Source organism: Marmota flaviventris, chromosome 17, assembly GCF_047511675.1.
Source record: "Marmota flaviventris isolate mMarFla1 chromosome 17, mMarFla1.hap1, whole genome shotgun sequence".
Taxonomy (NCBI): domain Eukaryota; kingdom Metazoa; phylum Chordata; class Mammalia; order Rodentia; family Sciuridae; genus Marmota; species Marmota flaviventris.
Window position 1 is genome coordinate 64,045,419 of NC_092514.1, and position 103,580 is coordinate 64,148,998.

At 51.6% G+C, this 103,580-nt stretch overlaps 5 protein-coding genes and 1 long non-coding RNA gene across 15 annotated transcripts; 2 read left to right on the top strand and 4 right to left on the bottom strand.

Annotated features, from left to right (window-relative positions):
• Positions 1-8,871: 8,871 nt before the first annotated feature.
• Positions 8,872-10,147, bottom strand: Gh1 (growth hormone 1). Its single transcript, XM_027946244.2, has 4 exons — positions 9,991-10,147; positions 9,675-9,791; positions 9,374-9,535; positions 8,872-9,092 (listed from the first exon to the last, which is right to left on the bottom strand). Exons 1-4 carry the CDS (start codon positions 10,120-10,122, stop codon positions 8,892-8,894), a joined length of 612 nt encoding a protein of 203 aa, XP_027802045.2. The 5' UTR covers positions 10,123-10,147; the 3' UTR covers positions 8,872-8,891.
• Positions 10,148-18,908: 8,761 nt separating this feature from the next.
• Cd79b (CD79b molecule) lies at positions 18,909-22,107 on the bottom strand. Of its 2 annotated transcripts, XM_027946267.2 has the most exons (6): positions 21,967-22,106; positions 21,461-21,502; positions 20,269-20,583; positions 19,912-20,030; positions 19,571-19,612; positions 18,909-19,465 (listed from the first exon to the last, which is right to left on the bottom strand). In XM_027946267.2, exons 1-6 carry the CDS (start codon positions 22,031-22,033, stop codon positions 19,367-19,369), a joined length of 684 nt encoding a protein of 227 aa, XP_027802068.1. In that variant the 5' UTR covers positions 22,034-22,106; the 3' UTR covers positions 18,909-19,366. The 2 variants fall into 2 exon arrangements, with proteins under 2 accessions (XP_027802068.1, XP_027802069.1); XM_027946268.2 differs by lacking the exon at positions 21,461-21,502 and having other exon boundaries at positions 21,967-22,107.
• Positions 22,108-25,724: 3,617 nt separating this feature from the next.
• Scn4a (sodium voltage-gated channel alpha subunit 4) lies at positions 25,725-58,291 on the bottom strand. Its single transcript, XM_027946301.2, has 25 exons — positions 58,184-58,291; positions 54,092-54,745; positions 53,886-54,004; positions 53,671-53,760; positions 53,249-53,377; positions 52,739-52,830; positions 50,921-51,253; positions 49,926-49,989; positions 49,564-49,705; positions 48,269-48,478; positions 47,545-47,698; positions 45,472-45,710; positions 43,623-43,796; positions 42,500-42,856; positions 37,456-37,944; positions 35,448-35,583; positions 34,801-34,955; positions 34,111-34,284; positions 33,506-33,628; positions 32,010-32,288; positions 31,693-31,746; positions 31,350-31,487; positions 30,807-30,911; positions 29,949-30,219; positions 25,725-29,072 (listed from the first exon to the last, which is right to left on the bottom strand). The coding sequence occupies exons 2-25, from the start codon at positions 54,362-54,364 to the stop codon at positions 27,811-27,813; spliced, it is 5,562 nt and encodes a 1,853-aa protein (XP_027802102.2). The 5' UTR covers positions 54,365-54,745; positions 58,184-58,291; the 3' UTR covers positions 25,725-27,810.
• LOC114101330 (uncharacterized) lies at positions 31,360-37,728 on the top strand. 2 transcript variants are annotated; one of them, XR_003584275.1, is made up of 3 exons: positions 31,360-31,445; positions 37,381-37,512; positions 37,651-37,728. It is a non-coding gene; the product is annotated as an uncharacterized lncRNA (long non-coding RNA). The 2 variants fall into 2 exon arrangements; XR_003584274.1 differs by lacking the exon at positions 31,360-31,445 and adding an exon at positions 36,553-36,576.
• Positions 58,292-70,862: 12,571 nt separating the features above from the next.
• On the bottom strand, positions 70,863-97,815 carry Icam2 (intercellular adhesion molecule 2). Of its 6 annotated transcripts, none has more exons than XM_027946216.2 (5): positions 97,732-97,815; positions 84,787-84,891; positions 83,246-83,512; positions 81,839-82,159; positions 80,066-81,172 (listed from the first exon to the last, which is right to left on the bottom strand). In XM_027946216.2, exons 2-5 carry the CDS (start codon positions 84,845-84,847, stop codon positions 80,985-80,987), a joined length of 837 nt encoding a protein of 278 aa, XP_027802017.2. In that variant the 5' UTR covers positions 84,848-84,891; positions 97,732-97,815; the 3' UTR covers positions 80,066-80,984. The 6 variants fall into 6 exon arrangements, with proteins under 6 accessions (XP_027802019.2, XP_027802017.2, XP_027802015.2 ...); XM_027946214.2 differs by having other exon boundaries at positions 84,787-85,113; positions 97,732-97,750; XM_027946218.3 differs by lacking the exons at positions 80,066-81,172; positions 97,732-97,815 and adding an exon at positions 70,863-71,619 and having other exon boundaries at positions 84,787-85,982.
• Prr29 (proline rich 29) lies at positions 77,380-79,853 on the top strand. Of its 3 annotated transcripts, none has more exons than XM_027946220.2 (6): positions 77,380-77,678; positions 77,923-77,998; positions 78,202-78,317; positions 79,205-79,425; positions 79,566-79,636; positions 79,825-79,853. In XM_027946220.2, the coding sequence occupies exons 1-6, from the start codon at positions 77,619-77,621 to the stop codon at positions 79,851-79,853; spliced, it is 573 nt and encodes a 190-aa protein (XP_027802021.1). In that variant the 5' UTR covers positions 77,380-77,618. The 3 variants fall into 3 exon arrangements, with proteins under 3 accessions (XP_027802021.1, XP_027802022.1, XP_027802023.1); XM_027946221.2 differs by having other exon boundaries at positions 77,944-77,998; XM_027946222.2 differs by lacking the exons at positions 79,205-79,425; positions 79,825-79,853 and having other exon boundaries at positions 79,566-79,705.
• Positions 97,816-103,580: the final 5,765 nt, after the last annotated feature.

Consider the following 103,580-nt stretch of genomic DNA (forward strand, 5'->3'; position numbering starts at 1 on the left):
GAGGAATTTTTATTTATGTTGGAAAAAGAAGAAATTAGAATTAGAAAACTGGACTCTGTTTAAATTATCCCAGCAACATCCAAAGTACAATCAGGAGCCAGTTGAATGCATGCCTTCTTCTCTCCCTCAGGCCTGACCAGGGTGTTAACCTTGACCACAAACAATGTCATAGAGCTTCTTTACAGCTTGTTTGATCTGGTGTTTTTGGTCTTGACATCCACAGTGAACACAAGTGTTTTGTCTTCAATTTTCTTCATGGCTGACTCAGTGATCAGGGGGAACTTGAGGTGGTCTAGTGGTCAAGCTTGTTTCTCCTGGGGGTGCTCTTACAAGGAACTTTGGGTTGCCTCTGGAACTGCAATCTCTCGGGCCACCTGAAGGTTGGTGATGTGCGGGTCTTCTTTTTATGGCTGTGGACACCCTTCAACACTGCCTTCTTGGCCTTCAAACTTTAGCTTTGGCTTCAGCCTTAGCTTTCGGTGCATCTTGGTGAAAAGAAGGAATTTTTTTTTTTTTGGTTTTGTTTTAATTTATTCTGATTAGGTATATATGACAGCAGAATGCATTTTGATTCATTGTACACAATTGCAGCACAACTTTTCATTTCTCTAATTGTACACAATGTACTGTTGCACCTCATGTGCAGTCCCATATATGTACCTAGGGTAATGATGTTCATACATTCCACCATCTTTCCTGCCCCCATACCTCCTCCCCTCTTCTCCTTCCCCTTTGCCCAATCACAGTTGAAGAAATGGTTTTGAGCTCAGAAATGGAGCTCCACTTTCCAACCAACCCTTTATTTTATTAAATGTAAAATCTACAAAATGCACAGGTGGACACTATTTTAAAGAAGATTCATTATAACACATAAAAATCTGAACTTCTCAAGAAGATTAATTAAGGTTGATTATTTGCATTAAAAAAGAGTTAATGACCTCACAAACCGTTTATGGATGATAGAGTTACTTGGACCATCTACGTATTGATTTACAGATCACTGGTCACTTAGCTAAGCTGCTTAGAGCCTGAAAATTTAACTGTCCTTTTGAGCTTATTTGGAAATAAGGAACACCTGAGATGCCATCAGGAAAACAGAATATGATTTTTTAAAAATATCTATTTCTTTTAGTTGTACACAGTACCTTTTTTAAAAACTTATTTATTTTTATGTGGTGCAGAGGATCGAACCCAGGGTCTCTCACGTGCTAGGCGAGTGCTCTACCGCTGAGCCACAACTCCAGTCCCAGAATATGATTTAATAACAAGTCTTTAGACGCTCTATTAAAAACATGCAGCACCTCAATATTCAATGCAAAAATAACCAGGATTTCTTGAGTGCTGTAATATGTCAATCACTTCAGAAACATCATTTCATTTAATCCTTGCATAAGCCTTGTAAAGCAGTATTTATTATCTCATTCCTGTCAAGTAATTTGTTCAAGAGCACAACTTCCATAGAGTCCAAATCACTCTTTTTCTTTGCCTCATACCAAGTTATTCTAATCCACTGATCTGTGGACAAAACTGCTGACAACTTGAAGATCAAATGAGTTTGGGTTAATCTCTGCCCTTAAAATATTTTCAATATGTGCTTGTTGCCAATGTTTAAAAATTAGATTTTGTGTAAAAGTCTGGATGTCCCCGCTGTCTTAAGGAATCAGAAGGGCTGGCAGCCCTATTCCTGCATCCCTCACAGGAATGCTGGGTGTCAGTTGCAATTTGCCCCTTCCCACCCAGCCCTCCTCATCCCTTCTGTCAGTGTCCACATGGCACCTGTTGGCATGGTATTGGCAACCTCCGATTTAGAATCTCTTCCACTACCCTTGCCCCATTTCAGAATCCAAACACACTGGTTTTGTTTATCCCAGACTCGTTTTTGTGCTTTTTTTTTTTTTTTTCACTTCCCAAGGATAGTTTGACTTAGTGAATATTCACCTTACATTTTTTTGTACAAAGGTAACTATTGACGTCAGGAGGAAGAGATAAGGCTGGGAGGATACAGAGATGGGCTGCTGGATGAATTCCTGGCAGCAGAGCACAAACAAATATTTACTAAGAAACTTTCAAAAAGGCTATTTTTAAATCAGGATCTACGTGACTGGAGTCTATATCTCTCCAAAGAAGGGAACATGAATGATTGATATTTTGAATGGACTAAAGCCTGCATGAATAACTCGTGGATACTGAATGCCTTACCCAGGGTTGGGCAGAGGGCCACCTTCCTTAACCTACAGACCTACATAAATCCCTAGACAATAGCCACTCTAGGGTATCCCTCTCTTGGGACCCCTCCCTCCTTGGGAGCTCTGCTTTCTTTCTATTACTCTAATAAATCCTGCTACTTTGCTCTCACCCTTGTATTTTTCATGGATTTTATTTTTCAAATTCATGAGACAAAGGAACCAACCCCACATTCCATGCTACATATTTGGGGCTTTCCCTGTATCTATGGAAGAGTGAATAAAATGGACCAATGGCTTTTCTGGGAGCCCCAAGTTCCATTCAAATGTTTAGTCCTCTCTCTGGAACAAAAAACTGGGCATCTGTCAGACACTTACTCAGGAGCTCACTAAGTCCAGTCTTCTCTCAGTCTCTGGCATGTTGGAAACAGAGACTTATCATAGATCATGACCACACTGGGAAGGCAGCAGTTAAATCCAGTAGGTCACATGGGAAGAGGGGTGGGAACTACTGACCCCTAGATTCTCCAAAATCAGGGAGGCGTCACTAGCCAAAGAGACAGTTTTCTTGGTGCAGAGATTCATGATCTGTTCTCTTTTGTTTGTCTTTCATTTAGGTGGGAGCCTGGGCCTCAAAAATAAAATATGCCGCGCATTTAAAAAATTGGGATAGGCCAGGTGAAGTGGTGCATGCCTGTAATCCCAGTGGCTGAGAAGTCTGAGGCAGGAGAATCATAAGTTCAAAGCCAGCCTCAGCAACAGCAAGACGCTAAGCAACTCAATGAGACTCTGTCTCTAAATAAAATACAAAATAGGGTTGGGGATGTGGCTCAGTGGTTGAGTGCCCCTGAGTTCAATCCCTGGTACCTGCTCCCCCAAATTGGGATAGATTTAATCCTCAAACACTAAAAAGAAAAAGCCTGATAATTTTCTGTACCCAAGCCTGGCCTGATTACCAGATGGAGGATAAAAAAAAAAAATGGCCTTTGAAGGAAAATAAACTTTAACACCATCTTATAGCTAGACAGGTTTTACAAAAGGAGTAAACAGCCAAAAGTGCCCCATGTAGAAGATTTTTGCTTTTCATGCTCAAAATGGCAGCTTTCCTTGCTCCTTAGCTGCCTGTCTGATGCCCATCTGAAATGTAAGCAACATGAACAAGTGCCCAAATCAGCTTAAGACCAGAGAAGGAAAAGTGTCACTTTTAAATCCAAGCTGCTGTGAGACATAAAAGACTGTTCTCTCTCCTTGCACTCTGGGATTCTGCTCTTTTAATAAGTTTTTCCCTAAATTGTTTTCTTTTCTTCCAGATAGGCATGTGGTGTGTGTGCGAGTGCGCGTGCGCGCACACACACACACACACACACACACACAATCCCATAGGTACAGTTTTTCTTTTTCTTAAAATCATTTTTCTGAGGACTTCATGGTCTTCTAAATTCTTTAAATATTCGTACTGACTCTAATCTGATCCAAAAGTGACCCCTGGTCTGATAAACAGGTTCCATGTCCTCCTTTAATAATTGTGGCGTGTCATCTTTTTTCAGTTCTTTGTCTTTCTAAACTCAAGTTTTTCTGATAAATTCATCTTTGTCCTGCACCAATTAGTCTGGTTTTGTCTAACTGGAGTTTCTAGCTCTCTGTTTTTCTTTCTGTTGTTTTTATTCAGAGGTCATTTTTTCGAGGATTAACTCAAATACAGTGGAAAAGGAAAGAGATCTTCTCCTTTGAAGAGTACTAAGCAGGAAAAATAAACAGTGGTACTGGTGGGGTGGATCTGCCCCCATGGAGGACAAGTGTCCACTGAACCTTTAATTTCAGTGTCCACCATAGATAACAGACTATACTTTTTTTTTTTCAGTTGTTGATAGACCTTTATTTATTTATCCATAGTGCTGAGAATTGAACCCAGTGCCTCACACATGCCAGGCAAGTGCACTACCACTGAGCCACAGCTCCACCCCCCAGACTCTCCTTCTAATGTCCCCAATTGTACTGGCCTACCCTCTAGCTGAGTCATACTGCAAGAATATGTGACAGATTCTGTTTTAATTTCTAAAGGATTAAACCTGACAGCGTGTATAATTAAACATCTGTAACTCTTTTGCTTCCTGACTGTGGGAATCTAATACTTGAAAAGAGCTATAATATCTTTGTTTCCTATAAATTTTTATGAATATGTATGCACACATGTATTGTAGGTTTTGTACTTGTATTTATAAATTGTGTGCATGATATCAATAATGGCACATAGATAAATGAGTGCTCATAAGTTTAAAAAAATAGACCCAAATGCCTTTCGGGTCTTGTGACTTAAATTGGTTAAAAAAAATGAGTAAAGATATCTTTAAAAATTACTAACCTACATGTTTTTTTTTAAGTGGACAGCCAACCAAGAAAACAGTAGTATCTATAAAATGTTCAAAAGTACAACATCCATTGCTTTTTTTTTTAACATTTTTTTTTAGTTTTCGGTGGACACAACATCTTTGTCTGTATGTGGTGCTGAGGATCGAACCCGGGCCTCACGCATGCCAGGCAAGCGCGCTACCGTTTAAGCCACATCCCCAGCCCATCCATTGCTTTTAAGGATTTTCCTTTGCAGGAATAATTGACTTAAAGGGTTAGCTAGATTTGTCTGATATCTTGGTTTTCTTGGGTAACGTAATGTTAACTAGAATGAATAAATTAGATTTACATAAATGGGATTAATCTTCATAAACTCGTTTGTTAAAAGAGATACCTGATTAATTTACAAAGTTAAAATACTCAAACATCAACTGCTAAATACTAACCTAAGTACTTTTGGCTTTTTAAGTTCCATAAGACAAAATATTTGGGGGTTTATTAAATGTATTTTTATAAATTGTTGGTAAATGAAAAGTCAGTTTTATATGGCTTTGTTTCCGAGCCTTTACTAAAAAAACAAGATGATTAAGTGTTAAAATTCTATTTATATGTGTTGTTCTAATGCAAGGAATAACAACAACAAAAAAGAAAGAAAGAAAGACAGAAAAAAAAAAAAAACCCAAGCTAGTTTTGATGAAGAAAAAGAACTACAAGAAAAGCATAAAATATTTTATTTTTATTGAGAAAAAGAGTAATTTTGTATGTTTTCACAAAATATTAAGTACTGTTTCAAATTATGAACTTAAAAGATCAATAACTAAGGGCTGGGGATAAAGCTCAGTTGGTAGAGTACTTGCCTCAAATGCCCAAGGCCCTGGGTTCAATCCCCAACACCCCCCCCCAAAAAAGCTAATAACTAGGAAAAAATATAAGAAAGTTTTAGATATGAAAATATGTTTTCTTAATATGGAAAAAATGTTTCTGAAAGAGAAACTATCTGGCATGGTAAAGAAATATTTTTATCCTAAAGTTCAAAATAAAAAGTGAGACAGGACAAAGCTAGGGATGTAAACAAGCTAGAGTATCTAAGTAAGTTACAGAAGATTTGTAAAAGGCAAATCTCAAAAAGTTGGGGTGTTATTAAATGGCATATCCTCAGTGCAGTCAGTTAAGGTTTTTTAAAGGAGTTTTCTAAGGTCAACTTTTCACATACCAATATAAAACAAAGTCTATTTCTTTATTCTTAAAAATGACAAGATTTTTGGGCTGGGGTCGGGGCTCAGTGGTAGAACAATTGCCTAGCATGTGTGAGGCACTGGATTTTATTCACAGCACCACATATAAATAAATAAAGATCTATCAATAACTAATAAAATATTTTTTAAAAAATGACAAGATTTTCTTTTCTTTTTTTCAGTTGTTGATGGACCTTTATTTTACTTATTTATATGTGGTGCTGAGTCTTGAGCCAGTACCTCATACGTGCGAGGCAAGCGCTCTACCACTGAGCTACAACTCCAGCCCCAAGATTTTCTTAAAACTTAGTCCTGATCTTATTTATCAAGATAATTTCTTGTGTCTATTAGGTTTTGTTAACTAGGGTTCATACCTATTTTAAAGTTTTTTTTTATGGCTCTGGTTAAATAAACAACTGTTATTTTAGGATATTACAATAGAGTTGACACCTTAAATTTATGTGACCAGAGAATGTATACAAATGAAAACTAAACGTTTGTCCAAGCTTTGTCTAAGTGTTATGTAAAATCTTGTAAAATGAAAACTATATAGATTTAATACAAGTATGATAACTGATGAAGGCTCTCTTTTGTACATTGTACCTGCCATAAAAGAGCCACACTGCCATTTAAAAACCTGGTTTACATTTGTTTCCTTTATTTACTTGATGTTTCATTGTTTTATAAATGAGATGCTTTAATACATCAGAAAATAAGTCTATTTCTGATACCTCACCCGAGTTAAGGCTCTACCTCTCACCTTACTCCATGTTAGGATAGCTCCAAAGTAGGCCAGGATTAAGCTCATTTAAAGTTATGTTCAAAAGGGAGATTTTTGTTATAAAGATTACTGTGATTTCAAAATAAACAAGGGATATAATGCAAAACTAAGGAAAGATTTGGGGGAATTATAAAAGGTATATAAAGTTGTAAAAGTTGCAAAAGAAAACAAAATTTTAAAGAATTTCATATGTGATGAGTTAATAAATTAATGGGTCTTTGTATATTCTAAATAGATATTAAATATACCTTAGTGTTATTATAGACACTATGTTTCTTGGTTTGAAGCTATTATACAAACTAAATCATCATACAACTTTATAACTGCTGTTAGTATTTTACAAAATTACTACTTCTAACAAAACAATATGAGCTAATTTAAGACAATAAACCATCAACTACAGGACAGATAGGATATAATGCTGACTTTCAATACTACTACTGACTCCAGTTAAATAAAAAGGTAACAATAAAATTATAGGCATTAAAGTTAAAACCTAGTGCTCCTATTTTAAGAATGGCGAAACTGGCCTACTGGTGTTTAAAACCAAAACTTGGAGACTAAAGTCAAGGAAGTAAAAGTTGGGGGTGGGAGAGCAACCCAAACACAACAACAACAACAACAAACCAGCCAATATTTTGGTCCTTGCCCTCTAAGGTCAGCCTGAAGTCATGGAACAACCGAACTTCTTTAAGGGCTCTGCAACTCTGGTAAGTCACCAGACCTCTTGATCAAAGGGATCTACAGGTTCCTAGAGAACAGGAAGCCAACCAGTGCATATTCTGCAATGAGGAGGATCTGTAGAAAGGGAAAAGTCCCTGATGCTTCTGAGAAAGCTAGTTTACAAAAATCAAAGGGCATTTCACAGCTCAAGGGGAAACCTGTGCTGTTATAAAAATTTAAAGTTGTGTATATGTTTTTAGCAACTCTGTTGATGTTTCTAAAGCCTTAAATGACGTCCACTCACAAATGAATGACATGTCAAACCACACCTTAAAACTCTAACAAAGTTGCTATCTTTGTGGTCTTCAGAGGCTACCTGATAACACTGATTGTTTTTGTTCTAATTGTTTGCAAAAAACCAATACTTTGCTGTCTTGTTTATTGCTGTACTGGCATGATCCTTACCCTCTGTACACCTTGTCTAGTCACCTGCCAACTGCTACCATGGACCTCTGTACTGCAGGCAGCTGCAGAGTCTATTAAGCTCCAGATGGTCATGAAGATGCTACCTACCATGGAAGTACCATCTGACTTTTATAGGGGTCCATTAGATAGGTCTCTTTGGGAGGACCCTGACTGCTGTTCTTCTCTCAACACCCCTTTTCAGCCTGAAGCAGCTAGAGTGGTCATTGCCCAAATTCCCTAACAGTGGTTAAAGTTACCTCTCCAGAGTGGGGAAAAACCTCAGGAGGAAGAGATAAGGCTGAGAGGGTAGGGAGATGGGCCCCTGGGTACATTCCTGGGTGAAAGAGCACAAACAGCACCTACAGATATTTTCTAAGAAACTTACAAAAAGGCTATTCTTAAATCAGGACCTACGTGACTGGGTCCATATCTCTCCAAAGAAGGGAACATGCATGATTGATATTTTTGAGTGGACTAAAGGTGCACAAATACCTCATGGATACCAAGTACCTTACCCAGGGTTGGGCAGCGGGCCCACTTCCTTAACCTATAGATCTCTGTAAACCCTGAGACAATAGCTTTCTTAGGTATCCCTTATCCCTTTCTTGGGACCCCTCCCTCCTTGGGAGCTCTGCTTTCTTTTTATTAATCTAATAAATTCTGTTACTTTGCTCTCACCCTTGTGTCTGTGGACTTTATTCTTCAAATCTGTGAGACAAAGAACTCAACTCCCTGCTCCATGCTCTACTGACTTGACATATTTTTCTCCCATGGAGACATTTTATTCCTATACTTAATAATCTGTCTTGTTTTCATTTCTTCTGGCTCTTGGGGGCCTAAGTTTGGCATTGCCAGTTTTGCTGGGTAGAATGCCTCCAAGTACCTATGACCTTTCTGAGCTATGACTACCCAGAAAGCTGGGACACCTACTGGAGGGTATGGATGTAGTGTGTGAAGCGAGTGGAGTAATGTGTCAGCTTTATTCTGGCCCAAGAAAAGCCAGGTCTGGGTCCTATTAGAGCCCACACATCCCCACGGTTGTCTTCCGGGCCTGCCTCTCACCCCACACTGCCCGCCTTCTGCCCACGGTATGACAACACCTAGCGAGACAAAATGATGCAACTTGACTTTATTAGGACAGGATGGTGGGCACTGGAGTGGCACTGCCCAGGGCAAGGGGAGGTGCTGGGGCAGTGTGACAGAGGTGCCATGTCACTAGAAGGCACAGCTGCTTTCCACAAAACGGCGACATTTCATGACCCGCAGGTAGGTCTCGGCCTTGTGCAGGTCTTTCTTAAAGCAGGAGAGCAGCCCATAGTTCTTGAGCAGCGCGTCATCACTGCGCAAGTTGATGTCAAACTTGTCATAGGTTTGCTTGAGGATCTGCCCAGCCCGGGGGCTGCCATCTTCCAGTTCCTACAAGAGGAAGAAAGGGCAGGAGAGGCCGAGTCCCCAGGGAGCTCTGCCCTCCCTCTCCCAGCCATTTTCTTCCCTCCTCCCCTTGGAAGCCAGAGAAAAGCCAGAAGGATTTAAAAAGAGAATTGAGGAATGAGATGCATCCTCCTGCCTCAAGCCCTGACTGGTAAAAAGAGAGCAGCAGCGTATCTGTCCCCAGCCCCATGGAGCTCCAGCCCTCAGTCCAGCTAGCAGGGCTTCCAGGCCCAGGCAGAGGTTGGGGATCCCGGTGTCCTCCTCACCCGCATCAGAGCCTGGATGCCCTCCTCCAGGTCCTTCAGTTTCTCATAGACGCGGTCCGAGGTGCCAAACACCAGGCTGTTGGTGAAGACCCTGCTGAGGAACTGCACGGGCCCCAGCCACGACTGGATGAGTAGCAGTGAGAAGCGCAGCAATTCCATGTCCTGCAGGGGAAGGGCTGGGGTGTGGGGCTGTGGCCAGGGTGGCCTCTGCCTGGGCCTCCAGCACCACCCAGCTTGGGGGAGAAGGCTGCCGGGCAGGAAGAGAGAACTGAGTCTAAGGAGAGCCCAGATGGCCACTTACGGATCTCTGCTGAGCCTCGTCCTTGCCCGTGGGGGCAGGGATGGTCTCTGAGAAGCAGAAGGCAGCCTGGGCGTTCTGGATGGAATACCGCTGTCCCTCGGGGATATAGGCACGCTCCTGGAGAAAGCACGTTTCTGAGGTTGGAGTTGGTGACCAGCTCTCATGGCTATTTTTCGGGAACCCCTTCCATTTCTGCTCATTTGATAGCACTTCAGCCCTGAGCCCCTCTGTTTTCTCCCATTGTTTCCCGGGGGGGCGGGGGGGGGACTTGCCTCCTCCTGCCACCCTGCCCAGTGCTCATCCTTGAGGAGCTTACAAACTCTTTGTAGGTGTCTGCAGCCAGCTGGTGCAGGTGTTGGGCTCGAAGTACAGCATTGGTGAACAGGCTGGACAAAGGCATGGCTGGGAAGGTGCTGGCCTTCTGAGGCCAGGACAGGCAGAGCAGCATGAAGGCCAGGAGCCAGGCAGTCCGACAACCTAGAGAAATGCCGGAGGGCCAGGAGGCCCTAAGCAGGGGGCCACTCTGTCCAAGCCCCTAGAGCATTTCCTTCTCTTCCCACTCTCCCCGGGGACTGAGACCATTCTCAACATGGCCAAATGTTAGGCTTAGATGGCTATACTCATATTAAGAAGCCCTAAATACCAAGGTTAGTGTCCCTATTGCACCTGCAGGGCCCCTTCCTCTCCTCTCGGTCTACCCCAGGCCAAAGGGGGATTGCGGTGCTTACCTGCAGCCATTGCACCTGGGTGAGCTATCCACAGAACCCTGAGCAGTTTGAGGAGCTCGGCCCTAGGATCCTGGAGTTGGTCCCTTGCAGGCCCTTTTTATACCTGGCCCCTTCCCCCCACTCCAAGGCCCCCACCTATTTTCTCTATACATTTATGCATGGGGGCACTGATGGCTGTGTTGATGGATAATTTAGAAGCTTCTTCCACTCATCCTGTTCCCGCTCCTCGCTGGGGTCATGTCCCCCATCCTATCACCATTCCCTCACCACTCTGACCAGGCTTGTGAGGCCGGGCAGGGTCTCAGTGAGGGACCACCTCATCCTTCCTCTTTGTAAGTGGAAGGTCGTAGAGGAGAGAAGCCTGAGTCCAGGGGTGCTGTGCCAGGATGTCATTGTGGGATTGTCTGTCACATTGAGGATGGCCCAACAGGGACCCTCCAAAAGGAAGCAATGTCAGCATGGCTTTTTTTTTTTTTTTTTTTTTTCTGTACTGAATGTGTGAAGCCAGGGCCTTGCACATGCTAGACAAGCTCTCCTCCACTGAGCTACATCCCCATCCCTTTTTATTTTTTATTTTGACACAGAGTCTTGCTAAATTGCCGAGGCTGGCCTTAAATTTCTTTTTTTTTTTTAATATTTATTTTTTAGTTCTCGGCGGACACAACATCTTTGTTTGTATGTGGTGCTGAGGATCGAACCTGGGCCGCACGCATGCCAGGCGAGCGCGCTACGGCTTGAGCCACATCCCCAGCCCCTGGCCTTAAATTTCTAATCCTTTTGCTTTGGCCTGACTCTCTGGGATTACAGGTGTGCACCCCACAATGCTGGGCTAGGACGATTTTCTTGAGAGCAATACTGACCTCTTCCCACTCTCTGCATGGTTCCCCTCCACTTACCAGAGAAATCGTATGTGCTGGGGAAGGGGGCCAGGGACAGCTTATAGATCTTGGGGTCTCTGGGCTCAGTTCAGCCCCAAATTCCATTTTTGCTTCCTTCATCCTATCACCTTGGCCAGCTGCGGGGTGCTGGATGCAGTGCTAATTCTGACCACTAGGGGGCACAAACCCTACATATTGCTCTCCCCTTCCCCAAGTTTCTGGGTCTCCCTCAGGTCCAGGTCTGTGGGGCAAAGAACCCAAACTTCGGGCATTGCCTCTACTCCTTGGACTGCCACAGAAATGCAAACTAAGAAGCAGAAATTCCGAGGACAGACCACAAGTGCTTCCTTCCACAGCCCCGAAACCTCAATATCAAAGTTGAAGTCTCCTCCCTGTGTTAGAACTCAAGAGTACAACAGCCTGAAAGATGCCCTCCACTGAGCTACATCCCCATCCCTTTTTATTTTTTATAAAAAGAAGGAGTCATTGTAGTCTCCTTCTCTTCCTTCTCCAACTCCTTTCAGTCTCTTTGCAGAGCTCATCAGGTGACGAGAGCCTGCCTCACATTCAACCCCTGCAAGCACCTTATGAATGAGAAGTTACCATCACACCCATTTTCAAGAGGAAGAGACCGAGGCTTCAAGAGACCGACTTGCACAAACCAACTCAGCAGAGGAGGCAGCTCTGCACAGACTTGCTTTCCTGTATTTCATTGTACCTATCCCCCTCGCAGTCTCTGCAGTGCTTCTCTGTTATTTAATTAATTTATTTATTTTAAATATTTATTTTTTTAGTTGTACACAATACCTTTATTTTGTTTATTTATTTCTATGTGGTGCTGAGGATCAAACCCAGGGCCTCGCATGTGCTAGGTGAGTGCTCTACTGCTGAGCCACAACCCCAGCCCAGTTATTTTAGCTTCTAAGGATGCTGGCATCCTCTCCCAAATTACAAGAATGTCTTTACATCATTTGTCCTCCCTTAATGAGCAGATTCCCCTGCCTCAGTTTTCAGGAGAGAAAGTCCCGGGGCACAGATTCATGTGGGAACCTTAGAGGAGGGCAAGGTGAGGACGGAGAAAGCAGGACTGGGCCTTTTGGCCTCCTGGTGCCCAGGTTGGTGCTGTTTCAGCATCTGAAGCAAACCAGCCTCCAATGCCCCCAAATAAAACACTGCCCTGCTGTGCAAACCTCCCACTCCTGAGTCTCAGAGCATTCAGCATTCGACTATGCAGAATAAACAAGTCAACCTTCCCAGAAATGATTGGTTCTATGGTTGGGTATAATGTTGGCACCAACATTGAAAAATCACACCTCTGTGGTCCAGAGTGTCAGAGCTCAGGCTGCTCCACCTCCCTGATTTTAGGACCAGAAGGCAGAGCATCTTTCCTTCCCAGCATTACCTAAGCATTGCCCAAGCAGTGTCCCCGACTCATTATCTGCTGAGAAGCCACCAGGATGCTAGGGGTTGTTCTCCTGGTCAGTCTGGAAAGACCTGGGCAAGGTGCTGGTTCTAGGAACAGGGGCCACAGGGAACGAGGGGATACCCTTTCTTCTCCTCCGTCCAGCTCCACTGAAGAGGAGGAGCCAGGTGGGAATTGGAGGGTCTCTGAGCCCACATAGCCTTCTGTCATGTTCCTCCTACATTCCCAGGAGAGGGGACAGTATACATGGAACTCCCATAACAGAGACCTCTAGCTAAGACTGGGGAATTATATATGGACTTTGGATAAGAGGGAAAAATCTCTGGCCTCCTCTGGGAGTGAGGACAACAGGAGCCGGAGTTGACTTTGATGGTCACATAGGAGGACATAATTGAGGTGTGGCTGAGGCACCAGAGAGGTTACTGCCAAGGACAGGGTGGGACCAGCCAAGGAAGAGGAGCCTCTCCTCTCACCATCTCATAACTGAAGTAATCCCAGAACCGTGGTGGCCAGGGACATGGAGCTCTCTGGGGACACACTTTTCAACTACTGGATCCAGAAGGAAGACCAGAAGGCAGCAGAAGTTGGTGATCTCTAATCCAGACCTTTTCAGGGCCTCTGGTGACAGAGACTACATCTGTCATTCATTATGTATAAAAACAAAGCTTTGAATTGGACTTGAGATTTTCCCTTCCAGTCTTGGGAAGTCACCCAGTCTTGGAGTACCTCTGAGACCCCTGACTCCTCCAGGTTCAGACTGCCCAATAATGATGTCTATCACTAAGGAGAGGCTATGATGAGCATCTCTCATGTCAGCCTCCAAAGACTCAAGTTGGACCCCCAGGCATCTCCAAAGATCACCCCATTTATAACTTGGAATCCATTAACTTTTCAGTGTATTTGGAAACTCTGTGCCTGTCCAGAATTGACCATCTCTGGGGTTCTCTGTACCTACTGAGAAGGTCACAGATCTGCTCTTGATCCTAATGTGGCCTTTCAGGCTTCAAGAGCCCCCTCTTAGGTTCAAGTGTGTGCACTGAGGGTGATTTCATTTGCTCACTCTGGTCATAGGGAGGATGGTGGTAGAGAGATGGGTGGCCCATCTTTCCACTCCTCATTGGTGATGTGAGACCCACACTTCCCACCTCTAGCTCTGTCCTCTCCCTGAGGTCAGAGGCTGGTAATCACACTTGGGACATACTCTACCTCCTCTTAGCTTCCAGTGCCCTATGCATGAGTTTCAGCACCATTGATCCCCCAGCCCCTTAGGTCAAGGTCTTTAGAGAGGATTATGTGGGGATTCCCAAGGTCTTTTCCAAGGAGGTGTGTTTCTGAAGGCCTGTACGTGCCTGTACTATTCTCAACAATAAGATGTTTAAGTCTCATTTCATAATTGAGGATGCAGAGGCTCCCAGATGAAGCAGACTGCCCAGGCTCTCCCAGTTCCTAAGGGATGGCTCCTCGAGGCCCCCAGTCTCCCCATGCCAAGTGCTTCAGAAGCCCCATCTAGTAAAGAGGGTGGTGTCCTTTGATGTGGGCAGGACTCTCCTGGGCCAACCAGGATCGAGTCCCCGCATGGAAGGTGTTGAGTAAAGGTGGTGGAATTGAAGGCAAGGGACCTCAGCCCCAGGATGTGCTGTCTGCCTGCATTCAGGACAACAGAAAAAAACAGCCCACCATAGCCAGATTCAGTGAACCAAATCACGCCGCCCTTCACATTTGTATTGCACGTTTCATTGTTCATCTGTGTTTTCACTTCCTGTATCTCAATGGACCCTTGAGTTTGCCCCACGATGCAATCAGAGCATGGAGGAAGCTCCATGGGGAGGTGCTGGGGGAGGATGGGGCAGACCCTGTGTGTCGATGGGGTGTTGTTTACACTGGCTGACAATCCCGGAACAATCTAGAGCAACAGGACCGTCTAGGTAATTCCCTCTGCTTTGGGAATTATTCTCCAGGGATAGTGCGCCATTGAGAAAGAAGCACCACGCTCTGAGGGGTGTTCCAACAGCTGTAGGAAGCCCGGGGTGCTTTTCCTGATGTGTGCCCTTGCTGGAAATAACCACGCCCACCTTGTGCTGCGGTTAGATGTGGACGTCTTATCCCCTTTACTCCTGCTCGGTAGGCTCTTAAAAGTGAGGCTGGGTTTCTGCCATTCATTCATTCACTCACCCTCTCTCGCATTCTCTATTCAGGCATTAACTGATTCAATAAGGAGTTGTGCCAGGCAGACGGGCACACCTAGGTGAACAGAGACACCACACTCTCTTTTCTGGAGCTTACAATCCACTGGGGAGAGAGACAATAGCCAACAAATATAAAATTTCAAATTGAGGGAAACTACCATGAAGGAAATGGCAGAGAGACTGAAGGGGAAAGAACAAACCAGGGAGTGGAGAGAGTGGGCAAACTGGTGCAGGCGGGGACCCCAGGATTAAAAGCATCTGCTGAGTGGAACAAATGAATGGAGGACAGAACTGAGAGAGGAACTCAGGGCTCTAACCAGCCAGGGACAATGAGGTTGATATGTCCTACCTAGATGTCCTCCTGCAAGTAATTATTTTGAAATAACAAAGACAGGCACTTGAATGTACGGCAACATATACATGGAAAAAAAAAAGAAAGAAAAGAAAAGAAAGTGAACAAGGCTGTATGCTTGAGGTGACTCCAAGTGCACACCAATTTTCTACTAGACTCGGGACTTGCAGAACCTGGACTGAGAAGAGGTGTCTTGCCTTCCCTTCCTGCCCCACGGAGAAAATGGGTTAGGTCCAAGGGGAAAATGTCTCTTTCTTTCTCTTGAATATTGGGATCAGTCAAAACATGTTTCAACAAACTACACTCGGGTTGAATTCAGATTTAATGCCTGTTAATTTTTGTCCTTTGCAGTCATCTAAGAGAAGGCTTTTGGGCAGGGTAGGGCAGTGGGGTGTTTCAAGTGAAAGGCTGCTGTTTCCATGACAACACAGGACCCAAGGATGTCATACCAGGGGCAGCTTGGAGACCTGGACACACCCAGAATTCCCCAGATTGGGTTCTGACTCCAGCTCTGAAGTGGACTAACGGGAACAGACAGAGGTCAGGAATCCCAAATTCCATGTTCCTAGATGGCCTTTGGGGCCCTGTGTAGGATAAGGATGAATGCTACCCCCCACTGTCACCCAAGCAGTGGCAGATTTTCACATTTTGTTTTTCTCTCACCTCTGGTTCTGCTGGAAAAACACTCAAAGCCTCAGGTCAGATGGCCCCAGCCCTAGCAGCACCTGCAGCAGGAGGGCCGGAAGTCAAGCTAGGTCAGAGGAGGAACCAGCCTGTATTTAAACCAAGGTCCCAAGGGACCCAGCTGGATTTCCCCCAGTGGGCAGCGGGGCATGAGCCCACCAAGGGTCTCAGAGCTGTTCTGGGGAGGGGGAGGCTGGCAGGAGCTGGGATCCTGCAATGGTGCCCAGGGACAGACTCTCGAGCATGTTGGGAGGACTGTCCAGGTCTTGTTAACAAGGGGTGGGTCCTGTAGGGCTTCAGACTTTCTGAACAACAGGAAGAGTGAACCTCTTCAAAGCACAGAGCTTTGAAGAAGTCAAAGTTGTCCCGGGATCTCCTCTCCCTTTTCTTTCCCTTCTCCTTTGATTTAAAGTCTTACTGCTGGGCTGGGGATGTGGCTCAAGCGGTAGCCCGCTCGCCTGGCATGCGTGCGGCCCGGGTTCGATCCTCAGCACCACATACAAACAAAGATGTTGTGTCCGCCAAAAACTAAAAAATAGATATTAAAATTCTCTCTCTCTCTGTTTAAAAAAGGAAAAAAAAAAAAATAAAGTCTTACTGCTGCAAAATCCTGCAAGGGAGAAGATGTGCTGGGGGGCAAGAATATTGCATCTGGAGTCAGGAGATTTGTGCCTGACCTTTGGCCAATTCAGGCGATTCCTTGTTTGTAAGATGGGGATGAGGGGTAAGCTGGGTCTTAACCCAGATAATGTAAATGAGTATGGGGTGCTCAATAAAATTTTATTGATTATTAAGAAGTGTGTTCATGGGCTGCGGTTATGGCTCAGTGGTAGAATGATTGCCTAGCACACTTGAGGCACTGGGTTCAATCCTGAAATAAAGATATTGTGTCCACCTACAACTAAAAACTAAATATTTAAAAAAGAAAAAAGATGTGTGTTCAATAAGAATTTGCACCCGCAGCTCAGGAGGCTGAGGCAGGAGGATCTCAGGTTCAAAACCAACTTCAGCAACTCAGTGAGACCCTGTCTCAAAAAAATAAATGTTGGGCCCAATAAAAGTTTTTGTCTACATTCTGTCTCCTGATTGCGGAGGTAATTATACAAACCTATAGATATCTATACATGTTCTAGAATTCGTAGAACTATATACCAAAAGAAAATCAACTCAATTTTACTATATGATTTTAAAAAAAATCAGCATCTGGTTCAACTTCTGTCCTTCAGATAGTTGTTTTTTTTTTGAGATAGGGTCTCACTATGTTGCCCAGGCTGGTCTTGAACTCCAAGGCTCCAGCGATCATCCTGCCTTGGCCTCCATGTAGCTGGGATTATCAGTGTGCACCACCCCCCCCCCCAGCTTCAATAGGTTTTATGATTCCCAGTTTACAGATAAGACAACTGAGGCTTGGGACACTCCTTATCCCCTCCACCAGCACCCTGCTAGGTTTCCGCGCCAGAGTCAGTTCTGGGGCCAGGAGCCCATGAGACAAACGAAAACACCCACATAAAGCCCCTAAAACAGAAAAACAGCCGGGGAGGGCTTCTCCTTCATAACCCATGAAGACCAGCACCCCTGCAGGGTGTCTGGTGGAGGGGACAGTCCCCTGCCCAGATGATCTTCTGTCAACAGGCCCTTCAAGGCCATAGGGAAGCCCAGGGTTTCAAGGGTGTTAAATTGTCTTCCTGTTCAGCCAAGGCCTTCCCCGACCCAGGGCAGCCCCAAGCAGGGGGAGACCCTGATTGGGGGAAAAGTGAAGACTCTACAACCTCTGCCGGCTACCCAGGTCTCTGGTGGAGGCAGGTGGACAAAATTAGTGCCGCTATGCAAAGCGACAGGAAAGCACAGGATCCAGCTCAGTGGAGGCAGATGCCAAAACAAGCCAGTTCCCTGTGGCGCCTGGGTCAGGAAGGGAACTGCCCAGCCCAGTTCGCCCAGTCCGGCCCCCAGTGTGTCCTGCCTGGTGACACAGACCGGCCAGAGACTCCAGGTGTGCCTGCCTTACCCCACCCCCTCCTGGCCCCCAGGCTCTAGGGGGATCTGCTAAAAATTGGTGCTTCTCTCTGGCCTTGGTTCTCCGGGTAAACTGGAAGCTCCCTCAGGGTAGGGATTGGCTGCCTGAATCAGAGAGTGGACCACAGAGAGGTGCTTTGGATCCCCGCCAGGTCAACAGGAAGTGGCACCCAGCCTGGCTTTGGTGGGGGTTCTGGGCACAGGTTAATGGCACTTGACCTCCCGGCTGTGAGGCACTCCCAGTCAGTCTCACACTGATAGATTTGGCCCTAATCTGTAGGGCCCTAGGGCCATTGTGGGGATAACCAGGGCCCTCAGATATGATGCTGGGGAAGTCTGAGGGGTCACCTGACTAAGGACCCCAAACTTCACCACACTATAGACTCCCTCTTTATGAATCTCTTGATGGCTTTGGGTCAAGTTTAAAAGAAAATGTCCCTGGCTTGCTGGGAGATGGGTAAGGAATGTTGTAGAGGCAGAAAACTCCCAACCCTCAGGAAGCTTCCAGTCTAACTGGAGAACCAAGAGTGCGTGAGCAGCCTGGGCAGCAGCCGAGGCTCTGAACAGGGCTTGGCACTGCCTGGGGTGCTGTGGGAGGACTTCCTATAAGGAGGCCTTGATGGACAGGATTGGGATGGGGTAGATAGGGGAGGACAAGATCTTCCAGGGTTGAGATTCTGGCCCTAAAGGCATCAAGGTCAGAGGAGGGCAGGGTGACAGCAGCCTTGGCTGGATCTGCCTTCTGTGGTGGCTGTAGGCCCAGCCAGGGCCAGAGGTAATGGGCAAAGACAGGGGGATGTGACCACAGGCCCCAACTGGGCCTTCGGAGACAAGGGGAGGTGATCATGGTGAGGGTGGTCCTCCCCGCCCCACAGCCTCACAGGCCCACAGGTGCCACCTTTGGATGCCACACCTGACCACAGGGCCACACTCATCCAGTCCACCCCACGAGATGCCGCAGGCCTCTGGGTGGGTTGTCAGATATTGTTTATTCCGTGGGAGAATGGGCTCCAGGCTCGACGCCCCCGGGAGGGAGAGGATGGGGGAGGGGAACAAAGTTCTCACCACCCCTTTGGGGGCCATGGCTCTTCCCAGGTTCTGCAGGAAGTGGGTCTGTTCTGAGTCCATTTGCTGGTTCCAAGTCTCCGCTTTCCAGTCCCAAACCTGGGGATGACCGTGCGTAGCCTCCCCAGAAGGCTGGGTCCACTCTGTCCCCTGAGGACTCCCACTCCCAGTCACTGCCCTCTTGTCCTACTCCAGGTCCTCTGGCAGGAGCTGGGGACCTGGGGCTGGAGGGGGAGGTGGCTCTGGCAGGCCAGCTTTGGAAGCCAGCTGAGGATCCAGGAAGGAGGGGTGGGTGGCGATCCAGGCGGCTCTGAAGCAGTCAGTGAGGCTCGGGAACTGTGCTGGAGCGTGGGGGGCGGCTCCTCACTCCTGGCCTGGGTGCTCCCCAACAGACCACTTTACCTCCCCTGTCCGCAGAGTCACTATGTCCTCGTAGGTGGCTGTTTGGTCAATGTCCAGGCCCTGGAGACATAAAATGGAGCTCAGGCCCAGGCACACCCTCACCGAGCCAACAGACGGCGGCCACTGGCCTCTCGGCTCAGAGCCTCGGGGGCCTGGACTCCTTACCTCATAGGTGTGGTCCTCCTCCATCCCTGCCTTGCTGTCATCCTGAGGAGGGTGGAGGGAGGGGTCGGAGTTAGTGTGCCCTAGCCCCTACCCCTTGCTGGGCCAGGCTGGAGAGGGCTGGGGACATGGGCTTGGTGGGGAGGGCTGGGGAGGGGGTGGGGAGCAAGGTGTACCCCCCAAGAACAACTGAAAGGGCGAGTGAACAGGTGAGCCAAAGGGTGGGCCCTGGGGCTGAGCTGGGCCCAAAGGGCAGCCCCGGGTGCTGGCGAGATGGAGACCCTGCCCGTGTCTGGCTTGCCCTGTGGCTGCCTTCCTGGCCGTCTCCCCACCCCTGTGGTCACCTTGTCCAGCAACAGGAAGATGGGCACGATGATGAAGAGTATGATGAGGAGGGTCTGGATCATGATGATGCCATCCTTCAGTGTGTTCCGCCTTTTCAACTGTGCCAAGGTGCTGAACCCTGGGGGGAGGCGGAGTTGAGGCCGTGAGGCTGGGGCCGAACATTCTTGCAGGAGCCCATCCTAAGAGCTTGCAGTGGTGGCTTCTGTGCACCCCTAAGGACCCGCTTCCCAGCATCTGTCCTGGGTGTTCTAGGGCCATGCCACCTCCACAGGTGGCTGCTCCTCCCCGGTGGCGGGCTGGGCTGAGGTGGGTATGGCTGGCTGGCTAAGTGAACACCCCGTCTACCCAGCACACACCCATGACTCGCAGCTCCGTGCCACAGCTACAAAACACAGGCTTGGTGGTGCCATTCTGCTGGCAGAAGTAGATGCCGTTGTCCTCGAACTGGGCGCCTTGGATGGTGAGGGTGTGGACAGAGCCATTCCGGAACTGCAGAATGTGGCCCGGTTCTGGGGGCAGCTCCTGAGGGTCCTGGTCCTTAATCTGCTTCCGGAACCAGGTCACACTGCTGGGGACGCTGGTGGTGTGTATGTAGCAATGCATCCTCACCACAGAGCCCCGTTTCTTGGCCATGAAGCGTGGATGATGCCATATCTGGGCACAAGAACTTCCTGTGGGTACCAAGGCCAGGCTCAAAATCCTCCTGGGCATTTTCCTGACTGCCAGCCTGTCCTGTAGGTCCCCATCCTGGAGGGCACCTCCCCTGGATCTGCCTATCTTTGCTTCTCAGGGTGTGGGGAGGTCAGGAGGCAGGTGTTGGGGAGCCAGGCCATGTGAGAGGCCACACGCCAAACCACTGGACCCCACCTCTTCCTGACCCATTTGAGTTTTCTTCAGAAGGGCTCTGACCCATTTCTTTTCATGCTCATTACAACAGCCAGGACCAGGCCTCACCCCAAAGCCTGGAGGGCCACAGCTAACTGGCCCTGTCCTTCCAGCTCTCCTTCCCCTGGGCTGTCCTGCACCTGCCTGAAATCCTCAAGGGCTCCCTACTTCCCCCAGAGGATAAAGGCCAAATCCTCAGCCTACCAACTGAGACCCTCCTCCAGCACCGTGGTGAGCCTCCCCTGTGTGAATCTGTTCTACTGTCTTCCTGAACCCTCGGCTTGGGATGGTCTCCCACCTGCTCTAAGGACCTCCTTGGTCCCAGTAAGCAGCCCCTAGGAATCTGTGAGCCCCTCACAGATTGCAGGAGCCCATCCTAATTATCCTCATTATGAGGCTGAGCCCAATGCCCCAGCTAGATGGGCCTCGGTAGAATCCTCTCTGACTCCCCTGATCTGAACTCGGCACCCCCAGGGGCCAGGGCTGGAGCAGCTGGTCTGAAGAGAAGACAGCTGGCTGGGGGTGGGGGCTCAGAGGGAGACCCTAAGGAGGCCTGGGGATTGAAGTCCAGGCAAGGATGGAACACAAGGTCAGCCCCGGAACAGTGACCAGACTTGAACACAGACACAGTTGCCCACAGAAGGAGTGGGCAAGGTGACTGACCTTGGTGACTGTCCTCTGCTTTCACTGCTGGCATGGGCTCACCTGCAGGGGGGGAAGTGGGCAGGCCCAGGTCAGGCCTCTGCACCCTCAACTGGCTGCCCCACCCCTGCGCCCTCTGCGTGCCAAGGTCCACTGCCCCCTTTCGCGCCTGCTGCTTCAAGACCCCTCGGCTCTCCCTGCCCCTGTGCTGGGAGACACAAGTGGAGAAGAGATACCAGAAGTGGGGAGCCTTGTCCCCAGCTCCCCTCCTCCTCCCAGGCCCAGCTCGTCCACAGCCATAGCTGCCAGCCAGGTCTGTGCCTTGTGCCTCACCCTCCAGGCAAGTCAGGGGCTGGGGCTGCAGACCCCAAGCTGGTCACCATTGCTGGGACCCACAGACCCGGGCCCCAGGGCAGCCAGAGGGGGACAGGGAGGCCGAGAGCGTGAGACATAGGAGGAGGCCGAGAGCAGAAGACTCAGTCAGCGACACAGAGCAAACCCAGGAGGCCTCGCCACGGCCGCCATACCTGAGAGAAGCAGCAGCAGCACCACCAGCCAGTTGCCAGGCACCGGAGACAGCACCAGCCCGGCCATGGTCACAGCTCTGTCCCAGAGCCTGAGCCCGTGACCGTCCGAGGCTCTTGGGGGAAAACGTGTAACTGCCTGGCTGTAGCCCATCACCACCCCGCCTCTTCCCCTCCAGGCCCCTTCCTGCCATGCAAATTGTGACCCAGGGGAGGCCTGGGCTCTCCTGGGACACTGGGGGAGGGTGGGCTTTCATCAGCTGGGCCACTAAGGCTTGAAGGTCGCCTGGGTTGGGCAGCACAGCTGGGAGCCTCGGAGGAAGTCCTGGAAGGGGGGCTTCTGAGTCTTGTGGGGACAGCCTGTGCTTCCCTTCCTTGGTCCCCACCCCGTTATTGGTCATCCCTAGGTCTGCCAGCCTCCCGTCTGCAGGCCGCCAGTCCCTGGGAGGGCAAAGCCCTGGGAGTCTTCATGCTAGGCACTTAGCTGACACCCAGGAGTGAATCTAACCCGCGCTCCCTCTGCTCTGGACCACTTCACCCTGTGAGAAGAGGAGAACTGAGGAAGGGCAGTGCAGGAGCCAGGCACCTGGCAGGAACCCGAGCAGAACCCCTTGTAGGACATGCAGGTGATTATGTTGGAAGTTGGCCTGTGGAAGAAGGGAGCCACAGAGGTTCTTGAGCAAGAGCACGGCAAATGAGGCAGCCACTCGGGAGAAGATGCATATTTGCTGCCAAAGTGAGTGAACTAGGTAGAGATGCTTAGAGGAAACCCACCACTTAACAACCCGGGGGGCTTTGCCAGGAGCAGTGGCACATAATTCCAGAGACTTGGGAGGACGAGGCAGGAGGATCGCAAATGAGAGGCCGGGCTCCGAAACTCAGAGAGGCCCTAAGCAACACAAAAACAAAATCCCCCAAAACTGAAAAAAAAACTATCAGGGAGCTTCTTCAGGGAGTTGTGTGAACCGGGAGGGCACCGAGGTGTTGTCTGCAGCTCCAGGGGGTCTTGGGCAAGGGACAAGGCTAAGGACACCCTCTCAGGTTCTGGAGCTAAAAGGCCCTCTGGCTCTATCCTGCTGTCAGCAGGGCAGGGGACGGACATGCAGCTTTCATGAGTTCATGTAAACCCAGCTTCATGCCCCTGATCCGATCCAGGGTCCCCTGTAACCCTTGCCCCATGATGTGCAACCCGCACAACCGTGTAGACTTGCGAACCTCAGCCCCACCGCCGGGTCCTCTCTGAGTTTTGTGTCTCCTGGTGGCTTCGTTCTCTTTCTCATCCCTTTACTCTTTCTCATACAGTGACCCCCAGGAGAGGAAGACAGATGCTAAGTCCTCTGTCCACATCTCACTGTCCCCATGACCCTCCATTTCTCAAACAGCCTGTGTGGGTGGCAGACCTGCCTGTGTTTGGGGAGCTGCGACCCCTCATCCCACAGCAGGGTTGGCACACAGAGGGTCTAGGCGCTCCACCTCTGTCCTGAACATATGTGTCATCTGACAGGTAGGGCCTGTGCCCGAGGGGAGCAGGCCAGGAAACCGGGGATCCACGGGTTAAGTTTGCATCTGAGGAACAGCTTGTTCCGGGCAGCCTCAGCTGTTCTTGCTCATTTCCAGATGTTCCAAATGGAAAAACATTTCTCTGAAAAGGTGTCAGATGTTCAGCTCACAGAACAAACAGCCCAGGAATAAGAACATCACCTGAGGTCAGCCATGGGGACCACGGGCCTCTGTGCGACTGGGGGGAGGCTGGAGAGGACGAAATCCAGGGGTCTCTCTCCAGCAAATTCTACCCCTCCCGAGCCACTGGTGAGGGAGGCCTTGGTTAGCCTTGGTACTAGTGTCTCCCAAATTTGGGAGGCTGTTGGGGAAGGAGTGGGGCCGTCCTGTGTGTTGGGGGGTGATCTCACACCTGTGTGCTCCCTGGGCTGTGTGGTGTGGGGCCTGCTCAGGAGCTGGTCCTGGGGCCCAGGTGACTACAGGAGGTTGGCAGAGGGCAGCTAGAAGCCTGCAAACTCACAAACAGCAACATCCCCCGCGGCGGGAATGCAGATGTGTCCTTTGGGCTTCATCCCCATTCATGCCAGGCAGGGATTCACTTTCAGGAGGGCTGGAGGCAGTGGGGCCCCCACTGCCTGCAGGGTTATTTGTCACAGTTGGGGGCCGTGTTGTTCCCTGGCTGGTGACAACAGCACCGAGCCCTGTCCTGGGCCCAGGATGATGCGCTTTCCTTCCCAGAACAGGAGGCTTCGTAAGCCCACCCCCGCCTCTGCCCCCGCCTGTCCCTGCCTGCCCACTCTGACATCTGGTAGCCCCCTGCCTTCCAGGAAAACAGCGTCAAAACAAGAGAAGGAGGTGGTGGGGTGGGGTGGGGTTTGGAATGGGACCAGGGGTTCAGATGCGGGGGAAACAAGAGGACAGGGACCCCAGTCACCCTGGGAAGGATAGGAGGGGGAAGAGCCTCGGGGAAGGAGGAGCCCTGATCTCTCCGGGCTGCCCGCTCAGGCGCCCTGGGCCCTGGGTGCTTGTTACTGCTGGCTGGGAAGGACTCGGGTTCAAATCCTACCCCCGTATTAACCAGCCCAAGCTGCCCCAGGTCGTCGGTGGTTCTCCATGGAGGCCTCACCTGGAGGCATTAGAAAATGTGCCAGGGCAACTGAGATGGTCACAGTGGGCACCCCTGGCCTTCATGGGCCAAGGGCACTGAAAGCCCCAGATGGGTGGACAGTGGCCCACAAAGCAGAGTTCCCCCGCCCCCAGGCAGGCAGCACCCATTCTTAACCTCTCCGGAGACCAAGTGTCCTCCTCTGTGTAGAACAGATAATCCCAATGGAGTGTTCTTCACAGGGCCTTGCGCGGGGAAGGCCGTTGTGTTTCTGGAGCACTTGGGGACGTGGGAGCGCAGCACCTGCAGGAGGGGTGCAGCCCCGATGGGGTGGGAATAGCTGAGACCAGAGCCTGCGTTTTCTGTTCCCTGCTCAGAATTTTGCCTTTTTTCTTCCACTGGTCAAGGCTCAGGAAGAGTAGCCAGACCCCTGCGAGCTTCCTGTCCTCTGGGCCAGGAAGAAGCCCCATCCCCAGGGAGGGAGGTCAGCGGCCTGTGGGGCCAGAGAACCCTGTGGGGTACTCGCTCCACCACCCCAAAAGCCAGAGAGAACTGAGAGGTGGGAAGGGGCACAGGAGCAGTTGCGGGACATCGGTGGGGGGGGCAGCCTGGGAGACAAGGCTTGTGAGTGTCCCTCATCCCTCAAGCTGTGTAACCTCAGGGTCTAGGAAAAGGGGGCATAGAAACCCTTAAAAGGTGCAAGTATTTACTTGGAGTAACTTGGTCCTGGGATCCAGAAGTCATTAGCGATAATAAAATCACATATCAAGCGCTTGTCACCCACTGGGTCTATGGGCTGAGTTTGTTTTGTCAAATTGCTCTCTGTTGCAGAGAGGCCCATGTGACACTGAGCTCTGTGGGGCGGGGGTCAGTAGTCCTGGAGGGACAGCATCTCTGAGGAGAGGGAAGGGCTGCCCGTGAGCCCCACAGGCCTTGAGGTCTCTCAGGGGTGGAGAGGTGAAGGGGGCTCCCGGAGGGTGTGGGGACACAGGGGCTGCGTGTTGGAGGAGGGACTGGACTCTGCTCACCCTGCTCGGTCCCCAGAGCTCCCTGCACTGACCCCACTTGGCACCAGTACCCGCGGGCCTGCCTTCCCTCTTGCTGCCCTCGGCCCTCGCCCACATCCACGCACGCACAAGGGAGAAACCACACCAGAGGCCGGGGAAGGGTTTATTGTAGGAACTGTACAAAGAAGCTCATTTGCTGGGCTGGCTTGGGGCCAGTTCCCACCTGGACCAGGTGGGAAGGGGCGCCAGTCTGCAGGGGAGGGGCCACGAGCAGGGAGAGGCCAGACCCCACCCATCTCCTCTCCCCCTGCAGTGGGTGCAGAGTCTGCGGGGAACATCCAATCGGACAGTCCTGAGGCTTGGGGCCCACGAGGGGAAGACAGAGGGGCAGGTGCTGGGCAGGGGGAGCTGACCCCCTCCTGGAAGAACCTTCTGAAAGAAGAGGCAGAGTCACTACAGAAAGAGATGGAAGGAATTGAGTCCTTGCACAGAGGAGACACAGGCCGAGGCCCTGGGTGTGACGATGAGAGGCCCGGGAAGAGGGGAGCTGAGGGAGGGCGGCAGGCTGGGGCGGGCAGGGCAGACAACAGAGAAGACTGGCCCGTGGACACGCACGCATGTGAGTACACGCATGCACACACATAGACACGTGCATACACACAACTCGTTTTGGAGGTTTGGCGGCTTCCTGAGTTTTAATCAAATGGCGTATGAGAAACAAGAAGGAAAAGAAGATGAACTTAGGCCAGTGTGCAAGTGTTACCACACGTGTTCACACCCTTGTGGCACAGGTTCACTCTCCCACGTCCAGGCACTCACATGAACAGGCCGGAAGACACACACATGCACGCACACCAGCTATACTCACACCCGGTCTGACACTCCAGGGCACACTGACACACACACACACAAAGATACCCAGACACACATGAATCTGCTGGCAGGCCCCGCAGTGGTGCGCACACACACACACACACACACACACACAGAGTCACACACACATAGTCACACACACACAGTCACCCACAGAACCCACATACAACTACCCACTCGGGCAGACACAGCCACAGAGGCCCACATACGAGTGACTGAATCCCGACAGCCCTGAGCAGGACTCTCACACCCTCCTCCAGGTCCAGCCTCTGTTCTCCGGAAGACAGCAGAGCCCAGCGCAGCCATGTCCAGTCTTTGGTGCCAGCTGAAATGGCTTTCCAGGCAGCAGGAGGTCAGAAGGTTGAGCCCCAGCTGGGTTAGCCTTCCCTGCTGCAGGCCCCAGGATTGACATCTCTTAGGGTCACTTTAAGGAGGTGGGGAAGGGGGAGGAGGGCATAAGAGATGGGCAGGGGGAAGATGAGAAGGAGAGATCTCCGAGACTTGATGGGGCACAAGGCACCCTGGTGGCCTAATGAAGGTGTCAGGAGGGGAGAGAGGGAAGGAACAGAGTCTTCGTACTGAGCATCAGGGTCCCCGGCCCACCCAGGCCTGGACACTCAGGCCGAGTGCGGTGACTTGGCTGGCAGGACCCAGCCTGTTCTACCCATTCATTCTTCTGAGAAAAGGGCAATTCCTAAGTGGAATCCTTCTTTCTGCTCTTCCCCTGGGGGCCAGCCAGGGAAGCTGTCCACGGGAAGGATTTCAGGAGTCACAATCCCAGCCTGATGCAGCAGGATCCAGTGGCCAACTGGGCTTGTGGAGCAATTTCTGGACCAGTAACATTTCCCTCTTCCAATGGAATTCCTGAGCTGGCAGAGGAAACTGCATCCCAGAGTCAGCGGGGCAGACGTCCACACTCACTGAGGTTAAGGCATCTTTGCCCAGGCTGGAACTGGGGGGCCTGGGCCACTTCATGGGGAGAGGCCAGTAGCCCTTAAGACTCTGGTGACAAGAGGGCAGCCAAGCCCTCCATTGTAGGCTGGGTCCTCCCCAAGTGAGGGACAGAGATTCTGAGATTTGATCTCCCCCTGACTAAGAGGAGGGGTGGCGGGGCCCGTGGGGAGGTAAGAGCAACTTGAAGATGAACTCACCAAGGTAGGGGCTTCCACCCATCCTGGGCCCCGAATGCACTCCCACTTGCTCTGGCCTAAGTGTCAACCCCAGCATGGCCAAATCCTATCCTCCCAAAGGGAGCCAGACGCAGTCCTGGATGCAAAGCCCAGCTCCGTCACTCGGCCCGCAGGCACCTTGGGGGAGCTCTGGGCCTATGCCAACACTCGCTGGCCACCTCCACACCGCCTGCTAGACGAGAGACTCTTTGACCCCTGGCCTCACCGTCTGCCCTGGTGGCGGGGAGGAAGGCAGGGCGGCCTCTGAGGGGCTCACAGGAGTAGGCGGGGTGGTGTCTGAGGGGCTGACAGGCGTGAGCCCCGTGGTGGTGGGCCCCGTCTCCCCTGAGGGGCTCTTCTCCTCCCCCTGGCTCTGCGCAGCGCTGTTCCCGTTCTCGGGGCCGTACATCTTGCTCATGGTGCTGGCGATGAGCCCCTCCTTCTCAGGGGCCCCGTCCCCGCTGCCGTCCTGGCTGTGGCGGTACATGTAGGAGGCCTGCTTCACAGAGCGCTGCAGCAGGTGCCGGCGGTAGGCCCTCTGGATCTTGATGGCGCACACCTCCTCGTGCTTTCTCTTGAGGGTGGTGGTGATGGGCTCGTAGGAGACCTTGGAGGGGTTGGCCGCCATGAACTTCTCCTCCATGGTCTGCTTGAGAGCGTCCATTTCCCCAGAGTCGCCCAGCACCTCTTTGGTCAGGGCAAAGAGGATGTCCAGGCAGTGGATCTTGTCCCCCGGTACCATAGGCAGGTCCAGTGTGATGAGCTTGATCTTGTTGGGCTTGGCGATCCTCAGCGGCTCCTGCAAAGTGTCCACGAAGTCCGAGAGGCGGCTGTAGTCGATGAACTGCGTGGCATCGGGGTCAAACTTCTCCCAGGTCTCATAGAACATCTCAAAGTCATCCTCGCCGAGGGGCTCGCTGCTCTCCTCGGTGGCCACGTTGAAATTCTCCAGGATGATGGCGATGTACATGTTGACCACGATGAGGAAGGAGATGATGATGTAGCTGCAGAAGAAGCAGATGCCGATGGACGGGTTGCCACAGTCGCCCCTGACACTGGTGCCTGGGTTCTCAAGCGTGGGGTCGCAGTCCGGGGGTCCACTGTTGAGGATGGGGTTCAGAAGCCCGTCCCAGCCAGCCGATGTGGTGATCTCAAAGAGGCAGATGATGCTGTTGCCGAAGGTCTCGAAGTTGAACATGTCGTCAATGCCCGATTCCTTCTTGACGTAGGCAAAGTTGGACATGCCGAAGATGGAGTAGATGAACATGACCAGGAAGAGGAGGAGGCCGATGTTGAAGAGGGCAGGCAGCGACATCATGAGGGCGAAGAGCAGCGTCCGGATGCCCTTGGCTCCGCGGATCAGCCGCAGGACACGCCCGATCCGAGCCAGACGGATCACACGGAACAGCGTGGGTGACACGAAGTATTTCTGGATCAGGTCCGACAGTGCGAGGCCTGCAGGGAGGAGTGGAGGTGGGTCAGAGAGTGCGGGGCGTGTGGGGCTCAGGGGCCTGGCCTGGTGCACCCTGCCCCAGAGAGGGGCAGGTGGAGCCAACCCTCCCAGCACAGGCAGGACAACCTGAGCGGGCCAGGACAGCTGGAGGTAAGATGTGTTAAGGGTGACGGGCGAGGGTAAGGCCCATCTTAAGGCTGTTTGCAGATGCCACGGGTGGCAGTGGGGTGGGGAGGACAGCTCTGCGATCTGGGCATGCCACTTAACTTGCTGTGACTCAGCTGCCTCCTCTGTAAACCGGGGGTAATAGCCCGACCACCTGTGGCATTGCTGTGAATGATTGAGACGCGGCCTGTAAAGCGCATGGCAGAGCCAGGCTTGCAGGAAGCGCTAAGCGGTGGCTTGTACTGTCACGGTTAGGCACATTCCGTGCTCTTCTCCGTGTGAGCAGGTCCTGGAATCACCTTACGTTTTCCACCCCGTATGTGGACAGCTGAGCACAGGTACGTCAGGTCAACGTGTTTCTTGAGTTGTATTCATGTGTGCACAGGTGACAGGCTGCCTATGAGCGTGAGCGTTGAGAATGAATGGCAGGTGCACGCACGTGTGTGTGTGTGTGTGTGTGTGTGTGGTGCTGGGGACTGAACCCAGGGTACCACACCACCGAGCTTCATCCCCAGCCCTTGTTGTTTTTTGAGACAAGTCTTGCAAAGTTGCCCAGGCTGCCTTCAAACTTGGAATCCTCCTGCCTCAGGCTCCCAGTGCTGGGATTACAGGCATGTGCCCCTGCACCGGCCACATGTGTGCTTGCGTGGGTTTGTGTGAGTGTGCCAGGTGCACGAGGAAGGCTTTCATCTCAGTGCTGTGCCCCAGCTCACCCACAATGGACAGGATGACCACCACGAAGTCGAAGATGTTCCAGCCGACGGTGAAGTAGTACTGGCGCAGGGCGAACATCTTGAGCACGCACTCCCCCGTGAAGATGATGATGAAGACCATGTTGATGTTGTACAGGATGTCCACCTTGAGCTGGCTCTGGTCGTCCGTCTCCACCATCATGGTGACCATGTTGAGGCAGATGAGGATCATGATGGTGATGTCGAACACCTGCTTCGTCACGAAGTCATACACCATGCCCTGGATCTTGTTCTGCAGCACAAAGGGGTGTGTCGGCATGCATGTGTGTGGGCGTGGGGTGGCAGGGCACAGGCAGGGTCAGGACAGGATGGGGACATTCAGGAGACACAGGATGGTACGATGGCACCACACAGAGGACACACAGAAAGGAGGGGTCAGGGCCGATGGTGGAGTCTGCCACAGGAGGGAAAGGCCGTGACCACGCCATCCTGGAGCATCACTCTGGGATCCTTCCTCCTTTCAAAGTCCCCCTCATTCTTCTCCCAAAGCCATTGCTCACTGGGGCGGGTGTCTGGACATCCTCTTTCTCTCCCTTGTCAGGGTCTCTGCACAGGGGCTACTGAGGGTCCCAGGTGAGGAGGTGGATGGCTGGGGTCCCGTGCAGGACCGGATAAGGGGTAAACTGGTAACTGGAGTCTAGTGGCAACTGCTGTGTGTGCATACGGTGTCTCTGTGCACTATGACTCCCAGCAGGTGGGCTCACTTCACCCAGGGACATAGCCCGACAGGCAGAGAGCAGGCTGCATTTGGCCCCCAGAGACCCCCTGGGGCAGGAGCCTGGTACAAGCCACAGGAGGAGGGGTCCAGAGGGTTGGTACCTGGGGCCGGGGAATTGGCTTCTGGGGCTTCTTGGAGCCAAGCTTTTTCATGGCGTTATAGTACTTCTTCTGTTCCTCTGTCATGAAGATGTCTTTCCCTCCAAAGTATAGTGGAATAGGGCACATAAGGTTGGGCTGGAGCCCCCTCCCTGCCTTCAGGACTCCCCCCACCTGCATCAGGCACCACCATTAAGGCAGACCCTGTTCCTGCAGAGGCCTCTGTGGGGAGGGGGAGGGGTTTGGGAAGGGCCAGAGATGGAGGGATGGGGCGGAGGGAAGAGGACCCAAGTTGCCTTGAAGCCTAGGTTGGGTCAATTTCCCGGTTGTATCCACCTCATTTTATAGACCAGGGAATCAAGGTTGAAGGGGCCGCGTCACTGTTCAGGGCCCCTGGAGGGATTTGGAATCAGGCTTACTGCCCCAATGCAGCACAGGGCCTGCTCAGGCAGCGCTGGTGACCACAGGAAGGGATGAGTGGACACGGAGGGGAGGTGGGAGCCCGGGAGTCTGGGGCGGGCCAGGGGAGGTGGGCAAGATACTCATCTTCTTTTTCTGCTGGTTGAAGTTGTCGATGATGACGCCGATGAAGAGGTTAAGCGTGAAGAAGGACCCGAAGATGATGAAGATGACGAAGTAGAGGTACATGTAGAGGTTCACCTCGTACTGAGGCTGCTCCTCCTTCTGCAGGGGCCACGGGACAGGACAGAGTGGAGTGCATGCCTGGGGTTCTCCCCGCTCCCTAAAGCACTATGAGCAGGGGTCACCCAACCCCAGGCGGCAGGGGCTCCCGAGGAGATAGAATGGAAGGGAGGGATGGCAGAACATGTCCCTGGGCCATCGTCTGCCCTGGCTTGCTCACCAGTCACATCTCCGAGAGCTGACTCACCTCCCGGGAGTCCACAGCTGCATACATGATGTCCATCCAACCCTTGAAGGTGGCCTGGGGAGGTGGGGTGCTGTGTGAGGGGTGGGGGCTTCACCCAAGGGTTTCCCTCCCCTTCCAGCCTGGCTCTGGAGGCCACCTGCCACAGCCCCATGGGGCAGGCATCAGAGATCAGAGAGATCTGGACACTACTTTGTGGTCCCACAGCATTGGAAACAAGGTGGGAAGTTCCCTTACAAGGGGTGACAGCAGATTTAGGTGCAGAGACTTGTGGGCACTTCTGTGCCAGTTCAGGTCCAGTGGCAGTAAGTGACACTCACCACCTGCAGGAGGGAGAGGTAGCCCAGACCCACGTTGTCGTAGTTGACCTTGACATTGAGCCAGCGAACCTGGCCCGTGTGCATGAGGCTTTCGCATTCAGACTTGTTGTTGACCTCGGAGATGTCGAACCTCTCTGAGGTGGTGGTGTTGATGCAGTAGTAGAACTTTCCAGCAAACAAGTTGACACCCATGATGCTAAAGATGAGCCAGAAGATGAGGCAGACAAGCAGCACGTTCATGATGGAGGGGATGGCGCCCAGGAGGGCGTTCACCACCACCTGGGGGCAGAGTCGGGGGTCACTGCCAGAGCCTCTCCCAGGCCTCCGAGAGAAGGCCCCCCCACTGCACCCCAACAGAGGACCAGGCTGAGCTGGGCCTTGTCATTTAGGGAGGGCTGATTTGAGCCAGGCCTGGGGGGAAGCTGTCTGATGGGTGTCTGTGGGGGTGGAGTGAGGGTAGTAGGCTTGGGGAGCCGCCAGATGGGGGGTTGGGGAGGCCACTCTGCTTGGCTGCAGCTGCCAAGAAACCACTGGGCTTCTCTGGAAGCAGTCTTGTCACGGGTCACCAGGCAGGAGACAAACACTTTCCTCGGCCCCCATAGGAAACTCAGCCACGTGACCTGGCCCTGCTCGCAGCTCAGTTAGTGATACTACACAGAAAGGCCCAGAAGAGAGAAGGCCCGGGGCTTTGAAGCAGCAGGACCCCAGGGCTGGACCTCCGTTCCTTATATCCCTGGTCACACAGGTCCACCAAACTGTTTGGTGGTCTGACCTGAGAACCGTCCCTTTCAAGAAGGAGCCATTTCATGTCCTCCAGACAGAGGGGATGGCAGAAGCCTGGTGTGCTGCCCGGGAGAGCTCTGCTCTTGGTTGAAGCACCACCCAGCTGTGTGGCCATCGAGAAGTGATATCCCTCAGTGGGGAAGAGTCCTTGGTCTTGGGGTGGGAGGGCCTGGCATCGGGCTGGCCTCTTGAATGAGCCCGGAACCCACCAATTCCGAGGGGTCCTTGTGGAGCAGGTCTTTCTGGTGGCAGTCCTTCTTGGCGGGGAAGTCCCATTTGCCTTGCCTAGACCCTGTGTTTACCTGCCACTTCCGGCTGTCAAGGGCCTGAGGGGATCTTCTCTAAAATGACCCTAAACTAGAGCTCAAGGGCAGGTAGCTCAGGGCCAGGGAGCCAACACCTTCACACTTGCTTATGTTTCATGGCCCTTGGGGGCCCAGGCTGAGGTCAGGGAAGGACACCCAGAAACCCACAGGCCTTCCTTCCTCTTCTCCCTGCTCAGCCTTCCTGGGTGCTGCCCCCTAGTGGTGGTGCACACCAGCTGAGGGGGCTGAGAGTGGGGACCAGGCAGGCACAGGTGTCTCAGGGCCCCACTCCCAGTCGTCAGCACTTTGAGCCCTCTGCCTGCTCCTGGTGGTGGCTGGGGTACAGACACACGCCCTCCACCCTTCCCGCAGGTGGCTGCTCCCCCATCCTGAGCCCTTTGTACCCACCCTCATGCCCTCGAATCGGGACAGTGCCCTCAGGGGACGCAGGGCCCGCAGCGTGCGCAGGGATTTGATGGGACCCAGCTCTGAGTAGCCCAGCCAGTTGGCCACCAGACTGATGATGGAGACCTGCAAAGGAAGAATGGGTGGTCAGTGAGTGCAGGTCGCCCTAAGCCCAGGGACACAGCCCCTGGGTACAAGCCCTTCAGGGTGGGAGGGTCTTCCTGAGCTCACTGTTCCTGGTTGTCTCCCTCTAGTCCCTTCCCTAGTGGGAGCAGCAGTCCAGGGACCTGTCCCAGCATCCCTAGAGCCTGGGCTCCAGCCCAATGATGCCACCAATTAACTGGGGATGACAGTAAACAGGAAGGACGGTACCTGCCTCCTTCACGGACCTGTGTGCCCATTAAAGAGGATATGGAAATCCTCCACACATATTGGCAGACCCCCAGCCTGAGGACAGAGATGGCCTTTTGTTCCCCAGCCTGGTCAGCTGTGTCTTTGTGAGGAGCAGGGCTGACTGGAGCTTGGACTTCCCATGCAAGGGCCCCCTAAAGTCCTCGGCCAGGACAGCCTCCAGAGCTGGCTGTGGGTCCAAGGCAGGGCAGACTCACATCCACGATGAGGAAGTCGAGCCAGCACCAGGCGTTGGTGAAGTACACCTTGAAGCCGTAGGCCACCCACTTGAGCAGCATCTCCAGGATGAAGATGTAGGTGAAGACCTTGTCAGCATATTCCAGGATGGTGCGGATGACCCGCCGCTGCTCGATGTAGATGTCCTCGAAGGCCTGAGGGGCACCAGCATGACCTGTGGGTGGCCAGGGGCCCAGAGGCTGGGGCAGCAGCCACATCCCCTACCCTGCCTGAAGCCGCTGGTTCCCAGGGGTCTGCCATGGGAGCCAGATGGGCAGCTGTGGACATCTCCCAGCCCTGTCTCCATCATGGGGAGGGGTAGGCTTCCCGGCGGGGAGGAGTCTCTTGGTTGTCAATCATCTGCCAGAGGGTTTCACAGTGACATAGGTTCAGTTTTGCCCCCATGTTCCCGGGGCCCACCTGCCTCCTCTTTGGCCGGGAGAGCATACAAGTCAGAACCCACAGAACAAGGGGGCCTGTCTGTCACTTTAAGAAGCTGACCCATTCTAGAACCTATTCTGGAGGTCGAGGTGAGGCGCTTTAGGATTCTTTGGATTCAGGACTGTCTAGGCCCCATCCATTCCTGGAATGGAGTGAGAGCGCCCTAGGGGGACCTGCTTGGGACTTGGCACCTGCCTCTGCCTGTGCCCCATCCCCTGGGGGGTGCTTACCAGGGCCCCACTGCTGAGCAGGATCATGAAGACAATGAAGGTCTCGAACCAGTTGTGCTCAACAATCTTGAAGCAAGCCCTGCGGAGGGTCCACCACATCTTCCCGCGGCCCTGGGAGATGTCCACATAGAGGCAGGGGCAGCGCTGCACACAGGCTGGGGGACAGGGACAGGGCACCGCGTCATAAGCCTAGGGCCGCCTCAGGGTGCCTCTCCCCCGCCTCCACCTCACTGTCCCCAGACCCAGGGTTCCATCTGGCTCATGTGGGGGGCTTAGGTCTTCCCTTCACAACCCGTTCCACCATGTATCAACTGCCGCCAGGGATGCACACGCAGAGGGAGGATGCTCTGCAAACAGGGCTCAGGCCACCTACTGTCCCCGTCCTCCCCCAACCTTGCCCAAGCAGGCTTCAGACCATCCAGCCCAGGACCTTTGAACAAAAATGTTTCTCCAGGGCTGTCTCCTGAGGCCCGTGGCTCCAGGGTCAGCTCCCCAGAGTGAGGCAGGGGAGGGCAGCACTGGCGAAGAGGGCCGCTTGCTTTCCTACGGCCTCCTCTGGCTCTGGTGTGGCCTGCCCCTTACAGGGACGCTGGGCTGGGGGAGGCGCCCAGGCCAGGTGAGGGTGCTGGCTGTGGGTGTATCCTCACCCTCCGTGAAGCACTCCTCAGGCTGCTCCCCCTCGGGGTCCTCCTCAGCCTGCTCCTCGGGGTCCTCTTCGGGGGGCTTGTAGTCAGCCGTGCTGCAGACGGAGGAGTTCCCATCGTAGAGGGGCTGCGGCGGCTTCTGCAGGGGCCACAGGGGCTCATGACCCCTGGGTCCTGAGAGACCCCCTCATCCTCCCACCAGGCGGGGCAGGCCAGACCTGTCCACCCCCATCTGTCCACTCAGCCCTGGTTACTGAACAGACAGTGCGGAGGTGGCCTTGGTCCTGCCTGTGTGCCACATGAGGGCTGGGAGGGGGAAGGGGGGCATGAAGAGACAGGTAAGGGTCTCGGGTAAGGGAAGAACCTGGGACAGAGCTGGGGAGGAGGGTGGCTGCGTGGGGCTCAGGCTGCTGGGTGATCTGGGAGGTGTTGGGGGCACGAGGGGCCTGGAAGAGGAGAAAAGGCCTGTAGGTCCTTTTGCGAGGGCAGGAGTAAGAAAAGCGGTCAGGATGGAGCTGGACCTTCACAGGCCGCAGAGAACAGGCATGTGGTGCCCCCAGTGTCCGAGACCTCCCACCCCCAGGGTCTGTTTGGCTGAGGGATCCAGGAAGGATGGAAAACTTTCCCCAGCCAAGGCCCCAGTCTGGGGCCAAGGGAACCTGATCGGAGTGGGGGTGGGGCGGGGGCTGGTGCTCCGGCCTGGCCAGGCCTCCTCCCACCTCCTCCTGGTGCTGTCCCAGGCCCGCTTCCCAGTCCTGCCCTGACTCTGCAAGGAGACCCTTCATGGCTGGGCGTGAGGCCCCTGAGGAGGAAGACCAATTGGGCAGCTTGGTGGAGGACAGTGACCAGAAAACCCCAGATGGTGGTTCTTGTTCCCAGCCGGCAGAAAAGGAAACTGAGGCACAGAGGACTAGGCCTGTGCACCCACAGAGCTGCCGGCCCTGCCCAGCTTCCACAATCCCCCTGGGAACCATGTCTGTCCCCCTTTAAAGAGTCCTCAGGCCCCCTCCCCTCCCAGAGCCTTGGACCCAGCCCTCTCCAGCCCCTCCCCCACCTAGTTCCTCCTACCGAGGTTGAGGTCGGTGCCACATTTCCCAGGGTATTTATAGCTCGGCAGGCACTCGGCCCCCTGGTAAGTCAGCGTGCCACATATTTGGGGTGAATAAGGAGTCAAGAGCTTTCAGGGCAAAGTTCGCTAGGCTCCCGTCTCCAGCCAGCCAGGGCTGGTGGTGTGGGGTGGGGTGGGCAGGGCCTGGCCTCACTCCTGGGTCAGTCTTTTCCCTGCCATGGCTGGAGAACAGGTGAGGGTGGCTCAGAGTCACCTCCCCTGGAAGGTCCAAGGCAGGGTCCCAGCCTCCACGGCAGCCTCTGGGAGACCACCACCTCGCTCTGGTCCCTTCCCACCCTCACCAGAGAGAGACAGGACTAGGGGGCAACTTGGCCCAGCAGCAAGGGCCCTGCCTGGACCGGCGGGTGGAGTGTCAGGGCTCCTGCCCTGAGGCTGTGTGATAGCTCTCTGCTGTCCTCGTCCCCAACTCCCCTTGACCCTCTGGCTCCTCTGCTCAGAGACCTTGACCTGGATCTGGCACCTTGGCCAGATGGAAGGTTGGATCCAACCTTAGGTAGGGTCTAAGAAGAAATAGATGATTGTATCAAGCACTTGGCAGGGGCTTTAAGCCCATGGGGGTATTTAGGAGAGGCTTTTTTGGCCCCAGTCTTGGAACTAAGGTGCCAAAGGTAAGAGCATCCTGTCCAGGAGCGCCACCTGCTGGTGCGAGGGCCCAGGTAGCGTTTTGCCTGGCCTATCATCATAGTCACATCAATGAGGATAAAACAGTCACCATTTACACAGCGCTTTCTAAGTGCTCTGAGCATAGCATGTCATGGGATGCTTACAACCAGCCATGGTCTGGGAACCATCACCCCCATTTTACAGATGGAGCAACTGAGGACTGAAGAGGACTTGTGATTTGGTCCACGACCCCGCCAGCAGGGCCCTGGATGGGCTCACCTTGACATCCTCAGGCTCTGAGAAGGTGTCGGTCTCCTCCTCGGTGGGCATCTCCAGGTCAGACTCCTCGGAGGCGATGGGCACCTGGATGGTCAAGTAGGGGTTGTTGATGAAGTTGAGGTGGTCCAGCTCGATGCTGGAGGGAGGGCCGTCCACCAGGCCCATGTGGTTCAGGATGTGATTGTCCTTCTTCAGGTCCTTGTCCCCCTCCTCGGGTGGTGGCTCCTTCTTCTCATCCTTGGGGGCACCTTCCCCGGCCTCGCCAGCCTCCTCAGCGCCTCCAAGCTCCCCGATGCTGAGAATGATCTCCTTGGGGCTCAGGATCTTGCCGTGCAGCAGCCCCAGGAGGAAGGTCTTGGCGAAGCTGATGCCCCACTTGATCCGCGCGATGGCGATCTGCAGGTTGTTCATCTCGCCGTCTTCGTCTGAGGCCGCCAGGCTGTCGGCACTGAAGGAGCTCAGCAGGAGGGCCAGGAACAGGTTCAGAACCTGGGAGACAGGCGTTGGGGGAGCCTCAGGCCAGCCTGCGAGTCCCTGGGGGCTCCACCTTCAGCCACCAAGGGGGGCTCCTATCTACAGGTCAGACCAGCCACACACTGGGCATTTGGAAGGACGTCACCTAATGGAATCTCACAGAGGCTCCTGGAGGGGAGGGCTGCCAAGATCATCCCCATCTTGCAGATATGGAAACTGAGGCTCGTGCCTGTGAGAGGACTCTGCTGCCATGGCAGGTTTGGAGAGGTACACTGGGGGACAGGGACTCTGCACGGGTCTGTCCTCTACCTCTACTGTCAGGGGCTGGAGAACAAAGGACAGGGCTCAAGTCTCACGTTTCTAGGGAACAATTCTGGAGCCTTCTTTTCCTCATCTGTTAAGTGGGACTTTTAACAGACACTGGGTTCTGTCCCCTGTTGCTCTGGAAAGAACATTTGGCCTGCTACTTACTCCTTCCCCCCCTTGGGGCTCCCTACCACACCTATTCCTATTTCCCTTCCTCCTTTCCTATTGATGGGGACCTAGAGGCTACTACTACTGGCCACCTCTTGTCCTCTCCCCACATTTTATTTTCTAGCGGACAATTACTGAACCCCTGCCACTGCTGGTGAGCAAGTGGCCTCAGAGAGACCAAAGCCTAGTGGAGACGGACGTCTGACTAGAAAAATACAGGGTGGGTTTGGTGGCAATAGAGACTGGTGTGCACAGGCTTTGAAATGATGCTGAATCCCAGTTTACTAGCTGTGTGTCCTAAGGCAAGCTGCTTCACTGCTCTGTGCCTGTTTACTTATCTGTGTACTTATTACTATGATTTCAGTAATCCTCACAATGCTCTGATGATTAAAAGATCAATACAAGTAAGTGCTCAAAACATATTGGTTGTTATCATATGAGCAATAATAGAAAGCTCTACACGGTATAGGGAAGAACATGATTAATTTGGCCAGTTCAGCGTTTTACAGATGAGGAAACAGAGTCCCAGAGGTAGAGTGGTTTGCCCTAGGACACACAGCAAAGTCTTGACTAACACCCAGGTTTCCAGTCACAATTTTAGAGAGCACCATTTGCTTAGACTACAGTGTGAATGATATCCCCAGAAGTTTGCAAAGCAATGACCTTGCCTCCCCCCACAAACACCCCTGGTGCCTGGGCAGTGGAGGAAGGTGACACTGGCTGGGGTGGGAGGTCCTGGCTGTTGTCCACCAGAGGCAGAGCCAGGTTCTTACTGTCTGGGGCCTGGGGCTTGTCACTGTGTGAGTGGATAAGAGGGAATCTATGTCCTTGACCGTCTTCCCTGCGTGCCTCGCTGTCTGGCTTGACCAACGTCCTCCAAGGGTTTTCAGGATTGTCTTAACTACCATGTCAGCACAGTGTCTTTAAACAATACATTAAAATCCCCTTTGAAAGAGTGTGCTGGGGGGATTTCCACCCTGTGCCACGTCCTCCCGCTCCCTCTCCTCTCTGCCTGAGCCCACCACCCACATTTATTGGTCCTTTTCTCCCCGTCTCAGGGGGAGGCGTCCAGTTGCCAGAAACACATCTGAGATGGGAATTAGCTGCTCTCTGGGTCAGCAGGGTTTGCACACGGCTCCTGCCTGGGACAGAAATAGCCTCCTCGGGCAAGGGGGAGGGGAGAGGGGAGGGGGACAGAGGTCATGTTCCCCGGGGGGCTCTGTGGGGTGGGTTATCTGTGACCTAGTCACTTCCTCTTCTTCACAGTAACCCAGGGGAAGTGACCAAGTGTCAGGGATGCAAGGGGCACGGGTCCCCACAGTCCCTGGCAGGGTGCCCTGGCACCCTCTGGTAGACACCTGCTTCTCTGAGGCATGGGGCTGTGGTAGGAGGGGACAGTGCCCAAGGAGCTGACCGTGCCGCCTCCTGGGCAGCTTCACTCCCTCTGAGCAATCTGGGAGAGCCACAGAGCTGGGCTAAAAAAGAGAGAGAGTAGGAGAGATGGGGAGAGAGACGGGGTGACAGTCTCTGGAGGGGACGGTGCAGTGGCTGTAGGCCCTAGAGCCAGACTACTTGGGCTCAAACCCTGTACTTCTCACTAATCACCTTCCTGAGCCTTCGCCTCCTCCTCTATGTAACAGATAAAGCCGTCCGTCCTCCATAGGAGGCCATGAGTATAGGCGAATGGACAGCTCTGGGCGCTACCACTGAGCATGCTCAGAGTGCCGGCTAGGGCTGAGCAAGTGCCACCGTCCTCAGCGTCACAGCTGGTATCATGGTCATCATTATCACTATTGCTGCTCTTATTGCAGGTTCTTGTCCTAATTCAGTTTCTTTTTTCTCTCTTACTTTCTTTGTTTTTTGGTACTGGGGATTGAACCCAGGGGCACTTTAACACTGAGCTACGTCTCAGCCCATATATATATATATATATATATATATATATATATATATATATATATATATATATAATTTTTTTTTTTTTTTTTTGTGGAGACAGAGCCTTGCTAAGTTGCTTAGGGCTCCACTATGTTGCTGAGGCTGGCTTCAAACTTGCAGTCCTCCTCCCTCAGCTTCCCGAGTCTCTGGGGTTATGTAGGTGAGTGCACCCAGTCGGGCCCAGTTTCTCATTGCTGTGTGGCTCTGGGCAGTGCCACCTCCAGGACGTGGAGGCAGCACTGCAGCACTGCCCACCTCAGGGTGTTGAGAAGACTAGGAACAATGCACAGAAAGCCCTTGCGCACAGGTTTGCAGAGGGCAGAAAGGTTATGCCAATAGCTGGTGCCCTAAGCAACTTAGCAAGGCACTGTCTCAAAAAAAAAGGGGGGGCAGGGGTGTCTCATTAATTTTAGAAGTTATCAGATTAATTACAATGATTAACACAAAACCACCTGTTGTAACTTCTGACGTCCCCTGGCCTGGTGGGCCAAGCACTTTGCAAAGCACTGAGACCTGTCATGTAACCTGCAGGACCACCGCCATTAGCATCCCCATTTTCCAGATGAGAAAACTAAGGCCCCAAAGAGGTTAAATTTCTTGTTCAAGACTTCCCAGTCAGCAAGTGGCAAAGGGGGATGAGAAATATAGTTTTGGGTTTTTTTTTTTGTTTGTTTTGTTTTTGGTACTTGGGATTGAACCCAGGGGCACTTGACCACTGAGCCACATCCCCAGCCCTATTTTGTACTTTATTTAGAGACAGGGTCTCACTGAATTGCTTAGTACCTTGCTTTTGCTGAAGCTGGCTTTGAACTCAAGATCCTCCTCCCTCAGCCTCCTGAGCCACTGGGATTACAGGTGTGAGAGATGTTTTTGAGTGTCCACTCACAGAGACAGAAACCTCCCAGACTCTCTCCAGGCATCTATAGCCCTTAAATGTACATTCAGAAACTTCTACTCAGAGCCAGTGACCCACCCCACCCAATCCTGCCCCAAAGTTCAACCCAGGCACCTTCCCTGTCTCTCTCCACTCACTCAGGTGCACCCGCCCCTCAGGGACAGCAGTCTGGGTTCTTCACTGTAGCTGTCCCACAATCTCCTCCTCCAGCAGAGGTGACACCCCTCCCCCATCCGCCCCTGCCCCCTGCCGGAGCTCAATGATATCCGAGAACGCTGACCCAGCAGCTCAAGGATTCCACTGGTCTTTTTGGAATGTGGGGACGTGCATGCGTCTTCTACCCCGTTGCCCAGGGCAGTGCCAGCCACCATAGGGGGCAGCTGGGCACAGCAGTATGGGGCTCTGAGGCTGTGACCCCAGAAAGGGAAGGATTTGGGATGAGCAGGGTAAGGAGAGATGCCTCCACAGGCCTTGGCCACAGAACTGGTGTCCAGCTGGACCATGGACCCTGCCCTTCACCTTGCCACATCTCCTCCCCTGCACAGCTCCCAGCCCAGTCCTGAACCACAGGAAGGGGTGGGATGGATGAAGTTTATGTCACCTCTGGAGTCTCCCAATGCCAGGCTCTAATTCTGTTTTCCAGAGCTCAGGAACAGAGAAGAATAAGAGGGTAGTAGAAGGTGACCAGAGGGTCCTGGTCACCCCATGCTGGGTTATACTGTGTCCACTAGTGAGGCCAATCTTCCCAGAGGCCCCTTGAGGTACCTATTATTTTCTTCTATGTGACAGTTAGGAAACCCAGCCTGACTGATGAGTGGTCACTGGCTCAAGGTTACACACAGGATGCCCAGGGAGCTGGGACCGTAACACGGGTCTGCCTGACTCATTGGTGTTAATCAAAATACTAGAGGCCTACAGCACCATCCCTGGATGGAGCCTGGAGCTTGTCTGGAATTCAGATTCCCAGGTTTGGTTGGGCCCAGGCTGCTGAATCAGATTCTCCAGGGGAGGGGCCAGGAATCCATGTTTTAGAAACTCCAGGTAATACTTAAGCAGTTTAAAATTTGAGACTTGCTGGGTGAAGCCATATAAAATTGCCATTTCAGGGGGGTGGGGAATAGAAGATAGAAAACATCACAACAATTTCCTAAGATCTCTCTACCAGCAACAAGGCCCTCTAATGCCAGCCTTGTAAAGGCACTGGACACCCCTTGCACCCTTCCTGGGTGAGGGTGGGGAAGCTCCCCAGCCAGTCTCACTCACCACCAGGTTGCCGATGACCATGACCATGAGGAAGACGGTGAGGCACATGGCCTGGCCAGCTACCTCCATGCAATCCCACATGGTCTCGATCCACTCCCCACACAGGATGCGGAAGACGATGAGGAAGGAGTGGAAGAAATCGTGCATGTGCCAGCGGGGCAGGCTGCAGTCGGCAGCGATCTTGCACACGCACTCCTTGTAACTCTTGCCAAATAGCTGCATGCCCACCACGGCGAAGATGAACACGATGATGGCCAGCACCAGCGTCAGGTTGCCCAGTGCCCCCACGGAATTGCCGATGATTTTGATGAGCATGTTGAGCGTCGGCCACGACTTGGCCAGCTTGAAAACCCGCAGCTATCGGGCATGGGGAGGACAAGGGCAAATGAGGCCCCGTGACAAGTGGCCCAACCCCAGAGCCCCCGCCTCAGCTGCAAGAACAATTTCAAGTAGCCTGAAGCCCCACCCCTGAGTGATCGGAGGCCTCTTTGCCTCCAGGTTAAATGGGACTACTCATGTTCTACTGCTTCCTGATGTTAGTATGTTAAAAAGAGAAAAAAGCCCTTACCTGCTAAGAATACAAAGCATTTTACTAGTAACATTTTATGTCAACACTTGCTTTAACATACTTCCGCTGCCAATAAAAACTAGGGAAGGGGGTGAAACAAGAATTGTAGAATGTGGTAGATACTTGGAGGTTCATTTTCCTTTGTCTGTATTTTTGGATGCAGGGAAGTTCCCATAATAAAGTTAAAAAAAATAATATAAGGGGCTGGGGTTGTGGCTCTGCTTGCTTAGCATGTGTGAGGTACTGGGTTCAATTCTCAGCACTGCATAGAAATAAATAAAATAAAGGTCCATTGACAACTAAAAAATAAAAAATAAATAATAATATAAATATCCTTTATGGGATTGTCCCCAAGTCACCCAATGTCAGCTCTTGGGGTTGTCAGTTTGGTAGCCCCAGAACTATGTGATAAGGAGGGAGGGATCCCTGGCTCCCTGTTTACAGGTAAGACACGTTCCTGGGCAGGGGAGGGGCACCTCATTTCCAATCTTCTGGCTTCCTGAAGTTTCTCCTCCCACCCACTCCGCAGTCCCTGGCCCTGTAGTTCTCTCGTACCAGTCGGAAGGAGCGGAGCACAGACAGCCCCTGCACGTTGGCCAGGCCCAGCTCCACCAGGCTGAGGGTGACGATGAAACTGTCGAAGATGTTCCAGCCCTGCTGGAAATACTCATAGGGGTCCATGGCGATCAGCTTCAGTACCATCTCAGCCGTGAAGATGCCTGTGAAGACCTAGGGGGAGGGGTAGAGGCCCTGTCACAAGGCTTCAGGGAGCACAGGGCCTTTGGAATCTTCCAGCCACTCCCACCTCCTGGAAGAGGCTCTGTGGATTGAGGGGAAGAGGTCCAGAGCCTTAAGGGGGAAGGGAGTGGTACCCATGACCCTATGTGTGTATGTCAGGTTTTTTTTTTTTTTTTTTTTTTTGGTATTAGGGATCAAACCTAGAGGCACTTTACACTGAACTATAACCCCATCCCTTTTAAACAAAAATATTATTTTGAGACAGGGTCTTGCTAAGTTGCCCAGGCTGGCCTTGAACTTGTGATCCTCCTGCTTCAGCCTCCAGAGTGGTTGGGATTACAGGCAGGCGCCACCATGCCTGGCTGGGATCCTTATCTCCACAGAGTTGGCAGGGAACATCACACTCATCCCACAGATGAGCAAACAAGGTTCAGCCAGGTCAGCAACCAGCAGCCAGTTCTTAGGGTGCTGAGTTCAGGTTCTTTCCTTTATCCCTAATCCTATCTACTGGATCCAGTCCCAGGACTTAGCAAATCTTGGTGGACTCAGGGTCTAGGGGAAAAAAATCAATGTGGGGAGGTCAGAGCTGCTTCCCCAACCTTGGAACAGGAGCCTGAGGGCTGCATAGCCCTGAAAACTCCCTGGATCTGGTCCCCCTGCTATTGGGCACCAGCTGCCCTGGGTCTACAGTCTGCATGGGTACATGCTGAGCCCCTCCCAGGGGCTGCCCCTGGCCACAGCAGGTGTCCAGACAGTAGCACAGTGTCGGCAGGGGTTGGGCAGGCAGGCGGGCCCTGACCATCATGCACACCCCAGCAGCTGTGCCATGAATCTAGGGCCCGCCCTCACCCCTCTGGCCCAGCCTGGCCATGCTGCCTCATACATCTCCATGGGAGAGATGTGCCTGGCCCTGAGGGCTTGATTCTTGTGCCACCCACCCAGTCTTGGTCATGCCCAGGGCCCATATCTCAGTCTCCCTGAGTTGGCCTCCCTTTTGGGGTGGGAAGAACACCTTGACAAATGCCACCCTGGAAAAATTGTGAAGGGGATGGGGAAGGGTGGGTGGGGCTAGAGGAGGCAGCGGCTTTCCCTTTGTCAGGCTCCACTGGGGCTGGCAACGAGGTGATAATGCTCCTAATGGGCAGGGATAAGCGGGTGGATCAGGGCACGTCAACAATAGCGGAGCAGCAAAGAGCTGGAGAGGGGAGCAGCAGGGCCAGGCTGGCGATATGGGGGAGTGGGTGGGAACAAGTCCCTGAAGCGCTCAGGGTGAGCTGAGGCCTTTTGGGCCTGGATTTGAGTGGCTATATGCCACATCCCCAGGTCCCTTTCAGGCCCATGCCAATCTCAGGAACTGGAGAACTTTTTATCCAACTAAGGCTTCCATCTCCACATCCCTACTTCCAGAGCAAGGCCTGGATCCCTGACCCCAGGAATTCTGATCTCAATGAATTCAGAGCCTCACCCGGCTCTCCCTTAATGCCTTGAAATCCATATTCTACACCCCACACATCACCCCAGGTACCTCCCCATACATGTCTTAGCCCCATATACTAGGAAAACCCTATCTGTCCCCAGATGCCCCCCTAATAGTGCCCCATATTTCCAGACAGCCCCACTGGGTCCTGCCCCCTAATGACCACCCTCCCCTTTGGCCCCTCCCTACCAGGTTTCCCACAGAAAGCACGTTGTCGAAGTGCTCCGTCATGGGGTAGTGCTCCATGGCCATGAAGAGGGTGTTGAGCACGATGCAGATGGTGATGCCCAGGTCCACGAAGGGGTCCATGACGATCAGGTAGATGATATGCTTGAACTTCACCCACGGGGTGCAGCAGTTCCATATGAGCACTTTGTGTGCGCACTTGTACCACCATGGTGGGCACTTCTGGTGGGCCTCCTCCAGCTCTGCGAGAGGGGTTTTAACAGGTGCCTGGCGAAGATTCTCCCACTGGAGCGCCCCTTCCTTCCTCCACTAGCTCTTGGGACCACCCCCCCCCCAAGCCCCACCCCTTAACGCTCCACATCTCAACATTCCAGCGGGTTGGCGGGTTGGCGAGGCCTAAGCCAACCTTAAAGCCCCCATCCTCTATGTTCGAGAGACCCCACCCTCAACTGGCCTTCTCCAAGCCCCGCCTCACACCTCGTCACTCCAGACCCGCCCCCGAAGCCCCACCCACATGACCACACCCTCGGATCCCCCTCCTGAAAGCCAGGCCTCTTAGAACTCCCTCCAGGGCCCACCCCTGCGAGCTACTTCAAGTCCCGCCCTCTCGGCACGCCCCGCCCCGCCCCGCCCCTCAGAGAGCTCGGGCTGGACCTTAGCCCTCTGCTCTGTGCCCAAGGCTGCCATTCTGGCAGGAGAAACGCCCAGAGAAGAGGGAACTCAGGCCCACCAAAGTCTGGGACCAGACTGAGACTCCCTTAGGACTCTCCCTCCCCACTGCCGGTAAAGTCGGCCCTGCAGGAGTGTGTCCTCAGCCAGATCCTCCTTTCCCTCCAGAGTGGCTTTCTGAAAACAGCCCCTGTTCTTGCAGCCCCAAAGCCATGAGGCTCTGTCCTCTGTAAGGATCATGGGATGAAGGTGCTCCTGCCCCTGGTCTCTGTGACCAATGGGAGCTGCCTTGGCCTAGGTATGATCTCACTGACTCATACAATTAATGCCACCTATTTTGTAGATTAAGGAAAGGGACTGGAGTGGGTGGCAGCCCCTTGGAGATCCTGGGTGCAACCCCAACTGTACCGAGGAATGAGAAACCTGAGTCTCTCAGAAACAGCAGTGGATTCTAGTCTGTTGGTGACCTCCCTCAACTCCATGTCCACTCCTAGGCCACTGTAGTGCCCCAGCATCTGAGGCTGGAAACTCATGGTGAAGGTCCCAGCAAGAGCAGGGGCCAGCTCTGTCTGTCCTGCATTCCCTAGTCCATTCTCTGGCACACAGTCACCTGAATGCATCATGCAAGGTCACGCAAAGTGAGATGATATGTACCTTCTAAGGGTTTGCAAAGTCCTGTAATCTCACTCCCCCCCACCACACACACCTTTCTAACTCCCCACTTTTAGCCCAGGCAGGCTGGCCTGGAGAGGGACCAGCTCTCTTCTCTGGGTGAGACTTTCTTTCTGTGTCCATTCTCTCTTCTTTATTTCCTCCTTTCTTCCTGCTTTCTATGTTCTTCCCGCCCTCCTTCCCTCCTTCCTTTCTTCCCTCTCATTCATCTACACTCCCAACTGTCTCTTTCCATTCAGGAATCTTTCAGCACATCCATCCATCCATGCACCATCCACCATCCATCATCTTTCCATCCATCTCTCATTTTGATATCCTTATTCTCCTCCCAGGACCTGGGTGTGGTGCAGGGATTGGGAGAATCTCTGAATTTACTCTGGGAATTTGATGTTGACCTTTAACTTTTATCCAGAGAACACTGGAAGAGCAGGCTCTTCAGTTTCCGGAACACAGGGCCTTCCTGGTTAGTATTATTAGCCTGTCCTTCCCCGTTGCCTTGGCAGCCCCCAAGGTCCTCCCGGAAGCCCCTGGTTCCCGCAGCAGCTTGGCCTCGTAGCCACAACTTGGCCAGGTTAAGACAGAACTATATTTATCACAGTTTATTTCCTCAATGCCAATATTAAATTACTGTCCTCCTGAAGTTGGGTCTAGTCAGGCTGCACCCTGCCCTCAGGAGGCTAAATGGTCTATGGGAGGGCAGACAGGGCAGGGGGGATTGGGGTACAGGGCACTCACCCTCCATAGCATCAGAGATACCACTGTCTGCGCTGCAGCTCGGCCTCGGGGGCCCCTTCTCTCCTGGCGATGTGTCCAGGCTGCCATTGCAGGCCTGACTGTGAGCCGGGTCCCCGTCTGCCTCCACACCTTCCAGAGCCTGGGTGGCCTTGGCCTGTAGACCAGCAAGGGTGACGGGTGTGAAGCCCAACTCTGAGCCAGGGGATGGATCATTGACTCTCAGAGCCTCTCGTCAAGTCCTTTAAGATGACAGCCCCTCTTCTTGGCAGGTGGGAAAGGGGCCAACTTTGGTGGTGGTGAGATGACAGGGTAAGGACCAAGCGACTGAGGACCCAAACCCTGAATACCCTCCACTTTCAGAGGCCCTGACTGAACCTACACTTCATGAGATTGAGAAAATGGCCAGCGACTCTCTGCAGCCACCTGGGGACCCTGCCTCTCCTCGGCATAGACCTAGAGAGAAGCATGAAGCCATATGTCTTTGAGCTGGATGAAACTTGAGGTTTCACAAGAATAAACTCCTTGTTGTGGATGGGGAAACTGGGGCATTGAGCAGAGAAATACTCTTTCTACTGCCTAGATGGCACCCATCCCACCTGGGACCTTCTACTCCTCCTGTCTGCAACCCCTACCCCCTGCCCTCCCACCCCCTCAGCCGGCAGCCAAGCAGCCCTGGCTGAAGGCAAGGGGAACCCTGGGTCTGGGCCCCTCCCTGGGTTCACACCTTTTCTAACTCCTCCTGGTGCTTTTTTAATTTCTCGAGCATCTGCTGAAACTCCTCCTCTTTCTCCTGATCCTCAGCCAGGGTGGCCTCGTTCTGCTCGGCATACGCCATGGCCACCACGGCCAGGATCAGATTGATGAGGTAGAAAGAGCCCAGGAAGATGATGACCACAAAGAAGATCATGTAGGTCTTGCCGGCCGCTCGAAGGGTCTGAGGGTGGGAAGAGAAGGAGAGAGGGGGTCTGGTGGCACCCTCCCTCACACGCCCATTGCCCAGACCCATAAGCAGAGGGTGTCCCTTGCAGAGCCTGGGGGTTTGCGGGCCTTTGAGGCAGAGGATGGCCATCCTTGACAGGCTAAACCACGTTCTGGGGAACTCCGAAATATATACATGGGATCCAGGTGATCCCAGTGACCTGACAGAGACCCTTGAGGACCCTAGCCAGGCATCCTGAGGTCAGGGAGTCAGGACAAATGGTGAACATGGGCTTTGGGGCCCGGTTGAATCCTACCTTTGCCAAAGAGCCTGATACCTAGTAAGTGCTCAGTAAATACTAGTTGCTATAATCACTGTTATTATTAATATCACCAGGGATCAGAAGGCACCATCCCTCAAATGCAACCCTCCTGCCCTGCAAACTGTAGACATTAAATACAGGTGTCCTTCTGTATCCATAGGGATTAGTTCCAGGGTCCCCCAGATACCAAAATCTGCAGGTGCTCGAGTCCTGTACATAAAATGGCATGGTATTTGCATCTAACCTAGACACATCGTCCCTGTGCTTTAAATAATTTCCAGGTTACTTATAATATTACATCTAATGCAAACGAAGTGCTTTGTGAAGAGTGTCATACAGTATTATTTAGGATATAATGTCACAAAGTTTTTTTGTACACGTTCAGCACAGACACAATTTTTTTTTTTTTTCACAAATATTTGGATCTGTGGTTGGTTGAATCCACAGAGGTGAAACCTGAGGCTACGGAGGGTCAGCTGTGACGGTATGGGCAGAGCTGCCCTACTGCTTTCTGTGAGGCCTGGGACTTCCTGGGCCTGAGCCCGTGCCAGGCCCAGACTCCAGCTCATGAAGCACAGGTGGGGAATGAAGATAGGCTGTTGCTGGCTCTGAGCAGGAGCCTGGCATCATAAGGCTCCAGGAACTTTTAGGGGGCACTGACAGGGTCCCATGAAGGAGATGGCCCAGCTGAGGATGTGGCCATCCTGGGGTCGGCCCTGCGAGGCCCTGAGGAGGCAGTGGGGATGGAGGGCTGTGGATGTGGGGCTGGGGGCAGTACCAGCTGGAAGAGGTTCTCCCAGTAGTCCTGTGTCATGAGGCGGAAGAGAGCCAGGAAGGCCCAGCTGAAAGTGTCATAGCTGGTGTAGCCGTAGTTGGGGTTCCGCCCAGCCTTGATGCACTCGTAACCCTCAGGGCAGTGCCTAAGGATAGGATGGGGGACTGGCTTTAGGGAGGAGAACTCCGGCTAGGGACAGATTGAGGACCCCAAGGGAAAAATATCCCTTGGTCCTGCCTGTGTCCCCCAAACAGAAGGCTCTTCCACCCATGCCCAAGGATTTTCCTTATGTGCCCATGCACCCCACAGCCCCCATCTCCCAGGACTCTTGGGGCTCCTTTTCCCCGCCCCTGGACATCACTCACCCAGCATCACTGCTGTTCCCACAGAGCAGGGCATCATTGGCACCCTCCAGGAAATAGTAGTTTGCTTCGGAAGTCAGAGGTCACAGAGAAGGCACATCACCCACATGGACACACGCAGGTGCATGCACCCATTCCACACCCACGGGTAGGTCCAAGTGTACCACATACACCAAATAGGTTCCCTGGGGACCCCTCTCCCTCTTTTGAGTACAGCCCTGAGTTCCAAGGTCCCCGGGTGGGTAGACCATATGGAGCCCAACTCCATGCAGGGTCTGCTGGGTGCCTAGTGCGGTTACGGTCAGGATTCAGCAGGGACACAGGGAGAGCCATAGGGACTTGTGTGTATGTGTGTGTGCAAGAGCAAGGGGCTGCCAGGAACCTGCACAGGACCCTGAGGGAATGTGGGGGCTAGAACCCAGGGTGCAGGTGAGGAAAGGGCACCTTCTCCAACATGCAGGAAGACGCTGTGGGAGAGTGGCTGTGAGGGTGTGGGACTCACGTCAAGGATGGGTATGGGACAGGAGGAGGGTGTATGGGTGCCTGATGGTGACCCTGCCAAGATGGGAGCCCCGAGTGTGATGAAGGAGAACTGGGTGCACAGGTTAAGAGCCTGTCACTTTGTATAGAGAGAAACTCAGGATTTTTAAAGCAGTTTGCCGTTTATTGTCATAGCAACCCATTGAAGCATTGTCATCTCAATTTTATAGGCAAAGATTCTGAGTGCCGCAAGTCACAGTGGGCGATAAGTGATGATTAAGATCAGGCTGGGGCTGTAGCTCAGTGGTAGAGCACTTGCCTAGCATGTGTGAGGCACTGGGTTTGATCTTCACCATTACATAAAAATAAGTAAATAAAATAAAGGTATTGTGTCTATCTATGACTAAACTAAAAAAAAAAAAATCAGGTCCCTTCAGACCATGTCTTAGAAGAGGCGGGGCAGGGGCCGCTCTAGGGGCTGGGGCGGGTCCTCCCTTGCCGGTCGCCCTCTTTCCTACCTTCGTCATTGATGTAGGCATCCCAGTCAAAGGTGTAGTTGCTGGCCCAGCTGTCGTTGAAGTTCCACGTGTCGTTGGCATACCACCTGTCATTGGTATTCCACGTGTCGTTGGCGTACCAGGTGTCATTGGCGTACCAGGTGTCGTTGCCGTACCACGTGGTGTTGGTGTCGTTGAAGGGCGGGGGCCAGCGCACGCACTTCTGCCGCAGATTGCCCATGAAGAGCTGCAGCCCGACCAGGGCAAAGACGCTCAGGCAGAAGACGGTGAGGATCATTACGTCGGACAGCTTTTTCACGGACTGGATCAGGGCCCCCACAATCGTCTTCAGCCCTGACCACAGAGAAATTAAGAGCATTGGCAGGGGCAGGGTGGGGTGCAATGGACCCCCCCCCCACCCTGACCCTGGCCCCAAGCCTTTGCCTACCCCATCTCCAAGGTTCCACTTAATGGGGCACCACTACCTCTCCCAGCCTTCCCAGATGAACCCTGCCCTTTCTGAGCACATCCTCAAGGTGGAGCCTTGGAATTGCCACAGATCCTCACAGATTCATTCCATACTGGAATGGACTCTAGGAATCACTAGGCTGATGCTGTGCAGCTACACATGAGCATACAGAGGGCTGAATGAAGGTCTCTGGTTAGCATTCCCAAGTGCTCTACAGAACACTAGCCTCCCAAGCTGTGTCCTTAAAAAGGTGGCGGTGGTGGGGCGGGGGTCCATACGTTGGAAAAAGATTACTTCTATTCAAGGCTTTGAGAAGTCCTACAGAGATAAACAAAAACTTGAATGCCACGTTTCTTTAACTTCTTTGACCACAGAACCCAGGGTTCACTCTGAGAAGCTCTAAGAGCATTCTGCCCCTTCAGACAAAGGCAAAACTGACCCTGATGGAATCCCAGCATTTATGGAAGAATCATAACTTCTTGGGCCTGATCCCAGTATCTCTCTCTTCATTTCCCTCTCTTGCCCTAGAATGGAAACCAAATGCACAGCAGCCTCCTGTGAGGGCTGGGGTTGTAGCTCAGTGGTAGAGCACTTGCCTCGAACACGTCAGGCCTTGGGTTCAGTCCTCAGCATCATTATATATATAGTGTCCATCTATAACTAAATTTTAAAAAAAGAACCCCTCTGAGCCTGGGGGGTGCTGGCCCAGAGCGAGGCAGCTGTGGCCTCCACTCAGTGGCCTGTGTGTGGCAGGCCCTCCGTAAGCACTTCCCATCTTGGGTCTTGCCTTCCTTCACTGCACCACAGGGCTTTGGACTAGAGAGGACTAAGGCACTTTCTAGCATCAGGATTTAACTGTTTCCCTCCTCCCACGGCCCTTTCTCCATCCCTTTCAGATCATCTTTCCTCCATGAAGGAACCGAGTCCAGTTTCTCCATATGCATTTATTTTTGTTTATTTGACTCGCCCACACTAGGCAACCGGTCCTCAGAACAACCCAGCGAGTGGCACTGTTCTTATCCAGTTTGCAGAAAAGGAAACGGAGGTGCAGACCGGGTAAGGCACTTGCCTAGGGTCAGTGGCAGACAGTGGCATGGGGAGGATTGACCCCGGGCTGTCTGGCCTCAAATCTGTGCTCTTTCCCACCTTTCTACCCTGCCTCTCAGATGCCCAGCCTCCCACAGAGGGCCTCTTCTGCTCTCTGGCCATGTGGCCCTTCTGTGTTCAGGCTGTGGCATGTGTCCTCCACTAACATGAGCGCAGGATGTGACCCTGGGTCAGGGTCCTGGAACTCGAGTGTCAGGTTCTAGGCTTGGGCATGACAGGAGACCTATTGGCTGAGGCCAGGGGTTCCCGCACCTCTCCAGTACCTGGGATGACGGTGATGGTTTTCAGGGCCCGCAGCACCCGGAAGGTCCTTAGAGCTGAGATGTTGCCCAAGTCCACAAACTCTGTCACGTACCTGGTGTGGGAGAGTCCAGTGGGGGTGTGTCAGAGCCCAGTGAGTGGTGGGACAGAAATCAGGGGTTCTCCCTAGGATTCTTGTGATCAGGGTTACCACAGGGGCCTTGGGGCAGGTCAGACACCCTGAGGTTCCTATTGGGGTCCAAGTGTTGGGGAGGACAGTATAGTGGTCTTGCTGCTGGGGCATGGCTAGCCCACTCGCCCAGTGGCAAAGCCTGGGTCAGGCTGCCTTCTGTGGGTAAAGATGATGTATGAAAGGGACATCAGCAGAGAATCCAAGCCAGGCCCTGGGCAGGGCCACCCCGAGAATGGTGTAGCTCACAATCTGCACTACTGGCCAACGGCCCCTGTGGTCCACACCTCTGAGAATGCCAGCCGGTTGGCTGCCCTCCCCTCACCCTCAGGCCCTTGCTCACGCCATCGTGATGACACTGAAGTCCAGCCAGTTCCAGGGGTCACGGAGGAATGTGAAGTCATCGATGCAGAAACCCCTGGCCAGCATCTTGATGAGGGACTCAAAGGTGTAGATCCCCGTGAAGGTGTACCTGAGGGCAGAGGGCCAGCCAGGGCCAGGCACGTCACCCAGGCAGGGGTGCGTGTGGCAGTGATAGACCTCGCACAGAGGGAGGGATGCAGGCAAAATGTGTCACCCAAGGGCAGAGGACATTGGTGAGAGTGACAGTGTGCCTTCCCCCAGGGGACTTAAGGTGTTGATGAGGGTCATAGTGACAGTGTGTGCCCTCCTGGAAGACAAAATCTGTGTCACTAAGCATCCTCAGAGGTGCAGATGCCTGGGATGGGCCGTGCCAGGGCTGGGGCTCTGGGAGGGGAGACTTACTCCACGTCCTTGGACCAGGAAGGCGGGTCACTCATGGTCATGAACACACAGTTGGTCAGGATAGTGATCATGATGAACATGCTGAAGAGCGTGGGGGTGGTCAAGGAAAGTGAGAGCAGGTGGGAAGGGGAGGGAGGTGGACGAGGGTCTCCTGTCCCAGAGTGCCCCGTCTTGCCCACCCCTGGCCCCCCGCCGCTCCCACTCAGGCAGGATATGAGTGGATTAGCACCTTGATGGCGCCACGCCTGACGATGCTGAAGGGGCTCAGCATGTAGAGGGCAGGCGTGGCGGAGAAGCGGAAGATGGACTTGCCCTTGTTGAGCACGATGAAGGTCTGAGGCAGGGAAAGAGTCTGTGAGGCCAAGGGACAGACAGATGGGCAATAGACAGACAGATGGAGGGAGCCCTCCCAGGTCCCAACCTTCTTGTCACTGTAGTAGGGATCCAGGTCCTCCAAGGGGATGCCGATGATCTCCGGCGGGGGGTCCCCATAGATGAGGGGCAGGTTCTTGCCGGCCTCCAGGTCACTGCGCGGCTTCTGTTCGGGCTCCTCGATCTCCATCTGCTTGTTCCGCTGCAGCCGGGCCTCCTCCTCCGCTGCCCGCCGTTCTATGGCTGCCAGGGACTCCCGGGTGAAGGGGCGCAGGCAGTCGGGGCCGATGGGCACCAGGGTGGGCAGAGATGAGCTGGCCATCCTTGCATCCTGGGCTCAGGGGCCAGCTGGACGGTGGGCAGCCAGCTGGCTGCAGCGTGCAGCCCCGGGGTCCTGGGTGGCCACCCCTCCCTCGGTCTGGTGTCCACTCCTCACCTCCTGCCTGCCCAGGGGCTGGGCCAGGAAGGTAGGTGTGCAGGCCCTGGGATTGGGAGATGTGTCTGCAAGGCCCAGGTGCTGCTGCTGCCCAGGTGCTGGGCACAGAGCATCCCCCTGGGCCTCGCACCACACTCTCCCCAGCAGTGATGTGGCCCCCTTCAGGACTGACAGCAAACCAACAGATCCTCTTCTGCCTCGGGGACTTTTGGCCAATGCCCTCAACTGTCTCCTGGGCCTGAGCTCTGGGAACTGTGTGGCGTCAGCCTACGGGGACAGAGAGAGAACTTCAGCGGCCTGGTGAAAGTCACCTAAAGCATCTTAGAGGCCACGTGCATTGGCTGATACTGACTACCTGGAGATGTGGGTGGAAATCATACAGGGGTCACAGCCAGACTGATGGCTGTGATCGATTAGCAATGCCTGCCAGGGCAGGACCAGAATGTGGCACCTCTGCCTGTAATTGCCATCCCTGGCCTAGAGAGAAGAGAGGGAGGATATCGGGGTATGGAGTCCCCTTCCTGATCTCTGTGGTATTTGGCATTAGGTTGAGGCAGGGAAGAAGAAAGAATCCAGGCCTTGCAGAGGGTCTGACAGCTCCCTCCCATGGCAGGGATTCAAATCCCTGGGCAGATAGGAGCCGATAGGGTGTGTGGGGGACATGTCAGGAGAACTAGGATGCTAACATATTAGAGGACATACAAGAGAGCTCATGGGGACCATTTCAATGGGGCAGGGCTAGAGCTCTCAGGGACTATTTTTGGTTGGTGGCCATGAACTAGATGGGGAGAAGGGGTATCCACCAGGAAAGTCTGGGGCCTGTGGGCACTGCATAGATGTCTCCTGGGTCAGTCCTGTGCCTCTCCTGGCCCCTGGCCCATGGCCCCTGGTGTCTAGAGCTTTGAGCCTGTTCCCTGGGGAAGAGCAGTGCTGGGTCACTTATGGAAAATGTCCCTAGGAGAATGACAACATCAGCAGACTCTGGGGAGACCACTGCAGCCCAGTCACACACAGCCGTCACATGCACAAATCCTGGAGCTACCCCCAATGCAGGGCCTCAGGCAGACCCCCAGAGCTACACTGAGAGCAGCCGTCCCATGGTGGGTCCAGGAACTGTTGCAGTGCCCCTGTCCTGGCCTGTGGGTGTACTTCTCAGCTTGGTCAACAAATGGGGAGAACTGCCAGGGAGAGGCCAGAGCCATTGGGCAAGCTGGCCACACCCCGTGCCCAGCTCCTCAGCTGCTCCCTGCCAGGCTTCAAGGAGTCGTGTTTCCCCAGAGATGACTCTGCTCGTTCCACCCATCCTGTCCAGCAGCTGCTCACTGACCCACACGTTCCTGTGCACAGCCGACCTGAAGCCCCCTCACACAGGCCCTCACGGCCCTGCCACACACTTCCACACCTTCCTCTCCGTCACCCACCTCCCGCATGCTCACATTTACTTGTCACCACATGAGCACAGTGGCCTGCCATATGGCCTTGGAGGGACCCATTTGGCATCAATCCTCTTATCCCCCTCCCTGCCCCCATACTGGGGACGCAGCCCAGGCCGTGCACACGCTAGGCAAGTGCTGTGCCACTGAGCTGCATCCCCAGCCCGACGATCCCCTTATCTTGATACTGCTCACTTGATACTTCATAGGAGCCCTGGGGGACCACAAAACCCAGAGCCACAGGCGGGCCCCAACCCAATCCCTGAAGAAACCACCCTTACTGGAGTCATAAGACTCAGGGGACAGACCCAGTGCTTCCTCTCAGCCGACCTCCCTGAGCATCCCACACCACTCCTGCTTTTCTTCAGCGTGGACGAGGCCCAGCCCAGTGGCCACTCTGCTCCAGAAGCTCCCCCTTCCCTGCCACAGGGAGGTGCTCTTTGTACAGCACACGTCTCTCCCTTCAAAATTTGCCCTTCATCCTAACTTCCTCTCCCCCGACCCTCTCACCAAGCCTGAAGCCACTTCACATGCAGATGTTTTATTATGTGAAGGGAAGAAGTATCTTCATCTGCTGCAGCCCAGTTTGGGTTGGTGGATGCAGAAAGCATCACTGGCAAATCTGGTCAGTTCCCACACCCCATGGATGTCCCTCCCCAGTATCACTGTCCTCTCTATTCTCCAGGAGTGTGACTGTTTGCGTTTACCTGTTCTTTTCAAATAGCCTCCCACCGATCCCTCCCTCCCTCCTGGTACATCTCCATCCCATCATCCGTATTTCTTTTTTTTTTTTTTTTTCTCTAACATTTATTTTTTAGTTTTCAGCGAACACAACATCTTTGTTTGTATGTGGTGCTGAGGATCGAACCCAGGGCCCTGCGCATGCCAGGTGAGCGCGCTACCGCTTGAGCCACATCCCCAGCCCCCATCATCTGTATTTCTAAAACCACAAATCTGATCCCTCCCCACCCATCCGTCCCCTCTCTCTCACCCACACACACCCCTCACTTAAGTCCTCCAGTGGCTTCCTGCCTCCATATGGCTCCTCCATGATCCCTCCCTGGGCGTCCAACCCTTTCCCCACCTGGGCCCACTTCTGGCCTGTACTGCTTCCATTTTCACAAAGGGGCCAAGGGCTTCCCATCGCTGCCCCTGTGGTGCCTCTGCTTGTGATCTGCCGGCCTCCTGAACACCTGTCCTGTCTCCATGGAGAGCTGCAGTTTGTCTTTCCAGACTCAACCTACACAAGAACCACTTCCTCCAGGAAGCCCTCCCTGGGCACCCTGGATGGCTGGATCCCTACCCTTGTCGGTACCACAGCTTGCCTAGTGCTCAATAAAGGAAACCACCCTAACCGATGAACTGATGAACGATGAAGTTAGCGGCACTCTTCCTCTGAGCCCCTTTCTCCTTTAAAGTCACCCTGAACCCAAACTGCAACCAGAAACCACATCTCCTCCGATATCCCTGCTCTTCCCTCTCCCCACTGGCTCAGCTGGTGGCTCAGGGGCCTGGTTGCTGTGACCCTTGGGCTTCCTGGTACCTTCAGTCCTTTGGTCCTGCCCTGTCCCCCCTGCAGCAGACCCTTCCGGCTCACTTTCCCCCTCGCCCAGTCTTACAAACGCCCCAAGGCCCAGGCCTCCTGTCTCCTCATCACACCGAGGAACCCAACCTGCACCTTCCAGCTGTGCTCTCTGAGTGGCCCCTAAGCAGCTGGATATGGCCAAAGACGCCAGGGGCTGGGCTCACAGAGAAACTGTGGGTACGCACTCCGGCTTTGCTCTCAATCCTGCCAGCCCTGTGAGTGCAGAATTTTCTACTAGTCTCATCTTTCCACTTTTTTTTTTTTTTTTTGGAAAACAGATATTTTGTGTCTCTTATTTCCTCAAACGATCACATTCCCATGGTACTCTGGGTGACGACCTGGCCCTGGCCTTCACTGAGAACTTGGGAGCGTCGAATACCACCCCGTCTACACAACCCCACCCCTTCTCCCTCTATCCTGTCGCAGTAGAAGGATAAGAAAAACCCAAAGCCAAGTCTTCCCCTTGGGCTCAGGACAGACCCCTGCCCTTCCCCAGGTCCTCATCCTCCAGTGACCTTTTCTCTTGACCAGTCGTCAACGTCTTCCCACTAGGAGCAAGCACTAGTGTCACCCACGACAGAGCACCCGCCACCCTCACACCCCCTTTATCTCTTGCGCTATTTTTTCTGTTCCTGTTCACTGAAAATTTTCTTGGAAAGTGTCTACCCCAGCTGTCTACTTGCTTACCTTTCGGCCACTCAGCCCATTCCAACCGGCTTTCGTTTCCCCCGCTCAACTGAGACGTCTTTTGTCAAATCACTAACGCCCTCCCTGCTGCCAAGTCGTGCGCTTGCGTTTCTGTCTTCACCTTCCTCGGCCTCTCAGAAGCCTTCAACCTAGTTGGCCACAGCCCCCCTTTCTGGAACATTCCATACTCTCAGCCTCCATGGAATCACGCTCATGTCTTCTTCTTCTACCCCTCTGGCTGCTCCGTTATCAGTGTCCTTTGCTTGGCTCTCTCTCTCTCTTTACTTAATCTCTAGAGTTTCTCGGGGCATGATCTTTGCCGGGTGGAAGCGTTCCTGTAACTGTGTCCACTCCTCTGGACTCCACACTGGTAGAGTCCACTGTCTCCTGGACGGCTAGCCAAGAGGAACCCTGACTGGGATGAAGCATTTGTGTCCTTGCATGGTTCCACCCAATCTCCATCAAGCCAGGGAACGGCACGGCCCCCAAACAGTTACTGGGGTCAAAAACCAAGGTGTCTCCTGAGTTCTCCTTTTCTCTTACTGTCTGTGTCCAACCTGCTCAAAATTCTATTAATGTCATCTCCAAAAGGTATCTGAACTCCACCTTTGTCCAGCCCCTGACCCGCCCACCATAATCCCCCGCAGTGGCCAGTTTCCTCCTCCCTGCCTTTCCCATCGCCACGTCGAATCGGTCCCATAAAGAAGCCACTGATCTCTTAATAACAAAACGTGGGTTCCTTCCGCCCACCCTCTCTGTGTTGTTTCTCCTGTTAAAATCCCCTGATTATTTCCCATTGCACTTAAAATACAACCAAAGCTTCCTGCAGTGGCCCAGGAGCCCCTGTGGATCTAGCTCCTTCTCACCTCCCCATCTCTGTTTCCTGACGTCTCCTTGGTCACTCTGCACTAGTCCCAAGGCCAGCTTCTTGACCACGGGGCTTGTGCCCGCCTTTGGGCCTATCCCCAGCTCCTTGGTCTCTCGGAAGCTCTGCCCTGCCCTTTTCATATGTAAGTTCCTTCTTAGCCCCTTGGTCTAGATTCAAGTGTCCCCTATTCCAAGTGACTTTCTTCTTCCCTTACTTTCTACCACAGTCCTCTGTGTTCTCCTTACATCATGTATCATTATTCATAATTGCTTGTTTGTCTTTCCCCCCCCCGACTAGTTTGAAACACTGCAGCTGTGTCTGTCTAGGCCCCAGCACCAGGCACCTGGTGGGCACTCAGGAAGTGTTTGTTGAATGACTAAATGAAAAGATGAGGCCTTGGATAGAGACCCTTCCAGAGACCCCACGATTCTCCTGTTGATCTGTTCATTCATCTTTCCATCCTCTTCTCATTTTGTTCATGTGCCAGACAGAGTAGGACACAAAGGTGCCAAGCCGGGTGTCCTGCCTGCAGAGGGCAGGCAGTCTGAGGCTTGGGGATCTGGGCACACATGTATGGTATGAGAAGAAGGCAAAACTTGCCCTCAAAAGGGAAGTTGGTGGTGCTGCAGGGGTTCAGGTGGGTGAGTGAGTTCAGGTGGGTGAGTGTTACTTCCAAGAAGGAGGAAAGATGTGACTTCGTTTGGGTCTCAAGGGATGAGTAACAGGAACACAGGGAAACAGAGGGAAGGACTTCCCAAGTAGAGGGAAGAGACAGAGCAAAAACAGAAGCAGGACACAGGGAACTCCCCACATGGAGCCCAGACACTGTTTGGGGTAGAGAGAGGAAGGAAGGGCAGGAGTGGGGCCAGGGTCAATGTCAGGCCAAGGGGAGAGTGGCTTTATCCTGCAGCCTTGGAGAGCCCTCCCAGGGCCATAATTGGTCAGCACATATGTTTCCCTGTCCATCCTTTCCATGTGTCTCCGACAGATGGGGACAAGCTGTGTTGCTTTCAGTGGGTCAGTGGAGGTATGAAAGGACATCTAGGACATATATGGTTAGTGGCTTCCTGGCAGGGGCAAAGCTCTGACAACTCTATATCGTGACATAGGCCATGTGCTGGCACACCTCCGTGAGGCTCTGGGGCCACAGTGAGTAAAGGGGGCCAGGATGAGAGCTCCAACCCTCCTCCCACCAGCCCTGGCAGCTTGCTCCCTGAGACACAGCAGGTGAGGATCTGAGGGCCCCAGGACCCTTCCCCAGTGCATTTGAGGATGTTGGAGTCCAGGACCTGCATGAGCAATGAGTCCCACCCCCTTGCTTCACCATGGGGTTCTGAAGCCCAGAGAGAGGCAGCAGCTCTCTCCAGGACACATTTGGCAAATGTTTTCTGAGCATCTGTTAAGTGCTGGACTCTGGTCTGGACCATGGCGGTGGCGAAGTCCCTGTCCTCACTGAGATTGCATTCCAGAGGGAGGAGGTAGACAGCAAACAGGGAAGCAAATAAGATAATTTTAGAGAGTGATAAAAGAAGGACGGAGCCAAGACTAAAACCCAGCTCCTCAGGAGCCAGGGCTGGAGACCATTTAGCAAGTGAAAAGTCTCATGGATCCTCCTCTGAAACGGAAGTACGGGCGGAAGTGGGTAAAGTCAGGGCTTCCTGGGGGCTGGAGTAGGTAGAGATGGGTGGGGGAGGAAGGGTTGGGAGAGGCGCAGGCTGGGCCAGCTGTCCGCAGGCAGGGAGCCGAGGGTGAGGACGCTGAAGGGCCAGGCATCTCTTCCTGGAGCAGGTCCAGCCCAGCATTGTCTTTCCCTGTTGCTCCGCCAAATCGGAACACCCAACTCCAGATATAGTCTGACCACAGAGGCCTTTTCTCCCTGGCCTGGACACCCTTTGTATCCATTCATCCCAAGGTGGCAGGCCTTCGGGCAGTCCAATCACCTGTGGAGGGTGCCATCACCCTTCTCAGCTCTGGTCTTCTTAGGTCTTCCCTGTCTGACAAACTGGATAACTCACTTTTCTCTTTTCGCTCTAAGCGTACCTCGACAAAATATTAACAGATTAAACCCAACAATGTATTAAAATAATTAGATACCACGGCCAAGTGGGATGTATCTCAGGTATATAAAGCAGGTTCAACATTTGAAAATTGATTAATGTAATCCATTACATCAACAGGCTACAGAAAAATCACATGACCATATCAATGGATGCAGAAAAAGCATTTGAAGAGGTCTAACGTTCAGTCATAAGACGAGGCACACCTATAATTCCAGCAACTCAGGAGACTGAGGCAGGAGGATCTCAAGTTTGAGGTCAGCCGGGACAACTTAGGGAGACTCTGACTCAAACAATAAAAAGGGGGTTGGGGTTGTAGCTCAATGGTACAGTGCTTGCCTCGCATGCATGGAGCGCTAGGTTCGATTCTCAGCACCTCGAAAAATAAATAAATAAATAAAATGAAGATATTGTGTCCATTTACAACTAAAAAATATTTTTAAAAAATAAAATGAAATAAAAAGGGGTAGGAGTGTCATTCAGTGGTAGAGCATACCTGGGCTCAATCCCCTATTTACCAAAAGGAAAAAAAAAATAGATCTAACACCCATTCAGCAAACTAGGAAGACAGAAAAACTTCATGGAGTTGATAAAGAACTTTTATCAAAAACCTTATTGCGAACATTGATTATAATAGTGAGAAACTAAGATCAAGGACCGGGCAAGGTGTCTCCTCTCATTACTGCTTTGACATCAGACTGGAGTCACGGCTAATGCAATAAAACAGGAAAAGGAGGGCTGGGGTTGTGGCTCAGTGGTAGAGCACTTGCCTAGCATACATGAGGCACTGGGTTCGACCTTGAGTACTGAATAAAAATCAACAAACAAAATAAAGGCATTGTGACCATTTACAGGTAAAAAAAATAAAAATAAAAAGAAAGAAAATGAAAGGTCTACTGGTTGGGAAGGAAGAAATGAGACTGTCTTTGCATGATACGATTGTACAAAATCAGAATAGACAAAAAGACTCTTGGAACCAATAATGATTATGGCAAAGTTGCAGGATACAAGGTTAATGCCAACCCAGGTGTAGGACTTTACCTTGATCTCTACTCAAGTTCCCTTTGTGACCCTTCATCTCAGGTCTTTTATGGAGGGCTGCCTGTTGGATGTTGATTTTCCCTCAGTTCAAGGCTATCTCTCACAATGATCCTGAGAGTCCAAAATTATTGATTAGTCAAAGCTCAGGATAGACCACCCCCCAAACTTGTTGCCATATAATTTCTAGAACTTTCCCTCCTGGGAGACCTATGTTTTTAGGGCGGGTTCTTCAAATATCCAGAAACCCACCCAGCTGCACTATGGCTGAAATTCCCCAAGTAGTCTCAGCCAGCCCAGGCTATAGAAGCCACCCTGGTACTCTCCTGAAAGACCAAGAACGGATGGGGATCTGCTCCTCACAGCCCTCCCTGTTCACTCTAATGCACATCCCTGGGATGAAGAGATGGTCCTACTCAAGACTCCACCCCTTCCCCTCCTGCCAATCAGGCATGTCCTTGGTCCCTAGCAGAGTTATCGTCGCTCACCGATGTCTGACATTTTTGTTTCTTTGAGAGAAAAACTACCCAGAGCTCTTAGGTGCTTAGTGGAGACTCCCTTTAAGCTCCATCTGCAGTGGGGGCTCAGACTCAGAACTTTCTGGAATACTGAAACAGATCAGACTTTTCTGTCCTGGTCATAGACAACAATGGACTATTCCCCGAATTCTTGGGTTCCCACCGTGGCCCAGCTCCAAGAGTGAAAATTCGGCCCCCGTGTTCCCCTAGTTGTCAGTCTCAAGTCACAGCCTTTTCTCAGCTGGAGCAGGTGGGTGCAGATGGGAAGTGGGTGGCTGTGTTATTCCTCGGCCAGCACTTAGGGCCTGGAGAGGAGGGAGGGCCTGTGGCCTTGGCTGGCCAGGCCTGGAGGAAGTTACCCCAGGTGGCTCTCCCCTCTTGGCCTAACACTATCCGCAGAGGAAATCTGTTCCAAGGGGCCTTGGAGAGTAGCCTGCAACTGGGAGCCTAGAGCGGAAACCCCCGGATGCTCAGGGGCCCTGAGAATTCTGGAAGCCAAATGGGGTCAGGTGGGGGACAGCTCCTGAGCCAGTGAGGGCAGCTAACGCTGATTGCTCAGTGGGGCTCAGTGGATCAGAACAAACCTCTTTTTCTTTCAGTCTCCCGATGCGACCAGTCTGATAATTATTCTACCTAAGGGCTAAGACTGGTAGAGGTGGCCACACTTATTTTGCACTCACTGTGTGTCAGGGCTGGCTTCCTGTTTAGGATACATCACAGATCCTCCCATCACAGTCAGTCCCTTTCCTGCTGATGTCCAAGGGCTCTCTGGGAACATTGGGTGGTTTCCCCCAAACTTCTGCCTCTGCTCCTCAGCCTGACCCTCTCTCTCTACGCAGAGTGCTTCTTGTTGGCTCACGACCCTATGAAATGAAAACCTACAAGTGGGCTATGTTGGGGGTTTGTGTGCTGTGACCCCTTCTGCTAACTCCCTCACAGCTCGTCTGCCTGTGCTGGATGGTTTTTTCCTCAGGAGCAAGGCTCCTGGGGAGGTTTCCTTCCCAGGTCTGAGGCTTATGACAAAGGAATTTATCTCCAGGTGTGGAGTTTCGGGCTTCCATATGTTGGGGAGAGTCTCCTTGGAGTAGGAGAGTCCGTTCCCCCAGCCTCAAATCTTAGCACATCGACTCACACTTCTGATGTGCACAGGCCCACAAAGAAATCACGTCTGACAAAAAGGAACGGTGGACACATCCATTTGGTGCTCACAGTGTCCATGCCCTCTTCAATGTGTTTTACTTTTGTCATCCCTGCTAACAAGTGGCACAGCCAGGATTTGAACACAGCTCTCTCTCACGCCAAACCCGCGCGCCTGTTACTACAAACATGGCCTCCCTCCAATCCTTTGGGGGACTGGACTGGTCATGGCCGCCCTCCTCCAGCACAGATGTTCCCCTGGGCTGGCCTGGCCCTTGCCCAACTGTCTTCTTCAAAGGGCAGGCCAGAGTCCTCGAGCCAAGCTCCTGAAAGGTGTGGGCTCTGGTGGGCATCCAGCAGGTCCTGGCAGGACTGTCCTCAGGCCTCCTGGGGCTTTGTGTTGGCAGCTGAGGCAGGAGGGTGAGTGGCACAGAGGTCAATAGTTGGATCAAGAACCTTCCTCAAGGTATGGTTTTTATTGGCACCAACTGATTGCCACATGCACCCCCAACCTCCACTATAGATCACCAGTGTGTGTGCGCCTGCTCTCTCTCTCTCTCTCTCTCTCTCTCTCTCTCTCTCTCTCTCTCACACTCACTCACTCATCAGCTCTATGAGTCATTTCTCAGCTGCTGGAAGGGATGAGGAGACTCCACCCAGGTCTGGGGCTCCTTGCTCTCTGTTGCCTCAGATCTTTCTAAGGAGCCCCAAGCACAGTGACCTGGATACCCTGGATGCCCCCTCCAAAACAGAGGCAAGCACACATCCCTCTCCACAGGCCTGTCTGACCCCCCTCATCTGTGCTGGGACACAGAGCCGCCTCCCCTCTCCTGCCCTTGCCTCCTGACAGTGTCCTGCCTTTATCTTTTCTATCCCTACAGCGCCCCCACCCCTCACTCCACCCCACCCCTCTGCACTTCCCAGAGCCTGAGAACATCATGGCCCGCCTGGCTCCCCCTCCCCTTCACCAGCCCCATCAGGGTGGGGGTGTGGAGTTGAGAGCCCTTCCTGCTGAGGCCACTGGGAGTTGGGGTCAGGGCCATCAGGCCTCCAGCTATGCTTGAAATCTCCAGGAAAGGGTGGCAGGTTGGGCCCTCTGCTCTGACAGCTCCACCCTGACCCTCAGCCGGTGCCACGGCTAGCTGGAGAGCTTAGCCAACCCAGAAACTATCCCAGGGAGGTTTTCTCCCCCTCCTCTTTGAAGATCCTTCTACAAAATCAGGCTTGCAAACCCCAAGAAGACAAGAGTCAATGGGAGATCTTGCTAACACGTGAGCCGGGGTCTCTGACCTGCTGGCCTGCTTCACAGAGGTCACAGCAACCTCTGCGGACCTCAGGCCAAAAGGGAGGGAGTTTGCTGCCCAATTTATAAAGGACTTGCCCCAGGGAGATCAGACAGGGAGAAAACACCTCACTGCCACCCCCAGCTCTGAAGGGGGTAGAGAGCTGGGTGAGACCTAACTTCTTCTCTCATCCGCACAAGACATTTTCTTTCCAAGCCCAGCAGCCTGGTGATAGCCACAGTACTATTAGTGAGTAGATATGTAGAGCTGACTACATGCTGAGAACTTAATGCTCATCACGATTCTGTTATCACCCCATTCGACAGATGAGGAAACCGAGGCATGGAGAAAGAGGTAACTTGCCAGATGAAGATGATGTAGTAAACTGGGATTAGCAGGTCAGCCCTCTTTAAAGAGACCCTGACTGACTCTTTTTTTTTTTTTTTTTAGGGGTGGCTACCAGGGATTGAACTCAGGGGCACTTTACCACTGAGCCACATCCCCAACACTTTTTTGTGTTTTATTTAGAGACAGGGCCTCACTGAGTTGCTTAGAGCCTGGCTTTTGCTGAGGCTGGCTTTGAACTCACCATCCTCCTGCCTCAGCCTCCCGAGTCACCGGGATTACAAGCACCACTGTGCCTGACTCTGACTGGTTCTTACTACTAGGCTGTGTGTCCTACCTCTGTCTAAACTAGACCATGACCTTCTAGCACCTTTGGGGTGGGTGAGGGTGCAGAGTTTCACAAACCGGTTCAGAAGCACAGCGGGGACCAGTGACTATTGGGGGTCCGCCCTTTGGTCCTATGCTAGGGCTCCTGGCAGAGGGCCCTCTGAGGGGGTTATGGCCCCCTGCTTCCCTACCCTGCTGCCCTTTGGCTCCTGGAGCCCCTCATTCCTCCTGCTAACTCCACCCCCCAACACGGGCTGTTGACGGAAAACGGCAGGGAATAAAAATAGCCATTGCTGATGAAGCAGAACGGGCGGCACACGGGAAAGGCTGGGCAGGGGCAACAGAGGCAAAGGGAACCCGGGTCCCCCAGCCCCAATTAACAGGTCATGATGGAGCCACAGGGAGACCTGGCTTGTCCCTGCCGTTGCTGGACTGGGGACCCCTCCAGAAGTCACCAGAATTACTCAGAGACCCGGTACCTGCCCCAGCCCTCAGGCTGCCCCTAACTACCCACTGCCCCTGAGTCTCAGGAGTGACCTGTGTCCCCACCCAGCCCTGCTCAGAGTTAGCTTCCTCCCAAGGAGCAGGGCCGTTGGCCACTGTGGACAGAATTCTGGTGGCTTTAGCCATGAGCTCCAGGTACATGACATAACCCCCTGAACCTGCGGGCCTCCTATAAGAGGGGTCAGGGATTGACAGTTTGTATAGCCTGTGGAGTGGCCATTGACACCCACCGTCCTCCACCCCCTCCCATCTCCTACCTGGTCTCTGAGGCCTTAAGGGCAGGTCTTTCACCTGGTGAGTACCTTGCTACTCCCTGAGTTCCAGTTCCCTCCCTCCTCTGGCTCTGCCTTCTTCTGGAATCTTCTCTAAATGCCCACCCCCTGTATTATTCCAACTCCTCCTTGACATTGTCCACACTTCCTCCCTGTTCTGGTGGCCAGAGTTGCCCCCAAAGGCAAGACCTGGTCAGAACCACCCACCATCTGAGAACCAAGCCTTGGGCTCAGGGCTCCCTGGGCCTGGCCTGGGACAGGGCAGAGACCCTGGTGAGGGAAGCCAGCTGAGCAGACCAGCCTTGGCTGGGGAGGTGATCCCTGGTCCTGAGCCCCCTCCCTGCCTGTTTCCAATCAGAAATTACAAGCAGGACCAGGCTGGACGAGGGGCTGCCCAGGAAGTACCTCATTTACTTCCCCAAACTCCTTAAGATCCTTGAACAATTCCTTGAGGGATGCCTGGGGTGGAACTGGGAGTGGGCTCCTGAGGAGCCCTATGGGCAGGGCTCAGGGCCTGTGTGCCATGTGGTCTGGGGCCTGTGTGGGGTCCCCTTCGCCTGGACACCCTGCCTGACATGGTAGGTTCCAAACACCCTTGTGTATGTTTATCCTTCAACCTCATCCCACACAGGTGATGTGGCTCCAAACACCCATGCAGTGACCTCACACCACTGCCACACAGGGTGAGGATGCTGGCCATGACCAGGGGACTTGGGGATGCTGCCAGGAGAGTCTTAGGGGTCTAGGAGAACCAGCCTTCCCTGCCTTCCCCTTCTATCCTCCACACCTGACTCCAGCCTCTGCCACTACTGGGGTCTTCTTGGCCCAAGTCAGACAACTGGGACACAGTCACCCTCTGCCTCTGTCACAGATGAGTGATGGCAACTGTAACTCTGGACTCCACCCCATCTCTCTGAAGTTCGGCTCCTTCCTCTCTCTCCAGACTGGCTACCCGCCTCAACCTGGCTCCCCAGTATGGCTGAATTAAATGGCCTCCTAGTACCTTCTACCTCTAGCGCTCCCAGGCTCTGCTGGCTGATTTAGTTTTGTGCCGGTGACTGTTGCAAGAGGTCCCCGTATGTGTAGGGTCCTCACCTGGGCGTCACCCTCCACAGCACCCTCAGACATAGCCTGGCCCCCTGCTCTGACCCCAGACCTCAGCGGGGGGTGAGGTGACTGGACTTGGGGATTGACGGGGCAATGGAGTGGGGAGGGGGCTCGGGCCTCCCGCTCACACAAAGTGATTCTTTAGAAGTCTCCCGTGGCCCTCTAGATTTCCAGATCCTTCTCGCAAGTGGGCCCTCTGGCATGCAGCAACACTTGGCACCCCGCCACTCTTGAGCTCCTGCATCTCCAAACTGTCCCCAGCTCAGCTGGGGCTCAGACCGTTCCACCCTCTCCACCAGCCACTGCCCACCCTTTACCCCAGTGCCCTGCTCTGCCAGCAGAGGGAGGGGCTGTAGCCTGCCAAGCACTGCCCCCTGACCCCATGCTTGAGCCCTATGTGCCCTCTTGAATCCTCCCAGGGCTCTCCTAGCCCCCCAGAGTCCCCTTGGTGCTATGGCCCTATCTTCCTGCCACTCCTCTGGTCCCCTCCTCTGGTCCCCTCCTCTGGTCCCCTCCTCTTCCCAGGGCTCAGCTTCTTCAGGAAAAAAAGCCCCAGAGCTGAGTGGGCTGGAGGAGGGCGGGGACGGTGGGCAGAGCCCAGCCCATCGCTGGCGGCACAGCCTGGGATGTGTCCTCTGCTGGCATCTCACAGATTCCTGTTTCAGCGAAGCAAAGGAGCCGCCGCCACCCGCCACCCCCACCCGGCCTCCTGACGCTCTCCCCGCACCCTGCTTCTGAGCCCCTGCACACAGACTCGGCAAAGTCACTGTCTTGACTGTCCTACTCTCTTCTGAAGAAACTGAAGCCTTGTCCCTGTCCCTTGGGTCACTCTGTGCCTGTTCTAAGCCAAGCTTTAGCCACGGGGCTTTTGTCACCAGAGCAAGGACCCTCGCTGAGGGTGACGACAGCCAGCCAGGCAGGGGCAGAGAGAACCAATGACGGACAGAGAGAGGCAAGTTTGGGGACAAAGAAAGGGTCAAGGAAGAAGGAGATTCGGCAGAGCAGCCGGGCAGAGTAGGGCCTGGGCACAGGCAGCAGAGCCCGGTGTGGGCAGGAGGTCAGCGGTGCCAGAGCAAAGTGGAGACTTTCTTGGAGCCAGGCTGGGGCTGGGGCCAGGGTGGCCTGTCGCTGGGGGTGCCGGCCCTGGGGTCCCTGGTTGGGCTGGAGTGGAGGGGCGCGGTACTCACTGTTGGACGGAAGCGAAGTGGCGACTGACAAGCCCGCAGCGCCGTGCCCACCTCGGGCTGGGGCTGGAACTCTGGGGGACTTGGCTGGGGGGCCGGGCCGGCAAGGACAGCTGCTGCCGCTGATGTCACAGGGTCATGAGTGAAACCTGAGGACTGGGCCAATCTTCAGGTGGGAGCCTCAGCCACACTTCCCTCGCGGGTGTGCTGTGGGCTCAGCCAGGGAGTGCCTGGGCTCTGGGGCCACCCTGCCCTGGGAGTGGCAGCGGTGACACACTCGCCCCCTCACACACACACACACACACACACAGGGGACACACTATGAGCCCCCATGCTCAGGTCCTCTCCCCAACCTTGACAATCAGGGCTCGTCTTCACACTTGAGTCTCTTTTCACACTCACCCCTGGGGCGCTCCTTGGCATGGACTGGCTCACACTCACACACTCACACTCACTGTGGAACACACTCGTGTGCCCCCAGCTGCACTCCCAGCACGAGCCCCTTTCATAATCCGCACAAACCTTTCCACTACTGTCACACCCCTTCACACACGCCTTCAACTCACACACACAAACATTCCCAGGCTCACATCAGGCTTGTGCAAAAGAATATGCTTGTACACGCGTAGTCATATGTGCTCTTGGGCACATTCATGCCCAGAGGAACCCAAAAGCAGCATATCATGGACAAGAGGATTTTATCCAGTGTGTATCTGTGCTTGTGTGCTCCTATATTTTCACACATGTGACTTATTCCGGCAGCGGTCTGTGCCAAAATACATGCTCCAATTCCTAGGAACACGAGGCCACCTATCATGCTCACTAGATTTGTATCCAGTGTACGCATGTCTGCACACCCACACCCGTATGGGCACACACACATGCACGTTCACAGCCGGCCGTTTAGCCTGACCACTCAGTGGTCTCAGGGGCGTTTTTTTGCTCCTCCACCCCCACCTCACTGGCTGGACATCTGTCCCCCAGAGCCTGGGGAGAGGGTGTGGTGGGAGGAGGGAGGAGGTTGGCTCAGAGCCCCCACCCACTCTGCGGCTATGGTGACCCCTAGTGGAGCTGTTGGGAAGTGCCCCAGCTCACTGGGGCTCCTAGGCTTCTTGGAGTCCTGGCCCCTCGTGCCCTCCCCCTTCTCCCCGTCCTGGGCTCCTCACTGCCTCCATCTTTTCTGGCAGCCCAGAGCTCTGGCTGTTGCCTTGGGCCTCCAGTGAGCTGAGCCCTGTGTGGTGCCCTTTCAGAGGGGCTCAGGGCAGCCTGGTGAGCAGGCACCCCCAGCTCTGGGGTTGGGCCCCGTCCTCCCAGCCACTCTGCTCCCGCTCTCTGGATGTTGTCTTGGTCACCATGGAGCCCCTCCTTGGGGGCCAGGCCTGGCTGTGGCTGAGCACTTTTTGCCAGGCCTGGGATTTCCCACATCTCACCCCTGCCCAGGGGCCCACCATGGACCCCTTTGGAGTCACCGACACCCTGAGAGATGGGTTTTCTAAACCTAGGTGTGGGTGTGAGAGTGCTGGTGTCCTCTATGCACGGTTCTTGATCCTGGTTGCTGGCTAGCCTTTCTGACAAGCAGTGTACACTTCGTTTTATTGCAACCGTAACCTGGATGTCCCCACCCCAGTCCCTCGGACATTCTTCTGCTTGTAGCATCCAGAGGAAAAGCCCGCATTTCTTTCCAAACCCTTCCAAACTGTCTCCCCAGAGCTTTTCCTCAGGGTCCCTCTCATCAATCACTCCCAGCCCTGCTCTGACTTCAGCTCACTTTGCTGATGGTCACTGCCTGGGAACTGGTCACCATCCCCCTGATGGGACACTGATCCCTGCCTGTGGGCACTGGAAGTGGGTGGGAGCCAGCTACCATGTCCCCTCATGGTTCTGCCCCTTTGGTCTCTGTCTTGCCTTGGCCCAAAGTTCTATGGAATAAAATGTTCTTTGACAAAGGATTGGAGTAGCTGCAGGGAATTAGCACCTCGGAGGGGTCGGGGCTGCTACAGTTGGTTATATGGGTTGTACTGCTCCGGGCATCAATCACATTTGAGGTCACCATAGATTAGTTTATTTACCATGATAATTTTCAGGCAGATGGTAGTACAAATGTCTCAGGGAAGGCGTTAATTTTTCTAATTTGCACAAAGTGTCATTTGGATTGGGATGGGGTCAATTGGAAATCAAAACTCTTTGTTAAATATGACTTTATTTCATAGCCCAGGGGGAAAGAATTGCACTCTCTCCTGGGAACGGTATTCCTCCTTTCTTTAGGTATCTGATTCTCCCCTACTCCAAATCTGTCATTCTGGGGGGCTGCTGATTTCACCCTACCCTTGACTCAGGGATGGAGATGCCACCTGTTGGGAGTCTCCCTGAGAATTCCCCGGGCCTTTCAGACATGGCAGCGGGCAAATTGCCAGTGGGCGGATAACAAGTTGTTTTGAAAATTCACTAATTGGTCCTCCCGTCATCTTCCGTACTTGTGAACAGTTCGTGATCCCCTTGAATCTTATGCAGGGCGGACGTGCGAGCGTGATGACCTGATCTTTACTATGATTGGCCCCGGGAGCTTCCTGGTTTAAGATAACTGACTCTCACTTTCTATATAAGCTAGCACCAGCTTGCAATAAGGTGCTTCATCTTTGTCACTGCTATCTGTGTGTGTGCATTTTAATCTCCGACGACAAACCTTGGCCTTTCACCACCCATGTCTGGCCAGTCCTCTTGCCCATAGTGGTTGGTCCAAAAGCTGGATGTGTGAATCAAGATGAACCAGAATCCTTCCCTGGGGTTTGTATGCATCTGGATTAAAAAAAAAAAAAAAAAAAAAAAAACACTCTGGAAGTCTAAATTTGTCAGAAGTAACTGAAGTAAATCTGAAAGTGGTGTCTCCCACCTGTGGAAGAAAGAGAAGGACAGGTCCAGGGGAGGGAAGAAGAAAGTCCATTATCTGCCCTGAGTCATTTGATTTCCCAGGACCTTCAGCAGGATGCTCCCTCATGGTTGGTACCCCCACTCAACTCCAGGGGTCCTGGGAGGGGAGAGCTCTGGAACTCCATCCCATAGTGCAATTCCAATGGGGTAGGACCTGGAAGCCTGGTCCCTGTTTTACCTCCCTTTTGTTGCTGTGAACAAAAGACCCAACAAGAACAATGAGAGGAGGAAGAGTTTACTTTGGCTCATGGTTTCAGAGGTCTCAGTTCACAGATGACTGACTCTCCTGCTCTGAGCCTGAGGTAAGGCAGAACATCATGGCAAAAGGAAAGCAGCTCGGGACATGGCCCCCATGAAGTACTGAGGGCTCCACTCATCAGGAACAATATATGTATCCCAAAGGTGTGCCCCTGTGCCCTACCTCCTCCAGCCATGACTTATCTGCCTACAGTCCCAGTTAATTCATATCAGTGGATTAATCCACTGATTAGGTTACAACTCTCATAACCTCATCATTTCACCTCTAAGTATTCGTGCATTGTCTCACACATGTGTTTTGGGAGGACAATACATATCCAAACCATAACATTCCAACTCTGGCCCCTGAAAGTTTATGCCCATCTCATAATTCAAAATGTATTTAGTCCATTTTGATGATTCCCCATAGTCTTAGCAGTTCCAGCATTACCAAAAATACCACGTCCAAAATCTCTTCTGAGACTCAAGGCAAACTCTTAGCTCTTTCCCCCAGTAAAGATCAAAAACAAATTACATGTATCCAATACATAATGGCACACAGTAAACATGTCCATTCTGCAAGGGAGAAATAGGGGCATGGAAAGAAGGAATGGGACCAGAGCAAGACCAATATCCAGTTAGGTGAACAAGTCCTGTAGCTCTGTGCCTAGCATCCGGGGCACATGGCACTGTGATGTTCTCTCCAAAGGGCTTGCTTAGCTCTTCCCCTGTGGCCTTGCTGGTTGCAGCTCACACAGCCTCTTTCTAGGCTTGTTTCTGCTGGATTCCTGCAGCTTTCCTGGGCATCTCTTAAGCTCAGGGCTCTCCACTGAAGTTCTGGCTTCCTTCTCACATTTTCATGCATCACCTCTCAAGGGCAGCCACTGGGACTCTGACCCTGCTACACTTTGCCTGGCCTCCTCGGCCTTCCTTTGAAATCTTGGTGGAAACCTCCGCGACCCCCTAACTCCAGCATCCTGCATCCCTGCAGAACCAGTACCATGTGGTTGACACCGATTTTTGTCTACCACCATCTTGAGCAGTAGGCTGCCTCTCGGGACCATGGTCACAGCAACCTCTGAGTACCTGAGCAACTGAGCACAATGAAATAACTTCCTCGGCCTTCCCCTTCCCAGGTAAGAAGGGTGTCCCCATGGTCTCTTCTCAAAGGAATTTTTACTTTTACATCCTTCAGCCTGAGATGGTTGTGGGCTTGCCAGTTTCTGAGATGCCCCTGAGCCATCTTTCCTGTTGTTTCTGGGGAAGGTACTTTGTTTTTAGTGGCTGTAATCTCTTTAACAACCATGCCTGGTTTCATTTCACTTTTCTGGCCAAAAAATGCAAGTTTTTCAAAATTTTCTGCTCCTGATTATCATAGTAAACTTGGTTAAAAGCTGTGAATTATATCATGCCACTTTCTAAATGGCGTGCTGGCTTGAAGTTTTCTCTGCCAGTTTAATTAGTTCATCACCTTTGAATTCAGCCTCACAGAGGTCTCAGGATGTGGGCAAAATGTAGACAACTTTTTTTTTTGCCAGGATGTAACATGAATGGCCTCTAGCCCTGTTTCCAGTACAGTCCTCCTTCTCCCCTGAGGCCCCATAAAGCCCAGGCTTTTTTTTTTTTTTTTTACTTTTAAAACAGCACGAATTTATTTCCTCAGAAAGAACATGTTCAACCTTTAAATGAGATATATAAACAAAGAATGTCCTGATGTTAAAGGCTCTTTGACATTAAACATTTAAATTCCAAAATAGAAATGTCCATGCAATGGTGAAAAAATAAGAAATCGATGACATTTCTCAGACAAAATGAAAACTGGAAGGAAATTATAATTCTAGATGAGCATATCAAAAAGTTTTATGGCATATTCTGTAGACTGTCCCTTTCCACCTCTATGAGCAGCTGTTGCTTCCTATCTTGCCTTTCCTACAGACACTATAAAAGCTAAAACTTAAAACCCCTGGTCTCCCAGATTGATAGGAGGAAGATCAAGAGCACAGAGGGGAAGGAAGTCTGGGTTCTGAGGACACCACTGGGAGACTGAATCAGTTCTAGGACTGCCTTCCTCTGAATACCTTATGTGAACAATACTAATTTAAAAACTGTTAAGAAAACAGGGGTAGAAAAAAATTAGAGTTCCATATCAAGTTATAGTTATCCATCAAACATGAGAGTAGGATAAAGATATTGTGTGTGTGTGTGTGTGTGTGTGTGTGTGTGTGGTTTGCTGGGGATTGAACCCAGAGCCTTGTGCATGTGAGACAAGCACTCTACCAACTGAGCTATACCCCCAACCTCTAGAATAAAGGCATTTTAAAATATAAGGTATCATAAAAATTTACCACCCCTGAATTCATTCTTAGGAAACCACAGATTGATGTGCTCTACCAAACTGAGATGGTTAAGCCAGAAATTGAATTTTGAGAGACCCTAGCAAACAGGGACTGACACAAGAAAATAGGTAGAAGTTCAGAGTATCAGCACCAAAGGCCAGTTCCAAGAAAACTGTGCAGCAGACCTTAAAAATATCATCACTCCCTCCATCAGCAGGTTGTGACATGGGTTCTTCAATTTCTTTTTCCAGTTCTGTACACCTTGATTTATCTTTCTGTAATAACATCATTTACTTCTTGGCAAACTTGAGGAGATCTCCCTTGGGCAATATTTAGGGAGCCTGCTACTCAAGTATTCTCTTCACCTTAGATATCCTGGTCCCAGCGAGACCACCCCAACCTGAACAATCACCAAGTGCCTATTAGACTAAATCACATATGCATACTTGGTCAGCTTTTTTGCCTCTGTAAACAAAAGACCTGAAAAGAACAGTTTTTGAGGAGGAAAAGTTGATTTGGCGCTCACAGTTTCAGAGGTCTCAGTCCATAGAGGGCCGACTCCATCGGTCTAGGCCCAAGGTGAGGCAGAACATCATGGTGGAAGGGAGGGGAGGAAGAAGGCGGCTCAGGACATGGCAATCAGGAAGCAGAGACAGCTCCATCACCGGGGACAGAATATAAACCCCAAAGGCACACGCTCCCAGTGACACATCTCCTCCAACCTCTCCTTACCTGCCTATAGATACCACCAAGTTAATCCATATCCTTTGATTAGTTTGCTGATTCAAGTTCTCAAAACCCAATCATTTCACCTCTTAAAGTTTTTCTGCATTGTCTCACACATGAGCCTTTGGGGGGCACCTCATATCTAAACCATAACACATACCTCATAAGGACAACCATAATTTGTAGAAATAGCGTAGTTAGAGTTTCTAAGCAGAAAATGGAATTCCTTCACTCTTGTGTTTTCAAGATTCCTTCTTTAGTATGTTTTCTATGCCAGCCGCATAATTTCACAGAGCAATATATATTTTCTTTCCTTCAATCCTTATGTTCTAGCTCCATCCAATTTGTGTATCTAAGTATTGGGTATGAGAAAAAAACTCCTTGCTTGCTTGGTGCTCTCTCTGTGTTCCCTCACCTATACTCAAAATAAGCATTGAAATTTGTAATCAGAATCTTAGGAACTTTTTCCTCTCTATTTGCATCTCAGGAGGAGAGGAGGTAACTTTTTTTTTTTTTTTTTCGAGGTCCATGCTTTGGGTAGATTGCCTTCATTTATTCAACCATTCCCCTAGAATTGGACTTTGAGTAATGTTCAATTTTTAACTCTTAAAAATAACACTGTGATGAACACATTTGAGTGTAAATTTTTTCCATGTTTAGCTTATTCCCAGAAATAGATTTACCAAGGCAATAGGCAGAACAAATTGTCTTGGGACGCTGAATTTTGGTACAAATTGTTTTGGGTCACACACACACACACACACACATACACACCCAAACACAAAAACAAAAATTAAAAAAAAAATCCAAAGATATAAAACAGAGTTCTCACTGATGGAAAAAAAAATTAAAAGGAAATAGGTGGAGTGGCCAATGTCTGAAAGAAAATAATAGTAGTCAAGGAAGTAGCTGGTGAGTCACCTCCCCTGCTCTGGGGGGCTGATGTTAAGTCTCCTCAGGTGAAGAACTCAGCAGATCTGCCTGTGCATTCCTTCTTTCGAGCAGCAAACGCTTTGGTTTTCCTATGATAAAGAACTTGAACACTACAAGCCAGACACTTTTCACCTTAGCCTTGTTTTCCAAAATACAAGTTCCCTGTACAAGTTAACCGGCAGTTTTACATCTGAGGAACGGGAATGATCCCTCCTCCCACCTGCTTTCCACAGCCACCTCCAGCAGGCTCCGGGCTCCTTTCTGAGGGATGAAGGCATGGCCATGACTTTTTTCTGCCTGTCTCCAGTTTGAAGTGCCTTCTCTCTCCCAAGCTGCTTGATCCCATCTGAGGGCCACCTTGCTCAGATCTCCATCCCCCAGTTATAGAATTCTCTCTTTTTCATTATCTCTTCTTGCATAAGTCACCTACAGGGACTTTCCACGGTGCTGTAGTTCTGCTTTCTTTTCAAGGGTCTGTTCACACTTCCCCACGGTGGGTGCTGGGACCAAGGAGCGTACCAGGACACCACCTCCAGTTTTCAGATAGGCCTCTTCACCCACAGTCACTTCCCTGTTCAAGGTTTGTTGGGGGTACAGTGCTCGGCTTTGGAATGAAAATAGAGATGGAGCATGCTTCTCTAGTGTGAGCCTGTGACCACAGCTTGTTGGTGGTTCTGCAGCGATAAAACAAACAAGACAAATAATGCACTGTCCACTGGCCCCCTCCTTTGGAGACAAGACTAAGAAACAAAGGAGGAAGGTGGAAATGGTCTTTCTGGGTCTAGACTCCAGGACTGCTAGGAAGGGAGCAGAACAGAAGTGGGGGGTGGGGGAAGGGCACCTCATAGGGTGCTAATCCCAGCTTCCTGTCCGGATTTTCCTTGACTTGCTGCTCAGGGCCTATCTTAGGATGGTCACAGCTGCCGAAATAGATCTCCCGCCTCACCTGTTCTTAAGCAATGGAGACCTTGCTAACTTCCTGTCAGAACAATGCATGTTCCAGTATATGGGACAGGACTGGGGACCGCTTATCCACCTCAGAGGGGTGGCAACTCACACTGGCCAGAAATCAGGGAGAAAACAAAGGAGAGATAAGCATCTGGCCACCCTTTTTGGCCCCAGCCCCAGCTTCTTTTGCGAATCAGGTCAGTGTTTCCTTCCTGGTCATCTTCAGAAACCACTCTGTCTGCAGAGGGCCCCTCTTCTGATTGACAGAGGGGCTGTCTAGCTCAGCAGACCCTCACTCCAAGCTTGCGCACACAACATTCTCTATTCCTGCTGAACTCATCAGCTGAGTTTGAACTCTGGGACCAGCAAACCAAGGCTACCCTACTTCATTCATTCAACAAACATAGGCCCACTCCCGTCTAGTAGCGAGGGTGAGGAAGGCCACAAGATAAAGGGAGATTTAAGACCCGAAGTCTTGGGAGCCCTGGCCTGAAGGAAGGGCCTCCTGGAGGCCAGACCGACAGCGGTAGGACCCCACGTCCTTCTGGGAGGAGGAGAGGAGGGCTGAGGGCAAGTCGCCCAGGGCAACAGGGGCCTGGGCCTGGGCGGGCCGGCGCAGGAGTGGAAGTCCTCCTCCCTTGGCGTCGCTAGCGTTGCCATGGTAACCCTGACCCGCAGACGCTGGCCATGGCTTCTGGGCCAGGCGGGAGCTGGGGTAGCGCCCCACCACGGAGTGCAGACCCTACGGTGAGGGCTGAGCCTGGGAGCGGAGCCTGACTTGGGGGCGGGGGGACAGCGGCGCTGGGGAGCCGCCCCTGGAGGGGCTGGATTCTGGAGGGGATGCACGGTGGGGGTGAGGAGAGAGACCCCAAACAAGAGGAAGAGACTGGACAGGGAGGGAGAAGCAACCCATGGGAGGAAGGTGTTGGGGCTCCCGCGACAAGCCCCATCCCTTCCCACCTGGTCTGAGTCTCCCCGCCAATGTCCCCAGCCCTGGATGACCATCCTGCAGTCCCTTCCGTCGGCCGTCCCACCCCCGCCCCCGCAGCCGGGCCGCGTGAAGGAAGGTGAGACTCCGGGGTCACCCTACTGTGCCCGCCTCTGTCCCCCACGTTCCCTTCTCCAGGTGTCGGGGGTCCGCGCTGCCCCACCTCCGCTTCCGCTGGGGGCTGGACTTAAAGATAAAGGCCTTGGGATCCGGAATGGGTGAGGGGTCGGGGCGGGGTGATGGCGGGAGCCGGGTTCAGCCGGCTGAACTCTTGGCCCCTAGACTTGCTGGAGCTGATGATGCTGCAGAACGCGCAGATGCACCAGCTGCTGCTGAGCCGCCTGGCGGCGGGGGCGGCGGGAGCGCTGAGCCCCGGGTCAGACTCGCCCAGCGCGCAGGTGCGTGGGGCTGGGGCCACCGCCTCGCCCACCTGCAGGCCCTGGGGGATCCAAATGGGGTTTCTCCTGGAGAGAAAGTCCTGGGCGAAGAGGCAAGGAAAGCCAGCCCACACTTGAGTCCCTCTGGCATGCATTTAGGTGTCAAGCCAGGTGTAAGCCTCCATGCCGGGAGGGTCCCCAAACCAAGACCACACAGATCTGGTTTTCAAGGAAGTTTCCCTGCAGTGCAAGCCCTGCCCACTTACAGGCACCATGGACACTGTTGCCTAGCCTAGACTCAATTGGTATTTGTCCAACAAGTGAATGAATAAACCAACGGCTGTGAATACTGCCGGCTTTGGCATGGCTGGCGAACGAAATGTAGGCAGCATGCTCACACCTGGTGAGGGATGGGGAAAGGGCCATCCCTCCTTGGAAGAGGAGCAGGAACCCTTAGAACCAGCTTTTTAGAGCCGAGTAGAATTTTGACGTTGGTGAAGGGGGTGAGGGGTAAACCCACCCTCCAGGGTTGGGCAGGGGGACCTTTAGGATAAGTGCTCCACATCACTGAAGGGCACAAGGCAGTTCTGGAGCTGAGAGTGAGGCCCAGCGCAGCTGAGTGGACTCCAGGCCTCCGCTCTGGAGTCACCTGGATTCTTCCAGCCCTTGCTCTACCAGTTATTAGCTGGGGGACCTTAGAAAAGTTGTTCAATCTCTTGGATCCTCAGTATTCTTACCTGTAAAATAAGGAATAAATGTCTCCAAAGTGCCTTGCGTGATACAGTAAATGCTCAGTAGCCATGTTGAAAGTACATATCTGGAGAAAATCATGTAGATGAACAGAGGAGTGGGGGTAGGAGAGTCTGATTCTCTGTCACCATCTCCCCTTCCCCTTTGCACAATCCTAGGTCTACCTAGAGGACCAACTGGAAGAACTGCAGGAGGAGATGGACACTCAGGAGGAAGAGCCTGTGGTGTTCCACCACCACTACCTGCCCTGTTCAGTGCCCTCCCTGGGATCCCTACCACTCTGGCCAGCCCCTTTCCTCCTCCCTCCCCCACATCAGCCCCTCTTTCAGGATGCACCCAGGATTCAGCACTGGCCTCCTGCCTCCAGGAAAAGGGGGATGTAAGTGAGGCTGAGGTCTGGGCTTTACCAGGTTCCTGCTCTGGGGCCAGGCTGGCAGAGCAGGCCAAGGGGATTGTGGGGGAAGCACTGGAGGCCACGCCTGGGCCACTGAAGGATCTTCTTTTCTCTCCCCATATCAGGAGAGCTGTGCCACCGCCCCCACCCCCCAGTGCCACAGGGACAGTGGGTGCAGATGTACCTCCTGCTTCAGGTAGGGGGCTGGGTAAGTGGGCAGTGGGAACCCAAGCCCAGGAATGGATGGGGAGGCCAGGAGGGCCATGTGCCCTGTGTGGGGGCTTTGCTATCACTGATATGGGCACTGGACTGTCCCCTTCTGTTTTCCCTCCTTGGAGTCCACTGAGGCAGGAGGGAGGCAAAATGGGGGTGCTATCTCCTTAGATTACTATGATGCTGAGAGTATGCTGTGAAGATGGGTGCTCATGGGGACCATGCCTGCTTCAGTGCAAGACAGAGAACAGCCTGGAAGCTTCTAGCTGCCCCTGTGCTGTCTGCCAACTCTGCATCCACGCTGACATCCTTTCTCACTGTCTCAACCTCAGCCAGGCCCTCTCCTCCCTGGTGGATCAGCCCCTCTCCACCCACTGTGGGTTTTTATAAAATATTTATTTTTTAGTTGTAGTTGGACACGATATCTTTATTTTATTTATTTATTTATTTTATGTGGTGCTGAGGATCGAACCCAGGACCTTGCATGTGCTAGGCGAGAGCTCTACTGCTGAGCCACAACCCCAGCCCTCCACCCACTGTGGTTTTTAACTGGACTGTAAGCACTCCTTCTTGCCCCTTCAGGGCCTGAAAACCACAGAAACCCAACCGTTTCCTGCCTGGACTTGGGGCAAACCCAGGTGCAAGAGCCCCAGGCCCACCCTTGTCCCTCACTTCTCCTTCTGGAATGACAAAGATGGTGGGGCTGCCTTTTGGGACTAATAATGGGTCCAGAGAGAAGTGGAATGTTCTGGTTTCCCCAGATCTTTGAAGGCCGCCTTGGGGGAGAGAAGGGCCTAAAGTGGTAGGGGAGAGGCTAGCGGGGAAGACCCTGGAGCTGAGCCAGTTCCCTTGGGCCCCATCCTCACACAGTGGGAAAGAGAGTCAGAATTGTGTCCTGCTCTCACCAGGAATGATCCTAGGGGACCTCGGGCCAGGTGACAGCAGTGTCTTTTGCCTCACAGGCCACATTGTTTCTGCCCCTCCCCCAGTAGGAATTCATCACTGGGGGCCAGATGGGATTGGTGTCTGGGAACTGAGCCTGGGCCAGCAGAGCCTGGGAAGGCCCCTGTGAAAGAGAGGACAGGAAGAGGCTGAGGGAACCTGCAGGGGCAGAAGTCGGTGCCTGTACCTTCCCCTTCTGGGCTGTTGACTGATATCCCAGGAGCAGACATGGAGGACACAGGGTTAGGGCCGGGCGTTTGTATTCAGGCTCAAAAAGGAAATGTCGCCAGAGTCCTATGCTGCTGTCATAGTCCTTCAGCCAGGGCTGGACCACGACCCTGAGGAGCCATGCTGAGTTCCAGCAGCCACCATGGCAGTGGCTTCGCAGCTCACATGTGCTGCACCCGGAAGACCTGGGGCAGCCTCCGCCAGGCAGCTCGCACCCCATAGGTGCCCATCCGCCTCTGGCGCCAGTGCTGGCCGAAGACAAAGCAGAGCAGGACGGACATCACAAACAAGAACAGCAGTACCGACACGACTGTGACAATGATGACCATCTGGTTTTCCGGCGGGGGCTCTAGGGAAGGAGGGGGTGGTGGTCTTAGAAGTTCTCAGGTGCTACCCATCAGCTCCACCCACTCATCCACCCTGCAGTCACCCTGGTTGTCAAGAGGAAGGGCACATGGTGTCTTCTTCCAGAGTGGCATCTAGGAGAAAGGTGACCCAGGCCTCAGACTCCCAGTGGGACCTCTGTGAGACTGTGAGGGCAGATGTCCCCTTGCTAGCAGCTCTTAAGACCAGCTACGTGTAGCTGAGAACCATGGCTTGGAGGGTGGCATCGTGCAGACGAAGCCTCCCCAGGCAGGGCCCTGTGAGTTCTGGACAAACAGGCTCCCCGTTGACAGAGAATGCTCTAGCCATCGAGAATCACAGAACAGCTATGCCCCAGGGACCTTACAGGTCAGGCAGACCAGCCTTCCCACTGCAGAGAGCAGCCAAGGGCAGAGACGGCACATTGCCTTGGTCAAGGCCACACAGCTCACGAACAGCCAAGCTACTAGTTGAGCTCCCCTGACTTCTGGAACAACCAGGGTTCTGGCTGGGGACTTGAGAGAATCAGGGAAGACGGGGAGCAAAGGGGAGCCCTCAGGATTACATGTGCACCCCAATCTGCCTGAGAATGGGGCTAAAGGCTAAGAGGGAATGCTATCTCCCTTCCCCTCTGCCCTTGGGGTCTCCTTACCATAGACTTGAAGGACCTTGTTTTCTGAGATGTTGCGCAAGATGTCGCCCCCACGAGACCGCAGGTCCAGCTCGGCCTGGCAGGAGAAGTTCAGGAGGCCATCCTCTTTGCTTGCTGTGCTGTTGAATGTGACTCTGGCCTCTTGAGGGTCAGTTGCTCCCCCATTGAAGGTCTGGCTGTGCAGGGTCTCCTTGCCACGGAGCAGGGTGAGGGTGAGGCTCTCGAGGGGCTTCACAGCGGACACCCTACACTCAATAGTGAAAGGTTTGCCCAGGGTCACCCAGACGGGCTGCAGCTGCAGTATGATCTGCTTTGGAAATTCTGTGGGGGTGAAGGAGGGAGGCCTTGTCAGGATGGGGGTGTGTCTCCACAGGCCCTACCCAGCCAGGGCCATCTCCTGTCACTGTGGTGTTCCAGGAATTATAAGGGAGGAAGTGGGCTGGGGTCTGGTTTGTGAAGAGAGGAGGAAAGAAGAATTGAGCTGAAGGATGTGCCAGGTGATAGATTAGTGGACGTGACTTGGAGAATAGACAGCATGGAGGTGAGCTATTGTCTACAAAGAAAAGGTCCAGAAATTGTATAGCTAACTGGAAAGATTTAAAAAAGTTTGGGTCTGTCTCCTTCCTCTCCAGTTATTAAAAAAAAATTCAAAAATTAAACAGCTGGACGGAGAAGGGAAGAGCTCATTGGCACTGGGCACTTGAGGAACTGAACTGCGAGGTTCCGTTAGGGGTGAGGACTGCAGACCAGCCTCGCTTCTCCAGGATCAGGTTCCCAACTACTGACGGGGCCTGTGGTAGGGCCCTGGATTCCACTCACTCCCACCCCCACCCAGCATCACCTGTTGGTTTCAGGGCATTTCTCTGTTCATCTGGATCCTCTGATGCTGGTGATGGGGAGGACCTCAGCGATACCCCCAGAGCCAAATGTTGAGAGTCCTGGCCTATCTGGAGGGTTTCCATGGCTCCTGGGCAGGTGTCTGTGGGTGATGGTAACCCATTTGCCATGGGCTCTCAGGGTAAGATAAGGACACCGAGTGGCACTCGACCTTCTCCTTATGAGGTGAGAGCGTGCCCAGGTCTCCTGATGGTCCTCCACCGATGTCATGGAGGCAGGCTGCACTGGCGGCTGAGCGGGGGCGGGGCTGAGGAACACCACATTGAGAAATGACTGTGGGATCTGCCTAAGTCCTGGTTGGCTGTCGTCCTTAGAGCAAGGCTCAGGACCTGGGGGCCTGCTGCAAGGATAGCAGGGGCTCAAGGAGTCCTACCCAGGGTGTGGGCAGATCTGAGCCCATTGTCCTGTCCTGATCCTTGTCACCCCAGGAACCCAGGGAGGTGGGGGCTGTGGTGGAAGGCCCCGGGGGCAGCACCCTGGGGACAGCAGGGCCTGCGCACAGCCACTCACGGTACATGCTGACGTTGAGACTCTTTGACTGCTGCTCCCCAGCACAGGTGAAGTAGCAAAAGAGGACCGAGTCCCAGGAGACGTTTGAGATCCAAAAGGACTTCCACCGAGGCTGATCCTCCAGCAGAGTCTTTTCCAGGGTGGTCTCCAGGCCTCCCGTATCGGGGTTGGCACAGCTGGTGCTGCAGTTGACTGTCCTGGACCCTCCATTTTCTACCACCAGCCTCTCTGGCCATATGTGTACCTCGAACGCTGCCTCACCAGACTCTGGAGGAACAGAAGCATCGTGTGGTGAATGTCCCTGCTGCCCTGCCAGCAGAGCACCTGCCACCAGGAGTCCAAGGATAAGGGCCATGGATGGTCCCTCTCCTCCTCTCCCAGTGCCATTAGGCCTATGGCTTCTTGGCTAGATCCCGGAGGCCTCCCAGCCTCTGGGTGTTCCTTCCTCCCACCCCTCTGCTCCTCAGCTGCAGATTGGCCTTCCTCAAGATCCTCTTCCATCTCCTTCAAGGTCCACCTGAAAGCCCCCTCCTCCCTGACAGCCTCTCTGAGAATGGAGGTGAGCTCTAAGCTGTGCTCTCTGAGCCGTGGCCTGGGGCGAGCCCCTCCCTCCTTCCTTTCCTGGTAAACTCTTTTCAAACACGTGCTAGGGGCTGGGGCTGGGGCGCAGTGGCAGAGTGCTTGTCTAGCCTGTGGGAGGCACTGGATTCTCAGCACCGCATATAAATAAAAAAATAAAGGTCCATCGACAACTAAAAAACATTAAAAACAAAACAAAAACACCATCTGCGACGTGCCAGGCACCATGCTAGGCTCTGGGGACTCAGCCGTGACCAAAGTAGACCGAGAGCATTTGGATCCAGACTAGCTGGGCCAGCCTGTGTCCCATGTTCCCATCTCCCTTGCACGCCCCGCTCAGCCTGCAGCGCGTGGCATATGACGAAATGGCAAGAGAGGGGCGTTGGAGGTGGGTTGCACTGGGTGTGAGTCGGAATTCGCCACCGGCTGCCTGGGGGCTTCCTCTCCCTGAGCCTCGGTCTCTTCCTCCATCAAATAGGCTAGTATCCCCTAGCTTGAAAGCACCTTGCTGACCATCCAGGGCCGGGGTGCTCAGCATATGGCAGCCACCTCCCTTCCTAGTCCCCTCCACCCTCTGAAAGAAGTTTCATTTTCACTTTGACCGTCATGGCCAGGAGGTGATGTCCTCTGCTGCCCCCTACGGTCCCCTAGGCCCCCCAGCATCCCTTCACCTCCTGAGCCCCCCACCCACCCCCATCATTCAGCCTCCACGACCTGCCATACACACACCCCAAAGCTGTGAGGTCTGTTCCACCTGGTGTCCGAAAGTCCAGGACCCTACCCACCGCCCAGGGCCACAGGGACACAAGGACAGGCTGCCACAGTATCCTGTGCCCATGGTGGAATGAACCCCATGTTCAAAGCCTCAAAAACTACAGGACCAGGACCTCCCCCTTCCCTGCCTGAATCCGGAGAGCGGGGCAACACCCCATCCCGGGCAGCCAGGTGTCAGACCCGCTCACCTGAGCAGCAGAGCAGGGCGAGAAGGGCCGCGTGTAGGCCCCAGCGACCTAAAGAAGACATCTCCCGCTGGGTCCACGGGTTCCCAGGGAACAGCCGAGGGCTGTCTGGAGGGAGATGGACGGTTCAGCCAGGGAGCAGTGAATGGAGCTGCAGCCCCAGATTCCTAGCCTTCTGTGAGCTGATGACCGCATTTCCTCTCATTATCGGAGCTCCGGAAGCCACGTGCACAGGCCAACTCCCGGGCCTCCGGGCCGCCAGGGTCCGCAGGCAGAGGAAGTTGGGAAACAGCTGATAAGCAGGGGAGGAACCTCTTCTTCCAAAGCCCCCTGCAAGAGTGGGGCGAGGGAAGGCAACACCTGTGTGTGTGTGTTCACGCATGTGCACACGGGATCCCTGTGGACTGTGTGCACACAGCTGAATGAGGCCTCCAAGGCGCAGATCTGGTGAACCCCAAATCCCACAAGACACTTTGTTGAAGTCTCCTCTGGGAAGAAAATATCCAATCAGGGCACCCAGTCACCACAGCAAAGGCGAGAGAGACCTGGGCTTTTTAAGGAAAACCAGGCAGGAATTTGAGGTTCCTGCAAATACCCAGCACGTGAATGCTGGGTATTTGACTAACCCTAACCCTAACCCTCCCACTCAGCTTCCACCTTAAACCTGTCCTGACTCAGCTGATTAAGGGCCCATGTGAGGCCCAGAACCTTGGGAATCACAGCCCACAACAGTCCCCAGAGGCCCAGGCCCAGGAGAGAAGGGATCTGTGTGGCCTCAGCCTCCCTTTCTGGGCCCAGCCTGCTGACGTTCCCTGCCCACTCCAGGCAGGGTCTTGGTCTGGGGGGCTGGGGCTGAGGGGCTGCAGCCTATCTATAGGGAAGCTCCTGCTCCCTTCAGGGGTCCAGAAGCAGGGCGCAGGTGAGGGCTGGACTCTGATGGACCAGGACCTTCCCAGGTGGATCTTGCTCTCCACATATCCTACCTTTGCTCTCCCAGTTCTGTCCCAGATCCCCTGGGACCAGGCTGTAGGTCCCCTGATTTCTCAGGGAACTCCAGTTGGGGCCTTTAGAAATGCAGGCCCCAGCCGGCCACAGTGGCACATGTCTGTAATCCCAGCAGCTCAGGAGGCTGAGACAGGAGGATCATGAGTTCAAAGCCAGCCTCAGCAAAAGTGAGGCGCTAGCACATGGCTGCACCTGTGATGTCATAGTACTCCACAGTAGAAACTCATCAATCCCCTAACTTTGTAAGGTAGAGCACTGTTACTGTCCTTGTCTTACAGATGGGGCACAGAACAATTAAGGGACTTGTCCAGGTTTACACACCTAGGAGGGGGTGAAGGGAGACCCTGTCTCAAAAATACAAAAAAAGGGCTGGGGATGTGGCTCAGTGGCCGAGTGCCCCTGAGTTCAATCCCTGGCACAAAAAAAAAAAAAAAAAAAAAAAAGATAGATAGATAGATAGATAGAGAGAGAGAATGCAGGCCCCAGAGTTTTAGGGAGTCAGGCCCAGCTCTGCTCCTGGACTGAGAGGGCACGGGGCCATCAGCACTTCCCTCACCACTTAGGCCAAAGTTAGTGACTGCTCTGCAGTCATTCAGTGTTGCCTTTCTCAGTCTGAATCCAGGGAAGTCTCTGGAAAGGGATCCTGGGCTTTGGAATGATGCTGGGGGAAAGAGGCAAAAGTAGGAGGCCGGAATCCCAGCCAGGAGGGGTCAGTTCCACTCAGGGTTGGCAGAGTTCTGAGATCAGGGAACTCTCCTCCTACCCATGGGGCAGTCGCAGGGGGCGCCCAGGGGCTTGACCAGCAGGGTAGGGCCGGAGGTGCGTTCAGTGGAGACTCCCTGGCTACCACTGTACTGCCACCTCGGTATGCAGTGGTGATGTCGTTACCTAGCACATGGCTGCTACAAGTTGGTCACTGTCATAGCACTCCACAGTATTAACTCATGAGTCCCCTAACTTTGTAAGGTAGAGCACTGTTACTGTCCTTGTCTTACAGATGGGAAACTGAGGCACAGAACAATTAAGGGACTTGTCCAGGGTTACACACGTAGGAGGGAGTGAAGTCATCGTGAGCGAGAGCCAGCTGTCTTGTCTGATGAACTAGAGCAGGAGGACGGTCAGGGGTTGGTTTCCCAGAGACCCTCAGGAAGGAGAAGAAAGACAGAAGGCCAAAGGAAATTTCTGGGCAAGTCTCTGGAACAACATATTTCTAAACAAACAAAAAGGAGGAGAAGGAGAAGGAGAAGGAGGAAGAAGAGGAGGAGGAGGAGGAGGAGAAGAAACCAATAAACACTGCTGGGAACCAGAATGGGAACATAAGCACTGTTAGGTGCAGAACAGGCTGAACTATGTTATCTGCAGGATGGCCCACGCACTCAAACCGCCCTCTGTCCTTTATCACTGTTTGCGTCAAAGCTGAACATTCAACCCCCACTCAAGGCTGAACACTCAACCCCCCCTTGTGCCAATAAGGCAGCTTGCAGACCCAGAGGCCCCGTTAGATTTGGGCTATAAAAACTCCCTCCTGCTGGGCCCCTCTCTCTCTTGTTCTCTTGCTCTGTCTCTCTCTCTCTTGATCTCTCTGTCTCCCTTGCGCGCATGCTCTCCTCTCTCTCTCTCTCTCTCTTTCTCTTTCTCTCTTTTCTCCTCTGTTGCACTGCTGCAAAAAGATCTCTTGGTCACTCCGAGTGTTGTGGTCACTTTCCTTTCAAGCACAAGATGAAAAAGAAGATGATACAAATTCACACAAACACAAAGTAGAGGGGTGGACGGCAGGGGCTGGAGAGAAGAGAAATGAGAGTTGTTTAATGGGCCATTAGAATTTTGTAAGATTGATTCTGGAGATTGGTTGCAAAACAATGTGAACATATGTAGCACTACTGAATTGTGCATTTTAAAATGGATAAGTGGTATGTTTTATGTTATGTGTACTTTACCACAATTAAAAGTAAAAAAGAAGACTTACAAGGTATGTATGCCATGAAAAATGGAACCAAGTAGACCAAATCTTAGGAAAAAAAATATATATGACTTGCCAGACGTAATTTAGGAAGAAATAAAAAACCTGAATGGTTCTGTAACCCTTAAAGATACTGAATCAGTGATTTAAAATCTTCTCCCAAAGAAACTGCCGGAAGCTGGGCACAGTGGCACAGGCCTGTAATCCCAGGTGTTTGGGAGGCTGAGACAGGAGGATAGCAAGTCTAAGGCCAGCCTGGGCAACTTGGCAAAGTGCTTGCTTGGCACATTCAAGGCCCTGGGTGCCTGTGATGTCAGAGCCAAGCTGGGTGCCCAGCAGTGGAAGGAGAGCCCAGGAGCCAGAGCGGTTATGTTGGAAACTCGGCCTGGTACCCTGAGCCACATCGCCTCTGATCTGAGCCTTCTGCTGCCCCTGTCCCCTCCCTCAAACTTACACCCTTACACCTGGCTTCTTTTCGCTTTGTGCCTCCAGGCCATGCCGTGCTGTAAGAGTTATTTATCTGCCTGTTCCCCAGATAAATGGAGAGGTGAGGTCCCTAGGATGCGATACCCAACCAGGTGACAGCAGCCCCTGGAGACAAGCTGCGCTTCCTTCCTGGTGGCGTCCAATACTGGGAGGGTCAGAGGTCCAGCAGAACTGACCCTTTTGCAGCACAGTCTGGCTCCTTTCAATGGCTCCTCCCTTCCTGCCACCTCCTCCCAGATCCTCCACTCTGCTTCCTGGAGTCATCTCCCAAGTAACCTGCCTGAGCCCGAGGCCTTGTTCCAGGATTTGCTTTTGAAGGAGTCCACTCTAAAACCTTCCGTTAACAGATTTAAGAGGGAAAACATATTTGGTCATATATATATGTATATTTATTTATATTTATTTATTTATTCTGGGAGTACCAGGAATTGAACCCAGGGTGCTTAACCATTGAGCCACATCCCCAGCCCATTTTTATTTATTTATTTACTTATTTATTTTTGACACAGGGTTTCACTAAGTTCCATAGGATCTTGCTAAGTTGCTGAGGCTGGCTTTGAACTTGTGATCCTCCTGCCTCAGCCTCCTGAGCTGCTGGGATTACAGGTGTGTGCCACCGTGCATGGCTTATATGACCATCTTAACAGATCCCAAACCAAAAAACAACACACACAAACACACACACACACAAATATGCTGAAGACATTCAACTTTTTTTTTTTTTTTTTGGTACCAGGGATTGAACTCAGGGGGCACTCAGCAATGAGCCACATCCCAGCCCTAGTTTGTATTTTATTTAGAGACAGGGTCTCACTGAGTTGCTTAGTGCCTCACTTTTGCTGAGGCTGGCTTTGAACTCGTGATCCTCTTGTCTCCACCTCCTGAGCTTCTGGGATTACAGGTGTGGGCCACCGTGCCCAGCTCAACACCTTTTCTTGATAAAAGCTCTTAGAATATTAAAAGGAGAATATACTTAAAACTTATATATTTTAGTTCAAGGTGTAAGAATTAGAAAAGAGCAAAACCATCAGTATTAGCATATTATGATGCCTAGATAGAAAAGTCCACAAAAATCATCAGGCAAATGATTTAGCAAGGTGTGTGATTTTATTTTTTTATTTTTGAGAGAGAGAGAGAGAGAGAGAGAGAGAGAGAGAGAATTTTTTAATATTTATTTTTCAGTTTTCGGTGGACACAACATCTTTATTTTATTTGTATGTGGTGCTGAGGATCGAACCCAGCGCCCCGCGCATGCCAGGCCAGCGCACTACCACTTGAGCCACATCCCCAGCCCGAGGTGTGTGATTTTAGCTAGCTATATGATCAATATCCAGAAATAGTTGCTTTTATGTATATCTGTAACATACAAAAATGTAACTTTAAAAATATGTCATTTATAATAGCCAAACAAGGAACAGGAATAAATCTCACATCCTAGACCCATAAGACCTGTAGTAAGAAAATTATAAAACTTTATTGAAGGACATTATAGACAACAAATGAAGAGATAATCCATGTTCATAGGTAGGAGATTCAATAGTATAAAGATGTCAATTCACCCCTAACTGCAATTCCAGTTAATCCCAATAGGCTTGTTCATGGAAATTGAAAGCATATAATAAAGTTTATGTGGAAGAATAAAAAAACCGACAGAGGACTAACGTCCGGAAACTACAAAGAAATAAAAAAAAAAAAAAAAATCTGGGCAGGGTGTTCAATGCCTGTAATCCCAGGGGCTTTCGAGGCTGAGGCCAGAGGATTGCAAGTTCAAGATCAGGATTAGCAAATTTGTGAGGCCCTAAGCAACTTAGTGAGACCCTGTCTCAAAATAAAAAAATAAAAAAGAGCTGGGGATTAAGTAGCCCAATGGGTAAGTATCCCTGGATTAAATCCCCAGTAGAAAGAAAAAACTTTTTTTTCAAAAATTTACCAACAAAATAAAAAACAAACCCCAAATAACCCAATCTATAAATGTGAAAATTAAAATGAACTAAACAGACATTTCTCAAAATAAATACAAATGTCCAATGAATACATGGAAAAATGTTCAACATCTTTAGCAATTAAGGAAGTACAAATTAAAAGTACACTAATATTTCATCTCACTCTAGCTAGAATGGCAACCATCAAGAATACAAATAGAGCCTGGTGTGGTGGTGCACGCTGTAATCCCAGCAGCTCGGGAGGCCGAGGCAGGAGGATCATGAGTTCAAAGCCAGCCTCAGCAAAAGTGAGGCGCTAGAACATGGTGGCGGGTGCGGAGAGATCAAGTCTCTGACCTCTTCAGCTGCGTGGGCATAGGGAGTCGTAAACCGTCTAAATGCTGTTTGCTCAGGATCACTAGGCAATGCTGAGTTGACGTGGATCTGGGGCAAACAGTCTGGGCCTCTCAGAACACACACCGAGCCCGGATCAGCTGAATTCAAGCCCCCCGTTCGCCTGCTTCTCGGAGACAAACTGCTGTGACTCAGCACTAAACAATCCCGCTGAAACAACTGGTCGGCCCTTCTGCACCTACGGAGGTAAATGCCAACCGAGCCTTCATAGGCAGTGGCCACAGGATTGAAACGGGGCTTGGGAGAGCCAGTCAGGACCCACCCATTGCATTGGTCACCCAGCAAAGGGAAACGAACTGTCGCCATTTGCATGGGATACCACCATGGCAGACAACTGATGTCACCAGAATGCAGTGGAGGAGATAACTTCATTGAAACCAGCGGCAACAGGTGTGTAATCCCCTAGCCTTCCCTCTCCACACAGCGGGGAATCCTTAAGGGCCCCTCCCAGCTCTCCTGTGAGTGCCATAGCCAGACCGAGGGAATCAGGAGTGGCGCGGGACCTGTGGCGCGGAACTCCTGGCTACCGCTCCCACCAGTGCTGACAACTGAGGTCTCTTGCACCAGCTACCGGGGGCATGGCTACTGGAGGGCAAGCAAATTTCGCTGAGCTTCTCAGCCCCAAGCTCCACAAACTTAGGGTCTGGGGGAATGGCAAACAGGGAGAGTGTGCCCAGTTGTTCATGAAAACAGGGCTCCCGGGAGCAGCAGACCTGGCGTGTAGCCAGTATTGTGGTGAGCGTCACCGGTGAGCAGGGCCTGGCTTGAGGAAAAGTGGGGAAGTGACTAGACACAAGAGAAGGTCCTAGGCGCTCAGGATTGGAGACCCACCCAGTCTGGGAGGAGGAGCTGCTGCATAGTGATTGGTTCCCGCGTATGGAGAGGAGAAGCTTGGCCCGGTGGGCACAGCTCTACCTCCTGGAAGAGAAGTTAATCAAACTCTAAGACTGCATTTATTAATTTTTTTTTTAATTTGGGTTTTTTTTTTTTTCATTTTCATTTTTTTGTTGTTGTTTTTAAAATTTCTTTTTTTTAAATTTAAATTTTTATTTTTTAAAAATTTTTTTTCTTTTTTATTTTCTATTTTTTTTCTTTTGTCTTTTCATTTCTTTTCAATTTCCTTATTCCCCCTTTCCTTGAATTCTACCTGCTTACTCTCATTCTCTTTAGTGACTTCTTCCTTTCCCTTCTAATACATTTCCTCCCAAGCATCAAATAAATTTATAGGAGTAAACAGTAACTCAGCAGTCAAACAGAACAAGAAATAACAAGAGCAGCATGAAAAAGCAAGGAAGAAAAGGAGTATAAACAATGCAGGACAGCCTAAAAATTCAGGAGGACCTAGAGTCATCAGAAAAATGGTCATATAAAGAACTCAAGGAATACCTTAGACAGATGGAATGGAACCTTAAAGAGGATATGAGACAGCAAATTCAAACAGTGAAAGAACACATTGAAATTGAATTACATAAACAGATAAAAGAAGAAGTTAAGCATCTTTATCAGGAGATAGAGATTATAAAAAAAATCAAACAATAATTCTAGAAATGAAGGAAACTATAAACCAAATTAAAAACTCAAATGAGAGTATCACTAACAGAGTGGAGCAAGTAGAAGCCAGAACATCAGATAATGAAGACAAAATATATCATCTTGAAAAGAGTCTAGCCAGCTCAGAAAAGCTGGTAAAAAATCACGAGAAAAACATCCAAGAGATATGGGATAACATAAAAAAACCAAACTTAAGAGTCATCGGGATAGAGGAAGGTATAGAGATTTAAACCAAGGGAATGAGTAACCTGCTGAATGAAATAATTACAGAAAAATTTCCAGGAATAAAAAAGGAAATGGATATACAAATTGTAGATGCATACAGGACACCGAGCATACAAAATCACAGTAGACCAACGCCAAGACACATTGTTATGAAGATATCCAATATACAGAACAAAGAGAAAATATTAAAAGCTACAAGAGAAAGGAGGCAGATTACATTCAGGGGTAAACCAATAAGGTTAACAACGGATTTTTCATCACAGATGCTGAAAGCGAGAAGATCCTGGAACAACGTATTTCAAACACTGAAAGACAATGGATGCCAACCAAGAATTCTGTATCCAGCAAAATTAAGCTTCAGGTACGACAATGAAATAAAAATCTTTCATGATAAACAAAAGTTAAAAGAATCTGCAGCCAGAAAACCAGCATTGCAAAGCATCTTGAGCAAAACTCTACATGAGGAAGAAATGAAAAACAATAACCAAAACCATCAGTGGGAAGTGCCTCAGTAAAGACAGAGGGCGGGGGGAAAGCTAATCATGGAGAAACAAACTAAATTAAAAAAAAAAAAGATAAATAATCAAACATGGCTGGAAGTACAAACCATATATCAATAGTAACTCTAAATGTTAATGGCTTAAACTCTCCAATAAAGCGACATAGGCTGGTAACATGGATTAAAAAAACAAATCCAACAATATGCTGCCTCCAGGAGACACATCTGATTGGAAAAGACATACACAGGCTGAAGGCGAAAGGTTGGGAAAAAATATACCACACACAGGGTCCTCGTAAGCAAGCAGGGGTGGCCATCCTCATATCGAATAAAATTGACTTCAAGACTAAGTTAATCAAAAGGGATAAGGAAGGACATTATATACTGTTAAAAGGAACCATTCACCAACAAGACATAACAATTATCAATATTTATGCACCAAATAATAGTGCTGCGACGTTCATAAAACAAATTCTTCTCAAGTTCAAGAATCAAATAGACCACAACACAATAATTATGGGTGACTTCAACACACTTCTCTCACCATTGGACAGATCCTCCAAACAAAAGTTGAATAAAGAAATTATAGAACTCAATATCACAATCAATAACCTAGACTTAACTGACATATATAGAATATATCAACCATCATCAAGTGGATATACTTTTTTCTCAGCAGCACATGGATCCTTCTCAAAAATAGACCATATATTATGCCATAGGGCAACCCTCAGTAAAATATAAAGGGGTGGAGATAATACCATGCATTTTATCTGATCATAATGGAATGAAACTGGAAATCAATGATAAAAGAAGGAAGGAAAAATCCTACATCACATGGAAAATGAACAATATGTTACTGAATGATCAGTGGGTTACAGAAGACATAAAGGAGGAAATCAAAAAATTCTTAGAGATAAATGAAAATACAGACACAACATATCGGAATCTATGGGACACAATGAAAGCAGTTTTAAGAGGGAAATTCATTGCCTGGAGGTCATTCCTCAAAAAAAGAAAAAAACCAACAAATAAATGAGCTCACACTTCATCTCAAAGCCCTAGAAAAGGAAGAGCAAAACAACAGCAAATGTAGCAGAAGGCAAGAAATAATTAAAATCAGAGCAGAAATCAACAAAATTGAAACAAAAGAAACTATTGAAACAATTAACAAAACTAAAAGTTGGTTCTTCGAAAAAATAAATAATATCGACAGACCCTTAGCCATGCTAACGAAGAGAAGAAGAGAGAGAACTCAAATTACTAACATATGGTATGAAAAAGGCAATATCACAACAGATGCTACAGAAATACAGAAGACAATTAGAAATTATTTTGAAAACCTATATTCCAATAAAATAGAAGATAGTGAAGACATCGATAAATTTCTTAAGTCATATGATTTGCCCAGACTGAGTCAGGAGGATACACACAATTTGAACAGACCAATATCAATGGATGAAATAGAAGAAGCAATCAAAAGACTACCAACCAAGAAAAGCCCAGGACCGGATGGGTATATAGCGGAGTTTTACAAAACCTTTAAAGAAGAATTAATACCAATACTTTTCAAGTTATTTCAGGAAATAAAAAAAGAGGGAGCTCTTCCAAATTCATTCTATGAGGCCAACATCACCCTGATTCCGAAACCAGACAAAGACACCTCAAAGAAAGAAAACTATAGACCAATATCTCTAATGAACCTAGATGCAAAAATCCTCAATAAAATTCTGGCGAATCGGATACAAAAACACATCAAAAAAATTGTGCACCATGATCAAGTAGGATTCATCCCTGGGATGCAAGGATGGTTCAATATACAGAAATCAATAAATGTTATTCATCACATCAATAGACTTAAAGATAAGAACCATATGATCATCTCGATAGACGCAGAAAAAGCATTCAACAAAGTACAGCATCCCTTTATGTTCAAAACATTAGAAAAACTAGGGATAACAGGAACTTACCTCAACATTGTAAAAGCAATCTATGCTAAGCCTCAGGCTAGCATCATTCTGAATGGAGAAAAATTGAAGGCATTCCCTCTAAAATCTGGAACAAGACAGGGATGCCCTCTATCACCACTTCTATTCAATATAGTTCTCGAAACACTGGCCAGAGCAATTAGACAGATGAAAGAAATTAAAGGCATAAAAATAGGAAAAGAAGAACTTAAATTATCACTATTTGCAGCTGACATGATTCTATACCTAGAAGACCCAAAAGGGTCTACAAAAAAACTACTAGAACTAATAAATGAATTCAGCAAAGTGGCAGGATATAAAATCAACACGCATAAATCAAAGGCATTTCTGTATATCAGCGACAAAACTTCTGAAACGGAAATGAGGAAAAACACTCCATTCACAATATCCTCAAAAAAAATAAAATACTTGGGAATCAACCTAACAAAAGAGGTGAAAGATTTATACAATGAAAACTACAGAACCCTAAAGAGAGAAGTAGAAGAAGATCTTAGAAGATGGAAAAATATACCCTGTTCATGGATAGGCAGAACTAACATCATCAAAATGGCGATATTACCAAAAGTTCTCTATAGGTTTAATGCAATGCCAATCAAAATCCCAACGGCATTTCTTGTAGAAATAGATAAAGCAATCATGAAATTCATATGGAAAAATAAAAGACCCAGAATAGCAAAAGCAATTCTAAGCAGGAAGTGTGAATCAGGCGGTATAGCGATACCGGATTTCAAACTATATTACAGAGCAATAGTAACAAAAACAGCATGGTACTGGTACCAAAACAGGCGGGTGGACCAATGGTACAGAATAGAGGACACAGAGACTAATCCACAAAGTTACAACTATCTTATATTTGATAAAGGGGCTAAAAGCATGCAATGGAGGAAGGATAGCATCTTCAACAAATGGTGTTGGGAAAACTGGAAATCCATATGCAACAAAATGAAACTGAATCCCCCCCTCTCGCCATACACAAAAGTTAACTCAAAATGGATCAAGGAGCTTGATATCAAATCAGAGACTCTGCGTCTGATAGAAGAAAAAGTTGGCTCCGATCTACATATTGTGGGGTCGGGCTCCAAATTCCTTAATAGGACACCCATAGCACAAGAGTTAATAACAAGAATCAACAAATGGGACTTATTTAAACTAAAAAGTTTTTTTCTCAGCAAGAGAAACAATAAGAGAGGTAAATAGGGAGCCTACATCATGGGAACAAATTTTTACTCCTCACACTTCAGATAGAGCCCTAATATCCAGAGTATACAAAGAGTTCAAAAAATTAGACAATAAGTTAACAAATAACCCAATCAACAAATGGGCCAAGGACCTGAACAGACACTTCTCAGAGGAGGACATACAATCAATCAACAAGTACATGAAAAAATGCTCACCATCTCTAGCTGTCAGAGAAATGCAAATCAAAACCACCCTAAGATACCATCTCACTCCAGTAAGATTGGCAGCCATTATGAAGTCAAACAACAATAAGCATGTGGGGAAAAGGGTACACTTGTACATTGCTGGTGGGACTGCAAATTGGTGAGGCCAATTTGGAAAGCAGTATGGAGATTTCTTGGAAAGCTGGGAATGGAGCCACCATTTGACCCAGCTATCACCCTTCTCGGACTATTCCCTGAGGATCTTAAAAGAGCTCACTATAGGGATACTGCCACATCCATGATCACAGCGGCACAATTCACAATAGCTAGACTGTGGAACCAACCCAGATGCCCTTCAATAGATGAATGGATAAAAAAATGTGGCATTTATACACCATGGAGTATTACTCAGCACTAAAAAATGACAAAATCATGGCATTTGCAGGGAAATGGATGGCACTAGAGCAGATTATGCTAAGTGAAGCTAGCCAATCCCTAAAAAACAAATGCCAAATGTCTTCTTTGATATAATGAGAGCCACTAAGAACAGAGCAGGGAGGAAGAGCAGGAGGATAAGATTAACATTAAACAGAGACATGAGGTGGGAGGGAAAGGGAGAGAAAAGGGAAATTGCATGGAAATGGAAGGAGACCCTTATTGTTATACAAAATTACATATAAGAGGTGGTGAGGGGAATGGGAAAATAAACAAGGAGAGAAATGAATTACAGTAGATGGGGTAGAGAGAGAAGATGGGAGGGGAGGGGAGGGGGGTAGTAGGGGATAGGAAAGGTAGCAGAATACAACAGTCACTAATAGGGCATCATGTAAAAATGTGGATGTGTAACCGATGTGATTCTGCAATCTGTATTTGGGGTAAAAATGGGAGTTCATAACCCACTTGAATCTAATGTATGAAATATGATATGTCAAGAGCTCTGTAATGTTTTGAACAACCAATAATTAAATAAATAAATAAATAAATAAACATGGCCGCTTGGAAAAAAAAAAGTGAGGCGCTAAGCAACTCAGTGAGACCCTGTCTCTAAATAAAATACAGGGCTGGGGATGTGGCTCAGTGGGTTCATCCCAGGTGCCACCCCCTCTCCTCAAAGGATACAAATAGAAATATATGCTGGAGAGGAGGTGGGCAAAAGGAACACTTTCACGCTCTGCACTGTTGGTGGGATTGTAAGTTAGTGGAAATCAGTGTGCAACCTGTGGGTTGCAAGGCAGTCTGCATTTCTAAATCGGTCACCCAGATGCCAGGGCAGAAGAGGAAGGGGAGGAGGAAAGCAGAGAACAAGAAACAACCACGGAGGTGGGCCGGCCGACAGAGGCCAGGCAGGACAGGGACTTCCCTGCAGACCTCCAGCCCCGGGGACTCTGGGGTCCCCACCCGCTGTGCTTACTGGCCCAGACAGGGGAAGAGACTGGAATTCAGCCCTTGACCGTGTCCCAAACTCTTCCCACACTGTCCTAGTTAGTCAGAGGACCAATGTGAGGCTGTGACTTACCTGCGTGGGCCAGGAAAGCGCCGTGAGGAGCCGTGTCACTGCCCTGCCACTCTGCTGCGTCTGGTTCACGTGGTTTTCTTTCTGCTCCCGTGGGGTCACGTGCTTCCTGTGCCGGGCAGGCCTCCACCACAAACAAACCTGCCTGACCTTAGAGTCACTACAGGTTTGTGTTTTGTTTTTTTTTCTTTTTTCCATGGTGGTAAAATATATAGAACAAAATTTATCATTTTAACCACTTTCAACGTTCAGTTTGTAGCCTGCGATACATTCACCTTGCTCTTCAGCCTGCGCCACCATCCAGCTGGCACTGGTGACCGCGCTGGACCTGCTGCCTCTGGGTCTGACCACCCTCAGAGCCCCAGAGCGCTGCCATCCTGTGACTCAACGCCATGTCCTCAAGCTCATCCATGTGGTGGCACGTGTCAGGATTTCCTTCTTTTTTTTTTTTTTTTTTTTAAGACTGAGGACTAATGATTTGATTATATGTGCACGTGCCACATTTTGTTTATCTGTTCCTGTCCTTGGACAGCTGGGTTACTTCCACATCCTGTGGATTGTAATCATGCTCTGTGAACAGGGTGGGCAGATGCACCTGTTCAAGACCCTGCTTTCAATTTGCTTGGTCTGAACCCACATGGAATTGCTGGATCGTGGTCACTCTATGTCTAACTTGTTGGGGGGCCATCCTCTTGTTACCCTCTGGGAAGGAAGGAGACCGTCTCTTCTGACATGTGGATTCTGCACACACACTGGGGCCTTCTGCGTGGGAGGCAATTCCAGGATGAGCCCCCTCTGCTCCCCTGCATTCCTCTAGCTGACGTCACAGAGCAGCTGTGACTTGTGACCCTGCCTGTGTCCTACCACTCCACAAAAACCTTCTATTAGTGACTAAGAAAAGTTTACTTTCTCAGATCTCTTTTGACCTGCCACCTTGCCTAGCAATACTTTCTTAAAAAATATTTTAGTTGTAGATGGACAGAATGACTTTATTCCCAAAGACCTAAGGACCTCCAACCAGCCCCCCCTCCTGAAGGTCCCTGGCTCCTCCGCCACCCTGGGGACCAAGCCTTTATATATGCCCTTTGGGGGACATTTATCCAAATCATAGCAGTGTCCCAATTGTGATCATTTCTCCAGAAGTTTTGTCTGGACTTGTCTCTGTTTGGAGGGAATCCCTCCTTCCTATACTTTGGTCAGATTTTCGGGGAAGCTTTCCTCTTCCTACTTTACCCTGCCTTCCTGGTCTCATGATTGGGCCAAGATGGGTAACGTGGCACTCTACCTTGGATCTTCTCTTGGGATTAAAAGAAGAAAAAAAAAAAAGTCTTTCCTTCCTGGTTGCAGAATTTGGTGCTGAGATGGTGCCTGGGGCCCCGCTCCCTCAGTTACAGGGGACCTGGGGGTGTAGGAGGTGAGGAGGAGGCAAGGACACAGAGAAGGGGCGAGGGTATACTCCTGAGGCCTATTCCTGCAGGCCTGCGGAGTCAGCCCTCCTCTTTCTACATGAGAAACCAGTTTTAGCTGGTTTCTTTATTTTTATTTTTTTAGTTGTCAATGGACCTGTATTTTATTTATTTATTTATATGCAGTGCTGAGAATCAAACCGAGCGCCTCACACAGGCTAGGCAAGCGCTCTGCCACTGCGCCCCAGCCCCAGCCCCTACATTTAGCTGGTTTCTGCCTCATGCAACCAAGTCCAGGGTAAGAGAGCACGAGTTGTGGCCAGAGAAGAAGCTGGTGCAAGCAGACGCAGGCAAAGATTGTTCTAATAGCGTTGCACGCTGCCTGGGCCAGCCTGAGCCCTGGCGGCTTAGTTTGGTGATGGGTCTTCATGACAAGAGGGCTCTGATGCTTGAGAGTACCTCCACATACTCTTGGCCCAAACTCCAGGGAGTCATTCAGAATAGTTGTCGAAAGCCAAACCGCGCAGTATTGAGGAAAACAGGGCGTAAGCAGTTCACGGCCGGCAGCTGTGCGGCAGGAGCTGTTCCTGCATAAACCAGACTTTCTCTGGCTTGTCAGAGGTGGCCGCCCTCTGCATTTGGGCACAGGCCAGCAGGGTAGACAAGGGTAGACAAGGTCGTGGTGGAGGGGACTGGATACGGTGCCTAAGGCGAAGGCCCCCCCTTGTGTGTAGCCAGTTCTAAGACCCCCTTCCATGCTTTCTTAGGTACCATTTGTGCCAACGACATTTCCTTGCTGGCACCAGGACCTACGATTGCTAATCACACCAGGATACCAGGGGTTGGGGCAGGACGGAGGGCAGTGAGAGCTCTGGGCTGGCTGAGTATGTCCTTGAGGACTGTGTCGATTTCCCGTCCTGTAATGAATGCCGGAGATTATCAACTTATACAGAGAGAACGTTTGCTTTGGCTCACAGCACTGGAGGGTTCAGTCCATGCCTGGTCGGCCCTTTCACTTTGGGACTGTGGTAGCTGCTCATTGTGGCAGGAGGACGAGGACGAGGCAGAGCAAAACCACTTATCTCTTGGCTGTGGCTGGGTGTGAAAGAAAGAAGGTCCTGGAGGGAGTGTCACTATCACCTTTAAGGGTACTTTCCAATGACCTAAAGACCTCCCATTAGGCCCCACCTCTTCAAGGTCTCACCACCCCCAATAGCACCATGGACTGGAGACCAAGCCTTTGCATGATATTCAAGATCCAAACTATGGCAGGGACTGAAGCCTGCCTCCGGAGAAGAGCACCATGAAGAAGGGGGCTCAGGAAATGGTTCTTACAGAGCTGTCCCCTGTCCCTAGGGTCTAGACCCTGTCACCAACACTATTTCGAACTCTCCTAAAATCCAGGGGACCCAGTTAAGTTTGAATTTCTGGTAAGTTTTTTTCTCCATGTCTCAACTATTGCAAATTATGATCATTGCCTATTGTGAGGGTATATGTACGTGGAAGTGTGTGAGTGTGTGTGTGTATTTTTAAAAGCTCTCCAGGGAATTCAAATGTGCACAGCGTTGAGAACCAGCACACAGGGTGGAAAAGCAGAAAGGCACTGAGGCATGGTCACATGCATGGGGACACCAGAGGTCTGCTGTGGGCAGAGAGAAGAGGGCCCTTCATAAGGGAACTGCAAAGTCACTCATGGTCATCCAGCCTCAAGAGAGAGGAAGGGAGTCTAAGGAGGTTCTTCTTCAGAGCAGGGGTGGGGTTTCTCCTTTTGGATTCAAACATTATGGTACTCCACGTGGGTGCCGAAGCTGGACTGCCTCTCATCAGGCAGGGCTCCCTTTCTTGTACTACAGGGGATGAGTCCACAGGTTGTAACCTGTGTGCCCACTCTGGAAGCTGCACACACGGTTCTGGTGTTCTGGTGGTCAGCCAGGGTTAAGGCCTCTTTCTACTCTTCCTCAAGCATCATTTGGTCAACCCTCCTCTATACGCCTCCTTCTCCAATTTTGTAGCTTCTGGGCAGATTGCATACCATGTCTATTAATTTCCTTTCCTTCTCTGCTGAATTTCTGGTACATTGCATGTTGCCAAGATCACGCTAAGTAAATGCTTATTGAACTCAAGCAAACGCCTTAGTTTTATGAGACAGTTTGCAGCAAAGGGTCTCAAAGATGAGCATTTTCTGGAGGGTTTGCTAAACCCCAGACTATTGGGCCATCTTGAGTTTCTGATTCAGTGGCTCTGGGGTGAGGCCTGAGGACATGCATTTCTAACAAGTTCCCAGGTGATGCTAACATTCCCCATCAGTTCATCTGGAGAGCATGCTGCTCACAGAATAAGAAAGTGTTCTCGGTTTCAATAATGTCCCCTTAATCACAATCACAAGTGGAAATAGGTATGGAGCAAATGCTGAACAGGGCCAGGAAGGTTAGTATTTCATGGTGGGCTGAGGCTCAGTGGCTGAGGGGCTAAATAACAGGCTGCAGGGTCAGCCAGGCAGAGTGGAATTACAAGGATAATTTGTAAAACATTGTCTTAGAGTTCAGTACACAGTAAATACTCAATGAAGTTTATGTCTATTGTTACAGCTGTGCCTGGACATGTATCTATCTCTGTCCCTGTTGGCTGTGCTCAAGGACACCTCAGTACATGTATGAACTACTGCATGGATCTACAGAATGCCAGACTCCAAGATCATTTCCATAGTCCATATTCTGTAGTGTTAATCCTTAAATGAGAAAACATTGTGAATATGTATCAATTGAGAAAACTACCAGCTAATGAAGAAATTGAGTTTATGAAACCAAGCCCCTAGATTCTTCTTTAGTCTGGACCCCAACATCATTCAAGCCTCACTCTAGAGTGGGGAGGCAATGGGCTGTCCCAACCAGGCTGAACACTTGGCGCCCTGAAGGAATGGGGCAGCCCACAGGCGCCATCTTGTGGCCACAGTGAGCAAGTGCCCCGCCACCCTGTCCAAAAGGCATGACACCTACATTTCCCGGGGCAGTGTGGCTGTGACAGATCACATTCCTTCACAATTACAAATAGGTTTGCAAAGAGCTGGGATCCTGAGTTTTAAGGCAGATCATCTATGTAGATGTATAACTTTATCCGTAAACATCCAATAGCCAAAGAGCTGATGGAGGGTCTCTAGAGGGGGAGATGCCAGCTTTCTGGAAAGTGTGGGTGTCCCAGTGGCCACCAGCTGCCTTTTCCTGTGTTGCATGGAAGGCAATCAAGCCAAGATACTCCTTAGTCTTTCCCTCCCTCTCTCCAGGTATTTTTGCTTTTGAAACAGTTCTAATTTCATATTCTTTCTGCAAATATAACCATTAGAGCCTGTGATGGACACCTGGCAGTTTGGGGGCAGCCTGGCATTGGCAGGGGAAAGTATAATTTTTTTTTTTTTTGCCTTAAACGTTTCTATAAAGTTACCAAAGAATCCAAAGGGAGAGTCTCTACTGGGGGGTAGAATTGGACATACAAGGACCAGGAAGGGGAAAAGGAAGCATTTATCTTTTTTATAGTTTTGGATTTTGACTCATATGTAAATGATGCTCATATGGAAATTTAAAAAAATAAAATTAGAAACAAATAAAATTAAGCAAACCCAGCCTGGGAATTTCTGCACTTTCTCCCACAAACTAGGGGTAGATAGGACGCAGGGCCTCATGCTAGACCAGTGCTCTACCACTGAGCTATATCCCCAGCCCTTTCTATTTTTTTTTTTTTTTTTTTAATTTTTGAGACAGGATCTCACTAAGCTGCTTGACCAGCTTGACCCTGAACATTATGATCCTCCTGTTTTGCCCTCTGGAATAGCTGGATTACAGGTGTGCGTCACCACGTCTGGCCAATTTATGCATTTTAATGGATGAATGTATGCCATTTACTTCTGTTGTTTGAACTTTTCCTGTATTCTAATTTTGCGCTTTTGTTTGCTTACCAGGTTTTGTTCTTCTTTCTTTCGCTCTCTCTTTTTTTTTTTTTTGGTACTGGAGATTGAACCTAGGGGTGCTCAACCACTGAGCCACATCCCCAGTCCGTTTTTTATTTTGAGACAGGGTCTTGCTAAGTTGCTTAGGGCCTCACCAGGTTGCTGAGGCTGGCTTTGGATTTGTGATCCTCCTGCCTCAGCTTCCTGAGTGCATTAGAGAGGGCAAAGGGACAAGAGGGAAGGGAAGGGACAAGGCAGAGTCATTGTTTGCTAGACTCTCTCAGAGGCCCAGCCCTCTGTCCTGCTGTCCTGCCTGCTCTACCCCCACGGTCCTTCAGCGTGGCCTCCCAGTGGCTGCCAAGTCCTCACCAGCCCTGTTACTCTGCCCTCAGCAGCTGTCCCAGAGATGGGCTCATGATCTGGGTTTGGGCCTTGGCAAAGGATCTGATCTGGCCAGTCACTCACTAAGTGAAAGCTGTTAAGTGTTTTCAATCATGAGGGAAATA

What these genes read in the sequence shown, in the direction of transcription:
- Prr29 (XM_027946220.2), top strand. Translation starts at nt 77,619, where the DNA reads ATGGCTTCTGGGCCAGGCGGGAGCTGGGGTAGCGCCCCACCACGGAGT. An exon ending in GCCGGGCCGCGTGAAGGAAG is followed by an intron (nt 77,999 to 78,201) that starts GTGAGACTCCGG and finishes CTTGGCCCCTAG; the next exon opens with ACTTGCTGGAGCTGATGATG. An exon ending in CAGACTCGCCCAGCGCGCAG is followed by an intron (nt 78,318 to 79,204) that starts GTGCGTGGGGCT and finishes GCACAATCCTAG; the next exon opens with GTCTACCTAGAGGACCAACT.
- Gh1 (XM_027946244.2), bottom strand. Translation starts at nt 10,122, where the DNA reads ATGCTGCTCTGCCTGTCCTGGCCTCAGAAGGCCAGCACCTTCCCAGCC. An exon ending in ACGAGGCTCAGCAGAGATCC is followed by an intron (nt 9,536 to 9,674) that starts GTAAGTGGCCAT and finishes CTTCCCCTGCAG; the next exon opens with GACATGGAATTGCTGCGCTT. An exon ending in GCATCCAGGCTCTGATGCGG is followed by an intron (nt 9,093 to 9,373) that starts GTGAGGAGGACA and finishes TTCCTCTTGTAG; the next exon opens with GAACTGGAAGATGGCAGCCC.
- Icam2 (XM_027946216.2), bottom strand. Translation starts at nt 84,847, where the DNA reads ATGTCTTCTTTAGGTCGCTGGGGCCTACACGCGGCCCTTCTCGCCCTG. An exon ending in CGCCCTGCTCTGCTGCTCAG is followed by an intron (nt 83,513 to 84,786) that starts GTGAGCGGGTCT and finishes CTGTTCCTCCAG; the next exon opens with AGTCTGGTGAGGCAGCGTTC. An exon ending in CAAGGTCCTTCAAGTCTATG is followed by an intron (nt 81,173 to 81,838) that starts GTAAGGAGACCC and finishes CTCCTTCCCTAG; the next exon opens with AGCCCCCGCCGGAAAACCAG.
- Cd79b (XM_027946267.2), bottom strand. Translation starts at nt 22,033, where the DNA reads ATGGCCGGGCTGGTGCTGTCTCCGGTGCCTGGCAACTGGCTGGTGGTG. An exon ending in AGCAGAGGACAGTCACCAAG is followed by an intron (nt 20,584 to 21,460) that starts GTCAGTCACCTT and finishes TGGTACCCACAG; the next exon opens with GAAGTTCTTGTGCCCAGATA. An exon ending in AGGAGGACCACACCTATGAG is followed by an intron (nt 19,466 to 19,570) that starts GTAAGGAGTCCA and finishes TTATGTCTCCAG; the next exon opens with GGCCTGGACATTGACCAAAC.
- Scn4a (XM_027946301.2), bottom strand. Translation starts at nt 54,364, where the DNA reads ATGGCCAGCTCATCTCTGCCCACCCTGGTGCCCATCGGCCCCGACTGC. An exon ending in ACCAGGAGGAGTTAGAAAAG is followed by an intron (nt 47,699 to 48,268) that starts GTGTGAACCCAG and finishes GCTGGTCTACAG; the next exon opens with GCCAAGGCCACCCAGGCTCT. An exon ending in TCAACCAGCAGAAAAAGAAG is followed by an intron (nt 30,912 to 31,349) that starts ATGAGTATCTTG and finishes ATTCCACTATAC; the next exon opens with TTTGGAGGGAAAGACATCTT.